The sequence below is a fragment of the Arachis hypogaea genome, chromosome 13 (assembly GCF_003086295.3).
Source record: "Arachis hypogaea cultivar Tifrunner chromosome 13, arahy.Tifrunner.gnm2.J5K5, whole genome shotgun sequence".
NCBI lineage: Eukaryota > Viridiplantae > Streptophyta > Magnoliopsida > Fabales > Fabaceae > Arachis > Arachis hypogaea.
The window spans coordinates 5,607,870-5,719,983 of NC_092048.1; the positions used below are offsets into that span (position 1 = coordinate 5,607,870).

The window sequence follows — 112,114 nt, forward strand, 5'->3', positions numbered from 1 at the left end:
GAATGGTGGAGTTCCCAGAGCAGTGGCGACAGACAAGAAAGCAGTGAACATGGCACCTATATGAGCAGCCCCACTTGCAAAGAAGTAGTGAGAGTAGAAGTAGAGGAGGACAAGGATTCCAAAAGATAGTTGCCAAGAGAGACCCAATCCACCAACAAACTGCATGAAACAACATTAACAAATAATTTCATTAGAAGAATCAAGGAATGTGATAAGAATTAAAGGCAGTATTGTTGACTAACAGAGCATAGGCATGAAACACGAAGCCTAATTATTCCAAGATGAATATTTCAAATAATTATATTATACACAGTTGGTTGATAGCTATTAGCATCTACATTATTCAAAATATGAGATGACCAATGAAGATTAACCATCGGCTAGGTAGAATAACATACCTTGACCACAGTTTGACTGAACCAAGAAATGAGACCATATTTGTTCAAATATCCAGCCATGGCAATGAGGGCAGCAAACCATGTGAGAGTATCCCAGGCAACTCCCTCAGCCAAGCACTCCTTCCATGTTACGACCCCAGTGACAAGGAGTACAGATAATCCAAGAATGGCAGCAGTGACAGCATCAATATTAAGAACCCCTCCAAAGACCCAAAGTCCTACCTGTTACAACAGAGCAAGAGAGTGGATACGATACCCAGGAGATAGAAGATTTCATGGTATACGGCAACATAACTACTGTACCATCAATTTCTGATACCAGTAAATTAGTTATAAATAACCAGAGGATTCAAAAATCAATTAAGCAAACAAGTGGTGTGCTAGTCATAACCAATGCCCCAAACTTACTATAGTTACATCCCCCAATAGTAAAGCCACAATGCCAGGATGCACGTCTATCCTGATGTGTATATCCAATTAACAATACTCTAAACACAAAATCCATTAACGAACTACACACCAATTCAAACTCTTACATGCAGCTAACAATAGATTCAAACACGGTCCACATTGAAGAAGCACAAATTCCTAAGTTTGTCGTTGAACAAGTTCCTATCTATCAACTCTGCATTTACAAATTTGAAACTCCAATCCTTGTGTAATCAATCGACAAGCTAACACTGTCAACAAATCAACTCAACAACCAAACAAGTTATTGTCAAATTGAATACCAAAATTATGAATTCCCTACCAAGCCATCCACAAGCATAGCTCCGAAAACAAATATGAGAAACACTTTACCGCACAATTACTCATTTTCTCTACATAGAACGCAAAAACCAACTAACAGAAACAAAATTTATCTAAATTCAGCAACTTGAATTCATTCTATGATTACCGTAAGAAGCAGTGTCAATGTCATGATCTTCTCATGCGAAGTCATAGGTCCCATCTTCTGCAACCTCTCCCTCGCAAGCTTCGGCGCGTCGGGGCTACTCTTCATCCCCGGCGGGTAGATAACATACAGTATCAACGGCACCAACACCAATGAAACCAGGCCCGGAACGATCCCAGCCTTAGCCCAATCCACCCATCCAATAGTCTTGTTAATCGCATTCTGAGTCAGAGTTGCACACAGCGGGTTCGCCGCCATCGCCGTCAGGAACATCGCCGACGAGATCACCGACGTCTGAAAACACGTCAGCATGAGCCACGACCCCAAGCGATTCTCCGTCCCGTCGCCAGCGTTGCTTCCGCATGCAACGCAGAGAGCCTTCACCAGTGGCAGGAAAATTCCACCGGCGCGCGCTGAAACCGAGGGGATCGCCGGCGCGAGAAGCGCTTCGCTGAAGACCAAGCTGTACCCTAACCCTAGCGAGGAGCTTCCGAAGAGTGAGACGAACTGGTACGCGACGCGGTTACCGAGGCCGGTCTTGATGAATCCCTTGGCAAAGAAGAAGGCGAGGCAGATGAGCCACGGGATCGGGTCGCCAAAGCCTGAGAATGCCGCGGCGAATGGAAGGGTTTTAGTGAGGACGGAGACGCCGAGTCCGAGGATGGCGACGGCACCGAGAGGTAGCGGCTGCGTGATGATCCCGACGATGGTGCCGAGGAAGATCGCGAGGAGCTGCCATGCGTTACGAGAGACGCCGGCGGGGACGGGAGAGTACCAGACGAGGACGCCGATGGCTATGGAGGCGAGTAAGGGCTTCATGGCGGCCCCTTGCCATGGCTGAGGAGGTGGAGGTGGCGGAGATGCTGGCGTAATGGAAGCTGTACCAGCGACGGAGGCTACGACGGTAGAATGTGTGCGATTAGATTTGAAAGGAGCATTGGAAATGGAGGTGATGAGATTGAAAGAACGTGGTTTAAGAGTGAGGGGTTTGAAGGTGGTGGAAGTGGTGGGAAGGGAATGGAGGAGTGGTTTGGGTTTGGGGGAGAGGGAGCGGAGGCGTAGGGAGGGGAGAGTGGTGGCGGAGAGAGCTATGGAGGCCATGTTAGGGGCTGGGATCCGATGTGGTGTGTGTGTGTGTATTGGAGCTTAATAGAGGTGCAGCGCCATGGTGCGCTCAAGTGAGTGAGAGATCTAATTTGGAGCGTTGGATGCGTAGGTAGGAATATGCAGATTTGTTGGCTTGCCAGTTGCCCCTTGTGAATGGCGTCTGTCACAGTTGGAGCTATTGGAATCTCCGAACTTGAAACATGACGAGACAACAAGTGAAGTCAGGTCAGTTATGTGGAGTGTGTGGACAGCGAGCAGCATGGGAAAGTCACCATGGACTACGTGTCTAATTGTCCAATGCGTAATAGTGGCGCTATGGGCTTTAATCAAAGACTTTTTTGGGCCACAAGGCCCAGCTATAACACACAACATTATTTGCGAAAAAAGAAATGGTGCCGTACCGTAAGGAAGAGAGTAGCAGCCATGATGTTTTCGTTGAGAGTCATAGGTCCCATAAGTTGCAACTTGTCCCTAGCAACCCTTGGAGCATCAGGGCTATTCTTTACGCCCGGCGGGTAAATCACGTACAAGATCAACGGCACAACAACCAATGACACCGCACCCGGCACCGCCGCCGCCACGGCCCAATCGCTCCATCCAATCCCCCTCCCTATGGCCCCACGCGCCAGCGTCCCGCACAGAGGGTTGGCGGCCATGGCAGTCAGGAACATGGCAGAAGAGATGACGGAGGTTTGGAAGCAGGTTAGAGTGAGCCATGAGCCTAGCTTGCTCTCGGTTCCATCGCCAACGTTGCTGCCACATGCTTCGCTCAGAGACTTCACTAATGGGAGTATGATCCCACCTGCTCTTGCTGAAACTGAAGGTATGGCTGGTGCAAGCAATGCTTCGCTCAACACCAAGCTGTATCCTAATCCTGATCACATAATATAAATCTGCTTCTTAGCATGCATTTAACTAACTTTTATAACCAAATTCCATAACTACTACTTACCAAGGGAGGAGCTTCCGGCGAGTGACACCACGTGGTATGCGATTCGAGTTCCTAACCCGGTTTTGATGAAACCTTTGGCGAAGAAGAAAGCCAGAGCCACCAGCCAAGGTATCTGGTCACCAAAGGCCGAGAACGCCGCGGCGTATGTTAGCGTTTTGGTGAGCACGGCGGTGCATAAACCCATGATAGCAACAGCCCCCAGCGGAAGCGGCTGCGTGATGATGCCGACGATAGTCGCCATGAAAATGGAGAGAAGCTGCCACGCGTTTCTGGGTACTCCAGAAGGCGAAGGGAGGAGCCAGAGGATGAGACCTGTTGCGACGGAAGCCAGTAATGGCTTCAGCTTCGCACCTTGCCATGGTTGTGGAGGAGGGAGTGTTGTGGTAGTAGAGGCAGCGGCGGCAGCGTAGGGTTTATTAATAAGTTTTGTTGTGAATTGGAAGGGTTTGAGTTTGATCGAAGGGAAAGAGAGTGGTGTTGTGGTTTTAAGGGGTTTGAATTTGATGGAAGAGAGGTTTGAAGTGAATGGCAGTGTGGTTGGTTTCGGAAGAGGGTATCTGATTATTAGAGATGTGGAAGCCATGGATGAAGAGTGTTATCACCTTGTTGAGAATGAAAAAAGAAGCTGAATATAATTTGAGATAGATTGATATATTGAACATCATATAAAGTCAGCAGAATCCACATGTCATGGTTTTGCAGATTGCAGCAACTGCTAGCTAGCTATCTCTACCTCTGTTTTTGGTTTCTATATATTTATTGTTATTTGAAGGTATTTCTTTTAGTTGGTTAAATTATTAGGCTTATTATTGTTAGCAGTGTCATCAATAGTCATCATATTATTCTTGTTAGTTATTTCGGTATGGCTAGTGAAGCTACCTAGTAAAGTGTTCTGTATTTATTCAAAGTATGTGGTGTGATGAGGAGGATTTGTGTAAAGCATTAAGGAGTAAGGACCTGTGAGTATACTAAGGAAAGATACACAGCTAAAAACTCAGATGCAATCGATTTTACGTGTTTTACTTAAAATTGATATCTGAAAACCATTAGATGAAAATTTAGTAGTTAAATCATCTAATGGCTCTCAGGTATCAACTTCACGTAAATTCAACTTCACCTGAGTTTTCACCAAGATACATAGTAAAATGTTAAATTTGGTGAAGCAATGCAAGGTAAAAGTTTTAGACCTTTGTATTACTTTTTATTGGGTATGTTTCATACAAAATGTTAAATTTATTTTGTTTTCCCTTCATTTTGTGTGCACCATTTTTAATATCATAAGTAAAAGATACACATAAATAATGTACACAACTATAATATATATAATATTTTAAAACTTCAACGAGTATAATTCTTAAAAAATTTACCTAAATATTGTGTATGTTCTATTTTATACTTCAAATTTGTTAAAAACAAGAAGGTCATTTGAAAAAGGATTTTGTGTATTATGCAATATATGGAATGATATAATATAGAATGATATTTATAGATACTAAGATAATTGAAATAATAAAAACGTAATATCTTATAATAAATATTTAGATATATTAAACAATTCTAATTAATGTTAATTAATTGTAATATATTTTAATATCCTTCCTCAAACTCAAGCCACATACACTTGAGTTTGAAACTTATTGAAAACAACGAAATAGAAAAAAAAAAGCATAAAATAATAGAACAGATGCAGGCAGAACTGTCGGAAGAAAGCGCAGATGAAATGTCACAAGAAAATATAGACGAAACTGCTATAAAAAAAAGTGCAAATAGAACTGTAAGAAACAAGCACAAACGAAACTGTTGAAAGGGAACGCAAACGAACTGATGGAAGGAAATGCAGATGAAATTGACGGAAGGGAACGAAAAATACATGGTTTCTCCATGAGAATAGGTAAGTAAGATATTTAACTCATTAAACTCAGAAAGACACAAGACGGAGAGGATAAGCTAATCGGTGAGGTGAAAAAGCATCATAAGAGTAACCAAAGGCAAAGGAAAATGGCATAGAGCAAAAGTGTAAAAAATACGGTAATTTTACTGAAAGAAAAATAATATATTCTCTTCAATGAGAATATCATGACTCTAATATCATGTTAGAAAAGGTAAAAGAGAGAGAGCAGTAGAGAAAAAATCGAAATAATAAAAATATAATATTTTATAATAAATATTCAAATATATTAAATAATTCTAATCAATGCTAATTAATATGTTTTTGAATGATTTGTTAGGTATATAAAAAAATTATATTCTCAATTTTATGTTTGTTAGAATCTAATATCTATTTAACGATTTATCGTTGGTCAATAGATTGCTGCATGCAGCAGAATTCAATTTTTCGACATTTATTTAAATCGATGAGTGAGCTAATTACTCGACCAATGATAAATGATAAATCCATAAATTATTTCCTAATATTAATGCTTTATTATTTCTGGGTTTCTCGAACAACGATAAACAAATTATTGCCTGCCACACAGTAATGGGCTATCATCAAACCCAAAAATATAATTCAAAATGGCCCCATTGATACCCAAAAAGGGAATTGCACTTTTTTTTTTCCCATTTCATTCTTCAAATTATTTCAAGACCAAAAAGAAAATTATTCAAATAATTTCTTCAATAATTCTATCATCATTTATGGATATTACATTATGCATTATGATTGAACGATGAATAATTTCTACCTGCATACGACACATTCTTTACAAATTTGCAATAAGTTTTTTAACACAAGAAGACAACAGCTAGCCACCATGATAAGAATGCAATTGGAAAATGGAATCAAATGTATATATATATAAGCCAAGCATAATAAATTGGTTAAATTCAAAATGAGCTGATCAGCTGCTATTGCCAACTGGGAGAACAATCAAGGTATTTCCTATATGTTTCTAAAATGAGTTAAATTATTTATTTTTAAGAATTATGATAAAATATAAAATAATTTACAGTGATCAAAATACTTTTATATAATTATAATATCAAATTAAATCAACTTCTACTGTAATAGTTAAAAGGGGACGCCTCAAATAAAAATATCTATTTTATCTTTTACTAAAGATGTTTTTGTGTTGTATTTTAATTGGTTTTTGTATAACTTATTCGATGTTTCTCGTCACATATTATTAAATCTCTTAAAATATTTTCTTTCCAAAAATAATAAAAAATATTTAGATTAGATTAGAACAAAAAAATAATAAATTAATTATTAGATTTTTTTCTGAAATTGTTTATATAAAATAATAAAATTTTTTTGGTGACTATATAAAATAATAGATTAACTATTATATATATATATATATATATATGTGTGTGTGTGTGTATAATTTTTTTTTTGAATAAAATTTATCATATGAATTATATCGATAACAAGACTCAAGCTTTATAAATTTTTACAAATAAAAAATAACTAATTTATATTCGTTCGATATATAAAATAATTACTATATTATTATTACATTATAGATTAAAATTTACAAATTTAAATTTGTTTTTATTTTTAATATAAACATTAAAAATAAATAAAATTTTTATAACTAGAAGTAGTGTAACAAAATATATAATATTAATTAATTTTTAAAAATTCTAAAAAAATAGTTTCTTTCATTTTAATCAAATAACTATTTATTAAAGTGAACAAGCTAATTAATTTCTTCTCATATACAGTTTTCTTTTTTAAAGACAATAAAAGTAATTAATTGGGATATTGGTTGAGATAATTAAAGTTATTATTCCATTAAAATTTCAATTTAAAGAGAATTTTTAGTTAATTTTGGTATAGAAATGTTGAATTTGAAAGCATTGATAAAAACTATGTTAAATTTTGATTTATTTTATTCTCATTTAAATTAATTATTACATAAGTTAAAGTTCTATTTTAAAATTATATTCGAGCTTTAATCTAATTTTTAAAGTTTTAATTTACTTAGTTTGATCTTTTAATTTGGTATCCGTGACTCACATAGGGTTTTAAGTGTTTTGTTAGAAAAAAGTTAAGGTAAAAAAATTTTAATATCCGTGACTCACATAGGGTTTTAAGTGTTTTGTTAGAAAAAAGTTAAGGTAAAAAAATTTTAATTGTCACATCAAATAGTGTCACATAGGGTTAGTTACTTTTTTTGCCCATATATATATATATATATATATATATATATATATATATATATATAATATAATATAATGTAATAATAATAATAATAAAACACAAATAATGTAATGTAATGTAATAATAATAACATAATGTAATGTAATAATAATAATATAGTAATTGTTTTATATGTCACACAAATATAAATATTTTTTTTTGTGGACTTAAGAAAGATTTTGTGAACTCCTAATTGTTATCGATTTGCTTCCTTTTTTAGTGTGACATACTTCTTTTATATAAATAATATTAAAAAAAACCTAATAATTAAGCTCTTTTAGTTTTTGTGTTAGCCCAATCCAGTTTTTTGAAAAAAAATTTCTTTTAAAAAGTTTAATAATATGTAAGAAGGAACACTAAATAAGTCATAAAAAAATCAATTAAAAATTTAAAATATAACACAAAAATATCTTTAATAAAAAATAAAATAAGCATCTTTACCTGAATAGTTTTCTAGTTAAAATTAACATATTAATATATGACAACAATTCACAATAATTAAATTCTTTATCTATAAGAAACCATGCATAAAAGTTGATGCTACCAGCAATTATTTCAAGAAAAAAAAATTCTCACTTTCCCACTTTAGTTATTTCAATTTTCAAGGCATCAACTATTACAAAGGAAGTTAAGTTAACAATGTGTTCAAGTCAATAACTGTCGCTTTGGCCGAGTGGTTAAGGCGTGTGCCTGCTAAGTACATGGGGTTTCCCCGCGAGAGTTCGAATCTCTCAGGCGACGTTTTCTCTGTTTTATTCTTTAATTTTTTGGTGATATTACTTTGATTTCTTTGTGGCTATAATGTGTTTGGTTTGAAGTTCTTGGCTTTTTGTACATATAATGATACTCATCCACTGATGCTGTTGTGAACTTTTGCTAGCTAAATACACGTAATAGATCCAGGTTTTATTCAACTTCAGAAGGGAGATCGTGGTTCATCATCATTGTGAATCTTTGCACTAATAGAAATTGAACCAAGTTGCCTGAAAACAATGTCACTATATATACCAATTGCGCAATTATAGAAAAAAGATCATGATTACGCTGCTTAATGAGTGCTTACAGCACAATACACATTACCATTCTTCTCCATTATTCTTGCACAAAGGAATCATGCAACCGGTGAATGTCTCTGATTTCCGTTCATTTATCTCATAATTACAAAGGAAGTATGAACAACGTGAGTGTGAATTATTATAAATAATGATAACTACAAATAAATAAAGATTTAATTATTCCGTTGTAGTTTTATTAAATTTGTAATTAGATTTTTATATTTTTTTCTTTCAATTGGATTCTTATATTATTTTTAATTTTGTAATTAGATTTTATTAGTGTAAAAAATATTAGAATTAACGAAATATTTTTTATAAATTGAAGGTACTTACAATTAAGAATCTAATTAATTAGATCTTTGATTATATATTTTTTGAGAAAAATATTCTGTTAATTTTAATATTTTTAATACAAAAAATTTAATTTTAAATTAAAAATAATATAAGAATCTAATTAAAAAAATATAAAAATTTAATTGCAAAAAGGAGATAACATGTTAGGGTGATAGAGTCTCAATAAAGGTATATACCCAAAATGAAACTTAAGCATAAATTAAGAAAGACAGAGATCTAATCTAATAATAACTTCCTCTAAAATAGGTTTCAATCACAATCACAAGCAAAATCATGTCAGCATGCACCATCATCAACTATTGCATATTTTATCGCTATTACTATATTTTAAAAAAAAAAAAAACAAATTTTTAAATACACTCCATCACCGTTTTCTCTAAATTCTACTATTATTAAGATCTTTAAATACTTTGTCCCATGAAAAAACTTACCCCTTAATAATAATTAATAACAAAGATGTGTTTGATACTTTGACATTAGAGTAGAGATTGGATAGTTAAGTTGCATGGGGGGTTAGGACATCGTACCCTTTCTTTCTCGTTCGATGACAAGTTCAAAATAACCAAATGCTAAAAAATCAGGGAAGTGAAAAATTTTTCAAAGATTGAGAAATCTTACACTCCTTTGTTATTATTATTGTTATTTATACTATTATCAAATGTGCATTATTCTAAAAGTTATATATATATATATATAAAAGCTAATTATTTATACAAACCCTGTTAAGTGTTAACTTTTGACTATCATTATTATTATAGCATATAAATTAAAGTGAGTCAAAAGTAAATTATTAGGTAAAGATAAGTAAAAGTTATAATCACTAGGTTCTAGTAGCTACTTTATTTTTTATTTTTTATTTTTTATTTTTTTACTTTAAATAGCACATGACCCTCACTATTTCTCTTCTCTTTAAATTCTAAATTACCTGGCCTCTTTCTTTATAATTAAGTTTCAAAAAATAATAAAATTGTATAAATGGAAAAAATTATCCCTAAAATGAATATGAAAACTAATAGTTAATAAATCATAATACTTAAAATAAAACCAGTATTTACAAATAGTTAGTGCTATAGAAAATATTCAAAGTTGACAAAAATATTCTAAACTTCAAAATCCTTTACATACATTTAATAAATATATTACATTGAGACTTTGTTTGCATGTAAAAGAGTGAAAAATTTATACGCTAATGATGGAAATTTAGGAGAATATATATATTAGTCAACCTGGTTCTTCATTAATTTAAAGTTTATGCTACGTAGGAGAATATATATTTGTACTTTGTTTCTAGAGATCACAATTACTTTTCTATTGTTGGATGGAATCTTAATATATATTTTATTCTAAATGAGTACTAATTATAATAAAATGAATTTTAATATGCTTAAGTTTATAATAGTTATGGTAATTATATAAGTACTGTTAAAATTAAAATTATATATTTTTTATATTTTAAATTTTTTAGTAATATCTTTTAAAAATTGTTATTAAAAAAATAAATAATATTATTTTAATTTTAATATTATTTTTCAAAATACTAAAACCATCATAATCATTATAACATAAACATACTAAAATACATCTTATAATAACACAACTTTAATAAAAATCAGTGTCTAAACTCTAAAATTTAGTCATTCTATCTGTATTATCTGTCATGATTGATGGTGTTGGTAGGTTAAAGTAATTCACAAAGACATAAACACGTGTTAATTATGGCATGGCACGTTAATTTTCCAATGGAAAATGATACCTTAAACCACTCTCTGATCCTTTTTTTCTTGTCTCCGTCCATAAGCACATACAACTTGTCATCTCAAATTAAGTTGCTTTAAATTCACTTCATGATAACTATCCATCCGGAAGTAGACTTATATTGCTAATTTAACGTTAGCACTCATGATTTATCAATATATATTATCATATTTATCTATCTTTTATTTAGAATTTGAAAAACCAAGATGAAGTAATAATTACTCTTGTTGGAATTCAACCGTGTTAACCTAAACTAACTTTCATATAATAATAATAATAGTCCGGTTGAAATTAACTACTTGAACAGTCCCTAGCTAGTAAGTAACACTGATTAATTAAAGTAATTCATCAAGTTTATACACACAACCATGACGCAAATCTGATGGTTGCTTCAAAAAGAGATTAAAGGGGTGGTTAGTGGGAAGAGAATTGTTACTAATACAAACAAATAAAGTAACTAATGAATAACAAACTTATCGCTAATGCATGATGAACCATTTTAATTTGTACACATACATACATCTAGAAATATATATTACAATGACTCACAAAATATTCTTGTAATTATTGACTACTACTATTCAATTTCATAATAATATGAACTCTTTTTTTTTTTTTTATTTGAGTTATTTCATAGCTGCCTTGGCTTTTTAATGTGTGAATAATTTGCTCATCATCATATATATATATGAGGTACAGTAATAATAATCACAAACCTACAAATATTACAAGGATTGATTGTGCCTAGCTATATTAATTAGTAAGATGAAACAATAATGATGATTTGGATCATCAATTTGAAAAATCAGCAAGAAAGGGAAAAGATGTAACATCTTTCATGAATTCTTCCAAGTCCCACTCTCCCAAGGTCAACTCTTCATGAAACAAATTCTCCACCACCCCACCCTTCATGATCTTGTTGTTATTGCAGCTGTTAACAATGCTGTTTATGTCATCAAAGTAATTGGCACTCTCCAACACTTTTAGGTTATTATCATGGTCAGAAAAAGTGTTAGTATTAGTATTAGTATTATCCCCTACTACTACTTCTTCAGCAACAAGATTATTAATATTATTATTATTATTATTATTATCTAGACTCCCAATCACACCATTTTCCAAATCATAAAAGCCTTTGTTGTTGAATCCATTAGCTGCTGGAATGTTAAGACCATGATCTAGCATAGGCAACCTGTCAATTAGGGTGTTGAGAACTGTGTTTTGCATTGATGATGATGATGATGAAGAAGAAGAATTGAACACTAGTGGCATAAGATGAAGATGGTGTTGATGAAATTGTTGTGTAGTAGAATTACTATTAAACCCTTCTCCTCCTCCTACAATGTTGTTGTTGTTGTTAGGGTCATAAGAGGAATAATCATGATCATCGCTTGCATTTGGTGAAGTAGTTGATTGCTGCTTGAGTCTTTTCTTGATTGTTGAATTCCAAAAGTTCTTGATTTCATTGTCGGTTCTTCCAGGTAAACGCGCAGCTATTTGTGACCATCTTTAACATGCATGTTTAAATGTCAGTAATAATAATAGAGAATAATAATTTACATAACATATGATATTATTAAGGTAGACCATGATATAATATAAGAGGAGTGATAAGGATGAATAGATTTTGTGAGTTGTAGTTATTAATTAACGAGAAAGTTTAAGGATAGTATTTTTATTGAAATTTAGTTAGTATTTAATCATCAAAAGAAAAATAAATAATTTTATATTATTAAATATCATATCACACCATTAAAAATATTAATAATGGCTAATTGATGACTATCCATTAAAAAATTTATTGGTCTCTTAAACTTTTTTTTAATTAATTATTATTAATATTTTTATTAATATGAGATTATATTTAATGATGTAAAATTATTCATTTTTTAATTAAATATTGAACAAATTTTAATAAAAATGTTAATTTTCTAAATTTTTTTCATAATATAATATAATAACTAACGCATTATATTATCATTTTTTATGCAGTTGTTTTTTGTTTAAAATTATTAATTAAAAATTATTAAATAATAATTTAATTAAATATATTAAATTATTTAATATTCTTAACTAATAATTTTATTTTAAAATAATTGCAAGTGAGTTTTATCTTATTTATTTATGTTTAATGATACAGAGCTGGAGTATCTTTAACTCGAAGTCAAGAGGCAAAAGAACCATAACGCGAATAAAATTTTATTTATTTATTCATTCTTGGGTATGTTATACACTACAAGCTAGAAGGAGCCGCCTAATTTAATTAATGCATGTTGTGCATGTATTTATATTGTTCAACTTTGACATTTGTGGCTTATCTCTTGGACTAATATATACACAGGATCATATATTTTGACATCCGAAGACTACTTGTCTTATCGTATATATTATTTTTCTTATTTAATTTTATCTTTCAATTAAAGCATTTTATAAGATTGAGGTGGCATTTGAAAAATTTAGGATGTGTTTGATTTGTATTTGTATTTTTTTAATTTTAGTATTTTTTATTTTTAAAATTTTGTTATATTTATTGTTTTTTAATAAAATTATAAAATATAAAATATTAAAAATAAAAATTTAAATTAATTTTTAAAAATAGTTTAAAAATATTAAATAATTATGTTTGATAAATTAAAATAAAAATAAATTTTAATAAACATGTTACAAAAAATATATTTGATAAATTTATTTTAATATTTAAAATAATTTTAATAGACATAAATATAATAAAAAATAAAAATAAATATAAATATTCATTAATATATTAAATTTTTTACTTTAGAGGTACAAATAAGTTTCAAAAGCACACTTAACATTTTAAAATTAAAAGTACAAAACACATGATTTTTTTAAACATGAAATAAAAGGCATAAATACCTTTTGAAAAAATTTTATTATTAGGCTCCTCTTGAGTAATAAGATTACCACATAATTAAAAGTGATATTATCGTTTGTGTCTTTAAGAAATACATATAAAATATAGTTGACATTATTATAATAATTTAAAAGGACATAAAACTAATTATCAATATATATACGCATACAGAGATAATATTTCGTATCTACTACTCTTTAATCTCTTAGTTTCCTATTTAATTTCAGAGTAGGTAGTGGCTAAATTTCACACAGACACATTTGAAGGATTTCTTCAAAAAATAGTGGCATGCTGCAGTAATTAATGACCAAAATATTTAAGTGTTTTTTTTTCCTACCCAAAAAATTAAGCATTTTCACCTTTAGATTGGTTAATCATATGAAATGCAGAAATTTATATGAAGTCATCATAAGTACTAAGAAAGAAACTCAGGAGCATGAACCCTATATACTATTCAATTCTTGTATTATTTTCAAATATTAATAATGCAAATAATTAAAAATAATGTTATTAATTAGAGTCATATTATATATACGTATAAATGAGAAGCCTTAAAAGGTTGTTATACATGTATATATATGATACTGTGTTTTACATACTACTACCACAAAAATGGAGTTTAACCACCAAATTTTAACTACAAACACTAAATCGTGATAAAAATAAATGAACATATCTTTTATTTATCACGAAACATTGTTACAGTGGCTAAAATTTAACCTTCTGCCACACACAATATTTTTCGTAGTTGTACGATGTACTTCCTGCTTATGCTTAAGTGTCATGATTATCCTGTTTTGAATAAATTAATTTATTAAATAAGTTTATTAATGAAGAAGTAGATACCTATTTCCAAGAAGAGAGTGGAAATGGATGATGAGTTGTTGTTCATGGGGAGAGAATGCACCACGTTTAAGGTCAGGTCTGAGGTAATTGATCCATCGAAGGCGACAACTCTTACCACATCTTTGGAGGCCCGCATTCCTAGCAACATCACTCCAACAACCTTGTCCATTGTTCATCATGTAGTTCATCAACTTGTCATCTTCCTCCGGTGACCACAACCCTTTTCTCAACTTGTTGTTTTTCGATGATGATGATTGCTCACTACCCTTCCTCATTCTTCTTCTTCTTCTTCTTCTTTGCTTCCTTCCTTCCTTGGCTATTGTAGATAAGAGAAGAGATTATGATTTATAGAGAGATCATAAGAAGAAGAAGCTTCATTCATAGTGATGGGCATAATGATGATGGTGATGGTTGTGGGGTTTGCTTACAAAATAGGGAATGAAAGAAAGAAAGAAAGAAAGAGAAGAGAGGGTTGGTTGGTTGATGAGTCAGTAGAAAACGGTTTCGAGAGCGACTTCATAAGAAACATTGCTGTCGTCTTCTCTTTGACTCCATGCTCTTATTATTCTCTATTTTTTTCTTCACTCACAAGGTAATCATCATACGCTGCCACACACTCTTTTTCTTTTTCAAATTATTCATTTATACTATTTTTTTCTGTCTATATATACAAATACAATTTCGCTACTTTACCTACAGTATTTCTCTGCCAATTTCTACTAACTCTTATTTATAACTGTGTTTAATAAAAATGTTTTTATAGATGTGTCTAATAAAAATATCTTTTTATAACTGTATTTAATAGAAGTATTTTTATAGATATATTTTCTGAATGTGTCTTTTTATATATATATTTAAAATATAATAATTAATTATTATTATTTATTGGTAATAAATTGACAGATAATATGTTAGTACCATATACTTTTTCATACAAATATACGTATATGTACATATACATATATGATATATATCAGTTTGTTTTACAACCAAGGCAAGTTATTTGCTTCCATTTTACATAATCTACCCCGCCTACACGTGTGATTTAAGATATTCAACATACATTCATATATCTATATTATTATGATTATGATATAGAAAAGAAGAAATCAATGAACCCATGTTTATTTTTTATTGATAAAATGTCTTGAATTTCAACCTCTGTATGTTTAATTTTGAAAGAATTATCAGCTTAATTAAAAAAAAAAATCAACTATTTTTCGGCTGATCTAAATCTTATATCTTAAACTTTAAATTATAAAATAACTTAAATTAAAAAATATTTTTATAATAAAATTTAATTAATATATATTAACTACTTAAAAAGTTAGTTTTATGTACTTTATCTATTTTTATTATAAAAAAAATATAAATATTAGTCTATTATGAGATAAATCATAATTATGCTAAGCCTCTTGACTCTTGTTACTTTGTTAATTAATTTTTATGTGCATAAGAACCACATGCGTGCTTTGTATACAAACAATCAAAATGCAGAAAAAGTAATATAGACTCAAAAAATGTGTATATGAACATGAAATATATTCTATGTTCTATATTCTATACACCCCTTTAGTTCACTCATTTGTGAAAAGTGACAAAGAAAAAAAGAATTTTGGAGGTTTCTTCCGTCCTATACTTTAATTTTATCATACATATAGGTCGTCTTAGATCAGCAAATCTCTTATAAAATACACTGAATCCAAAATTCCATAATCATCAGCTGGTGGGAGTCATCATAAGAAGAATTTTGAAAGCAATCACAGCCGTTTAGTTTTATGATATATAAGAGAGAAGTCACTTCTATATATATATGTTGATTGGTTGTTAAGTCAAGAAGAAGAGGTACTATTATCATTATTATTGATTATTAATATCAATGTATATTTTGTACACTAAATAAATATACAATAATGTTACGGAAACAAAAAAATATTTATTTAATTTAATATTTATTAATTATTGTAATAATTAATATATATTAAATAAGATAAATTTTTATTATTTTTGATTAATTCTTTTTGGTTATTAAATATTTTTAATAAGTATAAGTATAACGAGTTTATCCTACTTATTCGGAAATATTTGGCAACCAAAGAAAATCAGCCAAAAACAGTCATAACTTGCCTTATTTAGCATTCATTAATTGTTGCGATAATTGATTAATGCTAAATAAGGCAAATTCTGGCTGTTTTTTTTTGTCTACCTAACATTATCTTTTTTTTGGTGAAAATGTAAGAACTTGCCTTATTTAGCATTAATTAATTATCGCAACAATTAATAAATGCTAAATAAGGCAAATTATGGCTGTTTTTGGCTGATTTTCTTTGGTTACCAAACATTTTCGAGGTAGACAAAAAAAACAGACAGAACTTGCCTTATTTAGCATTAATTAATTATCGCAACAATTAATGAATGCTAAACAAGACAAATCATGGCTGTTTTTTTGTTGATTTTCTTTTGTTACCAATCATTTTCGAAAAAAAAAAACTAAATTATATAAATAGCAACATATTATTCGTAGGATAATTAAAGTCTCATTTTGGCTGCGGATATAATAAATGGGTGAGTAACACATTTAACATACATATATATTTATATATGGAAGGTGTGATTCTGCAGAAGAGAGAATGCAAGTTTTCATAAACAGTAAACTAATAAAGAGCAAAAGATGAGTAAATTGTGATTGAAGGAAGATGATTATGTTCATTTTGGGTTTTGTCATAAAAAGCTTGTTTTGGTTTTGTCATGTATATTCTCTTTTTTCTTTAAACAAAGGTGATGAATCATTTGAGAAAAAAGAAGAAAGAAATGGTGCAACAACAAGATCATTGACTTTTTTTACTCTATCTTTTTAAAGCAATATTTAAGGTACAAATATTTATACATGAAAAAATAATGCAGACTGAAATTTTTTTATGATACAATAATCAGCATTATAATACCTCCTGCAACACAAAGTTGAATTAATTTTTCAAGGGTGTGGGTCATATTATTGTGGTTATTATTATTTTTTTATTTTAAAATAAGCTTCTGAAAATTGAAAAATCTTCTATGTTTATAATAGATGATTTGTAATAATTAAAAGTGTGGGGTTTAAAACTTCACGTCATAACACTTATCAAAATGCCATTGGATGAATTTGAAGGACAATCTCGCTACGTTATCAACAACATTTTTGCCAACTTCTGCCAACTCTTATTTATAACTGTGTTTAATGGAAGTGTCTTTGTGAATGTGTCTAATAAAAATGTCTTTTTTATGATTTTGTTTAATAAAAATATCTTTATAAATATATTTTCTGAATATATCTCTTTATATATGTGTTTAAAATATAATAATTAATTATTATTGGCATATCCTATACTTTTACTTTCAAGAATCATAAAAAGATCCTCTACTGCTATATATGCATAGCTAGTACAAGCACTAATAATTTAATTTGAATTATTATTAACGCATAACTTTTATTTTTTATTTTCTTAAATATTTTCACTCCTAAAATTGGACAAAAAAATAAGAGACAGTTAGACTATTTTTTTTTATTATTAAAATAATTTTATATTATTATTTTTTAAATTTTAAATTTTTAATACAATCAATTAGTAAGGAAGACTTGAATTTAAATCTGATTTTAAAATAATGTGAAAAATGTGTCTTCCCTTTATCAGAATCATTTATCTGGATAAGATATTTATTATGATTGTTCTTTTTCATTGCAACCAACCATCTTAATTGTACTGGATTCTACAGGCTCAGAAAGGATAGAAGAATTGTCAAAAAAGTTGCCAGGATAATACAAGAAAAAGTGATGAAATCAATCAATTGCATTTATCAAAACAGCAACACTTCCCAGAGGGTCCAAGTGGGGAACATGGGGAAAAAGAGTGAAAGAATTTGGACGATATTATTCAGTCACAAAATCATGAAGTTCTGGAAACTACACAGTGAAATGTGGCACTTCATGATTTGCTTTAATTTTTGGTGTCGATTATGGAATTGACACTATGGCAAGGCGATATATATAGTTGCTTCCTAGGTAGAAAAATAAATAACTTTGTTGAATTACTATGCATAATTAGTGTAAAATTATGTGGAAATGAAATATTTATTAAAATATTATTAAAATTGTTAGTAGTTAAGAGTTAAGTCAGTAATAGCTAGTAGTTAATAGATAAATATTTATGAGATTAGTTGAAAGTATCTTTATAAATATCATCACTTTTGTATAATGTAAAACAACTTTAATACAACAACTTCATATAATATTATCTTCTTATTCTGCTCTTCTTCTCCCAAAAATTTAACAATATTTATTGGTTGTTTATAAAAAAAAACAATAATGCATGAAAATTAAAATAAAAAAGCTTAAGGAAGGAAAATGAAACCAAAAAAAAAAATGTCCAACTCAGTTTCAATCTATGTCGTTAGCACAACATCATATTGCTTTGACTTCAAATAATATAATGATTGATCACATTTTTGGCAGATACTATAGGCTCTACAGAAAGATGTAAAAGGATTCATGTCCACTATCCTAAAAAACATCACGTATATTCACATAAGAATTGACCCTTGTTTTAAGTTGCTTCAAAATGCATCCATTAGTATCTAATTTGTAGAAGGTGGGTACTCCCATGAAGATATTATAATTATCTTCATGTGATGATTTTTCTTTTTGACCCTTAGATGATGGAGTGTAGGGTTAGATTTTGATATGTTATAAAAGTGTTGTTTTTATTTAAAGTGTGGCCAAATCAATAAATCACACTTTTATACAAAGCATCTTCATAAAAAGATGTTTTTTGCATCTTCATTTGAGTAGCTCCCTTTGTAGAAAGGTATAATCAAGGTATGCATAACACTAATGTAATGACTTAACCTCGTTTGAATTTGATGATGCCACATATATACGTACAACTTTGTTGGAGATTAGTAGCTAGCTAAATTATTAGTCACAAAACTCCAAAATTTCAAAGGCTTCTTCATTACACGCTTTCTTAAGTACCTTTTTAATGTTCCATTGGCAAAACTTTAGGCCTTATTGTTCAAGTTGATTACCTCATAAATAAGCAAGCATGACTTTAGTTAGATGAAAGTGGGTCCTACTAACAACAACTTACCATTACAAACCTAGTAATAAAGTAAGAAAAGTGCAACCACCAGAGTTAACGGATTGTCTCTAATATTAGTGGTGGTTATGTGCATATAGAAGGAACCCGTTTTCTTAGTTTATTATCATATCATATCAAATGAAATTAGTCATAGAAATGACAGATTAAATTATTCTAAAGTCGGGTGCTTAGTAAAGTAAAAAAATATAGTCTACTTACTCTCGAATTAAAGAATTAATTTTTTTCTAAAGTGAATAAATTAATATAATAAAAAATAAAACTTAATCACTTTTAAGTTAAGATAGAAAAACTCACATATAATAAAAATTACAAACTCAATAATAATCAACCTTTTATTTTATTATTTTACAATTTTTTGTATTTTAAAAGATATTTTTTTAATCAAAATAATAAGATTCATACAAAATAAAATTTATAAATTTAATAGTAATTAATCTCTTATTTTTATTATTTTACCAATCTTTTTCTGAAGAACTTTTTCGGAAAATATATATCTAAAATGTTGTTAAGATAACAGAATTTCCTAGCAATTGAGCCACATACATGGTTGGTTAAGTTGTTTTAAAATGGAGAAATGATATTTTGTTTTTATAAACTGCGGGGCCTCAAACACAGTTGTTACCCAATAAACTAAATATAAAACTACCCAAGACTAAAATAAAGCTAAAGCCCAAACCCAAAGCCGAAGAGTGGAATAGTGAAAGGGTATTGCTCCAGTAATAAAATATTGTTAATATAACTAGAGTAAATACCCAACCCGGTCCTGTCCATATCAAATTAGGACAACGCGATTCCTCACCAGAAAATTAATCCACGTCGGTCCTTGTCTATGCATAAAATAACTCATCGCGCCCCCTCCCATGTATTCCCGTCCATGGACAGGGACCGGCGTGGTTACTTTTTTGGTGAGGGATCGCGTTGTCCTAATTTAAAATGGACAGGGACCGGGTTGGGTGTTTACTAAAAAAAATATTAAAATTAGTAGTGTCAAAAAATATTGCAAATTTTTTATTTTTTATTAAGATATAATTAGTTAAAAATATGACACTTCTATATGTTGAATATATTTTAAATATAATACTTCTCGATATTCATCCGATACAGTAAATCAGTAAAAGTGTTCGCACGTCATAATTGATATAACATGGAAAAAATATGTATTAAAATATTGAATCATTTATTATATTGACACATTGTGTAATAAATATAAATAATGCAACATAAGTGTTAAAGATATAAAAGATGAGAGAAGATTTACGAAAAAGAATGACACAAAAGTAAAAAAATTGATAATACACAATAAAATTAGTGAATATTACCTTGGTTATAAGATGTTTCACGTTGGCTATGTGAAAAGATTTTAGTAAAAATAATTGGTAAAATATCTATTATACTCTTAGCAATGAACTAGTTATATTTGAAATTTTTTATTAACTTCTTTATTTTTCCATTGGCGAGCAGCCATGAAGCAAAGTTAGGTTCTATACTTTCCAAAGAAAACAAAATCTGATATAAGAGAATAATAAATTTGTCAATAAAAAAAATTAATTTTTTCATAACAAAAAAAGTATTTTTTTATGAATATTAAACTTATTTTTATATGGTGATTAATTTTTTGTGTTAAGGTAATATAATTGTATAAAATAAGTTCTATATCTACATTATTAAAATCTTTTAACTTTTTTAATTTATTGAAAAATTAATATATTTAGGTGAATTTTTTCTAATATATTAATTTTAATAAATTGAATAAGAATTAATTTAAAGATGAAAGAATATCATGGCTTAATTTTTTTCTATAAAAATTTTTTTTGGATATTTTTGTTGAAAATTGGCCTTTTATTGAAAAAATTTGGATATTACTGTAAGTGGAACAGGTCTAACATATAAGATGGATCATAAGTCATAATTAAAACACAAAATACGTGTTGAACACTATATGTGTGCCATGCTTGGACGAATCTTTGACGACGCTGTAGTAACATCCCTTGCGTATCCAATTGTCAAATATCACTATATTAGACAAAACACCACTTTTATTTCTATACTTACTAAAAATAATTTCTAAAATATCAACTGTAGTAAAATTTTAAAAAATAGTCAACTAGTCTTTATATAATTTTTTTATAATATTAAATTTACAATATTTTCTGACACTACTAATTTTAATATTTTTTTAGTAAACACCCAACCCGGTCCCTGTTTATTTTAAATTAGGACAACGCGATCCCTCACCAAAAAAGTAACCCACGCCGGTCCCTGTCCATGGACGGAAATACATGGAAGGGGGCGCGATGAGTTATTTTATGCATAGACAGGGACCGGCGTGGGTTACTTTTTTGGTGAGGAATCGCGTTGTCCTAATTTGATATGGACAGGGACCGGGTTGGGTGTTTACTCATATAACTAACTTGGATTGGTCGAGTGGTCAGCTCACTCGTTCGCTTAAGCAAGTGTCGGGGATTTGAATCCCGCCTTGTGCATGCATATAATTTCCTATTGTATCCAAGGAGGATGCTCCCGTAAAGATGGGTAAAACGTCTTTTTGTAAAGACGTTAATGTGTCGCATTATTATTGGACGTATTAATGAATTGGTTATTTTTTAATTTCTTAACAAACTAGAATAAAACCGTTGAGTTATATTCACGCGCTTTCATATTTTTCTCCGTGCCTCTTCTTTCTCTGTGCCTCTTCTTCTTCGTAATTTTTCTCTCTTGTTATCGTCGTCATCAACACCACCATTTTCTCCTCCTCCTCCTCTTCCTTCTTTTTTTATTGAAATTTTTTCTTCTCTTTTCTTTTTCTCTTTATCCTTCATCATCAGTTATCTCGTTATTGAAGATAATATATAATTCAGGTTCAGATTGTCAATTGAACCAGAACGAAATTGATTATTGTTTTGAATCCAATCAAGTGGCTAAGGTGTGGTTCAATTTAGAAGAAAAAATATAGCATTAGAGGAAACATTTTTCTGCAGCAAATTTGGGTGTAGCATGAAGATATTTGGGTGTAACACGAAGATATTTGGGTGTATTTTATTCTGATAAGTTTTGCATAATTCAAAACTCTTCATCTTCCTCCTTCTCATCTTATATTGTTTCTTCTTTTTCTTTTTTTTTTTATCATCATCACCATCTTCTTTTTCTTTTTTTCTTATTAATCTTTTCCTTTTTATTTTACCTTCTCAAGTTTTTTCTTGTTTTACTCTCTTAACGAGAATAAAAACAAAAAAATCAAACAAAGAAGAAGAAGAAACACATAATGCTGCAAAATTACTTGGAAGATGATGAACTTAAATTCATTTAACTAAAAGAAAGAAAGAAATAAGAAAAAAAAGAAGAAAAAAAATAGCATTAGAGAACATATTTTTCTGTATTTGCAGCAAATTTGGGTGTAACACCAAGATATTTGGGTATAACACCAAGATATTTATGTATAACATGAAGATATTTGAGTGTATTTTTATTCTGATAAGTTCTGCATAATTCAAAACGCTTACTATTCTTCCTTTTCATCTTCTACTGCATCTTCTTCCTCATCTTCTTATTTCGTTTTCTTATAATTCTTCTTGGGAAAAAAAATCAAATAAAGAAGAAAAAATATAATATTACAAAATTAATAGAAAGAGGAGGAAAAAATGTAGCAACAACAACAGTAATAAAAAAACAACGATGAAGATGAAACACGCGAAGAAAAAAAAAAAAAAGGAGAAACGCAAAGAAGAAAGAGAAGAAGAAGAAGAAGGAAGAGGAGGAGGAGAAGGAGGAACGTGAAGAAGAAGAAGTGTCTTCTATAATGGTGAGTGAAAGCGCGCTTTAGAAATGGTTGAGTGACGCGCGTGTTATCACAATATCACGCTCCAGTGGGTGTATGAAGTTTTTGTTAGACTACTTGACCCAACTTGTAAGACTTGTAAGTCAAAAGACTTGTATGTGTAACATAACTCAAACCGATTTTTTTATAACAATAACAATAAACTTAATTGTTATCAGATTCGGTCGAACCGACCAATTTACATAACCCACTGGATTATAGTTTTTTTTTTTTTGTTTTTTAAAAAAATCAGGGATATATTTATCTTTGTATCAAAAAATTTAAACATAATTCGATTTAGATTGTGTAAATTGATTGGATCAGATCCGGTCTAATAATTATAATGTGAACAATTGGGTTTATTAATGTTGCTATAATAAACTAATTTTGTTATGATTTATTAAAAAAAATTATTAATTAGTTTAACAAAGATGTTCAATAATATCATGACACATATAAACGTTAAAAAAAAAAAGACATTTTTAGTATTTTTATTAAAGTGGTATTCTGTTTCCAAACACTTCTTTCCTCTTTATAATCAATCGGTACTATATTTTCATACAGTTGTAGGAATTTTGATCACACAAGCTTGGAACAAGTTCAGACCAAAACGACGCTGAATGCTGAAACAATACTGATTTACTTTTGAGTTACATGACGACACATATTTAGAAAAGCTCAACTATCTTCATTCGTTGAAATAACTATTATACGGTCTCCAAAATTTGACAAAACATACAACTATGAATAAAGCAAGCTGTGCAACACACAGACACGGTGAAAATTCTAAAATAAAAAATAAGAAAATTTTGGAACCATTGCCATACTTAAAAATGTAACACAGTATTGCTAATATAGTGCCATAGTTGTCATGATATTACGACTTACTCAGGATTGAAATCTTTTATTGCAGTTGATCCTCTGAGAGAATTGCTGATCCCCTTTTGCTTTTTTGAACAAAGAATTATTGACGCTGCCAGTGAAGTTGAAAAGGAGAGATCAAGAAGACTGGGAACTTCTATAAAGATCCAAATGAATCTTTCATCAATTGATTATGAACTTGCTAATTGATTTTCTCACAGGCAAAGCACAAGGATCCAAATGAATCTTTCATCAATTGATTAAAAATTGGCAGCAATTACACTATAAAGATCAGACATTTTATCATGGAAAAAGTGGCTCTGGTTCTGTTTGTGTTGGTCAAAAAAGAAGCACTATCAAGATTGCCCAATAATACGTGCAAGCTGAAATCTATCAAGACTATTGAAAGCTCCAAAATGATGGAAAGTGTGCCTGAAATGTGGATGATACTAACTTATTATTTACAGTGTTCTGTAATCCTTAGGCATATTCAATCATCAACAAATACATTGTAAACTTTTTTATAGAAGTTGATACATCAATTATATGTTCTTCAATTACTAATTATTCAATATTTTTCATGCTGAACATGCATTTAGTGATGGTTAAGCAAATTAATTGTGACCTTTATGTCATATAATAAGCTAGGCTACATCTTACTTTGGCACTTGGGAGAGCAACACAGTTAAGTGACTTAGCCAATCACCATCAGCAAGTACAACACAGTAAACATCAGAACTTACAATTCTGACCGCATTAACTGTCTAAGGAAAGTAAGTATGGTATGAGGATTTCATTGACATCTTAAATGCTCTTTATCATGGACAGGTGTGTGATGGGTTTGGTTGGAGTTGAGAGTACTGGTTTATCTAGTGGTAGTGAGATTGAAGTAAAAAACCAAGGGTTTTAGACTTTTAAGTTAATGAACTTACCAACTAATGCACTTCCCACATTCGAGAGTCCCTCATTAATTCATTATAGTTTTCCCAATTCTACACATATCTTCATTTAAGTTATCTGTCCCCATTTGCACCTAACCTCTGGTTAAAGCCTTTAAAGGCATTTGATGTTAAGTGATTTTGGGATAGCACAAACCATTGCAGACATGGGCAATTATTTTCTAGTCACTCAAAAATAATAGGTCTTTTCTAAAAAAGAAACTAGTCAACTATGACATAGTATTACTATTTACGCCATGTTCCATTTTCAGTAACATATAAATTTATTCCTCATCTCTATACTCTATAGCATCCCAAACAAATTAAACATGCGCATATTAGTCCCAAAACATGCTGTTTTGCTGTTTATCACTCTTTTCATGTGCGCACTTTAGTTAGTTAGGAATTTATAAAACAAAAAATGGTAGAAAACACATGCTAAACTTGCGCCTCATCATGCAATTCTGTTGCTCATTCTTTGTTTTAGATCAATTATCAACTAACATCATTAAAACAAAGTGAATTATTTCAATATTAATATTCTCTAGTAACAAAAAATAAAAGCAAATATACACAAATTCGACTGTTCAAAAAAGTTGACTAGACAGTTTCAAGCAGTACTTTGGTAAGTATAACGAGAGGCTACTTTGTGTCAATTCATTAATTCTTCAACATACATAAATAATGTCCAATATACATGCCCATAACTTTAATTTCTACCTTGCTGTAAAATTTATTGTACAACTACTTTTGTGCTACTAACCCAGCCTAAGTTACCTAACTACCAAATAGATCACCACGTGTCATGCGCTTATATATATCTAACAATAATAATTAAAAAAAAAAAAGGTAGTGCAGTCAATGGCATGTAATGTTATTTTATTACAAGGGCTTAACTTCTATCACACCTTTTTCCTGTAAAACATGTGATAATATATGCAGGAGTGTTTAACAAGATAAAAAGGACATGTTTCCTTTAATGTGAGACAAATAATGTAACTAAAAGTAGATAGAAGATCTGAAGATGCATTCAAAAGACACATTAATTAGAGTTTGCAGATATTATGCCTATAACTTATAATAAGTGCATTATTAGAAACCAAATTGAATAGCTGGTTAAGCGTGTATTTCACTATTTTTTGTGATCTAATGCTTTATGATTTGGTATACTAACATGCATAATAAGAGATTTTTCTGCATGATTGAAATTAAACAATTTTCAATAACGGAAATATTTGGTAACCAAAGAAAATCAGCAAAAAATAGCCATAACTTGTCTTATTTAACATTTATTAATTGTTACAACAATTAATTAATGTTAAATAAGATAAATTCTGTCTTTTTTTTTTGTCTACCTAGCATTACCCTTTCAATAAGGTATACTACTTTATCCACATGTAGCATTACAGTACAAAACAAATTGGAATTTTCATAGTCATAATAACATAAATTGGACATGTAACCACTTTGGCGTGCTTCCTAGATAAAATCAATAAATAATAATAATAAATGGTTGAGGGTATTGAAAATTAATACTAGCATAGTCCTAAAATTTTGGCGTGTAGTATATTACAATAAATAATAATAAATGCAAATGGTTGAGGGTATTGAAAATTAATACTAGCCTCTTAGATTAACCTTTTATTCATGAAAAATAAAATTAATATATTATATTATATTATATAGCATAGTTATATAAATGAGATAACGTGCGTATTTAATGTTTAATTATGATAATTAGATATAATCCTTGATTGTCTTCTGGGTTGATTGTTAAATTATGAAGGTCTACTCTGATCACCTTACCACACAAGTAGCACAAAGACATGTGTAAATGACATAAAGTGAAGGACCCTTTTCTTTTATGAAAGTAATAAGTAATATAACCATATAATCTCCACACCCGAGTCACCATAACAAATATAAATACTAGAGGTGTAAGCAGAGGGATCATCACAAATAAACAATGGAGACTTTTGAGAAAGAAATGAATTATATGAAGAAGTATTATGGGAGTGGAGAGACAAAGAAAGTGTCATGGAGAGAATCACAACTCAAAGGGTTGCGTCGTTTCCTCATTGAAAAAGAAGAAGATATTTTGAAGGCCTTAATGCTCGACTTAGGAAAGCATCAAGTTGAAGCTTTTAGAGATGAGGTTATGCCTTTATTTAATTTGTTTATAATTATTGCCTTTCTATTAGTTTAATCTTTAATCACTATAGTTCCTTCCTAATTTAAGCTTTCTTTTAAATTCAGGCATTATGCATGCATTAAGTAGTAATAATAGTAACATTAAAAAAAAAAAAAGAAAACTATTTCTCAGTTCTAATTGCTAATTAATAATAGTAACATTATGCATGCAGATAGGAACTTTGATGAAGTCCTTGAATTTTGCATTGAGTAACTTAAAATATTGGGTATCAGGCAAAAAGGTGAGATCAGTGCCAATTTTCCTAATTCCAATTTTTTTTTTTAATTTCAAAGATAAACATTCAAGACTAATGGATTCAAATTTGTTTTTTGATAGGCTAAATTGCCACAAATAGCACTGCTTAGTAGTGCAGAAATTGTTCCTGAACCTCTGGGCCTAGTCCTCATTATTTCATCTTGGAATTTCCCATTTGGTGAGTCATGCTTTTTGAACCATTTTCCTTATGTTGATAAAGTATTTGTATAGCAAATTAATAGAGGGAGTTACAATTTAATTAATGACAGGTTTATCCTTGGAGCCACTAATAGGAGCAGTAGCAGCTGGAAACACAGTGGTCTTAAAGCCTTCAGAGTTATCACCAGCATGTTCTTCCATACTTGCCCTTGGACTTCCCAATTTCTTGGACAACAAAGCCATTAAGGTTGTACAAGGTGGACCCCATGAATCTCAGCACCTTCTCCAGCAAAAATGGGACAAAATCTTCTTCACAGGTACACTACTACACAAAACACAAATCACTACACTCTTCTTCATATGGTTTTGTGAATGTAAAACAACACTAATACTATATAGGAAGTGCACGTGTGGGGAAGATTGTGATGTCAGCAGCAGCGAAGCATTTGACTCCTGTGACTTTGGAGTTGGGTGGAAAATGTCCTGCAGTTGTTGATTCACTTTCATCTTCTTGGGACTTGGAGGTGACTTCAGATAATCTTTTCATGTTTAGATTATGTCGGATCGAAATAATGGAATCAGTAGTGCTACAATAATGCTAGTAAATTTTTATCATAAGTCCAGAAAAAATTCAAATGCAACAGAATGTTAAAGGCCAAATGCTGGCTACAATTTGTTGAAAAACACTGACTTTTGAGATTTTCTGATAATCGAATAAGATGAGTTTTTGTCACTGTCTTACTGTTATCAAAATTTGAATCAAAAGGTAGCGGTGAAGCGAATTCTAGTGGGAAAATATGGGGCATGTGGTGGTCAAGCATGCATAGCAATTGACTATGTCCTCGTGGAAAATCAATACTATCCAAAACTGGTACATTATTTCTCATTCATTCATGTGTCTTCATATACTGTCTATATTTGATGGAGTGTGTGATTAGTTAAGTTAGTTGCTCTTGATTTTCTTCAGGTAGAATTGATGAAACTATGGATCAAGAAAATGTTTGGGGAGAACCCAAAAGACTCCAACACCATTGCAAGGATAGTTAATAAACAACACTTGTCTAGATTGAAGAATCTTTTGGCTGATCCAGAGATCAAGAAATCTGTGGTTTATGGAGGCTCTATGGACGAAAGAAACTTGTAAGTTGTAACACTATACTTTTTCACTTGTTTGTTAATTACTTGGAGACACATTATTTTTCATTATATCTATATCAAAATGTAATATAAATCTATGTGCAGATTTATTGAGCCAACAATCTTGTTGAATCCCCCACTTGAATCAGTAATCATGACAGAAGAAATTTTTGGTCCATTGCTTCCAATTATTACTGTAAGATTCGGTGAAAATCATGCTATATATAGAATTGACGTTTTTCTTAATGTTGCCTTCAATAATTTTCAGGTGGACAAAATTGAAAACAGTATTAAATTCATAAGCTCTAGGCCTAAGCCTCTTGCACTCTATGTCTTTTCCAAAGATAAGACACTGCAGAATAGAATGATATCTGAAACATCTTCTGGCAGTTTAACTTTCAATGATGCAATTCTACAAGTATCCTTCTATCTACTCTTGATCTTTAATTTTCACATGCTTCAAAAATGTTATATATGAACATTGATTTAGAATAATGTGCAGTATGCAGCGGATTCTCTACCATTTGGTGGAGTTGGAGAAAGTGGATTTGGAATGTACCATGGGAAGTTCTCTTTTGATACATTCAGCAGCCAAAAGGCAGTAGTTAGAAGAAGCTTCCTCACTGATTTCTGGTATAGGTATCCACCATGGACACTGAACAAGTTTCAGCTTCTTGAGGTCTCTTACAACTATGATTATCTGGGGTTGCTCCTTGTCTTGCTTGGCCTAAAGACACCATCAAAACGCAGATCATATTTCGCTAACCCCTGATTACTTTCACCATTAGGGTTGCCAACCCGATCTGCAGCGGGTAGGGTAGGGTGAGGGTAGGATTCTTGTGCGGGTCGGGTAGGGTACGAGTTGTGTCTCAACCCTACCTGACCAACCCGCACCCTATATATGTATATTTTATATATTTATATAAAAATATGTTTTAAGTGGATGTTGAACCAAAGACCTCTCACTAAATGCAAAATATTCTTAGTCATTAAAAAAAATCATTAATTAATAATTTAATATTTTTTTTTTTTACATAAAAGTCAGTTCTATTTTAAATTATCATCAAGTTATATAATAATGTTGCATTTTATTTTGTAACCCGCGAGTAGGATCAGGTACCCGTAGGTTAAGAACGGGTGGGATTAGGATTGGCTCCAAACCCTACCCTACCCTATCCATTGCCACCCCTATTCACCATCATTAGTATTATTTATTTATTTAAGAGTGATTAAGAAATCAAGATTCTTAGGTCTACAAAATATGTTATATATACGTATGTATATCATATGTATACAGAGATGATAAGTGTTTATAGCTTCCTTTCCTTTTCTGATTATGTGGTTGCTGGACTGGAGAATTATGAGCTGCAATATCATCAGCCAGATATTTATAAATAAAATAATTATAACAAATCAAACCAGAAAATAAATATCCGAAGACAACATAGATGTCTTTGTTATGAACTTATGATACATCAAGTGTAGTTAGTTGCAGACACGGAGTTAATGAGAATTAGGGCTATATTCTTGTCACATTAATTCAACTATTAGTTATAGATATCAATGCTGAATCAACAAAAAGCAATATAGTGTAATAAAAACAAAAAACAGAAGTCACATTCAATGATGTATTATAGAACAAAATTACACTATTTGCATGATGATGAAACAGAATATTCTAAGTTCTACACCTCATCAATCTAACTATTTCATGCTCTTCTCACTCTACTAATGATAAATATAAAACTGCTATAATGAATTCTAGAACTACTACTTATTGTACAAAAACAGAAAGTAAAATGCATGTTCGCATTATCCGCTTGTTTGACATTTACATGTCCAATAACACAAATACATGCTAAGCTTGTTGTACGAATGGCGAGGTTTTTTGCCACAGATGACGTCCTAAAATGGCACTTCCATGTACTGAGAGATATGCAGCATTTAACCTGACAAAACAATTAAAAAATCCATCATAATTATTCATATATAAATACACTATCAACCAAATTTCAAGGTTTTAGCTTTTAAATGGGAATAAGAATAGCTTACTTATCTACATCAGGCATTGCAAGAGGATCATACAACTCCTCTGAAGGAACAGACATAACTGACATGTCTTGAGCCCCTTCAACCTGAAAATAAAGACGAGCAATTCATTTGCATGAGTAGTGTGATGAAATCGTTTTCTGCCACAAGAGCCAGTATGTATACTAAATTTTAGGTACTAACCTGTTGGGGGTATTGCGCATAACCAGCATATGCACCATATGCATACAATGAAGGATCTTGAGTAGCTCCATAAGCATAGGCTTCATAACCCTGGCCGTACCCATAGTAGGCACTCCATTGATTTGGATCCATCTGTTGCCCCCAGCTACCAGGATCCTGGAATGGTTTCAATAAAAAAATTTGTTAGTGCTAATATAATTCTGCATCGAAAAACAAGAAATGTGAACCCTACATACCAGCAATTCAATGAGAAAATCAGCAATTCAAACTCATTCGTACGTGTGAATCTAGAATTCTAACGACGTTTATGTTATAAAGGAGAAACACAGGAAAGTCCTGAATGCTGAGAATTAAACATCAAAAGGAATGAATCTTATATTATTGTAGCATGGTAGTACATTTGCTACTGGCCATCCTCATCATTGGAGAATTAATAAATCAATATCTTTCAATAAATATAACTTATTTTTATTTTCACATGCAGGAAAAAGGGGAAATACATGTAATAAAACACACCTACTTCACTGTTTTTCATTTATACCGTGTCACAACAAAATTTATCTACTCAGTATTGATGAATGTTTTCATTTATCATCCTGAATGAAAGGGTGGGGGTGGGAAAGTTGTGCCACTCCAAGGTTATGATAAGCCAGAAAATGCAGCAAGGGCTCATAACAAGCTAATTAAAATCTTGCAACAAAAATTGAGCCTAAAACCTTTCTACTGACCATTTAAAGCCTTAAGGATTTAATGTAAATAAGTAATTATGATTTGGTACTGAACTTTGTTTTCTTGTTCCTCTTATGCTACTTAGCTCGGGCTATGTTACATAGTCAGTCCCAAGCCCAGACGGGGAAGGTTGTGTTAGGGTTGCAATAGCCCGTGTATAACCTTGTCGCATCCCTATGCATGGCCACGACACAGTGACATCTTTGGATCCATGTGTGTTAGGCCCTAGACAGCCCATGAAAAACTTTGACCGGTCACAATGCATAGACACGACGCAATGATGTCTTTGGATCCATGTAGCCAACCCCATCTATTGGGAAAAAGGCTTTGTTTAGGTTCAGGTTCAGGTAACTCTTTGCTACTTGTTGGAATGGCTTGTAAATTTGTAATGATCATAGTATCAAGTAGTTGAGCCTAAACTTATATTCAAAACATGCACTTCCTACCAAATCACTAAACATGGCAACACATACTAAAGGCTCATCAAAATTATCCTAGAACCAAGATGTTTTGATACACAATGTAGCAGCTCCTAAAATTAAAATGCATGACATAGTACAAGACTACACACATGCACAGGTCACAGCATGACAAACTAAAATTCACTTGGTCAAAAAGTTAAGGGTAAAATCACCTGTCTAGTTGTACTAGCCCAAGAAAGTTGAACCACTTGTTGACCTACCACCTTCCCCTGCATCTTCTGAATGGCTTCTTCAGCAGAAGCTCTACATACACAAGTGGTCAGAGAGTTTAAAAGACCGCATAACAGGAGAAAGAAAAAAGAAATAGGAAAAACACCCTAAAAAAGGGATTGTTTAAAGACCTCACAAGATGCAGTGTAACATCAGGCCACATGAAACTTACTGCCTTGGAAAGCGGAGGGTAGATACAAACAATCAAAATAATATCATTACCTCTTTAGTTTCAAAATACTAGAGAGCAATCACATAAAATATTCAAATGTTAGAAAAGACTAAGGGAAAAGAAAGGAAAACCTAGTCCCAAATTGAACAAAACCAAATCCTTTGCCAGCATGAACTTTGATAGACACAATATCCCCAAATTGCATAAAGGCTTGCTTCAGCTCCTCCTCCGTGACATTAAGATCCAAATTACCAACATAAACCTTGCAAAACACAGCAATGTTAGACAATATTACAAATTAAAAAAAAAAATGAAAACCATAAAAATTGCATCTATATGATCATTACTCACCGTGGTATTATTCATATCATATTCCGGCGGAACTGGAGCAGTATACGCTGGGACTGGATACATTGCTGCCACAAACATCCATTGACATATAAGTCTCTCTTCCACGTTATGCTCAAGTGAAATAGCACAATAGTAAAAGCAAACATACACAAACTAGTCTAATTGACAGAACAAACCACATAACACATACCAGTCTAATTAACATTTAAGTTATGTGTGCATTGAAACAACACATTGCCTTCACTAACTGGATTTCAATTATATTAACAATAACTACTACTTAACCCTGCGTTTAACATAGAATAAAGAATAAAGTTGAACAATTCAATAAGTGAATTTGAGTTGAGTTATCTAACAACATTTACCTTTAGCTGGAGCATACTGCTGCTGAAAGGCGGTGGTTTTCTTGGGTGTAGCAGCGCTAATACGCATGGGCCTGGTGGAGCAATAAACTCCATTCATCTCCGACATGGCGCGGTTCCTCTCGTTCTCATCGGCGAATTTAACGAAACCATAGCCCTTGGATCGACCAGTGTTAGGGTCCGTAACGACCTTGGCGCCTCTAACGGAAGGGTAATTGGCGCGAAAAGTCTCCTGGAGGAGGTAATCAGTGACGTCAGGGGCGAGGTCGCCGACGAAGATGGAGTGGTCGGGGCCGGCGTCGGGCCTGCGGTCGCCGACGCCGAAGGAGGCCCAATTGAGGCGGAAGTTGTGGTCGGTGCCGGGCATGGGAGTGCCGTTGTAGGAATGGAGAACGCGCTCGGCGGCGGCGTGGGAGAGGAACTCGACAAAGCCGTAGCCTTCGGGGTGGCCGGTGAGCTTGTTGCGGATGATCTTAATGGAAACAACTTCGCCGGTGTGTGCGAAGCACTGAGTGAGGTATGATTCGTCCACCCAGTACTGAAGGTCTCCAATCCATAGCGTTCGCACTTCCTCCAGCGTCGTTGGTACCCCTGCCATACTCAACTGCCCTCAATCACACTCACGTTCTAGCGGCGCCACCCCTAACCCTTTCTTTCATTTCTTTTCTTTTCTTTCTTTTCTTTCTTTCTTTTTTTCGGGCCTAAACTTATAATGTATTTAAAACAGACAACGAACAAAAATGACATAAACTTAGGCCCAAAACAATTCACGATAAAAAAAAATCAGCTCCATGTCGATTTAGGTATGCTTATTGTTAGGAGCAAATATCTTTACCAGTGATCTCTCACAATTCAAAAGTCTTTAATCAATTCTTAACTATTTAATTAATTAATCTAATTGATTCATCATTATTCAAATAATTAAACTAAGCAGTCTCTATAAATAATGACCAACTGATGTGTCAAAGATCGTTTAGATTAATTATTTAAATTGTTAGAAATCGGATTAAAATTTTTGAATTATAAAAAATTATTTTGTTTTTCGGATAAATAATTTTAGACTAATTATTTTATCTTTTTGCATATATAACTTTAATAGTATGTCATAAAACTATTTTTCTTAAAAATTTAAGTGACAAAAAAATAACATAAATAATTATATCTTTAATTACTCATTTTAAAAGGTGTACACAAAACTCCAAAAAAATATGGATCGATAAAGAATAATATTGACATCATTTCTCTAGAATTTTTTTTTTTTTTTTTTTTGGACATGGTGAGTACCGGAAAACCGGCCACACCAAAGAGGAGAATTAAACGAGACATATTGGATAACCATAACTCAACTGTTTGCTAACTTTTTAAGTTGTTTTTTTATATATGTTGGAGGCCCATTTTATTTCTCAGTTAATAACTTTACTGAAACATCAATTCTAAATATAGATGGATAAAAAAGTGGAATTTAACTTGAATGCCTCCTTTACGTAAGGTGTAATTGCGAGCTAATTATTAGTTAATTTGGCAGAATTTTCTGGATTTATTATATCTTTAAAAACAGTATTTGTAATATGATTATCAGATAAAGCTTTTTCAGAAAGTAAATATTTGATCATTAATAGGTAAAAAATTATTATCCTGTAGTGCAGATATTATTGGAAATTTATATTAAACAGTACGTTATACTTTTTTATTTTTTTTTAAAATTAATGTTTGCCATGATAGCGCACGTAAGTGTCTTGACTGTCTTCAACGTTCATTTTATTTTCTCTTTCGAAGCGTGCGCCAGCCAAACTAGAAGGAACCAGTTTTTGCTGCTTGCATTGTTTGTAAAAATATTAAGTGAATTTCACTGAGATCTTATGATCATATGCAAATAATGAAATAGAATTCTAACCACACTGCGTTAGGATTTCATGAAAATATGATAATCAATTGAAAAATAAAGATACATTCATATATAATAATGACTAGGTTCTACTTGCCTTATATGGCGTAGAACCTTTTATTAATGACCGCTTAAAATAAATACGTAGAGAAACCATAATAATGTTGAACATAATATTATTGAAAGAATTCAAATTAAAGCACTTTTCATGCAAGCTTAATACTTGGGAGGCGGAGGTGAAGTGTAGAGATAGGCTTTCTTTGGTGGAGGTGGTGGAGAATTGTAAATGTAAGGAGGAGGAGGTGAAGGTGAAGGTAGTGGTGGAGACTTGTAGATATATGGTGGAGGAGGTGATGGAGAAGGTGGAGGTGGTGACTTGTAAACATATGGCGGTGGAGGTGAAGGAGATGGTGGAGGTGGAGACTTATAGACATAGGGTGGAGGCGGTGAAGGAGATGGTGGGGGAGGAGAATTGTAAACATATGGTGGAGGTGGTGATGGAGATGGTGGTGGAGGAGACTTGTACACGTATGGAGGTGGTGGTGAAGGCGATGGAGGTGGTGGTGACTTGTAGACATATGGAGGTGGTGGCGAAGGCGATGGTGGAGGAGGGGACTTGTAAACATATGGTGGAGGTGGTGAAGGTGATGGTGGAGGTGGAGACTTATAGAGATAGGGAGGAGGCGGAGAGGGAGAAGGAGGAGGAGGAGACTTGTAGACATATGGAGGAGGTGGTGATGGAGATGGAGGTGGTGGTGACTTATAAATATATGGAGGTGGTGGTGATGGAGAAGGAGGAGGAGGAGACTTGTATATATATGGTGGTGGTGGTGATGGGGATGGAGGTGGTGGAGACTTGTAGACATATGGAGGAGGTGGAGATGGAGATGGTGGTGGTGGAGACTTGTAAACATATGGTGGAGGTGGTGATGGAGAAGGAGGAGGAGGAGACTTGTAAACATATGGTGGTGGTGGTGATGGGGATGGAGGTGGTGGTGACTTATAGATATAGGGAGGTGGTGGTGATGGCGATGGTGGAGGAGGAGACTTGTAGATATATGGAGGTGGTGGTGAAGGTGATGGTGGAGGAGGAGATTTGTAAACATATGGTGGTGGTGGTGATGGGGATGGAGGTGGTGGCGACTTATAGACATAGGGAGGTGGTGGTGAAGGTGATGGTGGGGGTGGAGATTTATAGACATATGGAGGTGGTGGTGATGGGGATGGAGGTGGTGGTGACTTGTAAATATATGGAGGAGGTGGAGATGGAGAAGGTGGAGGTGGTGACTTATAGACATATGGGGGAGGTGGTGATGGAGATGGAGGTGGTGGTGACTTATAGATATATGGAGGTGGTGGTGACGGAGAAGGTGGGGGTGGTGATTTATAGACGTATGGAGGTGGTGGAGAAGGAGAAGGTGGAGGAGGAGACTTGTAATAATAGGGAGGAGGTGGCGAGGGAGAAGGTGGTGGTGGAGACTTGTAAACGTATGGAGATGGAGGAGGAGGAGACTTGTAGAGATAAGGTGGGTGAGGTTCATGTGCGGGTGGCGCCGCCTGTGGAGCTGGGTGATAGGGAGAGTTGCCTCCATAATAAGGAGTGTCATCATGACGAGCAGCAACATTAATAGCAATTAAGCAAAATGCTAATGCATAAATGAGGGGAGGCAAGTGCCTCCATCTCATTGAGGTTCCCATACTAACTCTTGTTAAGTGTTAAACCCTATTTAGTCCTCCTCCCCTTACTACAACACTATATATTTCTTGCTTGGCATAGTGAGGATTGTAACCCTTTATATACTGCAACCATCTAATACCTTGACTTACAAGAATTATTTGTTAAATACATTAACAGACTGGCTTCTCATTAGTTTTCTTTCAACTTGATGTGGCTTCCATAAAACAAAGTTCACATTTTCCACAAATGGTGGATATATAGGAAATAACAAAGTCAAAGTTATTAGAGAGGGTTGGTGATGGCATACGCACGGCTGAAGAACGAGTTTTTCAGATTACAACCGCGTAAGGGCGGCAGACAATTCTGATTATTTCCTTTCTTTTTATATTTGCATTGTTCTATATGCATTCTTTTTATTAATTCTGTGTTTAATCATACTTTCTTTTCTCAAAATGTTAATATATGTCTAATACTATATACTTAAAGCACCGGATCATATGGAGGAGTAAACATTTAATTTCTCAAATTAATTAGTAGGCTTAGATACGGGAAAAGTATGAGGAGCCAATGGAATATTTGTACAATGTATACAATGGAGATTTAGAGAGTATTAGAGATATAATAATTAATGTTACTTTTTTCCATTAGCTGAATTTTTTGGAATGAGTGGTATCATGATATGGTATTAGAACTCTAAATTCAAAGTCAATTACTAACTTTCTCTAATATGTCTTTTTAATTTCTTTATACTTTGATTTATTTATTCTTTGATCCACATTTAGCAATATATATTTCTGGATGGAAAAGTCTAGGGGCAACAATTTTAAAGAATTTTGGCCAACATGTAATCAGCGGAGAAAGGTGAGCCATTAGATGAAATTTCACACCAATCTCACACCATCAAATCATCATTGATGACTAATTAATGGCTAACAATCACAAAAATTGCTGCCCCTAGCATTGCTCTTTCTGGATTATAAAAACGCGTTATTAGTGATATATATTTGCTTTTGTGCTCACATTTTTGTCGGTGAATAATGTTTAAATTGCTTCAAAAAAAAATAATCAATAACATCCTTGTCAATGTGCTAACAAAATATAAACCATGATGACATATGGTAGAAAACTATAATTGTGTGTAATTAACTTGAGTATGATTACTTTTTACTCCTATATATATATATATGCAAAAAACAAAAACAAAAAATGTTAAGACTATAAAAATTTATTATTTTTTATTATTACTTATCCATCAACTAATTTTTTTATTTTAATAATTCAAAAACATACTCTTAAATATTATTTATCAAATAATAACAAAAAATAATAAATTTTAATAACTCTATAACATTTCTCAAACAAAAAATGTAAGCAGACTGTGTGGTACGGCCTAATTGAGTCTAATTTGGGAGGGATTGTGGTCTATATCCATAAAAATTTCAAAACAAAGTGATTATATGTGTTAAATACTAGTCACAGTTTAATATATAAATTAAAATTCATTTTTGATAGATAAACACTAAAATTAATTATTAAAATAAAATAAATATTAGAATATAAAATACATATTTTTAATATGTTAAATTATATATGTATATATAATATTGATAACTAATTTTAATATACAAATAATATTTTTGATTAAAATCTAGTTGACATTCTAGTAGAATTATAAAAGCCAATGAGTTATAGTTCAAATGACATAGTCTCTCCATACTCAATTAAGAGGTTGCGAATTCGAGTCTCCTATGTTTGATAAAAAAAAAATTCTAGTAGAATTATAAAAAGACAATAACATATATGTGTTTTTACTTCAATTTTATTTTTCGTTCATTTGATTGGTCTCTCTAATTACTAATGTTCTGACAGTATTTTATTAATTTACCCACTTAATTAGAGAAAATCAACTCTTTTTGTGCAACAAAAAATTTAAAAAAAATGAAACAATAAAAGATAAGAAAGAGAGGGAAAAAAAAGGAAAAAGAACAAAATTAATCGAATGTTGATTGGAAAAAAACTGATTCTGAATTCTTTTCCTCTTAATTTGAGACAATTAAAACTTCAAGAATTAAACTTTTTATTTTCAACAAATATGTATATATACACAATAGTTAATTTTTAGTGTACACCTACTAATTTTTTAAAAAGTAAAACATCCTTAGCAAAAAAAATATTTATATTCATTTTCAACTCTTCCACAATTTATTAATGACTTAATTAGATGCAGCCCTAGAGGCTTTTGTTAAATCCTCTCCTTATAATAGTAGTAATTAGAGATAAACAATATAGTTGACTAGCAGCGCAAGTTTTGCAACTGTGGAGGTCTTGGGGTTTGACATGCTAACGTCCCCTTTCTCATTGGCCAACACATAATATAATTAATTAATTATTGTATTTTACTATTTTGTAGTGTTGTTTATTACTTTTATCATGTGAGGGTCTATATATTTTATTTTGGAATTTCATGATAATGATAATATAGTTTTATGTTTCAGATTATCATGGAAGCACGAACCGAAAGGAACCTCTATCTATATCCTTTGATATAATGTATGCCATGTTCATGCATGTATACTCCAATAACACTTGATGACATAACATTAAACTAACTAATAATAATTATAATTTCCTTGCAAGAATCTTTGGCATGAAAATATATATTTACCATTTATTGTTATTATTATTGTTTTATATTTATCATTTATTGTTATTTTTTCTTTTTTATAAAAGATAGAGAGATTTGAATCCGCAATCTCTTAGATGAGTATGAGGAGACTATACCATTTGAATTATAACTCATTAACTATTTTTATTGATTGGTAGTTCATTTTTATTATAAATAATGTTATATATCTAAATTTTTTTGTTAATTAAGTTTAACTAAATTAGTTTAACATAACAAAAATTAATTATAACTAATATTATTTTAAATTTTATTATTTAATTTAATTAAATTTAATTCATATAAAGACTTAGATATGTAATATTACTCTTTTATTATACGACAAAATTATTTTGTTAATTTATGCCTCATTAATTAGTATAATCTATAGGTAAAATATAAATCAGACTCGGAGGTGAGGCAAGCAAATTGATATTTGTTGATTCATTTATACCTCAACATGGTATTTGTTAGAGAATTATTAAAATCAATTTAGATAAAGTAGTATTATTTATATTTATATAATATATCTGTATATTAATTGTAAGATTTTATGTTTTTATTATTTTAATTTTTTTAACGGTTATATATATATATATATATATTCTTTGTACATTATACTTTTAACATAACTCAATAATACATAAATTTTTTTTTTAATTTAGTCTCTTATTTTTAATATGGTATCAAAATATAAATTTTTTTTTATAAAAATTCTCTAACATTGTAGTATTATGGTAGTATATATATGGTAAAAAGATTAAAAAGAAAATTGTTTTACTGTAATAAGGTGAGAAGGAGTACTATTTTTAATGATGTAAAATTATATCTAATAGTATAGACAAATTTTTACTAGTGGCAAAATAAGATCACACTGACGAGGGTGTTTGCCCACAAAACTTCGTAGCAAATTTCCTAGGCTTTTGTTGACCACTTCTGTTTGACCATCTGTTTGCGGATGACTAGCAGAGCTAAACTGTAGGTGAGTTCCCATTTTTTTTTTTCATGAAGTCTTCCAAAAGTGACTCATAAACTTCACGTTTCGATCTGAAGTTATTGTTTGAGGGATACCATGCAAGCGCACAACCTCCTTAAAGTACAAATCTGATATGTAGGAGGCATTATCTATCTTATGACAAGGTACAAAATGAGCCATCTTCGAGAATCGGTCAACAACCACTATAATAGAAGATGTCGCTTGGGCTCAGCAATCTTGACGAGGATAACAACCCCACTATAGTGACATAGTTTAGATTCACCAATTTTGGCGAAGTTAGCAACTCCACTATGGTGAAAATAGCCATAAACTCACTTTGGTTGGCTAAGCCAAGGATGCACTTTTTACTTTCAAAGAGCCTAAAAAAAAATAAACACACTGTTTATTTCATATTCAAAAATCAATTTCAATTCTATTTCATAAATAAAAAGTATATGAGTTATTTATACTAAATAAAAATACTGGTTTCTAAAATTTGTCTAAGTGATTACCGAACACAAATAAGCTAAGGGTTGGTGAGTTTACGCGGGAATGATAATTATTTAATTAATTTTTGATAATATGAACAAAATAGGCGCGTTTTAGCTAACAACTGGATGATCATTTCTTGCACTCTGACATGATATACATAAAGTTGCAACATGTCAACACATTATATTCTTCAAATATTAGTCGACTCGTTTGTACATAAAATATTATTTTGAGATAACGATGATATAAATAAAATGCCTATGCACACCTGAAATTTATTTATTTATTTTGAAGGGACTAAAGTAAGTTTGTAAACTATATGCATAGTAGTCAGAAAATAGAATCAAAAGTCAAATAGTAAACTCTACAAGGTAGAGCAAACAAGATAATAATAATAATAATAATAATAATAATAATAATAATAATAATAATAATAATATGATGATGATGATGAAGCCATTATAAAAAGAAAAAAAGAGAAGAAGAAATTTATTTAACTTCAAGAATTAGAACGAATAAAAATCTTATTCGGTGCTGTTGCATGAGATACGAAGCAAGTCAAATTTTGGATCATACGTAACAATTATTGGGAGAATTTATGCCTTGAGGCGGTATTTTAATTTCTTTTAATATGAAGATGTAAAAAATGCAGAATATAATTATTCATGTATAATATTTCGTCATCTGTATACACAAATTATGTGTAACGTGTGTTCAAATTACACTAATATACGTGCATATGTGTGCAAAAATGAATAGAAAATAAAAAATTTAATACGTTGATTGGAGAAGATATATAAATATTGTTATATTTCTAATGTTTTATGCTGTTTTTTTAAATTAATAAAATTAAACTTTACTTTTTTAAAATAATAAAAATTTTAATATTATATCATAAAATTATTTTTTTAAAATGTAAATTAATAAATAAAAACACATAAATAATTATATCTCTAACATTGAATAATTATTTGCCAAAATTAGTTGACCTTCTAAAAATCTTTGTTATCAATTTAAATTTAACTTTCAGATATGGGCGATATATATGTGATGAAAAAAGATTTCCTAAAATTTTTTTTTGATAAGATGAGAAAAAGGAGACTTCAATAACTATCGAGCTTATAATTTTTATGATGCGTGAGTTTTATTATTTTGATTTAAAGGTAATTAGCCAATTAGGTATTTATTATTTTATTTTATTATTTTTTATTTTAAAAAATATTAATCTATGTTAGATTAGCTAAATTTAATATTTGCAGTTACGCTTAATTATTTAATTGAAATATTATTTATATAATAAATTAAAAATAGTTCAAAATTATTTATACTAGACAACTTTTAATTGGTAACATATGTAAATAATTTGTAAATCTAATTTTAAATTTAACCTTTTTGATAATTTTAGGGAGAAAATAGGATAAGAAAAAGTATAAATTTAATAAAGAACTCATTTTTAATTTGTTAGTATTAACTAATTATTTTTAAGATTTATAATTTAAAATTTAAATTTAGAATTTTATAGTTTAAAATTTAAAATTTAAAATAAAAAAATAATTTTAAAAAGTTAGTTGATGTTAATTAAAAAAAGTTAATTCACTAACATTACTCTATTGAGAAACGCTACTCTATTCTTTTTGATGGACTTAGCGGTTTGTGATTGTTGGGAATAAGTAGTATGACCACAATTCAATCAATCACGTGTCAAATAATTTGTTATTGTTATTATATTAAAATGTTAATATAATAATGTCCTTGATTAAATTTAGAAATTTATCATTGTAATAGTGATCATAATATTGAGAGATAAATCTTTTATAATTTAATCTAAATTGTTCTTGGTCATAGGATTATTAAAAAGGACATTAATAATCTGGAAAGATCAATATATATATAATGGTCTTCATTGGATGAAGATTAATAGATCTCATTTATTAAATTATATATATAGATGGTGCATATAGAGATATGACCATTTGAACTAACTCACTATGAGAATTCCTAATGGTTATAATTACCATATATTTGTCAATAGGATATTCTCAAGATGAACATAGTAATAGAGTTTCCTTTGACCTGCGACTGTTATAGAAATTAACAATGTATTTATTATACTTTGATTCCGGACACCTAATACCCTAGGGTGCTAGTTGAATGGATATTGGGTATGATTTAAATACTTGTAGAATTAATGATTAGTCAATAAGGAATCCATCAACTCTCGGTAAAGAGTTTGAGCTCTATGATTATAATGATTGAGATGAATAAAACCTTGGTCAAGGGGATTGAATGAATGAAGAAATGAGTTTCTTAAGTCATTCACAGTTCATTATAATAATGGTAACAAGTTAGAGTTTGACAATTAAAACCATACTCTAAGGTTAACCAAGAGTTGGAAAGATGGAAGGAATTATACTTTGTTCTTCTAAGGTTCTTAGTAAAAATATATTACTTCATACTATCGGGTCGTTGAGGAGTGTTGCTAGACGCCAACCTTGATTAGTAAATTTAGTATGACTAATTTACTACCCGCTTAGTATTGAACCTATGGGGTCACACACTAACGAGTGTTCTAATCTTTGCTGTAGAATTATTTAATTATTAATTTGATTTGATCAAATAAATAATTATATTAATTCAAATGGAATATTATTATATTTTTTGCTAGCACCAAGAATATAATAATAGTATGATAATTGAAAATATTATATGAGATTTGAGAATAATTAGTTATTCTATTTCTAAACTTGAATTCTAAATTTGGATGAGATCCTAACTGATTCTGTTTCAAATTGAGTTATGATATGATTCATAAATTTGAAAGATTCAAGTTTAAAATAACAAGATATGATTTAAATTTGAATCGAGAATCAAATTTAAAATCAGAAACAAATCTCATACTATATATATGTATGCCAAGAATAGAGAAAAATATGAGAAAGACAGAGAGAATAAAAGGGTTGTTATTCCTTTACCTCTAGGTACATAAATGTATGTCAGCCTAATTCTTGGAAAAGAATTTTATGGCGTGCAAAGAGTTGCAAGAGGTTTCTCAATTTAGATCAGATGTCCATTGGTCAAGGAGTTGACAGCAAAGATTGGTCTCGGTGTGGATACGCATAGTGCCTTCGTACCATCGAAGGAGAAAGTGATTTTTTACTAGCGTACATAGGTATGTAGATCTGATCTATATATTATTATTGGAATAAAGTTTAAGCACAAAATAGATCTTTAGGATTACCTTCTTTTCTTCCGCTGCGTGTTATGAACACATGGTAATCCTACAGTGGTATCAGAGCTTTGGCTTTTTGTGTTTAAATTTTATTCCTATTTTCTTAAATTTGTGAATTAATAGGATTAATTCAAATTTTTTTTAAGCATGCGATGCAGTTATTTCCATTGAGATGGTTTTCTAATAAATTAATAGTTAATTTATTTCAATGTTAATTATTTAATTGTGATTAAACTATCATTTTTTTAATATAAAAGTTATATTTATAATCAAATATTTTATTTGATTTTATTTATATATTAAATTTTATTGTGATTTTGATTACAATAAAAGGAATAAGATGTAAAATATCTTTTATTTGTTTCTTATATATATAAGTGTATATATAAAGGTCAAATTTGATTTGATAATTTTGTAAGGCTAAACGTTAGTACATGAAAAATCAAATTTTGATTTGATTATGTGTTTTGAACACTATAATTTTAGAAATTAGTTTTTCTAATATTCTTGATTATAAAGAGCGGCCTGACAACCAGGAGTTTTATTTTCAAGATACTAATCAGTATATACATTTGATGTATTAGGGATTTAATTTTATATTTACCTAGACAACCTAGGAGTATAAAATTTAATCCATGAATACTGGTAGAAATTCTCTAATAATTGAGATAAATCCTAAAAGTTAGGAGTTTGTCAAAAATAAATTTATCTCTTGTTTACAAGGAACAACCTGATAACCAGGAGACTTGTACTCAAAGATAGAATTTATTTATGCATATGATGATGTATAAGGATAATTAATTTTATACTTGAACCTAGACAACCTAGGGGTATAAAATATAATTCAGTTAAATAATTGTCTGACAACCAGATAATTATTTGAGATTATAATTGTATGTGATATAATTTAATCATATTTATTTGGAATGGGTATGAGTAACAACTTGACAACCAAGGTACTCATTCACGATTCTAAATAATTTTGTTAGAAATATAGATTTTTTATTTACTTTCATATTTTAAATTTTTAAATATGTCCACCTTTTATGTGGCATACTTGAAAGTAATATATTAAATACAATTTGAGAATTGTATTTTCAAAGGGTTATCATTGAGATAATATTCTCCAATGAAATAGACTTTGGAATGGTCAGAACTTTTGATGTATTTATAATATTATTTTACATGGGTTGTTTTGACAACCATAAGTTCTAATTTCAAAGGCCCACTATTTATTACTGAACATCTTGATAAGATGTATGGTGCCCAAAGTAAGATAGTATGACTATCAAAGATTTTATTTAAACTAGTGGGAGTATTGGGCAATATATTTTGAATTAAACAACTTTAGAAGTTGGAATGCCATTAGGCAAATGGCTTTATTGAGAATTGTTCTTGCAAGCATTTTTGGAGATTTATTTTGTTACAAACAAAATTTTCCTTAATATGATTAAGATTTGTGATCTTTTTAGAAAAATTCAACATAAGTATTGAGGATGCGAATCAAAATTGCTCTTAAGGGTTGGTTTGACCAATAATAAAAATATTGAGTATTTTTATTATAAGAGTTGTAAAGTAAAATCTCTAATATCTAATTGATATTCTATTAAATAGAGAATGAGATTCTCTCCGTGCATAAATACTAGTACTCTATGTATTCCATCATGTTTAAGAAACATGAAATTTGATTTAGTTGAATATCACTATTTGTTAAATATTTAGACTACATTTTAGAAATGTGGCTAAATTAACAAATTTCTCATTAAATCAATTTTTTACCCATACGAGATATGGAAAAGGCATAAGCTGAAACTCAAGAATATTAGAGTTTGGAGATGTCTTATATGTGTTAAGAGATTGCACAATAATAGAATTGATATTAGGTTCGATAAATGAGATTTATTGGTTACCCTAAAGAAATAATGAGATTATTTTTTCACTTTTCTTATGACAAAGTGTTTGTGATAAGAGGTTAAACTCTTTTTTAGAAAAGGGATTCCATCTTAAAGAAAGAGTGGGGGTACAATTACTTTTATTAGAATTGTATACCACTCAATAGAGGATATACTTTCTCTTGAAAGTATAAAAGGTTTGATCGTCAAACTAACTTTTTGAAAAAGTAGCCTATTTGTATAATGATACAATTCTATAAAGATAGATCTAATGGTTACTTAAATTTTTTATAATCATATTCAATAAGGATTGTCCTTAAAATACAATTATGCACTATTGTAGTGGGAGATTTCATGTTTTGAGAAAACGTGATATTTATTATGCACTAGATATATTTTACAAAAGGTCAAGCAAACATGCTCAAGAGCAAAGGTGTTTAAGGTCAAAAGAGTTTTGATAAACACAGATGTGCATTGAAAAATTATACACATGATTGATTGGCTCTAGTGCAAGTGGGAGATTATTGTGATAATAGTATGCCCAAGATCCAATCCATCATGATTGGCTCTCGTGCAAGTGGGAGATTGTTGGGAATAAGTAGTATGACCACAATTCAATCAATCACGTGTCAAATAATTTGTTATTGTTATTATATTAAAATGTTAATATAATAATGTCCTTGATTAAATTTAGAGATTTATCATTGTGATAGTGATCATAATATTGAGAGATAAATCTTTTATAATTTAATCTAAATTGTTCTTGGTCATAGGATTATTAAAAAGGACATTAATAATCCGGAAAGATCAATATATATATAATGGTCTTCATTGGATGAAGATTAATAGATCTCATTTATTAAATTATATATATAGATGGTGCATATAGAGATATGACCATTTGAACTGACTCACTATGAGAATTCCTAATGGTTATAATTACCATATATTTGTCAATAGGATATTCTCAAGATGAACATAGTAATAGAGTTTCCTTTGACCTGCGACTGTTATAGAAATTAACAATGTATTTATTATACTTTGATTCCGGACACCTAATACCCTAGGGTGCTAGTTGAATGGATATTGGGTATGATTTAAATACTTGTAGAATTAATGATTAGTCAATAAGGAATCCATCAACTCTCGGTAAAGAGTTTGAGCTCTATGATTATAATGATTGAGATGAATAAAACCTTGGTCAAGGGGATTGAATGAATGAAGAAATGAGTTTCTTAAGTCATTCACAGTTCATTATAATAATGGTAACAAGTTAGAGTTTGACAATTAAAACCATACTCTAAGGTTAACCAAGAGTTGGAAAGATGGAAGGAATTATACTTTGTTCTTCTAAGGTTCTTAGTAAAAATATATTACTTCATACTATCGGGTCGTTGAGGAGTGTTGCTAGACGCCAACCTTGATTAGTAAATTTAGTATGACTAATTTACTACCCGCTTAGTATTGAACCTATGGGGTCACACACTAACGAGTGTTCTAATCTTTGCTGTATAATTATTTAATTATTAATTTGATTTGATCAAATAAATAATTATATTAATTCAAATGGAATATTATTATATTTTTTGCTAGCACCAAGAATATAATAATAGTATGATAATTGAAAATATTATATGAGATTTGAGAATAATTAGTTATTCTATTTCTAAACTTGAATTCTAAATTTGGATGAGATCCCAACTGATTCTGTTTCAAATTGAGTTATGATATGATTCATAAATTTGAAAGATTCAAGTTTAAAATAACAAGATATGATTTAAATTTGAATCGAGAATCAAATTTAAAATCAGAAACAAATCTCATACTATATATATGTATGCCAAGAATAGAGAAAAATATGAGAAAGACAGAGAGAATAAAAGGGTTGTTATTCCTTTACCTCTAGGTACATAAATGTATGTCAGCCTAATTCTTGGAAAAGAATTTTATGGCGTGCAAAGAGTTGCAAGAGGTTTCTCAATTTAGATCAGATGTCCATTGGTCAAGGAGTTGACAGCAAAGGTTGGTCTCGGTGTGGATACGCATAGTGCCTTCGTACCATCGAAGGAGAAAGTGATTTTTTACTAGCGTACATAGGTATGTAGATCTGATCTATATATTATTATTGGAATAAAGTTTAAGCACAAAATAGATCTTTAGGATTACCTTCTTTTCTTCCGCTGCGTGTTATGAACACATGGTAATCCTACAGTGATATTTAGATTCATGAGTGGAACACAAAATAGTAACACCTTTTGTATTTTTTGTTCTTGTGTAGATAATTTGTCTTAGGTATATCTTGTTATTTTAACTTTTTTAAGGGGGATGTCGTTCTGTTTTTTTTTTTTTTTTAATTTATATGAGATATAGAATATTAGACGAGTGTGATACCTATAAAAAGCATTCTGACACACAAATTAACTAAAGATTCAATAAAATCTAATTTTAAAGTGTTGTTACAAGTATTCAGATGTCCTTTTACCTTCTATTTTATTTATCTTATATAAACTATAAGTTAATAGTAAAATTAGTTCTTAAAAAATTATTTATTTTTTAAATTGATGTTCAAAAGATTTTTTTAATTAAAATTTTTCTTTGAAAATTTTTAATTAGTCATGTTAGTTTTTTTGTTATTTTTTTTATCGATGATGTCAAAATTTATTAATGTGGCATATTTAAATGATACCACAACACACACCTAAGAGTCTTAATTGACTATTAATATAATAAATTTATAAAATTAGATCAAATTAAAACCTAATTAAAGAGAGAACTTGAGGTATTAAAATTTCTTAATTTAAAATTTATTTGATCTAATTTCATAAATTAATCATGTTAATAGTCTATTAAAACTACTAAATGTGTGTTATGATGTTAATTACTTAATGTATTATATTAATAAATTTTGATACTAATAATAATAGAAGTGACGGAAAAACACTAATTTAAAATCTTTAAATGATAAATTTAATTAAAAAAATTTTAAAAGACTAATTTAGAGAATAAGTAATTTTTTAGAGGCTAAATACTTAATAAACTATTATCTGATGGTATGACCGTTATGTGGTATAATTCAATTTTCGAATTATATGTAACTATTTTAGTGACAACTGTGAAACGTACGTGTTGCTCTTCTCAATTAATCTTTAACTGATTTTTTAAAATATTAATGAGCATGTGTAGGTAGGGGTGGCAATAGGACGGGTAAGAACGAGTTAGTTTTTGTTCTATCCGATCTCGTTTCACTCTATAATAATCCGCATAAAATTTGTCCCGTTTTTATTTGTGGATAGTAAAAAATTGAATCCTAACTCGAGTCTGCGGGTACCTGTCCTGCCCCTACTTGTCCGACCATTTCTATAATTATTAAAATTCAATAAATAAAATTAAATTTTAAAATTTACATAACCATTATCACATACGTAATATAAATTAAAGTAAAATTTTAAATATGATACAATATTATTAATTATTTTACTAATTATTTTACATATATTACACATATTATATATTAAAATTATATATATATAGGGATGGGTAGGGGTGGGTATTACCTAAACCCGGTCCTGTTTCGGCCCGTCCCGCTCAAAAACTCGCCTCGCTAAAAACTCGTCTCGATGCAGGACGGATAGGGGGTGGGTATCCACAGATTCGAGCGGTGTTGCCATCCTTATATGTAGGAATCACAGTACAATTGTATTGGGAGTTTTAACATCTATTTTAACTTTTTTTTTTAATTATAGGTTGTAATTGTTAAATTATAAATATAGAATTTAATTTTAATGCATTAATAATATAAAATATTTTACACAATTATATAATTATAATTACTCTTTTGAATGACTATTTACATAATTAATATAAAAAATAATTATTTTAATATAACATTATATAATTAGATACATATGTAAAATAATTTTATATTGACAATATATTAAAATTAAATTCATAAATATAATGGCCAAATTATGCACAACAAAGTTAGTGTCATTTATTTATGAGTCAAAAGAAATCCGACGATTTTTCTACCTAATTTCCTAATCATAATTTAGAGAAAATGATAAATAGGTCTTTAACTTTTTGATCGTAGACATTTAGGTTCTCGATAATTTGAAAATACATTTAAGTCTTTAATCTTTTTAAAATTTGAACTTATCGATCCCTCATGTTCATTTAAGTTCTTGACCTTTTCAAAATCTGGACTTATCGATCTCTCATGTTCACTTAGATCTGTCAGATTTAACAGAAAAATCAAACGTGACTCTCGTTGTACTGACCTGGTTGATACGGATGTACACGTGAGAGAGTTTTTAAAATTGGACAAATTAAACTCAGAGATCGATATGTTCAGATTTTGAAGAGGTCAGAGACTTAAATATATTTTTAAATTTTTAGGAACTTAAATGTCCGGAGACCAAAAAATTAGGGATCGATTCATCCTTTTCTCTATAACTGTCAGATACATGACCAAATTAATTTTAAACCCTAAACTATATGTAAGGACATGAGGCTGCATTATATATTTGTACAATGATGATAAATTTGAGATAGATTTTAAAAATCTACGAATAATTATGCCTAAAGATTACATTATTTTTGAAAAGTTTTATCTCTGCGAAGAATCGTATCGTTTTAAAGAGTTATTTTTCTTCCAGAATATACTATTTATTTATAGAATATGTGCCTTAAGTACAAAAATCATAATATAAAAAACGGATAACAATAATTTATCTGCAGAAGAAAAATTCTTAGGTTTTGTAATTAAGAATAACTTAGTATTCTTATTTTAATCTATTAATTATATCTACTATATATGTACGTAATACGGTAATAGATATAGTATATGGAAATTTGATACATGAAATCAAAACGAATATCTGAATTAATTAATTGAAAGGATAGTGGTACACACACATATAGTGACACAACATAGTCCACATTCATAGTGTGGAGTACTTAGTTGTGGACTCTCTATTATTTATCCATGCTCGATTACAAACTTCAACAATCATGTGTATTGAATAGCACAATGCTAATAGTAAAACTTTTAAAAGGAAAAAGAAAAAATAAATAAATTGTACTTAGTGCAAGCTTAATTATCCGTACACCGGCGGTGGGGGTGAGTTATAGAGGTAGGGATGATATGGCGGAGGTGATGGAGACGGTGGGGGTGGGGATTTGTATATATAATGAGGAGGTGGTGAATATGATGGTGGTGGCGGTGACTTGTAAACATATGGTGGAGGAGGTGATGGAGAAGGTGGAGGTGGAGATTTATATATGTATGGAGGAGGTGGTGAAGGTGATGGTGGTGGTGGTGACTTGTATATATAGGGGGGTGGAGGCGAAGGAGAAGGTGGAGGTGGAGACTTGTAAATATATGGTGGAGGAGGCGAAGGAGATGGTGGTGGAGGAGACTTGTATACATATGGAGGTGGTGGTGATGGTGAAGGCGGAGGTGGAGACTTATAAATATATGGAGGAGGTGGTGATGGAGACGGGGGAGGTGGAGACTTATAAACATATGGTGGTGGTGGTGGTGATGGAGATGGCGGAGGTGGAGAGTTGTACACATATGGAGGAGGCGGTGGAGAGTTATAAAGATAGGGAGATGGAGGTGGAGATTTGTGGTGGCCATAATAAGGAGGTAAAGAAGGTGGGAATTTGTAATGAAATGGTGGCGGTTTGTAGTAATAGGGAGGTGGATGTTCTTCATCATGATATGGGGGAGTTGGATGGGGATAAAAGTAGTATGGTGGTTGCTTCCCTTCATAGATAGGATTGTCATCAATGGCAGCAACGTTGTTAATAGCAATTAGACAAAATGCTAATGCATACATCATGAGTTGAGGCCAATGCCTTCGCCTCATTGAGGTTTCCATCTATCTTCTCTTGTGTGTTTATAACTTTGAACACTTCTAGTCTTTTCTTCTTGCTTGGTAAAGTAAGGATTGTAATTGATCCTTTATATAGTGTTAGCCTTCAATGGCAGCTTAGAGATAGATTACATGAAATAATGGATTAAAAAACTGCCCTAATAATGAGTTAAAATGTCACCTAACACTGCAGATGTTAATATTTTTTATATTTCAACATCAAAGTTTAATTTACAAAGTCAAGAAGAGTGCGTGCAAGGTATATAACTATATATGATGATGGCATTTGGCTGAACAAGTACACGGTAGATTTGTTCAATATCTTTAGATAAAACGTGTTTTGGAGGATACAGCTCATATATGTATAATATTACGAGGAGTGCTAGGAGACCAACACTTTTATTAAATTTTGGCCAGCACTTAACCATCAAAAGGAAATTGAATGATTCTACACTATTAAATGTAATCTCACACCATTAAAAATATCATTGATGACTAAAAACCACAAAATCTGTTAGCTCTCTAGACTTTCTCTAATATTATTTCATTTTAAAATAGTTTTACACGACCCTTTATTTTTGTTGATATAAAAGTTAATTTGATAAGTTATTTATATTTTTCTTTAAGAAGTGTTTAAAGCTTAACATATTTTTACTCTCATAAGATGATTAATGTCCAACCATTTTAAACATTTTATATTAAAAAATAAAAAATATTATTTATACGTTAAAATTAACTATTAAAATAAAATCAGTTAAAATATATTTATATATAAATATGTATTATTTAACTCATTTTTAATGTATTTTTTATATTTTAATATGTATTTTATATTAATAATTGATTTAATTGTAAAAAAATTGCAGATGATTATTAGCAAAACTTAATTAATTTTCTTCACAGCTGTTGTAAGCTTAGATGCCGGTGGAGGTGATGATTTAGTGCTAAACTTATTATTACACATCTTTGTCAATTGTCATCAACAGGCTAACTACCACACCGGACAAATTGCACCGAAGAAAATTCCCATTGTGGCTTAACACCTTGAGATCTGACTTGGTATATATATAATAATCGCTATCTGTCGCTGTAAATAGCTACATTAATATTTGTTTTTCCCCGTTATTATAATAAGTTTAATTTGCTCAATGTTTCCTTTGATCACTTCCACCTTGTGACTTGGTTTATCTAAGATAGAAGAGTATGTGGGAAATTAAAGCTCTTTAAGGTTATTGTAACTAAATTATGTATATGCGGAGTCTCCAGTTGACGGGGTAAATTAGGTTAATATTATTATTTCTAATTTGGGTTTATAACTTGTAATTCTGTTATTTTGTATATATAGTTTATCATTAGTTATCTTATAGGAATATAGAACGAGTTAATATTTAATTTGGGTTCTAAATTTGTATGCAAATTTTAATTTAATCTTTAAAATTTTAATTATTTATATTTAGTTTTGTAAACGTAATTTAATTGGTCTCTAGGACAATTTTCAAAACATAAACGTTAATGAAGTACTACATGGACAATTAGATATCGCACTAGAATATATAAAATGATGCAGTTTTGATTTTGATATTCAAATAATTTAAAAAACGACATTGTATCATTTATTTTGGGAGAAAACATTTCAATAAATACAACTTATTATAATATTTTTGGGTTATTTAAATGCCAAAATCAAAACGACTTCGTTTTATAAAGTCTAACGTGGCGTCTAATTATTTACAGAAGTTAATATCTGTGTGTCAAAAATTATTTTTAATATGAGTCACATTTTCAAAATTTAAAGATTAAATAAAAACGATTAAAATTTTAAAAATTAAATTAAAATAGTATATAAATTCAAAAACTAAATTAAATATTATCTCAATCTAGAGCATGCATGTTAATTACTATTATTGGTCATTCACAATTTTTTTTTCTTTTCAATCATTCGTTTTGTCTTTTCAGCTATAAGATCGAGTCATTAATCTCATGTAATTTTCTGTTCTATAGAAACCTATTACATTTGGTACGAATAATACCATAATGAAACGTCCTCACCAATACGTTGTTCTCATCCAATATCTTTTTTAAGTTTCTAACGATATCTTCATGTATCTCTTTGTTCTTTTTCACCCCTACATATATGTATGATATAATAAAAAAGAGAAATCAGTGTGATCAATACATTGTAGTGGTTATTTTTAGACATTCTAAATAATATACATCAACAGTATGATATTATGGTTGTGCTACTTACCGAATAGCGGCCATGCGATTTTGAATCTCATTCTAAGTATCAAAGACATATAGTTGTGTAAATTTGGGACAGTTTTCTGCTGGTGGTATTAGACTACTCATTAGGTGATAGTTCTCACTGGAAAGAATAAATGTAGGTGGGCCTCTAAAAGTAGTTATACCACGGTCTATCTTCGCACCCATTGATATAAACTGGAACATGCTATTGTAAGATCTTATATTGTCTCGGAAATACTTGCTCTTTGTACTATTATTGAACAACAACTCATATAGCACTTTGGAGGCTTCTTGTAGTTGTGGAAGTTGAACCTTTCCTCCATTACAACATAATTTGAATTTTGGTTCAATTGAGTTGTAGCTTTTGTTTAACCTCTCATCATACAAAAAAAAACACATTGCAGTGTTCACACTCATAAAATGCGCTACCCATGTGCATGTATTCTGCATTGGTATAGAATAGTTAGCACTCATAAGTAATTATGATATGGTGTTTAATATTTTTAGTTCAATGACCTACTTATTTAAGAACCTTTAATTGAATCATACCCGTATTATGCTGTTCAATGGCAGACACGTCTCCGTGGGCCCTTTTGGATTTTTTTTTTACTTGACGGAACAGTGTGAGTTTGAAAATTCTATGGTGCATGCAAAGGACAAATATATAATGTTTTATATCTTAACCATTAGTATAATTCAATAAAATTAATTAAGCAATCCATGATTGATTGTAACATAAGTGTGGATAAAATCAGAATGAGTGGACACATTATGAAGCTTAGAAAATCATATCGCTCAAACGTTTACTACATACCGCTCTTTCTGGTGTAATCATTTTTTTCAGCTGCATAGTTCTTTGTGTTCCTGAAATTCCTGCAAATTTTCACCCAAAATTTGTGTGGTCAAATTACTTAAACACCTAAAATTGTGACTCAATCCATTGATACATTGATATAAATGAAGCCCGTATCAATCTATATATATAGTACCCCTGAATAACTTTGGAAACCGTGTTGATTAGCATTGCTTACGTGTAGCTGGTTACCTCTGTTTAGTATAGTATTTAGGAACAAAAACATTCCAATCCACAACGAAAAACTTGCTTATATTATTAACTCATTCTTAATTACTACTAATCTACTCATGAAATGTTTCACCGCAAAAATGATTAATGACTACACCACATCCAGTCGAATTAACATAGTATAAAGATATCTTTGCACACCTAGCTCGATAGGTGAATCTTCAGTTTGTCTTGTTCTTTGCATTTTTTGCCTTTTATCCCTTCTAGCAGCTCTCCTTTCCTCTATTACACGTAATATGCAGTCAAATTTCTATTTAATAAATCACTATAGATAAGTCATTTGATAGCTGATGCTTGAAAAGATAAAAGTATATATTGTTTTTCTTTATTCACCTTGTATTTGCGTGTTCCATTGCATGTCATCAGGTGATGTATTAATTATGTCAACTAAAATTGCTTTATCAATAAGTAATTCTGACAATGACTCCCCTGTATATGCACCATTTCCGTTATCACTTGACTCTTATAATTCACATGTGATAATAAAAATATTTGAATTTATAACTTTGACCCACATTTTAGTTATTGTGTGTTACCTTTCGTAGAAGTGCAGCTCAGCGCTGTTCTATCCACTGTAATTGTAAAGTTTGTCCCTACAACAAATAAAATAAACAATATACACCATTAAATATGCTTATATGTAATCATTGTTAGGCTAATATAAGATTGTCTAATTGACAACACAAAGTAAATATAGTGATTGAAATTAGATATCTAAACAAATAATATTTACCTATTTGTGTCTGAGCTACTCTGGCCAGCTTTTTGTTAGCTAATTTGAGTGCTCTTTCATCCCTAGCAAGTCTTGTTGCCTCTGCTCAAGAATTTTATTTCTTTATATCTTACAAAGCACATCATATTTTTGTAAATCTGATTATTTTAAATAGAATAGACTAACCTCTTGATGGCATAGATTTTATACCAAAATTAGTTTTTGGCCGCAAATTAGTACAATGATGATTGGTTTGTATATAGTTTTGTAAGCTCCCATTCAAATCTTGTTGCTCCATACACATTCTACATGCCACGCCCTGTAAATGATTTTCCTTATCTTCTGAATTGAATCTTCTATAATCTTCTTCCACACACATTATATTCCATGCACAAACCAATGTATCTTCATATATTATACTTATATACACTAACCTATATTTTTTTTATTTCAGTTTATTAATTACCTGAACAGATGGAGCACATTTGTTGGCTCAATCCTTCGGTTAGGGGACTTGTATTGGCTATTAGAGATGTTGCAAAAAATGAATGAACATGTTGACGATATGTGTAAATTTAAGCATAGACTAAGAGGTTAATGCTATCTCCTATGCATTTTGGAATCTAATTCGTTATAAATGTACATGTTTGATTTAACCTAATCCCTTAGGAAAAAAATGTACAATATAACTTATATGATATACTCTCCTTATATGTTTTCATTAGCGGTCATGCATCTCTAGTTTAGTCAAATATCTTTCATTGTAAGTTTACCTTGATGGTGAATAATACATATCCCTCTTCTATTCTATACACATTAAGTGATAGAGCATATTTGTTTACTGTCCATTGATTACATTAAGTGATAGAGCAGATTTGTTGGCTCAATCCATCTGTTAGGGGACTTGTAAACATTATTGGAGAGGCTGTATAAAATTTTATAAACATCTTATCAAAAAGTGTAAATTTTAAGCATAAACTGAGCGGTTAATGCTATTTCCTATGAGTTATGTACCATGTTTTGGTATATAACATTCTATTTATGATTTATCCTAATCGATTTATCTAAATTGTACTATATAACTCATATGCAACACTCTGATGATGTTTTCTTTGAAAATATCACTTTAATCGACTTTAGTAAATTAAATTCCCTTATAAGTTTACGTTGATGGTGAGCAGTTCCTAGGCATTTTCTTTTCTTTACTAATTTCAATATCAGTTCCATCCTAAAATGTCTCTCGAGATCTGATGATGTAAACATGTTGCCCAGTTAGTTGCTCTTGGTAAAAGTAATGGTAACGACTGAATCTAAATAATATGGTTTCATCCACTTAATGTTGTACCTTGTGCTAGCCGATTGTTTCCCAAAATTTGACATTCCTCCCTTGTATTTATTCTGTAATTTCCATTAATGTAGATAGCCTCTACATTAGTAGTACTTGATCTGTGAGAGATTTTATTTGTACTATGTATAGTGTTGGGTGATTCTTCCACTAACATTGTCTATGCAATTGGTCCCATATCTGCAACAGTCGTTACTAACCTCATAACAGCTCTTCTCATATTCATCCCATTATGGCTTTTATGATTGTTTATATGCTTGCATATTATGGATGAATACTCCTTTTAATTTCACGTGTCATTTCTGAAGTTGGTAAAACTTTCTTATTCACAGCTAAATATTCAATAAATACATACCTGTAGGTAGAGAGTCCTTGAGTCCATAGTGGTAATTTGTTTCTGCTGTTACAAAACTGCTAACTGTCGTGTTTGCCATGCTTGTCCAATGACTATTACAGTATTCATCCACCTTTCACTTATTATTTGATAAGCCACAACTTTCTTCAACTGTACATCTCATACACTTAAGAAAATTTAGTGAATTTGAATAATATTATGCATAAATGAATGGCTAAAAGTACTTGGATTTAGCTACTACTCCCATGTAAAAATGAAGACATAATTATTTATACTTTTGAATATGACATGACTCTGATGAAAGTGGTTGTTGCATTTGATGGAAATTTGTAGTATGGCAGGACTCTCTATGGTCAACTAGGCTAAGTTTTCACGCAACATTATATATTATCTACGAGAAACCAAAACCATACCTTGACCGATTCCTCCCTATTACCGCAGCACCTCAAGCTTCTCTGTTCTTCAAGTGTCCAAAATCACCAAATGCACAAAAAAAAAAAAATCCAGCATTCAAGATCCAAATTCAAGCTTTCACTTCCATCAATTTATCTCCCAAAAACTCATAATTCGAACTAACACCATACAAATATCACTAAGTCAATATAGGATTTACTATACCAATAATTTCACAAGAGTTAAAAGTTTCTCACATTTTTGACGAAGATTTGGGGCAATGCCAAGCAACCCCATAAAGATAATTAGATACTAAACACAAAAATCACATAATTTCTCAAAAATCAAAACCTCAATATCACAAAATTGAAAGGAGAAGGATTGGGCACAAAAAATCAAATTTCTTACCAAATTTTTGAATGGGTTTTATAGAGAATTCCAAGATGAACGCGTGGCTGCTGACGACTCGTCAATCGGAGCTTTGGATTGAAAGTTATGAAAGATTGAAGTTTGGGTGGAAATGGAGTTAGGGTTCTTGTAATCCCCTTTCTCCTCCTCAGCGTAGAAATAGAAGAATGAATGGGAGGAAGCTATGTTATGTGTTTTTATATGTTAGACCTTGAGTCTGGTCTAACGGATTCGGCCCGTTGGCTCGTTTTTTGGTCAAAAATTTTAAAATTAGTGTCAAACTTCATATTTTAATTATTTTTACTTCATTAAACTATAAACTTTAATTTTCTAATTTCGTCAATTAGTAATTAATTTATCGGTTAATTATTTACTAATTATCCGAAGTTTACACTAGGTGCTGATGTCGGTGCCTCACCAGCAGCGCCGCTGCCTCCATCGCACATCTGCTTGTTGTACACAGTCATCTAGTCTTACAAGCGCTTTAGCCGCTCCAACTTCTCTGTCAGCTCTGAGCTGATGGAAACAGTGTCTCCCACGTGTGCAAAAAGTACGTTGTACCTTTCCTCAGACTGTTGAACTTGTTAGTGAAGCTCTTGTGTGAGTTTCTGCACCTCTTCTCTCAAATCGACAACTTTCGCAAGATCGGCAGGGCAAGTAGTAGAGGCAGATGAAGCCGCCAATGTAGAGGAGCGGAGGCTGCTGACGAAGATCGACCTCAATCCGTAGACGTGATTCTTGTAGGGCTCAGAAGTGGTTTCGCGCCAAACCCTATTAGGATCAACAACTGAAGCATCAGAGTCGGGATCATCTCTACTAGGCTGAGATTGTTAGGTTGCAGCCTCCAATCTCTGAGTGTAGTCCTCTTGTGTTGATTATTTTCAACTTGAAAAGGAAATTAAAGCACCAAAAAAATTTTCCAAATTAAAGATTAAGAAGAAATTAAATCAACAATAATAAAAATATATATATAATGAAAACTTCACTAAACAACCTGAATAATCAACACAAATCAATAATAATCAACATAATTCAACAATAATCAACACAAACCCTATTTTATAATAACAAGTAAGCTCAGATCTTAATCTAGTCCAAACAAATTCAAGTTCAAATTCAAGAAATATAACAGCATGTTGAACTAATTTTTATAAATTCTCTAACTGATTCTAAATTATCACCTAATTGAAGCAGCAAGCAAATTGAAAAAAAATAAAGCACCAAAAAATAATTTTCAAGTTAAAGATTACGAACAAATTAAATCAACAATAATAAAGAATATATATAATGAAAATTTTACTAAGCAACCTGAATAATCAATACAAATCAACAATAATCAACACAAACCCTATTTTATAATAACAAGTAAGCTCAGACCTTAATCCTATTTTAGAAGTTCAGAAGCATTACCTGAAATGAGCTTTAATAGGGCAAGGGAACGGCTGAGCAGGAGCTTCTAACCTTCCTCCTACGCCGGTGCCGAGAAGAAGAGTAGTAGGAGAAGAAGAAAAGTAGAAGTGGCGACAGAAGCGTTTCCAGCAGCAGCGACAGCAAAACCGTGAGAGGGTGTCGTCCGAGGGGGCTACCGGAGAGGAGAGATGAGAAAGTTAGAGAGAAATAGGGAGGCGAGAGGTTAGAGAGAGAGAGAAAGGGGAGAGAGAGAGATTCAAAATGGAGGGGAAGAGGGTTCGCCGTTCGAATTTAGGGCACGATTACCGGCGGATAAATTCGACAGTAATGTGTTGTGGGTCACCAAAATGCAACATTTCACTAAACGTGTATTTTGACGGTAAATCCCACGTTATATTTCACGTCTATTTTTTTTCGTTTTTCCTCCAATTATTACCTGCAAATTTACCGTCGAAAATAAAAATCCGCTAGTAATGATTCCTGACGAATTTCACAGCTAAATCGTCAATAAATCCGTCAATAAAGTCAACGCTAACGTACGATGCTGAATCGGATGGTAATTCCAATAGTACTCAGCATTTTTCTTGTAATGACTGTCGCAATATCTTTTGTGTAGATCAAGAAACTAAAGAGACTCAAATTTGTCTCTATTCTATCGATTAAGATTCATTATCATTGAATATTGGACTTTCTCTCAACTTTTAGTTTAACATAAAGAATATCAATTTTCTTTTTAAACTTAGATCTAATGTTTTCTATTATCTATAAGTGTCGTATAGCTATTCTATAAATAAAATGCTTCTTCTGTAAAAAAAAAAAAATCTTTATAGAAAAATTTGATTAAAAGAGTAGTATAATTTCATATTAATTTATTTAAATCACATAGGTTGAATTTTATAATATTTTTATTTTCATTATACGGTGCAATTCAAAAAGTATAAAACTTTTTCTCTCTGGCCCATAATGCTTTTAAGCTCTTTTTTCCTTTCCTGGTTAGCCCAAATCTTTTAAATATTAAATATTTTGTTTAAATAAGTTTTTAGTTTTTATATAATAATTTTTTATTTTTATAAATTTTTAATTTCACTTTTAGTTTTAGTCCAGTAAAATTTCTATATGTTTTTTTTTTTTTAATTTTACTCTCTATCGCTGATTTATTCCATTAAGTACGATATAATAGGTTAAATAATTAAATATATCAGGTCAGGAATAATTAAATAATATTAGATATAATAAATATATAATTATAAATATTATATATATATATATAATTATAGATATTGATGAATTAAAGAATAAGATAACTTTGAGTTATTATTCTCTAATATTACCAATATCAAACAAAATGCTAATATCATAGTGATGAGAAAGTGGTTGAGATCTAGCTTTTAGTTTGGATTCTACAGAGTCATCAAATGAACAGAAAAAGGGTAATACCTATGATCATAAAAAGATTTTTTCTTAACTTGTAGGAAAGTAATGGTTAACTTTCTTAGATTGAAGCAGTTAATAAGCACAAATTGCTCTCCTTTTCTAATATTCTAATAACACTTCACTACCACATAACACATGAACCGTGTGTTAATGCCTTTATAAGAAGCCAAAAAAGTGTGATCAACAAAAACTTCCCAACAATATTCTAAGGTACCATGTTCTTATTGTAGTGTAGTTTTTTTTTTTTTTTTTTTTTGAGGACTATAGTTTTGTTGATCATAATAATAATTTATATGACAGACATGTATGAAAATCAAGCATCTCCTGATGTCTCAAATTATGCATCAAGTAGTGGAATCTCTTCTGGGGATGATAATAAAGGGATTGGTTATAGAGCTGCAAAATCAAAGCATTTATATCTTTTGGGTAGCAATTCTTGGTTTCAATCCTTTCCCTTCAAAATTGATCTCAATTTTGTTCGTATGGTAAGTCAATATTCAAGCTTTCTATGTTTATTTAGAGTTAGCAATCTCATCATCATTTTGTGATAAATCTTCTGAAGTAATCTTAGCACAATTTTATTTCAACATACATAGTTGTATTGCATAATACTGTATGATGTATTTTGGAATTAGATTAAGATGTATATGACAAACTAAGAATTCAAGTAAGGATGATAATGCGACTCATATTTATATATTCATGGATATTCATTATGTCCCTATTCGATTGAGATGGATAATTATCTGCTCTAGTGCGAAAGTGAATTTTGAGTAGAGCGAATTTTTGTTTAAAACGGGACAGAGTCGAGTCATAGGCATACCGCATATTTGTCCTAATATGAACTAATATACATAATATATATTATAGAATATGTAAAATTAATAAAAAAAATTAATTTTAAAAGTTATAAGAACGAATAAAAATGAGACAAGTATTTACAGGAATAAATTAGGATACAAAATTTTACTATATATAAAAATATAATAGAACATACAGAATTAGATTGTGCAAAAATTAACATACAAGAGAGAATGTTAGATAGAAAAAGAGATTTAGGAAGACAATGACTTAGGTATTCACTAATTCCTACTATGGCTAAGTCCAATACTACTAATTGAAAAATTAGCCCATTAATACTTACATAGTTATATGTATTATGAAAATCAATGTGATTGGGTTTTGAATGTTATTGTTATATGAGAAGTGTAAATTGTTTTTTGTTACATATATAAAGGTGATGGCAGAGGTGATTGGAACATTTATTTTGATGTTCTGTGTAAGTGGAATAATAGCAAGCACAAAATTCCAAAGTGGCGAAGTGGGGCTTCTAGAGTATGCAGCCACAGCAGGATTAACAGTGGTTGTAATCATCTTCTCCATAGGACCAATTTCTTGTGCACATGTCAACCCAGCCGTCACAATTGCCTTTGCCACAATTGGTCATGTTCCATGGTACAAGGTACTAAACCTTAAAAGCATTCACTCACTTTATTTATAACTTCACTCAATTTTTTTTTTTATTAAAGATAGGAGACTTGAACCCAGTCTTTTAATTGAGTATGGAAAGATAATGTTATTTGAGCTATAACTCATTGGCCACTCAATTTTTAGTTTGATCCTTATAGTTTATATATTCGTGATTAAGACTTTATATATAGGAAAAGTTTTCGAGAAAAACCTTATATTATATTATATCTATCGTTTTTAGAACTAAATCAAATTATTCAAATTAATTAAAAATCAGTAATCAAATTGATCTTTAGGATAAAAATCGGTTGAGTCAATCAACCAAAATTAGAAAAATTAGGTCAAAAATAAAAAAAATCGATTAAAAGTTTGATAAATTGGTCAAATCGATTTGAACTTTTATAAGTTAATCAGTTTAAAATAAATAATAAAATACAAAAATTTATTTTTAAGATTATATATTATACAAAAATATATTATTTTATTATATTTAGTTCAATTTCAATTAAATTACGATTGAACTTTTAAATTTTTAAATTTTTAACTCTTTCGATTTGAATTTTTTAAATCTTGATTATATCTCACTTTGTATAAAAAAATTTGTGATAAGATTTCTCCGTTGTTAAGAAAAATTCATATAAAATAGTAATTTATCCTCCGACATACAGATTCGATCACAAATTTTATATTAAAGAAACTGAACCCAAAAACATTTATGCAATATGATAATTTGATTAGAAAATTACTTCAAAGAAAATTTTTATACAAGATATAAGAATTTGATTATAAATTTTTAAACTATAATAACCTAAATAAAACCAAGAGAATATACCCCGTTAAAATTCAGGTAGCTAGCATAATTTATTCTTTTTGTTTATTTTGTTGAACTGAACAGGTTCCAATTTACATAATAGCACAGATAGCAGGTTCTATATTTGCCACATTCATAGGTAGCCTTGTTTATGGCATAAAATCAGAGGTTATGATCACAAGGCCAATCCAAGGTTGCAACTCTGCATTCTGGGTTGAACTCATTGCAACTTTCATCATCATGTTCCTTGTTGCAGCTTTGACATCTGAGTATGAATCAGTAAGGAATACATAATTAAATTATTGATTAAGTTCTTTAATTATTAAACTATTTTACATTTATCTACAATAAGCTGAAACCTAAGACAAACTATTTATGCAGGTTGGGCAATTATCTGGCTTTGTTGCTGGAATTGCAATTGGTCTTGCTGTACTAATCACAGGGTAATTAACTACAAATTATTAACAAATTCTTATTTTTCCTCTCTATTTTTGGTTAAATTATTTTTGAGATCCTTTAATTTTATTCAGATTTCAATTAGGTCTATATAATTTAAAAACTTGTGATCAATTTTGTGGTCTATATAAAAATTAGGGTAAAATATATTTTTTATTCTTAATATTTGTGCATTTTTTTTTAAAAATACTCCTAACATTTAATTTCATTTAAGTTTGTACTAACGTTTTCGATTCATTTAATTTTGTCATTAACGTTTTCGCTTTGTGTCAAAATTATCCTTAAAAATTTTTAATTTTGCCCCTAATATATTTTTTGAACAAAAGGAGCTCAACACACTAAAGTGGAGCAAGTAGGAAATAAAGACAATAACGAAAACAAGAACATAAACACGGTACCAAGAATCTAATCCGTTGTCATCTCCGACATTGCTATCAAAAACCAAACGGATCAACCCTGCACCATTCCCTGTAACTCAAAAACGACCTATTCTTAATAGCATCAACTCCTGTCAAAGTATTCTGAAAAACTCTCCGATTCCGTTCCAACCAAATGTTCCAGACAACTGCAAAGAATCCTACCAATCACTTCTTTTGCTCAGAGTTACCACCAGGCACTTCAGTCCAACTCTCAAACAGCTCTTTGACCGTCCCTAAAACTGTCCAAGCTTTATCAATTATCAGCACTTGTCAACCACGCGCACCATACCTGCCATGTAAACTCACAGCCAAGAAACAAATGATGCACAAATTCTATTTCCTTTTTACACAAACTACAAATGTTATCATTATGATGTATAATTCCTACTCTACTCAATCTCTCTTTAGTGTTGACTCTGCCTACTAAGACGAACCATGCAAACAGTTCAATTCTTGGAGGGACCAATCATCTCCATATGGTACTAGTGAAGTTGTAGCTTGTGATGTCCTCCGAAAGAGTCTCTTTCTGCACACCAACATAAAGGAATTAGTAGAAAAAATACATGTCATGTTAAATTTCCATATAATTGTATCCTCTCTATCAGATGCTAGTCTGACTAGCCGTAATCTGTCATGAAGTTGATTGAGTAACTCTAGCTCCCATTGGAATAATTATCTCCTCCACTGAAAGTTCCATATCCACTCTAACCCATCCCAAAACCCACAGTCCCCTATGACAGATCCTTGTTGATTTGAAACAGAGAAGAGTCTCGGAAAACTATCTTTTAAAGAGCCACTTTGTAACCAATCATCCTGCCAGAATCTAATACGCCTGCCATTTCCCAACTCCATAGACAAACCATTCATCATATCTCTTACCTCTTGTTCTCTAATATTAAGTTGGTAAATATTTTTCCACGGGCCACCTCTTGACGGTAAAGGCTATTTTGACAACATTACAGATGGGTTCAACTGATTACAAGAACAAACAACCTTCTTCCACAACGAGCAATCTTCCTTCGAAAAGTGCCACCACCACTTGAACAGAAGCGACACATTTCTGATTAAAGCATCCCCCACCCCTAAACTGCCCAACTTTTTCAGAGCTTGCACCAATTCCCATTTCACAAGAGGTATACCATTATTTCCATCTTCTTTACTCCATAAAAACCTTCTTTGCAACCCTATAATCCTTTCTGCAACCGCCTTTCGCATTTTATACAAGCTTAAGTAGTATACTAGCAAGCTATTAAGAACAGGTTTTATGAGAACCAACTTACCAGCTTTGTTGAGAGACTTCGCTTTTCATAGGCTCAGCTTATCTTCCACCTTGTCAATGATTGGTTTTCAGGTTTTCACCAACCGAGGATTTTCACCTAGAGGAATTCCCAAGTATCTGATAGGTAGAGTAGCTTCAGTACATGCCAACAAACCACACATATTCGTCACCCATTCCTTCTCACAGTTAACCAAAATCAAGCTTGACTTATCAAAGTTAATGCTCAGACCAGACATCAGTTCAAAACAACGCAGAAGTCTCTTATAGTTCACTAGTGTCTCCGTTTCCTGTGGGCAAAATAATATGGTGTCATCTGCAAATTGGAGATGCGACAACTCTATGTTGTCACTCCCTACCAACAATGGAGAAATGCGACCATTCCTGACTGCCTCACCCACCATCTTGTGCAAGACGTCAACTACAAGAACGAACAGAAAAGGAGAAAGAGGATCTCCTTGTCTAAGACCTCTCTCCATCTTAAACGGCTTGGATGATGACCCATTAATCAACACTGACATAGATGCTGTAGTCACACATTCCTTCACCCATGTCCTCCATCTAAGACCAAAATCCATCTTCTGTAGCACAATATCCACAAAGCTCCATCTCACCCTGTCGTACGCTTAACGCTACCCATGTTACATTAGCGTCCGTTGGTAGCTTTGCACTTTGGAAGAATTCCAACACAACTGTAATAAATTATTGACCAATCTCATCCCAACATTTCTTTATGAAGTTTATATTGTTTCCATCACTACCCGGTGCTTTGCTGGACTCACAATCCCAAACTGCCTCTTGTATCTCCTCCGGTGATGGCATCACCTCTAACAATGCTGCATCTTCGTCATCAATCTGTTCTACCAACCCATCTCGGATCCCAATCATAGGGGCAAATTCCTGTCGATACAGATCTTTATAAAATTCTGTAATAGCAAGCTTTATTCTGGCCTGGTTCGTCACTAATCTGCCATTAATTACTAGAGAATCGATTATGTTGTTCCTCCTTCTAGCCGACGCCAGGATATGGAAGTATCTAATGTTCTTGTCCATATCTCTAGCATGTTGAGAGTGAGACATCTGCTTCCAATGGATCTCCTTTCTGGCATACCACTTCGCACAACAAGTCACAAGAGCCTTCCGTCTGGCCTCCACTGTTCCATCATAGCTACCAGCACTAACCATATCATCAATCTTCTTAATCTCCTCCTCAAACTTCTTTATCCTGTCATCCATGCCGCCAAAATTGTCTTTATGCCATCTCCTCAGCGGTATCATCAAGGCCTGCAGCTTATTAGTGAACTGAGTCTCACCCAAATTCCGCCACTCATCCTTCACCATCCTCAAAAACCCTTCATGTGTAAACCAGGAATCCAAGCTTTGAAAAGGTCTTGGACCCGCACTCAGTCTTGTATCTTCTAGAATCAACGGGCAGTGATCTGATAGACCTCTTGGTCCCCCTTTCAATCGAGTATCTGGAAACTACTCAAGCCACTCCATACTGACAAGAATCCTATCAATGCGGCTACAAGAATGACCTCGAAACCATGTGAACTGCCGATCAGTTAACGGTAAATCCACTAACTGTAAATCTTGTACCCATTCCTTAAAATCTTCCGCTGTAGCCGGCAGAGTAACAGTGCCTTTCCTTTCCTCCAACCTTAGTATCTCATTGAAATCCCCCATGAAACAAAATGGAACTTGACATAAGCCCAAAATGTAGCTCAACTCCTTCCACATCATCAGTTTCTCCCTTCGCGTATGTGCTTCATACACCAAGCAGAATGCACAGTTCAAGTTATTTTTTGTCAACAAACCTTCAACGCATAGCCAACCATCCCTTTATAGCAGTTCGATTGTTTAAACAACAAATCATCCCACATTAACAATAAGCCGTCAGACGCACCTACTGATTCTACATAGTCCCAACCCACTGTGTCACATCCCCACAAACGTACTACATCAAACTTAGTCATTACCTCCCTCTTAGTTTCAATCAAACCTATCATATTTAATCTATAATTTTTCTTCAACTCTTTCACCAGACTTAACTTCCCATCCCCTCTTAGTCCTCTAACATTCCAGCAACTATAAATCATTTAAATGAATTTTTACATACCATGCTATGTTGTTTGGGCCTGCTCCTCCTAGCTTTCTCTTTCTGTTTTGCCATCCTTCTCTTTGCCGCAAGTTCTTCATTTTGGCTTTGTAAAATCGCCATAATATCTTCTTCTTCATCATAAAAAACCATACCAGATTCCACGGCTAACTTCCATGTTTCCTTATTTTCGGCCAACTGTCCTTCCTCCGTAAACCTCTGGTCAGCAATTTGATTTGTGACTTCTGTTCCTGTTTCGGATCCAACATCCTCAGTAGCCCGTTCTTTGACGTTCTCATGTTTCACAGCTTTGTCTTCACCTGCTTCTACTACCACATCGTTCTCCCTCTCTTGCAATTGCAATATTTGGCCCATCTGGTTTTCCCGGTCCATTCTTCCTTCAACCACCTCCTCCGCGTCCAGCCCTTGGTTGTACCCTTTCACCATGTTCGGCACTACCAAGCTCTCCTCAATTATACTACCACCTCCCCATGCTTGGCTTCCATCCGGCACTTCCAAGCTGTGCAAGCCTTGAGCACGCATGACGCCACCTCACAGCGCAAAGGAACGTGACTCGCAGTCCTTGGCAGCGGCGTGAACTGGAGCGTGTGAGAGTTGGAACGCTCCACTCGTGCAGCCTTACTCATCATTCACAAGGGAGGGCCCCGCTTGCACTGAACCAGATCCCATGATCAGCTTTCGACCTGGCCCAGCTTCCTTGGCACTATCTTGTTGAATGCGCAGACCTAATTGGTCATGATACGGCGGCCCACCAAATTGATGGCCCAGGACGAGCCTTGACTTATAACATTCCTTTTGGGAATTCTTATTTGTAAAACCCACGCTCTTTTCTTCCCATCCTTTGTTCTTGTCTTCAAAATTCTTGGACCCACTTCCTTTATCAAAGCAAACCTGTGTAACCATTCTTTCCGACTCAATCTCCGCACAATCATCAAAATTCTCACAATCATCCTCCCCATTAATTTCTTTAATTCTGAACGAATCTGTTATCCATTGCAGTTGATACGGATTTAAATGGTCTTGATTGCATTCGTTCAAAAAAATATCTGATATTACCATTCTACAATTATCTTCATCACTTTCGTTAGTCCGTGTCATGATTAGCTCAGCCGCCGGATCCCACACCGTCGCCATGGCCACTATTCCACCACCATGTGAACTAGAGCTTCCACATGTTGGCCTAACGATTACATCTTCCGTCAAGCATTTTTCCCCATGTATCTCGCAACCCACCTCCTTTACAAAGACATCAAAGCCACTAGTTCCCACAGTGATATGCACCCATTCCTTAATTATGTCAAACACACAAATGTCAATTAACACTCGGCCAACACTGAAAGATAAGGCAGACTTTGTCATTTCATCACATTTTACTACTTCCCTCCATAGGCCGCCTATCGTGTTGAATGTATTCACTGACCAAATATGTAGGGGCACTCCATAACATTCTAACCAGACTCTTCTAGTCTCACCGCGTTCTAATTCCTCCCATCGCCAAATGCTATGAAAGAATTGCAAAAAGCTATTCATTTTGAAGGTATAAGCTTCCTTTGCGTTCTTCACAGAATCAAAAACTAATAAGGCTTTATATGCTCCAAGTTCTCTGACTTCAACAATCTGAGGGAAGTTCTTGCTGATTGCTCTCTCTAACGATTTGAAATCAATGGCCGTCGTCGTTCCTCCGACCAAGCTCCTCAGCAGCCAATCGAAATTCTCTTTTGCTATTGGGACTTCAATCTTCTTCGTCCAACCATTCTCATGCGGGTCCTTGACAGAAGTATCCTTCTTAGTTGCTTTCACTCTTGTAAGACCTTTTTCTCTCTGAGGTTGCCTACTTTCTTCAACAGATCTTGCAATGTCTCCCTTACGTAGCCCAGTGTTCTTCCCTTCCATTGGCCTTCTATACTTAGCCTCACCTACGTAGATTGTCTTCCCCCTTATGCACGTTTGATGCATTTCTGATATAGCCTTCACAGCCCCCCTTTCGTTGTATAGCGAACAAATGCAAACAAAAGAACCTTCCCGTTTTTTACCTTCCGAGCAAGATAAATGTCATTGATTCGTCCTGTCCAATGAAACAAGTGATAAAGTTCTTTCTTCGAGATATCTTGTGGCAGATTGTTAACAAAAACGGTGAAAGAATCGTTTACCAAGCGTTGATGCTCTTCTCGATTCCAAATCCTAGGATCCTTTATCTGTAAATTCCTAGCTCTACCCCACTCAGTGTTTCCCACTCTCACTCTCTATCTCTCTAAAAATTTTGTCCTTAATATTATACATGGAGTTAACACTCACGAGTGATTTTGACACAAATAAAAAATATTAGAGACAAAATTGAATCCAACTAACATTAGAGGCATTTTAAAAAAAAAAAAATTGTAAACATTAGAGACAAAAAATATATTTTACTCTAAAAATTATTTTAATCAAATTTGATCCTGTGAGTTACATATTTAAATTCAAACCTCTAGGTTGTGCCAAGGTGCAAACATTTTTTTAACTATATCTCTATGGTTTGAAAATATGGTAATCAAAGTATCAAACCCTAGTCTGAAACCCAAATGAAAAAAAGTTGAATAAAAAATTTTCTATAGTATAGGGATAGAATAAAAAATTTAAACAGGAAATATTCTGGGCTTGATTGAGAAAATATTTATTTGATATGGAGACTTAATTATAAATAATTAATCTATATAGATAATCGACTTATAATTTTATAGTAAATTTAAATACAAAATCTTAAACGATAAAAAACAGTTAAAAGTTAGTTAGAATTATAGACATTTTTAAAATAATTAAATTAATTATTATTTAAAAATATTATATATATACTAAAAATTAGTCACTATGACTGTGTTTGGTTTTGAGAACAGGACAAGATACCACAAGACACAAAGGACAAAAATATCAAAATTAATATCCTTATATTTTATTTGGTGATAAACTAAAATAAATTATAAAAATCTAATTTATCTCTTTTTTTTTCATTCAAAAGATTTAGAAATAAAATATAATGATGAAAAAATATAATTGAAAAATTAACAAGAATAAAAAAAATAAAAAATAAGTTGTATCTCTTATTAGTATCTCTAAATTTTTTCTATCAGAATGGACACAAAATACATTAATTCAGTGTGTCTAGACACAATGTTTTTGTACATATCTCATTTGTCAAACACGATTTTATATCTATGTATCCTTATCTCAATATTTCATGCTGCTAAACAAATACAGCTTATATATTCACGTAGAAGTGCCAATTTAACCCTAGATCCTAAGGACTAGTCCCAAACTCGCACTCTAAAGCCCGACCCTACACTAATTATATCTTTTAAAAGGTCTTTATCAAACTTAATTCACAATAATCTTTAAATAAAAAGATTAAACCTCCCCGTTCAAGAGTTGATTCCAAATTATTTAAAGACTCAAGACACTCATCTGATGATAACGATTAACTCTAAACAACTACCAATCCAACTTAAATGACTTATGGATTTTAATTTATTGAGCTGCTCTCGACCAACTAAAATTACTTACTAGCCGCTCTACATCTTAATCGATTGACTTTAGGTAGATCATTGACTGTCTCTAACCAATCCCGAATAAACCACCAATCGTCCATGCCGACTTTGGTCGACACTCGACCGACTGCAATTAATTTCGAATAATGTAGAATAAAAAATGGTAAAAATATAATAAATTTAAATAATTTATTAAATATGATTGAAATAAGAGATCAAAGTATAAAATAAAAAAAAAATTAAAAGAACTAACATTAGAATTAACCTAAGTCCTATAAAATTTTGGCTATGTTGGATTTGTTTTAAAAAATAATTTTTTTTTTATTTTTTATCTATCGCCAAAATCTTATAAAAAAGGTTTTATTGACATTTTAATATTTATATATAAATATATATGTTATTTTTCTCAATTTTAATATATATTTTATATTTCAACACAAAATTTATAAATTTTTTGTGTATATATAACAAGATTGATTTTAATAACATATACTAAATCTTATCTTATTAGATAACATCCACTATACACATAGTAGTTTTTATTTGAATAACAGAGTGCTCTGTTTTGTGTGTGTGGAATTGAAGGCCTGTGTCAGGTGGATCAATGAACCCTGCAAGATCATTAGGACCAGCAATTGTTTCATGGAAATTCAAGGACATTTGGATATACATGATAGCCCCAAGTGGTGGAGCCATAGCAGGAGCTCAAACCCTTCGTTTTCTTCGCCTTAATAAGGACCAACCTTGCAACACCGATGTTGGTCACCCCATACCCTATTGTTCAAGTTAGTAAAATAATAAAAAACCAAGCTAATGTAAGAAAATTAAAGAAGGTGAATTGTTGATTGTAACCCTGTTTTTGTGTCCCTAGGGAGAAATGGAAATGGACCCATGATTTTGGTGGTAGAGAAAAATTGGAGCTTGTTATCTGAAAGAGTAGAAGGGTTCAGACAAAGATATGTCTTAGGAAAAAAAGGGAATACCAGATGATCATGTGGATCCCAATGTTTAATTACTAGTTTATTTTTCTAATTACTATTTTATTATCATAGTTTGCCGTTGAAACATGTTAACATTGATTTTCGAGTATGTAAGTATATCAAATAATTTTAATGAAATTTTACGGAGACAATTTATGAAATATAAGCTTTAAATTCAATGAAAATTTTATAAAAAAAAAAATTATTCAACTATGTAACAATTGTATATAGTCATTAATAAAAAAATATATAACAATGCAGAATGATTATGCATTTATATTTGTAATCAACTTTATAGATAATATAATATAATTAAATTAAATTAAATTTATAATTAAAATAATTAATAAATAATACTAAGTTTTTATTCATAGAAAAATTAAGAGAAAATTCCACTCCCCTCCCTTACGAGATGCTAAAATGACACTTCCCTCCCTTCTATTTTATAAATGTACATTTTCCTCCCTTCTAACTTTTAAAAAACTTCCTCTTTAATCAATTTTAAATTTTTTGTGTTAACTAATATTAACTTTATCTATTTTTTAACAAAAAATAAATTATTTTTTAAAAAAATACCCATTAGCAAAAATTTTATTTTTTATCATTAAATTTTGCTTACCAAAATACCCTTTAATAAATTTTTTTATTGATTAAATTGTATTTTTATCAAAATACTTTTAAAAAAATTAATAATTAAATTATTTTTTTCTAAGATACCTATCTTTCAATAATTTTTTAATTATTAAATTATGATTTTACCAAAATTTTTGTTAACAATTAATTTTATATTTTACAATTAATTTTTTGATATCAATATATATTATTTTAACATTAAATAAAAAAATCTTACTACTGTTAATATGTATAAAAATTAATATATATTGATATTGAAAAATAATCTTATTAAAATTTTTTATTTAATGTTAAAATAATATATATAGATATCGAAAAATTAATAATAAAATATAAAAAAATTATTAACGAAAATTTTGGTAAAATTATAATTTAATAATTAAAAAAATTATTAAAGGATATTTTTGAAAAAAAATATAATTATTAAATTTTTTTAAAAATACAATTTAATCAATAAAAGAATAATTTATTAAAGAGTATTTTGGTAAGCAAAATTTAATGATAAAAAATAAAATTTTTGCTAATGGGTATTTTTTTAAAAAATAATTTATTTTTTCTTAAAAAAAGGATAAAGTTAACATTAGTTAACTAAAAAAATTTAAAATGGATTAAAGAAGAGATTTTTAAAAGTTAGAAAGGAGGAGAATGTATATTTATAAAATAGAGGGGAGGAGAGTGTCATTTTAGCATCTCGTAGGGGAGGGGAGTGGAATTTTCTCAAAAATTAATGATATACTGCAAGAGAATTATTTTATGGAAAAGTCTAGGAGGCCAGCAACTTTTGTGTTTTTTGACCAGCACTTAACCATCAAAACAAAAATAAGTGATCTCCCACCATGAGATATAATCTCACACCATTAAAAATACTATTGATGACCAATTGATGGTTACAAAACACCAAAATTGCTCACCCTAGCATTCCTCTTATTTTATTTCTGCAAAAGGCAAAATATTTCTCAGACACGTGTAAGTCAATTAGCTTACAATGCATGCAAAAGCCGTACGTAATGAATAGAGGGAGAGAGAGAGAGAGGAATGAATAGAGTTTCCTTCAACACCACAATCAAATTCTTCGGAAATCAAAGAGAAAAAACCCCACAAGAACACAATCAATTCATCACATTCCTTCATTATCTCATTGTTCTTGTTCTTGGTAATAAATTCCATCCAAGAGAAATGCAGAGAGGTATGTAATGAATAATTCATCACATTCTTTAATAGCATCAATTTTATGTACAGATGTTGATGGATCGAAATTGAAATGTTTTGTAGATTATAATGGGAATGTTAAGCCAAGCGTTACACAGATCGTTGTGGCTTCATCCATTGGGTTGATATTTGCTGTGGCAATGTCTTATCGGATCAAGGTTATGAGAGATCGCAAGATAATGCCACTTTTGAGAATTTCAAGGGCAGGCAAACATACTCCAAGGCTTGAAAGATTCTCTCATTACGTAGGTAATAACAATAATAATAAAAAATCAAATTAGTGATAATAAATTTTGAGTTTTTGTGTTTGTGTTTGTGTTTATTAGGAAGATCCAATTGTTTAGTTTAGTTTAGTTTGGTTTATATACTATCATCACTGTAGGATTTAGTGTAGTTCCCTCCAAGTAGGAGAGACGCAATAATGATACAGACAATGTGAATTGTCAAGAACATAATAGATTAACATGCCAACAAGGATCGAATTTTAAATTTTTTTGGAGAAATTCTGCTACTATGTTAGGAAATTACTTATTCTAAAAGTTTAAGCTGACAAGAAGATACATATTTAATAATACAATCGTGTTTTAAATGTGATTAACTTTAGCAATGGTGGATCTTATACTATATTATACGAGGAAATGGCTGCTACCAAATTTTTTACATCACTTGTAAAATTTGTTTCCGATCTTTATTTCTTCTTATTAATTAACTTGGCCTCCCCTGAAAATTTTTTAATAAGTACTACTAACACTTAATCTCCTTCTATAAATGGTAGTGAAAGATAATGAAAAATTCAATTAGATGAGGTAGTACATTTCTATCAATTTAAATATGAATTGGACTATTGATTTTTGTGATTTGGTGCAGCTAGACAAATGGGGTTCAAAGATAGGAGGAGTTGTCCTCATCTGTGTAAATTAGCTTCTGAATACATAAGGAAGGCCGACGGATGCGAAGACGATATGTACGCCTTCTTCGAGGGCGAACCGGATGCAGATTCGCTCTTCGTGAAGCTCGTGGAGGAGTTTGAGAGATGCATTCTCAGTTACTTTTCATTCCATTGGAGCTACGGTGATCTATTGATAAGTCAGGTCTTAGTGAAGAGTTTAGTTTAGTTATTTCTAAATGTTGGAATCTTCTGCATTTGAATTGTTTATTTATACCACTAAGTGTTTTCCTTCCTATATTGCAGATATTGAGCTCTGAAAATGAGGCAAAAAAGAAGCTCAAGCACATAGTTATGGCCGCAACTAGGTGAGTGTGTGCGCGTGCGTATGCGTGTGTGTTACTATTATTTTTATTCCTCTCCTTTCGAAGTTAAATTAATAGTAGGATTTTGAACATACAGAGAACAAAGGGTTGAGAGGCTAACAAAGAATTTGAAGGTGGCGAGAGTTTTTAACACTTTAGTAGAAGAGATGAAAGCAATGGGACTTGTAACAACCGATGACTCGAGATGCACAGAAGTAATGGCTCCAGTAGCTCATAGCGATAGAAGCCCGGTGCTTCTCTTCATGGGTGGTGGCATGGGAGCCGGCAAGAGCACTGTGCTCAAGGACATTCTTAAAGAGTAAGACACCGAATATATACATAACAAGAATGTTATATGTACTATTATTTTTGTATATCGTTCTCATATATCTTTTATTTTTGGTATTAAACGTGATTGATAAGAAGTAACAGAAGATATAGTTATGTACACAGAAAATAGTACAAGCATAAGTTTTCTATATAAGATAAATTATTATGTGCATATGGAAATGGTCATAATTAGAGAAATTTGTGCAGACCTTTTTGGGCCGGAGCGGCAGGAAATGCTGTTATCATTGAGGCAGATGCCTTCAAAGAATCAGATGTTATCTATAGAGCCCTTAGTTCAAGGGGGCATCATGACATGATTCAAACAGCTGAATTGGTAAGATTGTTATAACATTGTTCTCTGATTTCATACTTATTCTAGAGACTTTTCTTTAATTATAATTGTCATAGTTTTGAGAATCAAACCAAACTAGCAAGTTCGATTGATCGGCTACCAGATTGGTCCCATTCTTGGTAAAAATTGGTCATAAAACTAGTAAACTAGGTGGTCGAATTGGCTCGGTTAAATCTCGGTTGAACTTTTAAACTTTCAAACATCTAACTCTACTTGTTGAATGACCAGTTTGACTTCATAACCTTGATTATTATTTGTTTATACACATGGTCTACCATAAGAGACGATATCATCTGTATAGTTAACTTTCACAAAAATAGTCGAAATTATGATTTGAAATAGATCAATCTTAAAAATTAGATACATGTCTTTTTTTCAAAATTATAAACATTTTAGTCCACCTAAAAGCCTAAATTCTAAGCACTTTTTTCCATAGTTTGACAATGGTTTGGGTTCTAGCATGATAAAAATCATTGATGAAAACAGGTTCACCAATCCTCCACAGATGCAGCCTCATCACTCCTAGTAACTGCACTAAATGAAGGGAGGGATGTGATCATGGATGGAACACTCTCTTGGGTACCATTTGTAGTGCAAACAATAACCATGGCCAGAAACGTCCATCGGAAGCGTTACCGGATGGGTGTCGGCTACAAGTTGAACAGTGATGGATCTGTAATTGAAAACTATTGGGAAATTATTGATGATGAAGAACCTGAACAAGTTGGAGGGAAAAAAAGAAAACCATATAGAATAGAGTTGGTTGGAGTAATTTGTGATGCTTACCTTGCCGTCATTAGAGGCATAAGGTTTGTTTCACAATCTTATTACATCCATTTCAATCAATCGTTTTAATTTATAATTCAGGTTTAATACTCAAATTCGTTAAAGATAATTCATTCTCTAAATTGATTCTCTAAAGAAGTTTTTTAGTCATATTCATACATGACATATACAATTGTAAGCTAAATAGATCATCTGGTCAGTTAGAAACAACACGAGGTATCACGTTAGATGGCACGTGTCACTAAATGATTGGTTGTACTTTTGACACATCAACCAATCATTTTGTGACACGTGAGTACGACATGTTATCATGGAATTGACAAAATGATCTATTTGACTTAAGGTTATAATTTTCAGAAACTAATATGACTAGAAAAATCTTTTTGGAATCAACTTAGAAACTGAATTATCTTTCAAAGAAGAATTTGAATATTAACTTTTATAATTCAATTTTTCAATGTAGCAAAACAGTAAAAGCATATTTATTTTAGAACAGAAGACAACTAAATCTAACTCCTTTTTCTAGCAAAGAAAAATTAGTCATAATTTTGATTTTTTAATACTAAATCTGGCATGATTATTCCAGTGTAAATGAATTATGCTAATAAGCAATTTTGAATGGGAACACAGGAGAGCTATCATGTGTAGAAGAGGAGTAAGAGTGAAATCTCAATTAAAATCTCACAAAAGGTTTGCTGATGCATTTATGACATATTGTAACCTAGTAGACAATGCCAGGTTATACAGTACCAATGCTTTGGAAGGCCCACCCAAGGTACACATAAACTTCTTTACATTCTTGCTCTACTTACTTTTTTAGAGAAAAGGACAAATAGGTCTTTGACCTTTTGGCCCGTAGACATTTATATCTTTGAGGATTTGAAAATACATTTAAGTCTTCGACTTTCTCAAAATCTGGACATATCGATCCCTGAATCTAATTTGTCCCATTTTAAAAACTCTCCACGTGTGCATTCGTATATTGGCCAGGCCAGTACAACGGAAGTCATGTTTGATTTTTCCGTTGAGTCTGCTAGACCCAATTGAACAGAAGGATCCATGTGTCCAGGTTTTAAGAAGGTCAATGACTTAAATGTATTTTCAAATCATTAGGGATTTAAATGTCCGCAAACCAAAAGGTTAAGGACCTATTTGTCCTTTTCTCTACTTTTTTAATAAATTTTAAATTTTAAATTTTTATATTTTTTAAATTTAAAATTAATTTTTTAACATTTTTTAGTAATTAGACAGTAACTTTCAGACACTATATATATATACTCATTGATTGAAAAAAAAAAGCCTTCAAATCTATGTTCCTTTTATTCAACCATCAATTTGTTTGTGCACCTACATTGATGCAAAACGATTAAACACCAAGAAATCATTCACCAATTAAAGATTTCTTTTTTTTTTCTTTTTCTTTTTAATTTTAACCTCTACATTTTAATAACACAACTATGACTTCACTTTGAAGTTTAAATAATAATACATCGAGTAATTAAATGCTCATTAATAATATGTTGAAACTAAATTGATATCTAAAATTACTCGTGAACTAATTTAAGAATATCACAAGATGTGTATTAAATAAGATAACTTTTGCATAGTGTTTTGAACAATCTTATCTTTCTAAACTATAGTAAAAGTGTAAGGAAAAGTATATGGAACCAAGAGGTGATCAGCCAAAAGGTAAACAACTTAACTAATTTATAATTATATTTAATTAATTTTATTTGTTTTTAATTTATAATATTTGATATTAATTGCTTCTCACCCCAAATTTAAATTCTGAATGATACGTTGGAGAAATAGGGGCAGGAATCACAGAACTTCCAACAATCCCGATTCTTAGTATATAAAAAACTTTATAAAATATATAAAAGAACATCCATTTAATATGAAAAAGAAACATTCTCATACTTAATAGAAGAAACATCCTAATGCCTAGCATAAGCACCATCTACACAGAGGTTTTGAATTCACCCAAAAATATTTGGCTGGTTTTTTGCTGATATCCTCTTGGTTCCCTAGCATTGTTGAAAGTGTAAAACCTTCTCGACTCTCACAACAAATAAGTACCCAAAAATGAGTAAGACACAAAATTATGATTTTGATAATTTTTTTCTACCACCTAGACATATTGAAATAATTTGAATATTAATCTAATTTCTTTAATTGGTATTGGTGGTTGTCTAACATGAAATTAGGATCCACCATTTTTCCCTCCATCTTTGCCATTACAACAAAATGTGAATCTCTATTGACTTGATAAGTTTTGTGTAAAGTTGATAGGATGGAAAGATAGAGACAAGACACTACTTGTTGATCCAGATGAAATTGATTGTTTGAGGAGAGTTGCAAGGTTGAATGAAGATGCTGAATCCATATATGAGCTTTACAAGCATCCTAATCCAGCTTTTGAAGCAGGATCAATTTGGAAAGACATTGTATTATCCCCTTCAAGGCTCAACATCCAACAAGAGCTTAAGTATTCTATCCAAAAAATTGAGAGACTCAAAGATAACTTCATGAAGGAGTGATAATGTTTTTTCAACCTTCTACACTTTAATTAAGATTTCATAGGTTATTGGAGTTTTGTAGAAGAGCAAAACTCAATTTATGTTGTACAAACTACACCAACAACATAGTTAAAATCTTGATTTTGAAAAGTGTATCATTTCTTTTTATGCTTACAGTTAAATTAAGATATGAGAAAGTACATTTTTTGTATATACCCATTTCGAAAAAATTTAAAAATTAAATATCTCTTAATCAATCTCTCATGGCGTATTAGAGAAGCTTCGTTGGAATTCAACTCTACGGTCTTCGGCAATATTTTTATTAAAAAGAGGAAATTGGAGGCTTATTTGAATTGTATTCAACGAAAAATGGAGGCTGACGATGATCCGATTTTGAAGCACAAAGAGAAAAAATTGAGAGCTGAGTATAATCTAGTTTTGGCCCAGGAAGAATTGCTTTGGTACCAGAAGTCAAGAGATCAATGGGTTCGGTATGGTGATAGAAATACTAGCTTTTTCCATATGCAAACCATCATTAGAAGAAAATCTAACAAGGTTCATGGGTTGCTGGTCGGTGATGGGTCCTGGTCTGATGATCCGAAAGTTTTGCAAAGAGAGGTCGTTCATTTTTTCAAAAATATTTTTTGCTCTACTGAGCCTGTTGAGGTTAATTGCATGGGAGAAATTCCTATGCCATCTCTTAGCCAGGATGCTTGTGATAATTTGTCTAAACCAGTAACAATGTTGGAGGTAAAAGAAGCTCTGGATAATATGAGCTCGTTCAAAGCTCCTGGGCCGGATGGTTTTCAAGTTTTTTTCTTCAAGGAATATTGGGATGTGGTGGGTCATGAGGTGTGGCGTACTGTTCAGAAAGCATTCTTAGGGGAGACTTTAAGCCATTCTTTGTTGGAAACTTTGATTGTTCTTATCCCTAAATGTGACCCTCCAACTAGATTGAAGGATTTTCGGCCAATAAGTCTTTGTAATGTAATTTATAAGCTAGTGACTAAAGTGCTGGTTAATAGATTACGACCTTTTTTGGATGAGATTGTTAGCCCAACTCAGGGAGGGTTTATACATGGTAGAGGAGCGCCTAATAATATTATTGTGGCCCAAGAAGTTCTTCACTTTCTTAAGCGGACAAAGTCTAGAAAAGGAGCTATGGCTTTTAAGATTGATTTAGAAAAGGCTTATGATAGAGTTGATTGGAATTTTCTTGAGCACACTCTTGAATCTTTTGGCTTTCCTTCTCTAATTATTCGGCTTGTAATGAATTGTGTTCAGGCTTCAAATCTTTCCATCCTTTGGAATGGGAATAGATTGGACAGCTTCCAACCTCGCAGAGGGCTCAGGCAAGGAGATCCAATTTCTCCTTATTTATTTGTTTTGTGCATGGAGAGATTGGCGTGCTTCATTTCCAAACAAGTTGACGAGGGTATTTGGGATGGTGTGGCTGTTTCTAGAGGAGGACCTAGAGTTTCTCACTTGATGTTTGCAGATGACCTCCTCCTTTTTTGTAAAGCGAAGAAAAATCAAGTTCAGAATGTTGTGCACACCTTGGAGTTGTTCTGCAAAGCTTCAGGTATGAAGGTTAACATTGAAAAATCTAAAGCTATTTGTTCTAGAAATATCTCTAATAGAAGGAAGGAAATGTTGTCTGGTGTTTCTCATATTCCTTTTACTAGTGACCTAGGCAAATACTTGGGGGTGAACCTTAACCATCCTCGAGCTGCTAGGTCTATTTTTTCGGACTCTTTAGAGAAGATCAAGAATAGGCTGGCTAGTTGGAAAGGTCGGCTCCTTAACAGAGCAGGCAGGCTTTGCTTAATTAAATCTGTTGCTTCTTCTCTTCCTATTTATCAGATGCAAGTGACTCTTTTTCCTACTCCGATTTGTCAAAAGATTGATTCTGTGCTTAGACAATTCTTGTGGAAGGGAAAGGTGGGGGAGCGATGCTTAAATTATGTCAAGTGGAGCAAAGTTGTCACTCCAAGAAAATATGGAGGCTTGGGAATTAGAGATACCCAGTGTGTAAATTTTGCTTTATTATGAAAGCTTGTTTGGCAATTACTGCATAATAATGATAAGCTTTGGGTAAGAATTATGTTGGCAAAATATTTATCTGGGAGGTCTTGCTTTTCATCCAATTTTTCTAATAATGTTTCAAGCACTTGGCGAGCGATTTATAAGACAATAGAAAAGCTTCGTGATGGTTTTGATTGGTGTACAAGCAGGATGTCTCAATCATTTTGGTATCATGCTTGGCGACCATGTGGAACACTAGCTCCTTTGGTTCCTTTTGTGCACATCTCTGATTCTCACTTGAAGCTAGAAGATGTTTGGTACCATGGACATTGGCGGTGGGATATTCTTTGCACAATGATTCCGGAAGAAGTTAAACTTGATTTGATGCTCTTTGATCCTATCAAGCAGGCAGGAGATAAAACAGGTTGGTTTTGGACAAACTCAAATACTCTCACCTACTCGACTAAAAGCGGGTATGAATGGCTATTGAAGAAGAAATTTGGCTGGAACGATAATGAAAATTGGCTTTGGCTTTGGCGCTTGAGAATATCGGAGAAGATAAAGTGTCTGCTCTGGCTTTGTCTCAACAACGGAGTTCCCACAGCTAGTTACCGGTTTCAAAGAGGTCTTGCTACTTCTGATTTTTGTCAGCGATGTTATCTTGCTCTAGAGGATATTAACCACTGCTTTAGGACTTGCCAAAAAGCTCGTCAGATTTGGATTAGCTTAAATTTGGGAATGACCGCTGAGGACTCTAGTTTGGATTTTGTGTCTTGGATTCGTTCTAACCTCAACAAAAATGAGTTTCTCTTTGCAGCGGCCTTTTGGTGGATTTGGAGGGATAGGAACAATGACATCTTCCATCAAGATGATCCATGGAGTAAGGAGAAAATTGTTCACTTAGTTCAACATGCTGCTCGCGATTTCTCTAAGGTTGTTACCAACCAAAAACATATTATTCCTTCCTCTTTGCAATATAACTGGGAACCACCTCCAATGAATGTCTGTAAAGTGAACTGCGATGCAAGCGTTTTTGAAAATGGGCAATTAGCGGGCTTTGGATGTATTATTAGAGACATCATGGGAATTTGGATGAAAGGTTGTTCTGCCAGTATACCTCTTTCTAGTGTTCTCTCTTGTGAGCTTCATGCTATTTGGAGAGGGCTTGTTATGGCTTGGGATTGCGAGTGTAAAGAGGTCATATGTGAAACTGATAATCTTGATGCATTTCTTCTTGTTTCGCGAGGCACAACCAGCATGATTACGAATGACTCTGATCTGCTTGGCAAAATCAAAGAGATGCTTCAGCGCAATTGTACAGCTACTTTAGTGCTCATCCAGCGTACAGCAAACAGAGCGGCTGATTTAATGGCTAAGACTGCTGCTTTAAACAAGCAGGTGTACCTAGAGTGGTTACAACCCCCTAATAATTTAGACATTATTATTAGAGAGGAATGTTACTCTTTCTCTTAGGTGTTTTTTCTTTGTGTTATGTTCAGTCACCAAAAATCTCTCATGGCGTGATTATGGGAGGCCATGTTATGTGTATCAGACGAGACTGGACCGATTAGTTCGAACTAAAAAATTGGTAAAACCATCTGCATTTAAATTAGTTAATGACAGTTAAATCTGTTAAAAATCAAACAATTCAACTCACAAAACTTATGCGAGTTTTTGGTTTTTTATAATTTTATTTGATGTTCTTGTTTCTTGGGTTTCCGACAATGTAAAATAAAGAAATTCCAAATAGAAGGCTACGATTTTGTTTCTAATAAACCCAAAAGACATGGTTTCTTCTTCTATTGAAATTTTTAAAGAAATATATAGGTACTCACTAGTCACTACTCACTAATAGGAGTGTTGGTGGTGCGGTTTGGATCGGTTTTGAGTCAAAAATTCATCCGACTCGAACACTAATTTTACTTGTCGTGCGGTTTGAATTTGATGATCTTTTTAAAAAAATCTGATCCAATTCGGTCTAATTTCAAACGGTTTAAATTGGATTGAATTTATGATTTTGTAAATTAAAAATAAAATAAATATACATAACAAGTTTCAGCATCAAATTTTAAATAACCAACAATAATATAACAAATCTCAATAATATTTTAAAAAACCAAAAATAACATAACAATAAAAATAAAATTATAGTTTAGTTAAAATAAATAAATAAATAAATATTATTTTAAATATAAAATATTTATTAAATAATAATAATACATGAATAATATAAAAATATATAATAAATTAAACATATATAAGTAATATTGTAAATATAATAATAAAATAATAAATGATAACACATTATGCAGTTTAGATTGGATTGGATAGGATCGCATGGTTTTGAGAAGTAGATCCGAAATCCAATCTGATCCATGTGGTTTACTAAAATTAGAATCCAATTAAATACAAATTAGTACGGTTTTAATCCATTTTTAATTTATATTGAATTGGATAAAGGATTTAATAATAATAATAATAATAATAATAATAATAATAATAATAATAATAATAATAATAATACATGAATAATATAAATCAGAAACTATGCCAGGTTGCTAAGGTGCTTTGAGGTGATGTCAGGGTTCAGTATCAACTTCGATAAGTCTAGTTTAATCCCAATCAATTGTGAACAGTCATGGACCTACAATATATGCAACTTATTGGGATGTAAGGAGGCTAACCTTCAAGTCAGATATCTTGGAATCTCTTTAGGAGCAAATCCAAGGCGGGTCAACACTTGGAAACCGATAATTGATAAAGTGGAGGAGAAGCTTAGCTTGTGAAAGGCAAAAGTGTTCAATAAAGCAGGTAAGTTAGTCCTTATTAAATTATACCGAATAGCTTGCCGGTTATTATTTGTTTGGATATAGAATTTCTCAATAAAATCTCGTTGCAAGTATAGTTTCTAAACCAACAAACAATCCACAATCAAAATTTTGTTTGGTTGTCACAATTCCAACCCCCGATATAAAAGTAACCGAAGTATTTAAATCTCGAGTCGTCTTCTCAAGGAGTTACAGTGAGGTATGCGTATTATTGGTTATGGTATCAAAACGGTTGGGGTGGTAAAAGTGCAAGAAATGTAAATCAACCAATTAAAGAAATACTTACTAAAGAGATGCATTCATGACAAGGGTTGAGAGTTAAGCTTTCTATCCTAGTCATTAATGATTATACAATATTTATCAAGAGCTTGTCTTATTTAGTCATCTCCAACAATGGAAGAAGGTACAAAATTATCTTCACATGCGAGAAAGTCAAATAAGATTAGTTAATCTCAATCCAAAAGTCCTAATCAACCTACTAATTGAATTAGCAAGAAATTAGAGTCAATGGAAACAATATTAACTAACAACCCTAGATCACCAATATAAATTGGGTATTGATGACTCAAGATTGCCTAATTCCTCTTTCCAAGCCAAGAATGCTAAAAAAAGCTACTCTAACATCCTTCCAAGCATTTTACCAAACACTTGGAGGGCATAAAAGGGAAAGCATGGTAAATAGCAAGAATTAATGAAATCTACTACTACTCAATACAAGAAAACAATAACAACAACTCAATTAAACAACATTGAACATGAATTGCCTCAAATTGTATTAAAGGAAATTGAAATAGAAAAGAATGTTCACAACATAAAAAGTAACCAAAACGAGAAATTAACAAAAAGACATAAGAGAATCAAGACACTACAACAAGGAATTGTAAGAAAAACAAGATGAAGACAAGAAATTAACCCTAAATCTAAGAGAATTTAACCTAATCCTAACCTAATTCTAGAGAGAAGAGGGAGCTTCTCTCTCTAGAAAACTAACTAAAGGCTCATCATAACTAATCTAAGTGCTCCCCCTTGTCTAATCTTCAATTCTGCATGAAATAGTTCCTGGAATCAGTTGGATTTGGACCTGGGAAGCTCAGAAATCGCCCCCAACGTTTTCACTTTAATGAAGTCACGTGCGAGCTGTGACGCGTACGCTGGGTCACGCGTACGCGTCGCTTGGCATTTTACTTTCCACGCGTACGCGTCATGTCACACGTACGCGTCGTCATGCGACTTCATCTCCACACGTGCGCGTCTGTCACGTGTGCACGTCGATGCATGCACTCCAAATCCTTGATTTTCCATGAATTCTCCACTTTGCATGCTTTTCTCTTCACTCCTTTGATCCATTCCTAGCATTTTCAATTTGAATTCACTAACAAACACATTAAGGCATCTAGTGGAATCAAAGGTGAATTAGAACTAGCAAATTAAAGGCCTAAAAAACATGTTTTTACATTTAAGCACAAATTAAGGGAGAATTACAAAACCATACTATTTCATTGAACAAATGTGAGAAAGGCTGATAAAATTCCCTAAATTACGCACAAGATAAAACACAAAATTGGGATGTATCAAACATCTCCACACTTAAACTAAGCATGTCCTCATGCTAAACCAAGAAAGAGACAAAGGGTGTCAACATTTATTCAATGCAAACTAACTAAATACAAGCTACCTATATGTAATCTATCTAAATGAATGCAACCACTTGGTCAAAATAAATCAATTCCTAAGAATACATATACAAGTACAAGGGCTAAAGCAATAGCAATCAAAGCAAACCCACAATTGAATTGAGTTATTGAAAAAAAAAAATACAAACTTGCAAGAACAAATGATCATAGGTGAAAACATATAATTGAGCAAACCCTCACCAGATGTGTATCCGCTCTAGTCACTCAAGTGTATGGGGTTGATTCACTCAATTCTCCCCTAATCATACTTTCCAAGATTTGTTTTTCATCTAACAATCAACAATTATTCCATGCCTGCATACAAATATGATGAGGACTTTCTCATAGGTTGTAATGGGGTTAGGGTCAAGGTAAGGGTGTATATTTGGTTAAGTGGGTTAGAATTTGGATCTTTGATTAACCTAAACTTCCCACCTAACCTACAACAACCTATTCAATCTAATGCAAACCTAACTACTCATTCTTCACCTTTTCACACACTCATGCATTCTCTTTTAAACACATTCCATATGCATTGATTTTTATTGAACTTCACTTTAGGGCATTTTTGTCTCCTTTTTATTGCTTTTATTTTTCTTTCTTTTTTTATTTTTTTTCTTTTCTTTTTATTTTTCTCATTTTTTTCCTTTTTTTTTTAAACTAAAATATACACAAAAGCATCAATGCATATGGTTTAAACATAATTGATACATGAGTATGTATCCAATTCCCATGATTATCAACAAAATCACAAAATACACTTTTATCTCTACCCAATGTTCCCAACTCTTCCAAAATCAAATGATAAACACTCTCACTAGCCTAAGCTAATCAAAGATCCAAATAAGGGACATTTTTTTTGTTTTTCACTTAAGGCTTGCAATGTGCTAAAATTAAGAACAAATGGGATAAACATAGGCTCAAAATTGACTAACAATGGAAGATAAAAGGTAGGGTTGTTTGGGTACGTGAGCTATTTAAAACAATGACCTCAATCATATAAGTGCATTCATACACAAAATAATGGACATATAGAATCAAACAAATCAAAGATTACAATCATAGAAAGAGAATAATGCACACAAGAATGAAAATAAGTGGTCATATGATGTAACCACACAATTAGGCTCAAACTCACATGCTTGTGTTCTTAGCTCAAAAATCATGTTCCACAATATATATAATTTAAGCAAGTTCTAAAAAAAAATTTTTCAATCAATTGGGGTGCCTCATAGATAAAATTCTTGAAAAATTTCATCATTTTGACTAAGCTTATTATATATACATGCAAAACAAGAAAATGCAATTAAAAATTCTAAAAAGACCTAAGAATGAAATGCAAAAGCGTTGGGATTAAAAACTTGTCACCCAAAAACGCCGACTGGACGGACGACCTCCCCACACTTAAAAGTTTGCACCGTCCTCGGTACATTTAAAGATGAGCAAGGGGTACGGTGACTTTCCTAATTGCCACCTTCAGCTGGTGGATCAACCGCCTGCTGCATGTTCTTCCTCCCGCTTCCATTCCTGCTTATGGTGCATCAGTCATGAAAAATAGAAAATAACACTGTAAGATGAGAAAATACAAAAGCAAGGAAGCGTAAATTGTTGGAATGAGGTAAATCACTAGAATGGAGTGAGTGAAAATACAAAAGCAATGACACAGTGGTGCTGATCCCCTAAAAAAAATCCACTACCCCAAAAGACAAAGACCATCATACAAAAGTAGGATACAGCCCCAATCCACACTAAACCAAAAAACACTAAAGGGAGGCAAGTAAATAAAACAGAAACACAAGAAGCAGGCAATACAGATTACAAGGGTAAAGAGAAAGAACACCAACCTAAAAATGCGAGCGCAAACTTGAAGAGCAGGAAGCAGAAGCACGACAGCAAAGAAGTAGGAAAAACACCAAAATGAGAGAGAAGAAAGAGAGGTTCACATAGGAGAAGCAAAAGCAACTAGCAAATAAAACGAACGAGGGAAGAAAGGTAAAAAACCAAAATGGTTTCAAAGCGGCAAAAAGACGTAAATAACCCCAAGTATAAAACATGACGCGGAGGGGTAAAATCGGAAAGCAGCCCAAACGTCCCCTCGCAATAAATGCTCCCTTGGAAAAATAAAACTGACAGAACGCCTCAAAAAATGAAACGGGCGCAAGAATACGGAATGTTCGCGTCAATCAAATGACACGAACTCCAAGGAAGACGAACCTCAGTTGAACCACAAAACTCAGGGCCGACAAGCCGACCCCCCGCGATGAACAAGATCCGTCAACCAGGAACTCCGCCCCGACAAACCGAAGAAGGCCACCGACGGTCAAAACCATATCCTCCAGCGACGGAGACCAACTTCGTTCGCTCTCCCGCTGCGGGGGCAACTGTTAGGGATCCGGCCCACGGATCCCACACTCAGAACGGCCTTTGAACCCGGTTATCCGGATCCGACCCGCTTCACCCTTCTGGAAATTCCGAAACCAGTCCACTAGAGCTTTTAACCAACAATCAAATTCAAATATCTCCCTTATCTTAACCGAATAAGATAAGATAAGATAATCATCATCACCTATATAAAGGGGAGTCTCTGGCCCCCTCAGGTATGTGATTCACTCTACACACCTTATACCTCTCAAATCCATTCTGACTTGAGCGTCGGAGTGTCTTTGCAGGTACCACCCCATTGCTCCACCCATTGCTCCAGTCAGATAATCTGGCATCCGCCTCGACACGCAAGTTTCCGATCCATCCCTCAACCTGTACCGGAGGCATCCAGTACACTTCCATTTTACGATTCAACAAATTACGATTCTTAATTAGCTTAATAGTCGAAGTAAAAACTACGAGTTCACTACCTTAAATATACTCTTATGTATAAAATAAAAGCAAAATTTTGATACAAGATATTTTAGATTTTGATATTATAAAAAAAAAAAGTATCGAAAAAATATTTTTTAAATCACAATTAGCGTGTGTTAATTAAACTTGGATAACTATTTTTAGATTCTTCAGGCACGTTGATATTCCAGTAGATAAATGTAAGCAAAGAAAAATTTAAAGCAAAATTTTCTCTCAAAATCAGTAAATTACATTTGAAGATAACAAGCGACAAATTATGATTGTCCAATTAGTTGACACAATGATGTTCATAGATGAATGAAGACTGGCTTATATGGTAAGCAATCTAACATGAATACGAAAAGACCCTTTCCCTAAACTTCAAAAATTACAAAAAATCCTTGATTCCTTTCCTTAAACAGAATTTTAGTTTATATATCATACCAAATTAAATTATCTAATAAACAAGTTAAAGGTTATAACTTATAACACATATCACATTACTATCACCGACATTAACCAATTTTCTTCAAAATATTTAAACGAGATTAATACTATTATTATTGATTTGTTAATAAAGTTGTAAACAGGATACCTCAACTATTAAGATTTTAAAAAAACATTTACAAAAACTAAAGATTACACAACAGAGAGAAAAACAAAAAGCCCACTAGGGCTTCCTCATCTATCTATATATCTATTTCACTTCCTTCCACCCCTCTTCACCGAAGCCCTCTTCGCCGGAGACCTTACGCTCTTGGGCTTCACGCTCTTCTTTGCTGCCGCAACCTTCTTTGCTGCAGGCTTTGCGGCAGGTGCAGCCTTCTTTCCTGGCGAAGCCCTAGTCGACATCCTCGACACTTTTGCCGGTGGCTTAGCAGCTGCCTTGGGCTTTGCTTTGGTCTTAGCTGCAGCAGCCTTGGGCTTCGCTGCTGCAGCTGCTTTAGGCTTCGCCACAGCCTTGGGCTTTGGAGCGGGCTTGGGCTTAGACTTAGCTGAAACTGATTTCACCGATTTAGTCTTGGTTGTCTTTGCTTTTGTTGCCTTCACCTTGACAGCGGGCTTGGGCTTGGGTTTGGTCTTAGTCTTAGTCTTGGTCTTCGTAGCCGCGGGCTTCTTTGCCTGCGAAGGCGCTGATGATGCGGGCGCCTTTGTCGCCGGAAGCTTGAAGGAACCTTTAACCTTAACGAGCTTTCCAGAAGCTACGAGCTTCTTCAAATTGGACAAAAGAAGCTTCCTGAAGTTCGATGGAAACTGCTTATGCTTTTCTTCGAGAAACTTCTGAATCGCGTATTGGCTCGAACCGTTTTTCTCCTTCAACGTAACAATAGCGTCCTTGATCATCTGTAATTAACAACAAAAACATCAGGATCAAAATCAAAACTAAGTCTAAATTTCAGATCAAATTGCATGATTGAAGAGAATTTCAGGATCGGAACCGAACCTCTTGGTAAGGAGGATGAGACGGTGGGCTTCTAGGCTTGGAAGCCTTCTTAGGTTTGGGCTCCTTGGTTTTCTTAGCTTTAGTGGTTTCTTCTGTTGCTTCGGCAGCAGGTTCGGGTTCAGTTTTGTCTTCTTGAGGAGGCTCGGTGTTGGTGGTTGGTTCCGGTGCTGGCTCCGGAGCTGGTGGTGCTGCTACAACAGTGGGCTCTTCCGACGACATGGTCGAAATTTGGGAATTCAGAAGTTGATTAGGGTTAGGAGAGAAATTTGGGGAAATTATGAAGAAATGGATCGGTTTGTGAGAAATTCTTTTTTTTTTCCCTGGGATAAAAAGCGGTGGAAATTTGATGGGTTATATAGTTATGAGTGTGTAGGAGAGGATCCGAATACTTCATTTTGATTGGTGAGATTTCACTTCACATGGATCGGTGGCTAGTTTGGGTTTGAATCTGAACCGTTCGATGGGGGATTCATCAACGGTTGAAGATGAGTCGTGAAGGAAGCTAAGATCGAAAGTTGAATGAGGTTCTAAAGGTGCTATTGGTTGGTTTAGGTGTGTTTTTCACCTTGATTTATTTGATCATAACTTGGGGTATAGTTTGCGGATTCAAATGAAGTTTTTTGAGCATTGTAGAAAATTTTATGAGCTTTCTAATGAATATCTTGGCGTGTTGAATGGTTGTATGATGTTGGAGAATTTTGGGTTTGGAGGCACAATGGTCATGACTAGTGTTTCTCATGATGTTATTATGGTTTTAAACAAAATTAAGGTCGATGATTTGGTAATAGGTGAGATCAATTTACACCATGTAATAATAGATTAACGGAGGATTCTAATGCATCAAGAATCATGAAAATCTGATTAGATTTAAGTAAGGAACTTATGATTAGAATGTTAGTCAAGTTGAACAACTCCTACCAAAGAACATGTATTCACTTGTGTGTATCACTGTGTGGTTTTCACATTTATTATGGTTGAAATTTCATTGGCTTCCAAAAATCCAAGGTTGTAGCAAACAAATGATGATTAATTTCAGCTTATGCTTAATCCTAAAACATTATAATTCACAAGAAAGGTTTTATAGCTCTTATTTGTCCATCTTGTGTATCAAATTCAAAGTGCAAGTAACAAGTGTCTGTTCTACAGAACTTTGTTGTAGTTTGGGTGCCAAGGTATTATTTTCATGACATTATTCCACAAATTTGATTCAATTCACAGTTGAATGTTACAGAGTGAGTGCGTTTGATCCACATTAGACACAAATTGTTATTCTCAATTAGTTTTAAGTATAATATGAATCACTTAATATGAATGATGAAAGTGGTGTGACACATCCTACCAAAAGTAACTATTACAAATTTTTTTAGATTGGTTTGGATTAACTTATTACTATTAATAACTTATTAATAGTAATAAGTTATTAAGTATAACTTTTTTTTAATTTATTTAGTATTTAGTCTAATATAAATAAAAGTTCAGCCTAACCTAAATATTAATGATTTCTAATATCTAAAAAATAAATAACAATATTAAAAAATCTGAAAAGATATTATTACTAATATTTTTTAATTCAATAAAATTTTTCAAATCTCATAAAGTGGATTTTTTTTCTTCTTTTGAGCGTCCTTCTTGATTCATGGAAATTGATCCTCTCCATTTTTTTAACACTTGAGAGAATAAAGTGTGATCTCTCACTTTTTATTCTATAAGGTAGCGTTTGGTGGAGAGACAGAGACGGAAAGACTGAGACTGAGAGACAGGAATTGAAATAAATCTCAGTATTCTGTTTGGTGCAAAATGGGAGACAGAAATTGAAACAAGAATGAAACTCTAATTTAATTTGCATAAAGGGTAAAATTGGAATTAATTAATTGAAATGAAAGTATTTAGGTATAAATATTATTAAAGTTTCAGTCTCCATCTCTAAAAATTTCAGTCCCCTGTGTTCCTACTTTTTGGAGGTACTGAAATACTGAAATTTTAGAGACAGAGACAGAAATTTTAGTACCAGTCTCTAAACTAACAAACACAATATTGAGTCTCAGTCTCTCAGTCTCTGTTTCAGTACCTCAAAACAAACGCCACCTAAGTGAGATCAAAATTAAATAGGAGAGAGAGAGCAATGAAGGGTGAGATCCTATACTGGATACCATCCAGATTTTTTTTCACTGGAGAGGATCACTCCCTTGATTCATTTGGTATTAATTCTCTCTGTTTTAACTATTACAACTGAGAGATCTTTTTCAGCGATGAATATTATGAAGAATAACTCAAACAAAATGAAAGGTTAATTTCTTGCTAACTTCTTTAATTATATTGAAAAGAAAATTGCTAAAAAATTTGACACAAATTCTATTATCGATAAATTTTATAATACGAAAAATCGACCACTTCGTTAATAAAAAGTACATACATATTTTTTGTACTTTAAAATATATTTTCTATCGATATATTTTTGTAATATATTTTATATTATATAATTTTTTAATATTATATATGTTATTGGCCCTCCAGAAGAATATTTCTACATCAGTCCTGATTGAAACTAACATTGATCACCTTTTTTTTTTGAGTTCTCATTAGTTCTCTACATAGTTGAAAAATCAAATCATTTGTGCACGTTAGAACAGCTCATAGCTTAGAGACCCACCAAGGACTATTGGATTATTGGAATAATAATGTTCATATGAAAAAGTAAGCTTCCCATTATAAATTCAGAGATTTGTTCTTCGAAATATAAAATAATGGAATCATATGACAAGGATTTAGGTTAAATTCCAAATTATTCATTTATAAAAATGGGATACACACTTCTTGTCCAAGTTCTTGATCCAAATTATAACTCTCTCTTCCTAATAAAGTTTTGACTCCAACAAAATTACAAAAATATAATTAACTCGTAAGTTCATTCGTGCTTCACACAATGGAATAGACTTGATGATATATCAAAAGGATTGTGTAATATAATCTTATATTCTTATCATACCGTATGACATGATATACTCACAAATTTGTTGGCTTGTGTGTTATGTTTATCATGAAGTAAGTTTATTTTATAATATTAATTTATTAAAAATTTTTGAAGCACTGATATAGTCGGTGACTTGATAATACTTATTCCAAATTAATTAAATTAATACAAAAGGATTAGCACCGACTTGTCTTACAGTATAGATATTTTTGCAAGTTAAAAGGGATGCAAATCTTCTGCTTTCTATAGTTTACAAATGACATATACAATATCATTGTACATACATAGTCAATATTAGATGGAGCAAACTGTTATAATTTAAGATAAAGAAAAATTAAATTACAACATATCGATAATGTTAGGGTCTTCTTTTTTACCCCCCAATTACCATTGTGTTCTTATGTCAATGTAACACTATATTCTTCTCTGTTGTTAGCTAGAGAGGAGGTCTTTATTAGTTTGTAAATGTTGATGTGCCTTAATCTTCATGGGTTCCTAATATTTCTTATGTTTTTTTTTATTTTTTATTCTAATTTTGATATGTGACACAAATATTTAGGTTATTCTCTCATTAAAATAGTTTAATTAGTTCTCAATCAATGTAATATAACTTATAATAGTTTCAGTTCTGATTTAATTTTTAAGATTCGTAAAATTGTGCTGAAACTAAAATTCTTAAACTCTCTTTTTCTGATTTTAATACATCTTATGATGCACCTTTATAACTTATTTATAGTAATGTTTAGAATCCTATCGTATTGTCTCTCATTTTGGTTATTGATATTATGTGACTTTTATAGATACATTTAGTAGATATATTTGTACTTTTTTGCTTGTTAACAAATTCTAGGTGTTATATATTTTTAAACAACATAAAAATCTCATAAAAAACTTTACTAATTGTAAAATTAAGGAACTCCAATCTCATAATGGAGATGAATACAAATCTCTTTCTTTAGATAATTTTATGGTACAAGAAGACATTTCACATCATTTTTTATGTTCCTATGTTCCAAAGCAAAATGACTACACAAAGAGGAAACATAAATATTTCATTGAAATGAGTTTGTTTGTGCTATTCACTGCTTCTATGCCTTTAATCTATTAGGATGAAGCTGTTATTACCTCAACATATTTAATTAATAGATTACCCACTTCTATTTTGGCAAATAAATCATCATATGAAGTTTTATTACATCAGAAACCAGATGATAATTTTTTAAAAAAATTTTGATGTTCTTGTTATCCCGCGACTTTATTCTAGCAATAAACTTCAATCTAGATCCTGCAAATATTTATTTTTAGGCTATGCCATAAATTATAAAGGTTACAAATGCCTTGATTTTACTGGCAAGATTTATGTATCTAGGCATGTGAAGTTTGGTGAATCTGACTTTTCATATCTTGAATTATTTCACAAATCTTTTTTTGAGAATTCTTCACAGGTTTCTGATAGTAATGATCAGATATTAAGTACTATTTATCCTTCAATGGTTCTTGTTTCATTATTACAAAATAATACTAATACTACTACTACTACTTTTATTGATAATTGTGCTATTAATTCTGCTTCTCAAAATGACATTGTCATTGCCAATCATAATTCTCATTCTTTTGATACTTAATCATCAAGATTTTGATATTAACATTAACAGTTAGCATTTTAATTCTTTTTCCTTAACTACTGATTCTCCTATACTTCAATCTCTTGAGCGAAGTGAAACTCAACATACTAAGTTAAGTCAAATTAAAGAATCTCATAATATTCATCTTATGGTTATTAGGTCTAAAACTGGACATTCTAAACCAAAGATCTATACTATTACTGTTAACAGTACTTCTCATGTAGATTATATACCAAAAACTCTCAAGATTGCTCTTAGTATTTCACATTGGTATAGAGCTATGATTGAAGAATATAATACTCTTATGAATACAAAAACCTAAAATTTAGTTTCCATACCATAGAATGCCAAAATTATTGGCTGCAGATGGGTTTACCCCATTAAAAGGCTATCTGATGGGTCTATTCAAAAATATAAAGCTAGGTTGGTTACTCACAGGTTTGATTAGCAAGAGGGATTTGATTTTGAACAAGTTTTTAGCCCAATTATCTGACCTACTACCATTAGACTAGTTTTAAGTATAGCTCTCTCTAGAAATTGGGTCATTAGACAATTTAATTTCAACAACACTTTTTTAAATGAGATTTACAACATATTATTTATATGTCCCAATCTATTGGTTTTGAACAACAGAGTGATATTCATTTGTAGGTTGAACAAGTCCCTTTATGGCTTAAAACAAGCCCCAAAAAAATAGTTTCTGAAGTTAAGTAAGACTTTGAATCAGTTTGGTTTTAAAAGTGCTAATTCTGATCATTCTTTATTTATTCGAATAACTATAGATTCTTTGATTATATCTTGTTATAACTGGAAATAATTCTACTCATATAAATTCTATGATTAAGTAATTTGATCAGATTTTCTCATTGAAGGATTTAGGAACTCTTAATTTTTGGGTGTTGAAGTCCAATATACAAGTGATGGAGTCTTACATTTGTCTCAAACGAAATATATAACAAAATGGTTTTGAAGCTTTTGTCTTCATGTGCTGAAGCTTTTGAAAATCTAAAATTGTTTAGAATTATGATTGGTTCCTTGCAATATCTTACCATTACTCGACCGGATCTCTCCTTTGCAGTTAACAAAATCAGTCAATTCATACATGCTCCTCTTTTTCCTCACTAGAAAGATACAAAGAGGATCCTCAGATACTTGCAAGGAACGAAGGAACTTGGCTTGTCCTTTCACAAAAGCACTGATACAAGGTTTTATGCGTTTTCAGACTCAGACTGGGCTATTGACATTGAGGATCTGAGTTTTGTGTCTATTTTGGTACTAATCTAGTGTCTTAGTCGTGTAGGAAGCAGTCTACTATAAGTAGGAGTTTTACATAGGCAGAATTCAGGAGCTTGGTGTCTTGTGAAGCTAAATTGGTCTAGCTACAAAATTTTCTTCATGAACTAGATGTCCCTCTGGCGATTCCTCCTACAATTCCCTGTGATAACCTAAGCACAGTCCTCCTTATGCATAACCCTATCCTCCATGATAAGGCGAAATATTTTTAACTTGAAGTTCAGCTCATTAGAGATAAGTTGAGGAACAACTCTCTACATATTGTACACATTTCAGGTGCTGAGCAGATTGCAGATATCCTTACCAAGTCTTTATCTACTACTTCCTTTAAGAGATTGAAGATCAAACTGCAAGTTGCTCTTTGACCATACTTTAGTTTGAGGGGATGTAAAGGAGAGAAAAGATAAAAATTGTAAATTTTTATTCATAACAGAATTAGAGAAGTAGTGGAGAAGTAGTTAGTTTGACTTTATTTAGTGGTATATTATGTTTTGAGTGAATTTTGGTGTAGGACAGTTATATATATCTTTGTTTTGTGTGTGTATATATATATATATATATATACGTTATTACTGCAACTTTAGAAGTGTGTGTATTAGTTCTCTCTCTATTTTTCAATTTTAGTTTTTGTTTTCTATTTTTCTTTTCCCTATCTTTTCTTTCTTTTTTTGGTGTTCTGCTCTCTTTCGTTCAAAATTTACCGTTCTAAAATTTTTTTAAGGATTACGATGGTGGTGAAAAGTTAGGACTGTAGGTTGGATGAGTTGGGATGAAACTTAGAGTCATGGTTAAGCATTTTAGATTAAGCTAAAAGAGATAGTTTAAAAATTTTAAGTACTTTTTTTAGTGTTTCAATAATATTATTAATAAAAGTCTATTTTTCATTATTATAAAACGTGAGTTTATTTTTATTAGATTTATTAATATTCTGAATATATTTACAATCATAAATAATATATAAATATTCATTTACTTATTTATTATAATAATATAATCCCTTATTAATTTTTAAAAAACATCGTGTGAATATAAAAAAATAGTTATTAAATATATATGTTGTTTAATTTAATTTTAATATATATTTTGTGTTTTAATATATGTTCTATTCGAATAACTAATCTGATAGCTAATATTTTGTGTATCTATATCAGAATTATTTTGTATTACTACTTTTTCATGAATCTATAAATATATAAATAGCTAATTACTTTATAATTATCTTATGTTAGTTTCTTCTCAATATTTCTCTTTTAATCATATATAATTAGACAGAAATGTTTAGTAACTAAAGAAAATCAGCCAAAAATAGTCATAACTTGTCTTATTTAGTATTCATTAATTGTTGCGATAATTAATGAATGCTAAATAAGGCAAGTTCTGCCTGGTTTTTTTTGTCTCCCTAACATTACCTATAATTAGAATAAGATTTAGAAAAACTAGTGTAATATCTATTCTATCTATATAAAAATCGAATTTCTGCAGTTAATGATGAAGCTGATGTGGTATGCTTTTGAGAGTGTTTTTCGATTTATTTCTTTTAACGCATTAAATATAAGTTATTACGATAAACTAACTATATCAACTAATTGATTTGATTAGATATTTAAATATCATATAATTTATTATAATTTATATCAATTTAATTTGGTAGTATTTTTTAATTTATTTATTTTAATATTCTGTTAGTATTTTTAATTTATTTCTTTTAATTTATTAAACTAAATTTATTGTGTGTACTAATTAATTAATTTGATTAATTTATTAGTCATTAAAATAATAAATTTATAAATAATATAGACAACTGAGATATTTTTAACTAATAATTAAATCAAATCAAATCAAATCATATATATTGAGCTATATTGAGCTAAATTCAAATCATATGAATCAAGGACTAAATTAAAATAAGATAATTTCTTACTTATTCAAGTTGAATGCAATAAATACAAATTAATTTTGTTAGATAATCATAGTTGTCTGGTATACTGTATATAGATGGCCACACAAAATTATAAGAATCGTAATTTTTATTGCTCTTGCTATTTCAACTCTTCTTTTCTTTTTCTTTTTTTTTCTTTATGTATATTTTATTTTATATATAAATGTATCTAAAATGAGAAAGTACGGATGAGTGTTTTATTGATTATTTATTTGATGAATATATCTCAATTTAAACATTCTACTATTGTGGATAGAAGTTGACCTGAAGCAATTCAAAGTGGCCAATGTATTTTTTATAGTATCAGATAGAAGAATATTTATTAAAATAAATATACACATTGTAATGATTTTTTTTTTCAATTGTTATATTTTTATGTCAGTCGTGTAAATTTTTTGAAGGCACAAGATAATAAAATAGATTGACGTTAATATCATTAGAAGCTAAATTTAATGGTTCAAATAAGCACCACTAATTATATTAAAAAAAAAAAGTAATTTTGTAATAATAATATAATTTACATATTAATTTTTTCGGGTAAATTCATTTCAAAATGTAGAAATTAGACTCAATTACGCTAAAATTTTAAAGGTAATATAGAATTTGACAACAAAATTAACATTCATTAAGGAAATAAATTGATTTATGACTATTTTCTAATTATAAATAATAACAAGACTTATGAAAAAATATTAATGTCATAATTTTTATTAATTAAATCATAATATTAGGTAGTTGATAGTTTTATAGGCGAAAATTATTAAGTAATTACGTAAAAAATAGCAACGAACAAACAATAAGAATTCAAAAAAAATCTATTATATAATAGCAATTTTATAATTAAAATATGTCAAATATCATATTCTCATATATGAGGATGTTTCTGCACATATTATGAAACATATTATATAATACCAATTTCATACCAGGTTTCACTTAATGATGGAATTGACGTGACATGCTTATGAGGATGTTTAGCAATTTGTTTCTTTTAACTTATTAAATATAATTTATTATGATAAATTAACTATATCAACTAATTAATTTGATTAGATATTTAAAAATCACATAATTTATTATAATTTATATCAATTTGATTTGGTAGTATTTTTTAATTTATTTCTTTTAATGTTCTATTAGTATTTTTTAATTTATTAAATCAAATTAATTATACTAATTATCTGTATTAATTAATTAGGTTAGATTAATTAATTAATTATTAAAATAATAAATCTATGAATAAAATAGGTTCTTGAGATATTTTTTACTAATAATTAAATCAAATCAAATCATATTTATTGAGTTAAATTTAAATAATGTGAATTAAGGACTAAACTAAAATAAGATAGTTTTTTAATTATTCAAATTAAATGCAATAAATAAAATTAATTTTGTTAGATAATCATGGTCTTCTAGTGTTCTATATATAGATAGTCACACAAAATTATAAAAATCATCATTTTTATTACTTTTGCTGTTTCAACTTTTTTTTTATGTATAAATGTACTCAAAATGAGAAGGTATGGATAAGTGTTTCATTAATTATTTGTTTGATAAATATTATAGTCTGAAAATGTCTTAATTTAGGCATTCTATCGCTGTCGATGGAAGTTGAACTTCTAATAATTCAGGGTGACCATGATATTTTTTATAGTATTACATTGAAAAATATTTTTTAAAATGAATATACTCATTGTAATTAATTTTCTTTGTCAATATGTTATTTTTTACCTAATAAACAATATCCATGTTGTATTATTTTTATCAGAAGTCATACATAATTGATTGATAATTCTATATATAAAAATACTCATGTAGTAACTAAATACCATATTGTTATCTCGCTAAAGTTAATTCTCTTATGATTATGCGAATGTATAGCACTATCAGATGAAAATTGATTGGATTACATTTATTTCCAACGAGGTAAATGATCTTTTAGGACTTTAGGCCTAATCATGGTCCGAATTTATGAAAATTTAAAAAATGCTAACAATACAAATATTTTTTATTTTTAATACCCAATAATAAATATATAAATTAAAACTAATATTGTTTCATACAAAATTATAAAATGTATAGCATACTCAAAACATATCCAATCTGTATTAACTGTCATTATTTATCAATTACGTTATGATAAATCTGGTTATTAAAAAAGATTAAAATTAACTTAAATATACAAAATATTATTTCATACTTTTTATTTTTAATTTATTATCATAAAAAGTCATACATATTATAAGAGAATCTCATCTTTTTACCAACGGTTCTTCCATTCAATGGTTTCTATAAAAAAAAAAGACATAATAATATTGTGTTTGGCAAGAATATATGGAATTTTGAAAGGTTGAAGCATAAGTTTAATTCTTAACATATTCGTAGATAAAGTGCAGAGTAGATAAAAAGACAGCTAATAAAAGAATAAATGGTTAAAGCTCCCTTAATACTAATAATCATAGTGTATGATAGGTGTTCTATAATTTTTTTGGATTTGATTGTTTCTTTATTATTATATGTAGTTCTGTTTAATTTATGCTAAAAAAACTTATGATAATCATCTTATCGTGGTAGTGTAAAAGTTGTAGGTATTATATTTACTTTGTATGCTCTTAAATCTCATGTTCTTGATGAATATTTGTGACTGAGTAATTATTAAAAGAAATTGGTTTAATATCTATTTTATATTCTATTTAAATGATAATAGTGAGTAAATATTTTTTTTCAAAATAAATAATACGATTTTTTCATAAAAATAATGTTTAAATAATTGTGAAATTAGATTATACCACAAATGATGATAAATATTTTGGCATTAAATATGTTATAAAACAAATTTTTAGGAATAGAATGTTGTATTATATAATTTAGTTATATTTGTCTTATCTTTAATCTATATTATTTAGATTGGTATATTTCTAAAAAGGCTTATTCAATTTTTTTAATTATTAAATCAAATCAGTTACAAACTAATTAATTAGGTTGATTAAATATCTAGATATCTTATAATTTAATATAATTTAATTTATATAGATACATGACTTTTACAGTTTTATTATTTATTGTAATAAATTTTAGAGATAATTTTTGTAAGTTATAATTTATTTTTTTACCTGCATATTCAACTTTTAAGAATAATTTTTTTAATTTTGTATTTATAAATAAATTATTTCCTACTTTAATATATGAATTTTTTTTATGAATTTTTTTATTGCGCAATTCACTTTATCAAAAATAAATTAATTTATGAAAATTTAAACTTGAGTTCTTGCTGTTGTTAAACTCAAACTTTAATTTATTTTGTCATATTATTATATAAATATTCAATTCTTTGATTAAATACTTATTTGATTATGAAATGATATTATATGTTACTTTTATATTGGCAATTAAATTTCAATTACTATACAAATATTATATTTTAGGTAATTGTATATTTTTTTTGTTATTTTAAAAATTATTATATAATTTTAAGATTGTTTAATTATGTTTATTTTTTTAAAAGTATTGTCATTATTGAAGAGTAACTAATGTTTGTGATAGTCTAAAATTGAGACATAAAAATACAAAATATAATATACTGAGTTTTCAAAGTATAAATCTTGAAGTAAATATATGTGATTATAATTAATGATCATAATTAAAAGTCTTTATTTTATTTCAATTTGTTGAGGACATGTTTATCTTAAATTTTATTTTTTTATTAATTAGTATTTTTTTTGTATATTTAATTGTCATTAATTTATATAAATTAAAATGTATAACTTAGAAAATAGATACGTGTCTAAAAAATGAAAAAAAAAATTGTTAGTAAAAAATTTATGTCGCTTTAACTTTTTTTTTGGCATCATATCTTACATTTTTATTATAATTAAAAGTTAGAGGTAAATTATTAAATAGAAATTAGTAAAAAAATATAATACTTAATAAATTATCATAATCATGTAAAGATATTTAAGTTATTTTCATATAATAAAAGTGATATGCTTAAAAAAAATTTATATATAATTTACTAACAGAGATATTTATCATAATTTTTATTTTTAATAAAAATATCATTGTATTAAAGTGATGCATTTTAAAAATGTATAAATAAAATTTTTATTAAAAAAAATTACAAGATAGCAAATGCAACTTTATGTTAATTTTATCCTTAATATTTAATTTTAATTTTACTTTTAGAGTTTCAATATGTTTCAATTATACCATTAGGGTGAACAATATTAATTATAACTAATCAATTATATTATCTGATTTGACTAAAATTAAATAAATATTAAATTATTTAATAAATAATAAATAAAAAATAAAATAAATAAATTTAATTTAAATCATTCTCTTATTATTTTCTATATCTATGAATCAGAATGTACTTTTATATATTTTGATTAATAGTTCTTAAACGAATTACTATTTTATGTACTAACATTTTAAATTTTTTATAACATTTTCATAAAACTTGATTAATTAATAGGTTCTTCTTCACAATATTTTTCTTGAATTTTTTTTAATAAAAATATATCTTAATTTTTGTCTTTCATATATTCATTGATTATACTAATTTTTTTACAGTGTATTTTTATCAACTACATATATTATTTTTCTGTCTTTTTTTTTACTTTTTTTAAATTATTTATTATCTTATTTTTAATTATTTATTTTACTTTTACTCCTCATATATTTATTGTATTTCACTACTTCATCTTAGTTTCAATTTCATAGTTAACTTTTAATTATATAAAATTCAATAATTTCTTTCAAAACATGCTTAAATATATTATCTATTATATACAATTGTTAGACTAAATAAACAAATATAAATTGAATATATAATTTAATTTTAATTTAAACTAATAAATAAATAAATTGTCAGAAAAATAGCAACAAATTTTGTTTTGAATTTCTCTATAATTTATTTAAAGGTAAAAATCTCTTTATAACCACTAACATCGCCGATAACAAAATTATATGTCTCTATTAAATAAAAAATATATAAAATATATATATATATATATATATATATATATATATATATATATAATCATAGACTATGGACAAATTTAAAAAAAAAAATCTTATGGGTCAACATGTAATTTTTTGATATTTTTATTTTTTTTCTAAAATTTTTTGGACTTATCAACATTTAAGTTGTCTATACATCACTTCTCAAAATATTATGATTTCATAAGTTATAATATGTGGGGTAAATCACCTTTATAAACCATTTACAAACCAATTTTACATATATCCCCAAAATAAAAAAGGCTACGTGCATGTCTTAATTTACATATCTATATAAATCAAATTTATGGAGTTCGAATTATGTGTTTTCGTAGTAACGTACAGTGCCGAGTCATATCTTCGGATTGTAATAGTCATATCACTACTAAATCGAATGAAGGAGATTCGATTTACAATGAGTTGGATTGCTATTAAGTGAGTATAAATTGAACCTTATTGCTTCGATTTAGCGTGGACCATATAAATCGAAATTTATAGATTCCATTTAGTAGGAGATGACATAGTTCAAATTCTTTGAATTCAATTTACTTTCGAATCACAATGTCAAGTAATTCGAATCATATAGATTCGATTTACTACTTATTACCCTAATTCGAATTCATTAAATTTGATTTATATAAAAATGTAAATGGAGACAACCAGGTAATGTTTTTGAGTTTGGGAGATTCAAATAATTTTGGGGTAGCTTTGGTTTATCAACGTAAATTAACCTAATATGTGATATTAGTTATTGTTATATATATAAAAAATGTGACTTATTTATGCATTATTTGGATTAGAAGAATTTGTAGGAAAATAATGCCGGAGAAGAAAATGGACAAAAAAATCAATTTTTCATTGTTTGGATCAACAAAGAAATTGAATGGAAAACATAAAAGTGTATGTGGAGCTCATGTAATTTTTTTTTCTTCAAAGTTGTGAAGAAAACTGATGCAGAAGTGCAAACATGGGTAAAAATATAAAGTTACCATTTGAATTATAATTTATATATAATATATAAAAACATTAATATAATTTTACTCTATTATGATTTTTTCTCTTCTTACTTTTCCTTCTATCTAAACAAAAGAATATTTTTTTTTCTATTTTCTTTCCATTCATTTTTTCTTCATCTAAACAACACATACAAAAATATACTTTTCTTTCCATTTTTTTTCCTCTCATTTTCTTTCTTTCCATTGGCTTTCCTCTTATTTTCCATCTTATATCCAAACAATAACTTAGTATTTTTCCATTTATCTTCTATTAATATTGTTATAACAAGGATATATGTGACTTTATAAAAATAATATAACCTTAACTTTGTTTATATGAGAATTGATTGAGTTGCTAGAATAACTCCATGTCACGAATCAATGTATGCTTGCAATAGGAATGATCACAAAAACAGCTGAAACGGGTATTTGCAAGGATTACTCACATTTTAAGACAAGATGGGGACTCGTGAAATTCTCACGACCTATCACGCGAAAATAGATGGGACTATGGGTGGTAAACGAGCCGAAATTCGTTGGGTTGGCCCGCATAACCCCCCAAAATGCGAGTTGGGTTGAAAATTTAAGACTGCCAAACTTAAAAAGCCTGCCTACCCCGCACTGCCTAATCCATGGGATTTGGTGGATTTCGGCGGGGCGGGGCAGGTTTTCCCGCTGGGCCAAACTTTTATTTTGTCAGGACAATTTTTTTACAAATTTTTATGATGTTATTGATCTACAAGATGATGAAGATGATAATTGAAGATGTTCTAAGTTATATTTTGGATTATGTTTTATATTTGATTGATTATAAACTTGAAGATGTTTAATTATATATTTTGGACAATATTTATTTTGCTTTGGACAATGTTGGTTTTATTATTTTGTTTCAATAAATTTGGTTTATAATTATGTTTATTACATATTTATAATTATAAAAACTTTAATGTGTGAATTTAAAAACTATAATTTTTTTTATGTTTTTAGAAATTATAAATTTATTGAAGTTATTGGGAAATTATATATATTATTTAATATTTAATGGTTTATACAAAAAAGGAAAACCCGCCAACCCGCCAACGCACCATTAGGCAGGGCGGAAGAGAAATTCAGGATCGCCTTACTAGGCGACGCGGGGCAGGCCAACCCACCAGATGGCGGACTTTTGGTAAGACAGGACGGGCTTTTCTGTTTGTCACCCTAATGGGGACATGGACATAAGTACCTGCCCCATAGAACCTATTAAATATACGCGAATATAAAATTATTAATTTATCCTAATTTATATATACATAAATCCATTTCTTGAATTTAGTAACCCTAATTTCTGCCTCCAATTTGAATTCTTCCTTTTTTTTCCAGACTCATTCCCAGCCTCGATCCTCTCTCTCTATAACTCATTTTCTCTGCCTCTCAAGTCCGTCATTACGTCGTTCAGTATCGTCCCAAAAAAATTATGTTATGTTATTATGTTGGAATATGTTTTTATGTTTTCTCCTTTTGAAATGCTATTTTTCATAACGAATATGTTATAAATTGTGTTGAATTATATTGAATTGATTATTTTATGATTATTATATTATGTCTTTTTGTGTTAATTTTTTTCAAAAGTTTTCAAAGAATATTCGTAGATACCCGAGGAGATCTGCGTTCCCTAAGAGGTAATTAAACAGGAACTTGCAATGACAGAGAAGAAATGGGGCTTTTTTTTAAATAGAAGTGAGGGATGGGAAAGAGGCTTCTCAGGCTCCCCTGAGTACTCATTACCATATCTAACTAGCAACGAGATCCAATCTGAGCCGATTTAAGAGGGGACGTGTGGACTTCATCTGCGTTGGGCATTTAAGGTAATGAACCTAAGTCAGATTTGGGACCCTAACAATGGATTTTAGTTGATCTTGCTTGCATTGATGTCTTACTAGGCCCCAATATATCTTGGATTAATATTTTAAGTCATTATTATAGCAAATACTATACTATTTAATATTATAACACTTAGTATATATAAAAGTTGGATATATTTATAAGATATTTTTTAATTCAAATTAAAAAAATTAATTATCTCATTTTTAGTTTTAAATATTATTTTCTAATGTAATGAAAAAATGAAAATAATAATAATTACTCACATAATTAAAATAGATAATCTTAATATATACATGACACTATATATATCAAGGATTATTATATATGATATATAATTTTTTTCTTTTCTGTAATGACTATTTATATAATTTATTGAATAATTTTTTTATCTTAATATTTAATAAATTTAACATATAAAATATTATTTAACATACAAAATAAATAATTTAAGTCATTATCTAGGACAATAAAGTATAATAGTGCAAATACTTATTTATTTATTAGTAGTATAAAAGCAAGAATAAAGGTTATGAATTGAGTTAATTACATAATTAAAAAATTATGAAGAATTTCTTAAATAATAATAAAAAATAAGATCACTATTTTCACATATTACAAAGTTTATAAAAAAAAATTTGGATAATAAATCAATCCTCAATAGATTATACATTAATTTTGTCAAAAAAATAAATAATTAATACATTAGATATTATTATTTACGTACTAATATATATATATAATCAATTATTAAGTTTATAATTAATTTTTAATCCAATTGTTGGTAATTAAAATTTAAATGATTGAAATTATTAAATGCTCAATATTTTGTATCGAACTAATTTATTTTTTTATTGAAATTAAAAAAATGAGTTGTTAATCAATTCTAAATTTAAATTTAAATTTGAGTAAGAAAATAAAAAAATATTTTAAATTTTATCTCACTAATCAGAATTAATTTTAAGATAACAAATTACTTTGTACATCATATATATTGTAAAATAGTATGGTCATTTGCTATTTTTTAATGATAAATATTGTCAAATAAAATAGTGTAAGAAATTAGAAAAAATGCATTTACAAGTTTACAAAATATTAATTTATTTTTCAATAGAATAAATTATATATTGAATAACAAAAGTTGTTATTGTTTCTCTTCACACTAACTAATACTCAACGATGGTGTTTCGGTACACTATGTTACCAAGAAATATTGATCGATCTAATAACTTTTGTAATGACATAAGTTTATGAATTTGAAAAGGAAAAGTACAGGGTACTAATAAATTATCTGCCAACTTATTGTCAACAATAATTAATTATTATATTTTAAACACATGTATAAAGAAACATATCCAAAAAATACATCTATAAAGACACTTCTATTAGACTCAGTCATAAAAAAAGACATTTTTATTAGACACATCCACAAAAACACTTCCATTAAACATAGTTATAAATAAGAGTTGACAGAAGTTGGCAGAAATGCTGTTGGTAACGTAGCGGGATTGATTTGAAAATTTAGAAATTATTTCATAAAATGTGAAGTTTTAACAAGTAACAATGCTGATTATATTGTTTTGACTTTAAGAATGAATATGATACCAACAAATAAAATTGTCCCAAGTAAATTTCAACAAAACAAAAGTCCATAAGTATTGCTACTAATGGAAAATTAATCTATTTTAAAGACAAATACAATTTTTTTTCTACGGATTTTCCAACTGGTTACACAATTAGTCCGTTAGGGTATTCTTGGCACACGGAAGCTATCTTCTGTAGATACAATTGTCGTTTTATTCTTTTTTTTTTTTACCAAAGATAGGAGACTCGAACCCGCAACCTCTTAATTGAGTATGAGGAGACTATGTCATTTGAGCTATAACTCATTGGCAATTGTCGTTTTATTCTTATATGGATACATTTGTCAACGTTTATATCTTTCATAGATATAAATGGTAATTTATTCTAAATAAAAAATGAAACTTAGAAAGCTCGTTTTTGTATTTGTAATATCAAAAGATTGAAGGACGTTATAATTTCATATTTTCTTAATTTTTTAAGGTTGAACCCAATTGATTTATATAATGTGAAAATTAAAATCTAATTGGGCCGGCCAGTCCAAACCTAATTTTGTAAATATTATTGGTTCAATCTCACAATACAAAACGTCAAAACCCTCTATCTTGCGCTAGGTCGGGTGGGATTTTGGGTATCTGTTTATATTTGGATCGGGTGTTTGTTGACACTTAGCCTAGATAAAAAAAACCTGAGTGAGCAATTTATATAAAAAGTTTACTGTTACACAAAAACCCTGGCTACCAATTCATCCGCACAAACTCACAGAACTGGGCAGCTGAGGCCCAGTACAGTTGGTATACATGTTTGTCTTATACAACGTTGCATTTGGATTTTAATTTCAGCTGAGATTGATTGTTAGTTTAAGAACCCATGATATTCATAGTAGTGTGTGTAAAACATGGATATAATGTCTAGGATTGGGACTGTCCAATCTACTTGACAAAAAAAAAAAAAAAAACTCATAGAACTGGCACACATACAACGACTCAACGAGTGAACCCTCAGTGACAGCTTCTTTTTTCTTTTTGGATGGGATCCGGGCCAAAAAATCCACTCGGACCAAAACCCCAACCCGACACCAAAATAACAATTTCTATCTCTACCTAGGGGTGTTCATAAAAAAACCAAAATGTGGTTAACCGGTTAAAAAACCATAACTACATTTTGGTTAACCAGTTTAATAAAACAATTTTAAAAACCATATCCATATTTTTTAGAATTGATTAACCAAAACCAAATTAAAAAAAATCGGTTTTTAACCAGTTAACCAAAACCAAAACTAAATTAAAATCAAACCTAATTTTAAAACCAAATTACATACTCTTTCTCTCTCTCTCTCTATCTCTCTCTCTCCCTTCCTCTCCCTTTCTCTCTCCCTCCCTCTCCCCCTTCCTCTCTCTTTCTCTCTCCCTCCCTTCTTTCTCTCTCTCTCTCTCTCCCTTCTCTCTCTCCTCATATCTCTCTTTTTTCCTATTCTCCCTCCTCTCTCTCATTTTCCTCTTTCTCCTCCTCCTCTTTGTCCTCTCCTTTTCTCTCTCCCCATCCTCTCTCTCTCCCTCTTTCTATTCTCTGTCCCCTTCTCTCTCCTTTTCTTTCCCCCCTCTCTCTCTCCCCCTTCTCTCTCTCACTCATTTTTCTCTTTATCTCCTCTCTCCTTTTCCTCTCTCTCCGCTTCTCTCTCTCCATCTTTCTCCCCATTCTCTCCCTCTCTCTCGTTCTCTCTCCCTTGTCTCTCTATCCTTCTCTCCCTCTCTCTCCCCTTCCCTCTTTCTCTCTCTCCCTCTCTCTTTCTCTCCTTCTCTCTCTATCTTTCTCCTTCTCTCCGCTCTCTCACATCCTCTCTCTCCTTGCTCTCTTTCTCCCCCTCCCTTCTCTCTCTTCCTCTCTCTCTTCCCCTTCCTCTCTCTAATCATCTTTCCCCTCCTATCTCTCTCTCCTCTCCTTCTCTCTCTCTCCCATATCTCTCTCCTTTCTCCTCTATTTTCCCTTCTCTCTCTCTCTCTCTCCCCTCTCCTTCCTCTCTCTCTTTTTTTTCTTCTCTCTTTCTCTCTCTCGCTCATCTCTCTTTCCTTTTTTTTCTTTCTCTCTCTCCTCCTCTTCCTCTCTTCCTTTTCTCTCTTTCTCCTCATTCTTTTTTTACTCTCTCTTTTCTCTTTCTCTCTCAACCTTCTCTCAATCCCTATCCCTCTTCTATCTCTTTTCTCCTCTTCTCTCTAAAGCGAGAAAGAAGAGAGAGAGAGAGGAGGCGAAGATAGAGGAGGAGAAAGAAAAAAAGGAGAGAGATAAGAAGAGAGAAGAAGGATAGGAGAGAGAGAAGAGAGAGAATGAGGAAGAGAAAGAGGACAAAGAGGGAGAAAGAGAGGGGAGAGAGAGGGGATGGGGAGAGAGACAGAAAAGAGAGGAGGGGAGAGAGAAAGAGGGAGGGGGAGAGAGAGAGCATGGGGAGAGAGAGGGAGAGAAGGATAGAGAGAAAGAAAGGGGAGGGAGAGAAAGAGGAGAAGGGGAGAGAGAGATAGATAGAGAGGAGGGGGAGAGAGAGAAAAGAAAGAGAGGAGGAGAGAGAGAAAGAGAGAGAAAAGAAAGAGAAGAGGAGAGAGAGAGAGAGAGGAAGAGAAAGAGAGGGGAGGGGGAGAAAGAGAGAGAGAGAGAGAAGGAAGAGAGAAGAGGAGGGGGAGAGAAAAGGAGAGAGATGGAAATAAGGAGATAAAAAAAAATTACTCGTATCATTTAGAAAGAAAATTATTTATAGAAAATACTGAAAAGAGATAAGAAAGAAAAAGGAACGAAAGCAATGGAAGGGACTTCATTATTTACAAATGTTACTCGTATCATTTAGAAAGAAAAAATTAGATTAAAAGAATTCAATTAAAAAAAGGTTTAAAATTTTGAATTTTTGTATGTAAAAATATTAATTTTTGTGTAAAAATATAATTTTACATGTAAAAACCAATTTTATGGTATGAAAACCAATTTTTTAGTATAAAAACCGGTTTTTGGTACAAAAACCGATTTTTTGTGTAAAAATCAATTTTATGGTATAAAAACTAATTTTTAGTATAAAAACCGGTTTTTTGTGTACAAAAACCAATTATTTTTTAAAAATCGGTTTTTTATTTTAATAATCGGTTAAAAATCGGTTTTGAATTTCACTAACCGGTTAATAACCGGTTTCATCATGTAAAACCAATTTGGTTAATTAACCAATATTATATTTTTGGTTAACCAAAAAATTGGTTTGATTTTTAAATTAACCAAACCATGAACACCCCTATCTCTACCCACTCTAACTACACTAAAACCCTCAGTGACAGCTTAAGCCTCTCAATTTTGCAACAATGGTAAAAATTTTCTTTTTTTTAGATGAAACCAATTAGGCTTATATAATGTAAAAACTAAAATCGAATTGGGTCGGTCAGTCTAAACCCAATTTATAGGCATTATGGGTTCAATCTCACAATTATCTCATCTTAAAACCCATCAGCGTCCCATAGCATCCATTTTATAGTTTCGTTCATCTTTGAAAAAGTGGAGTTTCACGCTCCCAGAAGTGGAGCTTTACTGCTTCGACAAGCGGAACTATTAATCATATCTATTTCTCAAGCCTAGTTCAGTTATAAATACGATGACAATCACAAAACAATTAAGGGAGATGTAACAATATAAGAAATACAATTCAATAAGGCAAGTCATGGAAGGTACAAAAGATGTAGATATGGAAAGGGATGTTCTAGACCTGGAGGAGTCTCCAACTCAATAAGGAGATAACACAGACCGGAAATTTGTTGGCCGAATGTTAACAGGAAAGGTGTTCAATACGATCACACCACTTCATACAATAGAAATCAGAATTTTATAGAATAACTTTTCCATTCGTTTCACACCATGTAGTTCCAATTTTTGGATTATAGTATTTTGAAATTCAACAAAACTCATAGTATATTTGATGAAGACACTCAATAGAAATCGCGTTTTTTTCTTAATCGTCCCTCTCTAGTGCACAAGAACTAAAAACCTATCTTCACTAGTCATTGTAAGTCCCACTCTAATGAACTCATAACATTCTAATTGTATTTATATAACTTGTATTTCTTAATAAATCAAATTAGATGAATTTGATTTATACCACTACATCAGTATATTAGTAAATCAAATCTACTAAAGTCGATTTACTTAGATTCTTAAAACGCAATAAATCGATCAATATATTTCGATTTACACCTAAACTAGCGAAATCGAATCAAATAGATTCGATTTACATAAACTTGTAATAAATCGAATTAGGTAGTTTTGATTTATATAGATACATTGCCAAAACGAGACATCTATGTAATGTTATTTCATTTAGAATATTGATGTAATATTGACTTCCATTTGTTTTGTTTATGTGTTTTACCCTAATAATAATAAAACTTCATTGGATTATTG

At 30.9% G+C, this 112,114-nt stretch overlaps 10 protein-coding genes and 1 non-coding gene across 21 annotated transcripts in view; 4 read left to right on the top strand and 7 right to left on the bottom strand.

Annotated features, from left to right (window-relative positions):
• LOC112736724 (dicarboxylate transporter 1, chloroplastic) overlaps positions 1-4,079 on the bottom strand; it is a 4,575-nt gene extending 496 nt beyond the window's left edge. Inside the window, exons 1-4 of one of the 2 annotated variants that reach the window (XM_072213079.1) lie at positions 3,353-4,079; positions 2,802-3,274; positions 399-620; positions 1-159 (exon numbers count right to left, since the gene is read on the bottom strand). The exon at positions 1-159 is cut by the window's left edge and continues 496 nt beyond it. In XM_072213079.1, coding sequence (XP_072069180.1) covers positions 1-159; positions 399-620; positions 2,802-3,274; positions 3,353-3,935 — 1,437 coding nt within the window. In that variant the 5' untranslated portion in view covers positions 3,936-4,079. Of the gene's footprint in view, positions 160-398; positions 621-1,296; positions 2,692-2,801; positions 3,275-3,352 lie in introns of those variants that run through there. The other variant, XM_025786290.3, reaches the window with a different exon arrangement.
• Positions 4,080-8,155: 4,076 nt separating this feature from the next.
• On the top strand, positions 8,156-8,237 carry TRNAS-GCU (transfer RNA serine (anticodon GCU)). Its single transcript has one exon. It is a non-coding gene; the product is annotated as a tRNA-Ser (tRNA).
• Positions 8,238-11,202: 2,965 nt separating this feature from the next.
• LOC112736726 (uncharacterized) lies at positions 11,203-14,871 on the bottom strand. Its single transcript, XM_025786292.3, has 2 exons — positions 14,382-14,871; positions 11,203-12,167 (listed from the first exon to the last, which is right to left on the bottom strand). The coding sequence occupies exons 1-2, from the start codon at positions 14,654-14,656 to the stop codon at positions 11,453-11,455; spliced, it is 990 nt and encodes a 329-aa protein (XP_025642077.1). The 5' UTR covers positions 14,657-14,871; the 3' UTR covers positions 11,203-11,452.
• Positions 14,872-26,776: 11,905 nt separating this feature from the next.
• On the top strand, positions 26,777-29,827 carry LOC112736727 (aldehyde dehydrogenase family 3 member F1). 4 transcript variants are annotated; one of them, XM_025786295.3, is made up of 10 exons: positions 26,777-27,284; positions 27,493-27,561; positions 27,657-27,753; positions 27,845-28,051; positions 28,134-28,258; positions 28,501-28,605; positions 28,702-28,874; positions 28,977-29,067; positions 29,140-29,289; positions 29,374-29,827. In XM_025786295.3, exons 1-10 carry the CDS (start codon positions 27,096-27,098, stop codon positions 29,641-29,643), a joined length of 1,476 nt encoding a protein of 491 aa, XP_025642080.1. In that variant the 5' UTR covers positions 26,777-27,095; the 3' UTR covers positions 29,644-29,827. The 4 variants fall into 4 exon arrangements, with proteins under 4 accessions (XP_025642080.1, XP_025642078.1, XP_072069182.1 ...); XM_025786293.3 differs by having other exon boundaries at positions 26,841-27,284; positions 28,977-29,289; XM_072213081.1 differs by lacking the exon at positions 27,493-27,561 and having other exon boundaries at positions 26,856-27,284.
• A 636-nt stretch (positions 29,828-30,463) lies between these two features.
• Positions 30,464-34,102, bottom strand: LOC112736729 (polyadenylate-binding protein RBP47B'). The gene is made up of 7 exons (XM_025786296.3): positions 33,413-34,102; positions 33,048-33,112; positions 32,828-32,958; positions 32,467-32,557; positions 31,104-31,259; positions 30,924-31,006; positions 30,464-30,820 (listed from the first exon to the last, which is right to left on the bottom strand). The coding sequence occupies exons 1-7, from the start codon at positions 34,005-34,007 to the stop codon at positions 30,730-30,732; spliced, it is 1,212 nt and encodes a 403-aa protein (XP_025642081.1). The 5' UTR covers positions 34,008-34,102; the 3' UTR covers positions 30,464-30,729.
• A 1,216-nt stretch (positions 34,103-35,318) lies between these two features.
• Positions 35,319-37,177, bottom strand: LOC112736730 (uncharacterized). Its single transcript, XM_025786297.3, has one exon. It carries the CDS (start codon positions 36,990-36,992, stop codon positions 35,511-35,513), a length of 1,482 nt encoding a protein of 493 aa, XP_025642082.1. The 5' UTR covers positions 36,993-37,177; the 3' UTR covers positions 35,319-35,510.
• A 13,905-nt stretch (positions 37,178-51,082) lies between these two features.
• LOC112736731 (uncharacterized) lies at positions 51,083-52,207 on the bottom strand. The gene has a single exon (XM_025786299.3). The coding sequence runs from the start codon at positions 52,103-52,105 to the stop codon at positions 51,320-51,322; it is 786 nt and encodes a 261-aa protein (XP_025642084.1). The 5' UTR covers positions 52,106-52,207; the 3' UTR covers positions 51,083-51,319.
• A 1,759-nt stretch (positions 52,208-53,966) lies between these two features.
• On the bottom strand, positions 53,967-58,809 carry LOC112736732 (uncharacterized). Of its 7 annotated transcripts, XM_072211109.1 has the most exons (12): positions 58,641-58,787; positions 58,253-58,299; positions 57,840-57,989; positions 57,485-57,664; positions 56,326-56,458; positions 56,161-56,241; positions 55,964-56,020; positions 55,761-55,856; positions 55,569-55,649; positions 55,158-55,216; positions 54,348-54,787; positions 53,967-54,225 (listed from the first exon to the last, which is right to left on the bottom strand). In XM_072211109.1, the coding sequence occupies exons 5-11, from the start codon at positions 56,441-56,443 to the stop codon at positions 54,380-54,382; spliced, it is 900 nt and encodes a 299-aa protein (XP_072067210.1). In that variant the 5' UTR covers positions 56,444-56,458; positions 57,485-57,664; positions 57,840-57,989; positions 58,253-58,299; positions 58,641-58,787; the 3' UTR covers positions 53,967-54,225; positions 54,348-54,379. The 7 variants fall into 7 exon arrangements, with proteins under 7 accessions (XP_072067210.1, XP_072067206.1, XP_072067208.1 ...); XM_072211105.1 differs by lacking the exon at positions 57,485-57,664 and having other exon boundaries at positions 58,641-58,809; XM_072211107.1 differs by lacking the exon at positions 57,485-57,664 and having other exon boundaries at positions 58,253-58,294.
• Positions 58,810-61,790: 2,981 nt separating this feature from the next.
• On the top strand, positions 61,791-72,697 carry LOC112736733 (probable aquaporin NIP7-1). Its single transcript, XM_029291311.2, has 5 exons — positions 61,791-61,969; positions 62,722-62,946; positions 63,850-64,044; positions 64,147-64,208; positions 72,142-72,697. Exons 1-5 carry the CDS (start codon positions 61,967-61,969, stop codon positions 72,344-72,346), a joined length of 690 nt encoding a protein of 229 aa, XP_029147144.2. The 5' UTR covers positions 61,791-61,966; the 3' UTR covers positions 72,347-72,697.
• Positions 72,698-74,208: 1,511 nt separating this feature from the next.
• LOC112736734 (calmodulin calcium-dependent NAD kinase) lies at positions 74,209-79,743 on the top strand. The gene is made up of 9 exons (XM_025786307.3): positions 74,209-74,355; positions 74,442-74,627; positions 75,246-75,469; positions 75,571-75,632; positions 75,727-75,948; positions 76,167-76,293; positions 76,798-77,120; positions 77,728-77,872; positions 79,383-79,743. The coding sequence occupies exons 1-9, from the start codon at positions 74,346-74,348 to the stop codon at positions 79,635-79,637; spliced, it is 1,554 nt and encodes a 517-aa protein (XP_025642092.3). The 5' UTR covers positions 74,209-74,345; the 3' UTR covers positions 79,638-79,743.
• A 9,757-nt stretch (positions 79,744-89,500) lies between these two features.
• LOC112736735 (uncharacterized) lies at positions 89,501-90,804 on the bottom strand. The gene is made up of 2 exons (XM_025786309.2): positions 90,422-90,804; positions 89,501-90,321 (listed from the first exon to the last, which is right to left on the bottom strand). Exons 1-2 carry the CDS (start codon positions 90,638-90,640, stop codon positions 89,680-89,682), a joined length of 861 nt encoding a protein of 286 aa, XP_025642094.1. The 5' UTR covers positions 90,641-90,804; the 3' UTR covers positions 89,501-89,679.
• Positions 90,805-112,114: the final 21,310 nt, after the last annotated feature.

Bases quoted from the DNA above. Each gene is read 5' to 3' on its own strand.
- LOC112736726 (XM_025786292.3), bottom strand. From the start codon at position 14,656: ATGAGGAAGGGTAGTGAGCAATCATCATCATCGAAAAACAACAAGTTG. The intron at 12,168-14,381 runs GTATCTACTTCT...TGCATGTTAAAG, and splicing joins CACTCTCTTCTTGGAAATAG to ATGGTCACAAATAGCTGCGC.
- LOC112736727 (XM_025786293.3), top strand. From the start codon at position 27,096: ATGGAGACTTTTGAGAAAGAAATGAATTATATGAAGAAGTATTATGGG. The intron at 28,052-28,133 runs GTACACTACTAC...AATACTATATAG, and splicing joins GGACAAAATCTTCTTCACAG to GAAGTGCACGTGTGGGGAAG. The intron at 28,875-28,976 runs GTAAGTTGTAAC...ATCTATGTGCAG, and splicing joins TCTATGGACGAAAGAAACTT to ATTTATTGAGCCAACAATCT.
- LOC112736729 (XM_025786296.3), bottom strand. From the start codon at position 34,007: ATGGCAGGGGTACCAACGACGCTGGAGGAAGTGCGAACGCTATGGATT. The intron at 32,959-33,047 runs GTGAGTAATGAT...GTGTTTTGCAAG, and splicing joins ATGATATGAATAATACCACG to GTTTATGTTGGTAATTTGGA. The intron at 30,821-30,923 runs GTAAGCTATTCT...TTGTTTTGTCAG, and splicing joins GCAATGCCTGATGTAGATAA to GTTAAATGCTGCATATCTCT.
- LOC112736730 (XM_025786297.3), bottom strand. From the start codon at position 36,992: ATGGGAACCTCAATGAGATGGAGGCACTTGCCTCCCCTCATTTATGCA.
- LOC112736731 (XM_025786299.3), bottom strand. From the start codon at position 52,105: ATGGAAACCTCAATGAGGCGAAGGCATTGGCCTCAACTCATGATGTAT.
- LOC112736732 (XM_072211104.1), bottom strand. From the start codon at position 56,518: ATGTGTGTGGAAGAAGATTATAGAAGATTCAATTCAGAAGATAAGGAA. The intron at 56,242-56,325 runs GTTAGTCTATTC...ATTCTTGAGCAG, and splicing joins AAAATCTATGCCATCAAGAG to AGGCAACAAGACTTGCTAGG. The intron at 56,021-56,160 runs GTAAATATTATT...TATTTGTTGTAG, and splicing joins AGTAGCTCAGACACAAATAG to GGACAAACTTTACAATTACA.
- LOC112736733 (XM_029291311.2), top strand. The intron at 62,947-63,849 runs GTACTAAACCTT...TGAACTGAACAG, and splicing joins GTCATGTTCCATGGTACAAG to GTTCCAATTTACATAATAGC. The intron at 64,045-64,146 runs GTAAGGAATACA...CTATTTATGCAG, and splicing joins TGACATCTGAGTATGAATCA to GTTGGGCAATTATCTGGCTT.
- LOC112736734 (XM_025786307.3), top strand. The intron at 75,949-76,166 runs GTAAGACACCGA...AAATTTGTGCAG, and splicing joins CTCAAGGACATTCTTAAAGA to ACCTTTTTGGGCCGGAGCGG. The intron at 77,121-77,727 runs GTTTGTTTCACA...ATGGGAACACAG, and splicing joins GCCGTCATTAGAGGCATAAG to GAGAGCTATCATGTGTAGAA.
- LOC112736735 (XM_025786309.2), bottom strand. From the start codon at position 90,640: ATGTCGTCGGAAGAGCCCACTGTTGTAGCAGCACCACCAGCTCCGGAG. The intron at 90,322-90,421 runs GTTCGGTTCCGA...TGTTAATTACAG, and splicing joins CTCATCCTCCTTACCAAGAG to ATGATCAAGGACGCTATTGT.